The 127,558-nt window shown below is 42.7% G+C and overlaps 2 protein-coding genes across 4 annotated transcripts; one reads left to right on the top strand and one right to left on the bottom strand.

Moving 5' to 3' along the window:
* Positions 1-14,662: 14,662 nt before the first annotated feature.
* On the top strand, positions 14,663-88,748 carry rlf (RLF zinc finger). 2 transcript variants are annotated; one of them, XM_063035444.1, is made up of 9 exons: positions 14,686-14,812; positions 51,484-51,861; positions 64,496-64,650; positions 65,920-66,001; positions 72,592-72,727; positions 75,780-75,982; positions 78,219-78,355; positions 79,562-79,703; positions 80,764-88,748. In XM_063035444.1, exons 2-9 carry the CDS (start codon positions 51,730-51,732, stop codon positions 86,377-86,379), a joined length of 6,603 nt encoding a protein of 2,200 aa, XP_062891514.1. In that variant the 5' UTR covers positions 14,686-14,812; positions 51,484-51,729; the 3' UTR covers positions 86,380-88,748. The 2 variants fall into 2 exon arrangements, with proteins under 2 accessions (XP_062891515.1, XP_062891514.1); XM_063035445.1 differs by lacking the exon at positions 51,484-51,861 and having other exon boundaries at positions 14,663-14,812.
* A 12,326-nt stretch (positions 88,749-101,074) lies between these two features.
* On the bottom strand, positions 101,075-119,849 carry LOC134339176 (dynein light chain Tctex-type 1). 2 transcript variants are annotated; one of them, XM_063035562.1, is made up of 5 exons: positions 119,513-119,845; positions 117,905-117,946; positions 117,690-117,813; positions 109,374-109,451; positions 101,079-101,339 (listed from the first exon to the last, which is right to left on the bottom strand). In XM_063035562.1, the coding sequence occupies exons 1-5, from the start codon at positions 119,537-119,539 to the stop codon at positions 101,269-101,271; spliced, it is 342 nt and encodes a 113-aa protein (XP_062891632.1). In that variant the 5' UTR covers positions 119,540-119,845; the 3' UTR covers positions 101,079-101,268. The 2 variants fall into 2 exon arrangements, with proteins under 2 accessions (XP_062891633.1, XP_062891632.1); XM_063035563.1 differs by lacking the exon at positions 117,905-117,946 and having other exon boundaries at positions 101,075-101,339; positions 119,513-119,849.
* Positions 119,850-127,558: the final 7,709 nt, after the last annotated feature.

The raw sequence follows: 127,558 nt of genomic DNA, 5'->3' as shown, positions 1-127,558 counted from the left end.
AGGTCCCACAAACTACCATATGGTAATCAACAGATGATCTAGTTTAGTGACAGAGGGATTGAAGGTGTCCAAAGTCCCAGAATAACTTTTCTGTTCTCCAAAGTAATGTCATAGATCTTTTAGGTCCAACTGTGAGGGCAGGGTCATGTTCCAATGTTCCAATGTATGATTTCACCTACCTCTGATACTGCTCTAAGGTTTTATGCTCAAGATTGGATTTGAATTGGCAACCATACTGAGTAGAAATAAATGCCATTAACTGAATTAGAGTTAACATGTGTTCAATGGTTCCATTTAATATTAGAGAATGTATATGGTATACAACCTGAAATATTGGGCACGTGGCCAAGTGGTTAAGGCGTTCGTCTAGTTACCTCAAGGTTGCCAGTTTGAGCCTTAGCTGTGGCAGCGGGTTTGTGCCCTTGAGCAAGGTACTTAATCACACATTGCTCTAGTCTGTGCGAGGAGTGGCGCCCCACACAGACGTCCAATCTGCGCCTTGTAAGGCATGAAAATGCCCAACACAGGCCTCTCATGGTCTGAGTCGACGTTCCCTCCCCCTCCCCGCTCCCCTGAAATTCACTGGCAGAAGAAAAACCCCAAAGAATGAATGACAGGAAAAAAAAACGTAAGAACTTCAAAGCCCCTTCCTCCTCCCATGCACAAGCAGCAGCAAAGCATCAACCCTCCCCCTTCTTATTCTGGCAGAAATCATCAGTATTCCCACCACCTCCCATGCAAGTAACAGCAAAGCCCCTGAAGAGAGACTACAGTACATGGTTTATAGTACATCAAAAACTAACTGTTCCTTCCAACAATTTGACATCTCTCAGGCTCTCTTTCTTCCTATCAAGGGGGAAACAGATATCACTCCTTCCACAGTGAGAGGGAAGACAAACAGCTGCTGTTTTGATGTTACAGTCACAGTCTGAAGCATCGCATTTTATTTCAAGTTTTCCAACTCAAGAATAGAGATATAGAGCGCAGAGGCCTCCAATACCACTCTGGCTGTCTCGATGTTGCGATTTCTGCTACACTTCAGTTTGTAACATCTGCAGGAATTCGTGTCCACAGGGCTGTACAATCCCCCAGCCTGAAGGTGCCTGACCCCAGGCTGCACCTGGACATATCAAAAATGCAGCCGATCGGCGAGCTCCAAGAACAGGAACACGCTGCCATGCAGAACTACAGTTTGACGTTTACTGTAGATCACAGACTCTGACAAGACCCTAGCCGCCTTGTAAAGGAAAATAGAGACATTAGAAAAAGAAGAATTTAATTGTTTCACTGATGAGCTGAGAGAAGTTGCCCTTTGGTGCCATCTTTAGCTCCCCCACATACTTTGTGAAAAATAAATTCACAAATTCAGGAATGATTTAAAGTGGAGTAAATTATAATGGAATTAAAATTAAAATAGTTGGATTAACACAATGCATATAGCACTACAGTCTTTAAGCTGGTGTAAATAGAGTGGTAATTTTTCTGAGAGTGTATTTTGAAAGATAGAGGTAGAAGATATTCTCCAATGATTAAATTAAACCAGGAAGCATTTAATGTTATCCAACAAATCACTGCTTAAATTATTCCATTGGGCATAAAAAATGTTCATTCGTTAGTTCAAGCTGAAAATTTGATTCTATACTGGAGGTAAAATAGTACCACTGTTCACACAATAAATGCAATCTGCAGTTTCTGCTCTTCGGGGAGTAGTGTCAATTACTGAAATTCTCCGAGGCTGTGTGGAGACTTGGGAGAAATTCTGATGGAGAAAATGCTGTTTACAAAAATAAAAGAATCAATAGTGTAAGCAAATACCAGTTTGTTGAGATAGTTTGTAAAATACTGCAGATATGCTACTGAACATGTAGATAAGGAAAGTTCCCAGGTTCAGTTCTTGGCCTGTGCTGAGGCAGTTGTTCTGAGAGTGTAATTTAGCGTTATAATTGGCCCCACTACCCGTGGATAAAGGAGAGAAATAACAAAAGGTGACTGCTTTTTATCTTTAATTATAAAGTAGTGTTTGGGAGTGGTTGTTGGGCAAAGGCAGAATTAAATGAAAAGATCATTCACCCCCTCAATGATAGTATAAGTAGCAACTGTCGCAGAACATTAGAGTAGTGATATATAAACAAAAAGAAATGGTGACACAGTAGCAGAGTGGTTAGCACAATGATTTACAGTACAGGCAACCAGGATTCAATTCCCGCCTCTGCCTGTAGGAGCTTGTACGTTCTTCTGTGACCATGTTGGTTTCCTCCCACAGTCCAAAGATGTAGCAGTTGGTAGGTTAATTAGTCATTGTAAATTGTCCCATGCTTCAACTAGGATTAAATTGGGGGATTGCTGGGCAGTGTGGTTTAAATGGCCAGAATTAATTAATTAAACACCACACTAAGATGCCAATTGCAGTTCGTTAATGCTAATTTTTTCAGTTTTCTCTGACTGCAATGTTTCACCACACATCTATTAGGAATAAATTTAATTAAATTTATTAAAGTCTATTAAATCTCAGATCCCATCTTATTATGGTCTTCTTGAAATTTATCATTATTTTGTTATCGTTTTGTTAATTACATTTCCTATTTTGTCTTTTTGCTGTTACAGAAAATCTCCAAGAGGACTACAACCTTGTTGTTGGGTTTGGAAGTTTGTGTGCCTCAGTGACCCAGAGAGTTACACTGGCTGGAGTCAGGGCTTTATGCTTTGGCTCTTGGTAGGGGTCACCCATGCCGAACAGGTCAAAGGGTAGAGGCCAGACTAAGAGTTGTCCTCTGGTCCTCTAGGTTCGGGGGTTCAGTTCAGGGCTATCAACCCTGACTGGTCAAAATCAAAATATCGTTAAAAAAACAGCAATGAGGAAAGTCTTCATTGCTGCCTGAAACGCCAGTGGAGTAACGGGCAGCAAGTATTGTTAAAGAATTAATAGAATTACACAGTATGGAAGGAGACGATTCAGCACATTGTGCTGATGCTTGCTCTAGGAAATATCTCCTGAGTCTCTCATGTCTCCTCTCTCACCATGGCTTGCAATTGTACACATCCACGAGCATGAATATCACTTTTCCCTCCCACTTTTTGTTCACATTCTCATCATCCTGAGAAGATAAAAAGGAATTCAGGACTTCCATTTCATTTGACGTGCCGACTGTGCATCTTTGATTCCTTAAAGTTATATTTAACTCCGGCATGGACAGACCTGAGGCCGGCTGTGAAAGGAGGAGGGTTGGGCTACTAACCCCTATTCTGTCAAAAACAAGCACTACAGAAACACCAATTGAAGCTTCCAGGGAGAGGAAGGATATTTCAAGAAGATGGGATAAACCTGGAAACAACATGAAAGAATGGCCCAGGTTGAGGACTCTGGTGAGCTACTGTCAGAGGTCTATGCCCCAGTAGGGGTGAGAGGCTTAAGAAGGTTATATTTAAAAATGTTAGTGCCTGCTTCCCCAGTGATGTTAAATCCTGTAATAGAGTGATTATAAATGATGAATTATAGTGAAAAAATTTAAATTGTCTGCATTTTTTCCAAATGTTGCTCTTTAATTAACTAGAAGGGGTAGCAAACCAATTATAAAGCACACATTGGATTCGCTTATTTACTTACCACAAGTTACACCACTGCCAGATAGGGCAGCAATGAAGGTCCTCCATCTCTGGCGGTGTTCAGGGCTTCCTTCAACCTGTCAATAGCTTTCTCTCGGTTTTCACTACTACCAGTCATTCAAGTCCCAGGTGGAGACTCAGGAATACCCGTCGCACTCAGATGTAGAACCTAAGAAATAGGAGCAGGTGTAGGCCATCCGGCCCATCAAGCCTGCCCCACCGTTCAATAAGATCATGGCTGATCTGTCCGTAAACTCAGCTCCATCTCCCTGCCTTTCCCCATAACCCTTAATTACCTTACTATGTAAAAACCTATCTAACTGTTTCTTAAATATATTTAGTGAAGAAGCCTCAACTGCTTCCCTGGGCAGAGAATTCCACAGATTCACCACTCTCTGGGAAAAACAGTTTCTCCTCATCTCTGTCCTAAATCTTCTCCCCTGAATCTTGAAGCAATGTCCTCTAGTTCTAGTCTCACCTACCAATGGAAACAACTTTCCTACTTCTATCTTATCTATCTCTATCTATCTATTTTGTACATTTCTATAAGATCCCCTCTCATTCTTCTGAACTCCAGAGAACACTTTATTGTCGCCAAACAATAGATACTAGAGCGTACAATCATCACAGAGATAATTTGATTCTAAGCTTTGCACTCCCTGGACTACAAATCAGTAGTAAATATTAAAAATTTAAATTATAAATTAAATTATGGTATTTAAAGTATAGTCCCAGGCGACTCAATCTCTCCTCACAGGTTAAGCCCTTCATCCCTGGAATCAACCTGGTGAACCTCCTCTGCACTGCCTCCAAAGCCAGTATATCCTTCCTGAAGTATGGAGACCAGAACTGCACACAGTACTCCAGGTGCGGCCTCACCAGTACCCTGTATAGTTGCAGCATGACCTCCCTGCTCTTGAATTCAATCCCTCTAGCAATGAAGGCCAACATTCCGTCTGCCTTCTTAATAACTTGTTGTTCCTGCCAGCCAACTTTTTGTGATTCATGCACAAGCAGTCCCAACTCCCACAACAGCATGCTGAAATCTTTCACCATTTAACTAATAATCTGCTCTTTTATTATTCCTTCCAAAGTGGATAATCTCACATTTACCAACGTTGTATTCCATCTGGCAGACCTCGGCCCACTCACTTAACCTATCTATATCCCTCTACAGACTCCCCACATCTTCTGTACAATTTGCTTTTCCACTCAGTTTAGAGTCATCAGCAAATTTTGCTACGCTACACTCAGTCCCCTTTTCCAAATCATCAATGTAAATGTAAACAACTGCAGGCCCAGCACTGACCCCTGCGGCACCCCACTCACCACAGACTGCCAACTGGAGAAACACCCATTTATACCAACTCTCTGCCTTCTATCGGTTAACCAATCCACTTCCTCCGACTCCATGCATCCGTATCTTATTTATAAGTCTCTTGTGCGGCACCTTATCGAACGCCTTCTGGAAATCCAAGTATACGACATCCACCTGTTCCCCTCTATCCACTGCATTCATTATGTCCTCAAAGAACTCCAGTAAGTTTGTCAAACAGGACTTGCCCTTTCTGAATGCATGCTGTGTTTGTCTAATGGAACTACTCCTTTCTAAATGTTTCGCTATTTCTTCCTTAATGACAGCTTCAAGTATTTTCCCGACTACAGATGTTAAGCTAACTGGCCTATAGTTGCTCGTCTTCTGCCTACATCCTTTTTCAAAAAGCGGAGTGACATTTGCTGTCTTCCAATCTGCTGGGACCTGCCCAGAGTCTAGAGAGTTTCGATAAATGATTACCGATGCATCTACTATAACCTGCACCAATTCCTTCAGCACCCTGGGATGCATCCCATCAGGACCAGGGGACATATCTACCTTCAGGCCCTCTAGTTTGCTCATCACTATCTCTTTAGTGACAGTGATCTTATCGAGGTCCTCACCTCCCATTTCATCCATAACATCATTCTTTGGCATATTAGATGTGTCCTCCACCGTGAAGACCGACACAAAATAGTCGTTCAATGCCTCAGCCATTTCCTTATCACCCAATGTCAATTTCCCCTTATCGTCTTCCAAGGGACCTACGTTGACTTTAGCCACCCTTTTCCACTTTATATATTTATAAAAACTTTTGCTATCTGTTTTTATATTTTCTGCTAATTTACTTTCATACTCTTATCTTCCCTTTCCTTATTTTTTGTTTAGAAGGATTCTACATTGGTGTTTCCGTAACAGTTTTGTTTTACCATTCAGGGTTGTCAGCCCTGAGCTGAACCCCTGAAACTGGAGGGTCAGTAAACCACTCTTAACCTGTCCTCTACCCTTTGACCTGTTTGGCATGGGTGACCCTACCAAGAGCCAAAGCATAAAGCCCTGACTCCAGCCAGCATAGCTCTCTGGGTAACTGAGGCATGCAAGCCTCCAAACCACATCGAGGTTGGGGTCCTCTTAGGGGACACATCGGATTCAGACTCTTTACATTCACAACCAACACCCTGCTGGGGGAACCCTGCAAGCATCGTCACACGTTCCTCTGCCAACATGGCATACCCACGATGCTTGGCAGAACCACACAGAATGCAACAAACAACAGCAAAAACAAGCACCTTTTTCTCCCTCCCACACACAGGTTATCAAGTTACCTTTTGTGAATATTCTAAGTGTAGATACCCAAGCGAGAATTGTTATGAGCACTTATAATAATACCAGAGGAGATGTTACAGCAACATCAGCTGAGGTCGGTGATAAAATATCAACATGAATTCAGTAACAATCTTTGGGAATTGAGCAGATAGTTGACTAGTCTGTCTACACAATGGGAGTGGTACAGGTAAATATGCTTGTATACTGTATATTTGAGATGGGTGAATCATGCAGATTAAAACACCACCACACTTAAGATGTAATTAACTCTATAATAGCATTATGCATGACATAACTTGGGATCATTTACCCAAGGGAAGGCAGGCCAATGTGCAGTCCTGGTTTCCACTGCCTGTGTATCCTGTCATTTCATAGGCTACAAATACCCACCTCATCTACACGTGCACATATGAACAAGCCCCCATAAATATTAGTAAATTCAAACAAGAACCAGTCTTGATGGGGGAAGAAACCATTTACATGCAACTTTCCTGCCATTTCCTTCCCTATTGCTTGCTTGTTTGTTTATTTATTGATTATTTCTTTATTTCTTTCTGTATTTGTACAGTTTATTGTCTTCCGCACTCCGGTTGAATGTCCAAGTTGGTGAAGGCTTTCATTGATTCTATTACGGTTATTATTCTATTCTGGATTCATTGAGTATGCCCACAAGAAAATGGATCTCAGGGTTGCTTATGGTGACGTGCATGTGCTTTGATAATAGTTCTACTTTCAACTTTGAGTAATCAGACGCCATTGTCTCTTAGGAATGTAGATTGTCAGTATCATCATAGGAGGCTACTTACATAGTCATTTTAGAATTAGAATCAGGTTTAATATCACTGGCATATGTCATGAAATGTGTTTTTGCAGCAACAGTACAGTGCAATACATAATAGAATTGTGAATCACAGTATTTGTATATGTATATATTTATAATGTTCTGTTTTATATGGGTGTGTAAATAAAATGGTTGAATTAAATAGTAGTGCAAAAATGGAAATAAAAAAGTAGTGAGGTAGTGTTCATGGGTTCAGTGTCCATTCAGAGATCTGATGACAGAGGAAAAGAAGCTGTTCCTGAGTCACTGAGTGTGTGCATTCAGGCTCCTGTACCTCTTCCCTGATGGTAGCAATGAGCAAAGGATGTGTCCTGGGTGATGGGGTTCTTAATGATGGATGCCACCTCTTAGAGGCATCACTCCTTGAAGATGTCCTGGATACTATGGAGTCAAGTGCCCATGATGGATTTTGGAAATTGACAATTGCTTCTATTGATATTGGTGTAACAACACTCTATTAAACAGTGTGACTTCCACAGGTATCAAAATCAGCCCTTGAGTGTGGCACAGCCTGATTCTGTACCATTGTAACCAGGCTGAGGAAGACAATAAATAAATGCTCACATTTATTGGCCCTCATCAATAATATTCATTACATACTGCAGAGGTGTGGTTACTGTATAGAGTAATTTTTATGACTTTCCTGTTTTATAGACAAAATTAATGTGTGGATGTCTACAGAAACAGAACATTGTCTTGACCTGGGGACAGTGTGTCTTATCCAAACATTTGGGTGTCATTTAAAAAAATAAATTACCTTCTCCTTGACACTGAAAATACCTTATTTATTTGGGCCTCAGATAAAAATCCCCTTGACCCAATTAATGTCTACCAAATCAAAGAACTGGATTGTGGTGTCCAGTCCCACTAATCTCCCTTATGGTACGTATCCCTGCAAGTGAGATAAATGCTACGCCTGCCCATTCACTTTCTCCCTCACCTCCATTCAGGGCCCAAACAGTCTTTCCAAGTAGGGCATCTGTGGGGTCATCTATCCAGTGCTCCCAATGTGGCCTCCTCTACATTGGTGAGCCCTGACATACATTGGGGGACTGCTTCGTCGGGCACCTCCACTCCATCCATCAAAAGCACAACTACCTCATTGTCAACCATTTTAATTCTTATTCCCAATTCCCATTCCGACATGTCGGTCTCTGGCCTCCTCTTGTGCCAAGATGATGCCACTTTCAGGGTCGAGGAGCAACACATCATATTCCGTCTAGGTAGCCTCCAACCTGATGGCATGAGTATCTATTTCTTCTTATGGTATTTTTTTCTCTTTTTTTTAACCCTCCTCCTTCCCTTTTCTTCAATTGCCCACGCTGGCTTCTTAACCCTTCTCCTCACCTGCCTGTTACCTCACCCTGGTGTCCCCCTCCTCCTTTTCCCCTTTCTCCTCTGGTCCACTCTCCTCTCCTGTCAGATTCCTTCTTCTCCAGCGCTTTGCCTTTCCCACCCACCTGGCTTTACCTATCACCTTCTAGTTTATCCTCCATTTCCCCCCCCCCACGCCTTTTTTTTTATTCTGGCATCTTCCTCCTTCCTTTCCAGTCCTGATGAAGGGTCACTGCCCAAAATGTCGACTGTTTATTCATTTCTATAGATGCCGCCTGACTTGAGATCCTCCTGTATTTGAGTGTGTTCTTGTGGTGTGAAATTATCTTGTTAGTAATAATACTTACCTATTATTCTGCTTGCAAAACAGAAGTGTTTTGCCATTGTCTTCTTCTGGGCAGTGTCTATACAAGGCGGGTGACCCCAGCCATTATCAATACTCTTCAGAGATTGTCAGCCTGACGTCAGTGGTCGCATAAACAGGGTTTGTGATATGAACCAGCTGCTCATACAACCACCAACCACCTGCTCTCATGGCTTCGCATGACCCTGATCGGGTTTGGGGGGGGTGCTAAGTAGGTGCTAAGCCTTGCCCAAGAGTGACCTGCAGGCTAGCGGAGGGAATGAGCCCCTTACACCTCCTTTGGTAGAGATGTATCTCCACACCACCAACCAAATACTAGTACACTATTTTAAAAAAAATACTTTCAGATGACTGTAAAAGACTTTTATGAATTGCCTTGTTGTTCCAGCATCGGCAGAATCTCCTATGTTTATGCCTTGCATTTGTCTTTTTCAACATTTCTTTCTCAACCCTACACCAACAATGCAGACACTGAGGTTAATGATCTTATACAGTGCCTATAAAAAGTATTCATCCCCCCCCCCGCCACTTGGAAGTTTTCATATTTTATTGTTTTACAACATTGAATCACAGTGGATTTAATTTGGCTTTTTCTGACACTGATCAAGAAGAAGAAGACTTTCATGTCAAAGTGAAAGCAGATCTCTACAAAGTGATCTAAATTAATTACAAATATAAAACACAAAATAATTCATTGCTTAAGTATTCACCCCCCTTTCATGATACACCAAATTGTCACTGGTGCAGCCAATTACTTTTCAAAGTCACATTATTAGTTAAATGGAGATCACTTGTGTGCAGTCAAGGTATTTCAACTGACTGTAGTAAAATACTACATCTGTATCTGGAAGGTCCTACTGCTGGTGAGTGAATATCCTAGCAAAAATTATACCATGAAGACAAAGAACACTTCAAGCAACTCCATGAAAAGGTTATTGAAAAACACAAGTCAGGAGATAGATACAAGAACATTTCCAAGTCTCTGAATGTCCATTGGCATACAGTTAAGTCAATCATCAAGAAATGGAAAGAATATGTCACAGCTGTAAATCTACCTAGAGCAGGCTATCCTCAAAAAAACTGAGTGAGCATGCAAGAAGGGGACTAGTGAGGGAGGCCACCAAGAGATATATGAAAACGCTGGAGGAATTACAAGCTTCAGTGGCTGAGATGGGAGAGACTGCATTTAATAACTGTTGCCCAGGTGCTTCACCAGTCCCAGCTTTATGGGAGAGTGGCAAAAAGAAAGCCACTGTTGAAAAACATTCACATGAATTCTTGGCAAGAGTTTTCCAGAAGGCATATGGAATCAGCAGGAAGAAGATTCTATGGTCTGATGAAACCAAATTGAGCTTTTTAGCCATCAGACTAAATGGTATGTTTGGCATAAGCCAAACACCACATTTCATCAAAGACACACCATCCCTACTGTGAAGCATGGTGGTGGCTGCATCATACTGCAAGGATGCTTCACTGCAGCAGCCCTGGAAAGCTTGTGAAGGTAGAGGGTAAAATGAATGCAGCAAAATACAGGGAAATCTTGGAGGAAAATCTGATTCAGTCTGCAAGAGAACTATGACTTAGGAAAGATTTGTTTGTAGCAAGACAATGACCCCAAGCATACTAGATGGGCTGAAGGGCCTGTTTCTGTGCTGTAATTCTCTCTATAAAGCCAAAGCTCCACAGAAATAGCTTAAAAACGGCAAAGCCAATGTCTTGGAGTGGCCAAGTCAGAGTCTAGACCTCAATCCAATTGAGAATTTGTGGCTGGACTTGAAAAGGGCTGTTCACTCACAATCCCCATGCAATCTGACAGAGCTTGAGCAGTTTTGTAAAGAAGATTGGGAAATAATTACAGTGTCCAGATGTGCAGTGCTGATAGAGATTATCCACACAGACTAAAGGCAGGAATTACTGCCAATGGTACATCTACTAAATACTGACCTGAAAGGGGTGAGTAATTATGCAATTATTTTGTGCTTTATAATTGTAATAAATTTAGACCAATTTGTGGAAATTTGTTTTCACTTTGACATGAAAACAAAATCTTTTCTGTTGATCAAAAAAGCCAAATTAAATCCACTGTGATTCAGTGTTGTAAAACAATAAAACATGAAAACTTCCAAAGGACCTATAAAGCCTTTTATAGGCACTATATTATCATAATTTGCATTAAATTAAATATATCTGTTAAATTTATCACAAACAGGTTTCACTTTTTGAATGTACATAGGGTAAATAAATGAATCTGGAACTGAATCAGTTGTCGCAGACACTTTTGATATCCTAAGGAAAGCAATGCTTCACTATGCAGTTACCTTTGTGTGTGTGTAGAACAAAACAAAAATCAGAACAATTGCCACTGCCTGCTACCCTAGGGAGCTGTTATACTTGCATGACGCACACCCTGCTCCAATGATTGCTCCAAAAGTTGAATCCTTTATTAGCAACTCATTGTTTATTTCCACGCACTGCGGTGCATCGGGCAGCAAACTTTGCCGCTTCTTCAGCATTTGCCTGTTTTTTTTATGAGGCCAAGTTGCTAGCTCAACGCTCAACCCAGCATGGATAGAAAGCGTGCAAGCAGACGGCCGGATTCGAACTGGGGTCCACTCTCCTCGAAGTCCGGTGCGCATGTCACTACACCATCGGCCAGCTAATTAGCAATGAGCAAACATACAATCTTGAAGTGATGAAGCTTAATTGTACCCAAGTGTAATCTAAGCGTAATTGAGCGATCAGCAAAAGATATGACATCCACCAGTCCCAAGTGACAAACTGTGACAAACAAAGCCTGAATACGTGACTTATTCCCTTCACTTTGACCATGCCCCCACTCATGTGACTAGTTACCTTAATAAACATAATAAACGCACAACATAATACAATGCAGATGGTGAATTGATGCATAGCTCCTACAGTACATTTAGTGGATGGTATAGCCACATATAGTTCTAGTTCCCTAGGGACCAATCATACAACAGCTGTGTCTGAGATGATTTCTTCCAAAATAATTTTCACATCCTTTTGGTCTTTCTCATTGTGAAGGATACATTCCATCTCCTGCAACGCCCACTAAAAGTAACGCTATGGGAGATAGCAAGTTCATCTCCACTGGCATTGTCGATCAGGACTTGTGGTTTTAGAGTGAGGTGGGCTGTGAGGACAAGGGATAATTGGAAAGGCAAGGTGGTGTAATTGATTCCTTGTCTTTAACCTCATATTTTGGTTTCATCTGTAGTGAAAAGACAACCGTTACAGTAATTCAGAAAGCAAAAAGATCAAGTTGGTTGGAGCAAGTGGCTTTATTGTTGAGGCAGGAGTGATACCTCTCTCTCCCTCGTTAAGGACAGAGAGGGAGCCAGTGGGATGTCGAAGTGTTGGGTTGAGGAGGAGCTTTTGATGGACTCTAGATCATGGTTTCTCTGGGGGGTCTGCAGTTCTCTGCATGGCAGCTGATGTTTTCACTGGAGTAAGTAGGGGAGGGTTGATGCTTTTGCTGGTGCTTGTGCATGGGAGAAGGGAGGAGGGCTTTCGGGTTCTAATATTTTCCTGTCATTTTTTTTCTGTGTTTCATTGATGTCTGTGAAGAGTAAGAATTTCAGGTTGTATACTGTATGCATTCTCTGATATTCATTGAACTATTGCAGTAATTAGTGGCTGTACATTGCCTTGTCACTGATAGGATAGGTTTTTACATGGATGAGATTTGAACTTGTCCTTCTGGGTCTTGGGTCTTAGGTCTTGGCAGTTGGATTACTAGTGCAGTAACCTAACTGTACATCCCCGATCACCTAATCAACTTCACCAAGAAACAGATTATATATCAGAATCAGGTTTAATATCATCAGCCTATGTGGTGAAATTTGTTAACTTTGTGGCAGCAGTACAATACGATACTGCCACGGGCGGCAGTGGAGGCCAAGTCATTGGGTGTATTTAAGGCAGAGATTGATAGGTATCTGAGTAGCCAGGGCATCAAAGGTTATGGTGAGAAGGCGGGGGAGTGGGACTAAATGGGAGAATGGATCAGCTCATGATAAAATGGCGGAGCAGACTCGATGGGCTGAATGGCCGACTTCTGCTCCTTTGTCTTATAATAGAAGATAAATAGAAATAAAATTAGTCAAGTAGTATTCATGGGTTCAATGGCCATTCGGAAATCAGATGGCAGAGGGGAAGAAGCTGTTCCTGAATCGTTGAGTTTGTGCCTTCAGGCTTCTGTATCTCCTTCCAGTTGGTAGCAATGAGAAGAGGGCATGTCCTGGGTGATGGGGTCCCTAATGATGGACGCTACCTTTTTGAGGCACTGCTCCTTAGCATCAGGACGCAATACAGGATGGAAACAGGTCCTTTGGCCCAACTCGGCCGTGCTAACCACAGTGCCCACTAAACTAGTTCCGTCTGCCTCCTATCAATCTACTTATCTAAATGTTATTTATCGTATCTGCCTCAGTCGCTTCCTTTAGCAACTCACTCCATAAATGCAACAGCCCTTTGTATGAAGAAGTTGCCTCTCCGGTCCCATTAAATTCTTAAACAAAAGAAAATCTGCAGATGCTGGAAATCTGGGCACTTGCACCATTTACCTTAGACTTATACCCTCTGGTTTCCTATTTCCTCAGGAAAAAAGAAGCGTGCTTCCTGATTTTTTGTTTATGTCTGGACGCCTCATGTACAGTCCCAGCCTGCCCTATGTCTCCCTATAACTCAGGCTCTTGAGTCCTGGCAGCAACCCTGTAAATCTGAGCAACATTCTTACCAGTTTAATAATCTATTTCTTACCAAATCCCCCAAGATACTACCAATGATGGGGAGAGGTGATGTACAGGGCCAAGTTCGCTACTCAGCAACTTCTTGCATTCTCACGCATTTGTCCAAGCAGAGACGTTCAACAGTACGTCTGAAGACATTCGTTAGTGTTCAAAGACATGCCAAACCTTTTAAAAAAGTAGACATACTGACGTGTGATTGCATTTTGGTGCCAAGCCAGGTAGAGGTCAATCATTGCATTAATGCCCAGTAAGTTTAAAGCTGCCTTAATTCTGATTTAATTCCAGTTCCCGTTTCGACGTGTCAGTCCATGGCTTCGTCTTGTGCCAAGATGAGGCTACCCTCCGAGTGGCGGAGCAACACGTTATATTCCGTCTGGGTAGCCTCTGACCTGATGGCATGAATATCAATTTCTCCTTCCTGTAAAACAATGTCCCCCATCCCTCTTCTATTCCCCACTCTGACCTTTTACGTCCTCTCACCTGCCCTTCACCTCCCCGAGTCCCCCCCTCCTATTGTCCACTCTGTTCTCCTGTCAGATCTCTTCTTCTCCAGCCCTTGACCTTCCGCACCCTTCACCTACCACTTTCTAACTTGACCTCCTTCCCCTTCCGCCACCTTTTTATTCTGGCGTCTTCCCACTTAATTTCCAGTCCTGATGAAGGGTCTCAGCCCGAAACGAAGACTCTTCCCCAGATTTTGCAAAAAGAAATTCTGATATAAATTGATGCAGCCTAAGGTTGAGGGTGCTATGCAAATTCAAGTCCTTGTCCATGGATTTTGCAAAAAAAAGAAATTGCGGGTTTTTAAGTTCTAATTCCAATCGATGTAGCCTCAGGTTGTGGGTGGTATGTAAAGGCAAGTCCTCCTGCAGAGAATTGGCGGCATTTGAAGTGGAATTCTGCCCTTGACAAACGTGCACCGGGTCTGACCCTGAGGGGAGTCACCCAGGTTCGCTGAGGGGCATTGTGACGTCATAGGGGGCGCGGGGGCGGAGCCGAACGGGATCGGTGACGTCACGGGGACGCATCCTTCCGTTCGGCGGGTGGGGGGGGGTGGAGAGAGAGGAGAGGTGAGGCGGGCTGGTCACGTGAGCAGTGTCTACGCGCAACAGTGGAGAGCGAAGATGGCGGACGGAGAGAGCGAGCAGGCCCCCGAGCCCTTAACCGAGCGGCTGCGGCTCCTCCACGGCGAGCTGCGGAGGCGCGGCGTGTCCCAGGAGTCCTCTGCGCACTACTGCCAGCGCTTCTGCGAGGTGAGCGGCGGCTCGCAGGGTGGGCGTGGGTGGGGAAGGGGGAGAGGGTGGTCGGAGGGGGTTTGCACAGAGGCTCGGCTCCGAGGAGGAGGGGATGTGGTGTGGTGGAGGGGGGCCTCCTGTCCTCGCTGCCTCCTTACTGTCCGTATCCCGGCCCTCGGCCTTCCGATCCTCAGCCGCCAGTCCGCAGCAACAGCCCTCCCTCGTTCCCGTCCCTCGCCATTTCCGATCCTGCTTTTTGCAAACTATAATCTGCACGAAAACATCGCGCTGCAAAAGTTAACCGTTAAGTCAGCGCTTGTTTGCTGTGCTTAGCTCTCGAGTACTAAATAGTTAAACGTGTTTTATTCCACCACCCCCCTCCTCCTCCTCCTTGCCCAGTGTTGCCTCCGTACTGAACAATAGCCTAAGCAATCAGAGGATAACAGGGTGAAAAACAAGCAGCTAGATTTTTACATTGGTCCTCTTTCACCACTAGAATGAAACACTCGATTATATAGAATGTTTTCCTTGTGTAGTATTCCAAGTGTAATATTTTAATATTGCAGGAATTGTGAAAATACTTGGTAGTTTTGCTGCAGCGACTGATCCCTTTTCTCAGACTGCTATCTGTTTAGGTCGGCAATTGATAGTGTTTTAGGCGTCTGCAAATATCTGTTTTAATTTCAGTGGATTTTGTTTTGCTTCTGTATAATTGAACTTTTGGTGAATTAAGTATTTTTAAGTGTTTTTTTAATATATATAAAGCTTTCTTGAAAATTCAAAGCTGCAGTAGTTTGTTGATATTCTGTGGGGATAATGGTTGTGCGATTTTGTATGTTGCTTGTTTAATTTGGAAGTGTTGTAAGACCTTGTGAAACCTCTCAAAATAAGCTTAAGATTTCTTATTAAAAGAAAATACAATTGTGACATTTTATACCTCTTGTAATTTTTTAAAAATATAGTTAAAAATACTTATCTGATGATTTGCATTTTCAGTACAATTTTTCTTTGCTTTATAATTTCAATGGATTGTCATGTTTCCTGCTAATGGAAGTTTAAGTGTGCTTAAGTTTGAATATTAAGTATAGATCTGATATTGAATTCAGCTTGGTAGAAGCCACATCCTTCCTCATTGATCTTAATTGTTCTTTGGTAGAAATGCGAAGGTGATTAGTAGTACTGCTTCTTTAGCAAGGATAAAGCATTCCACCAGTGCAGTAGCTGTTTATGCAATGATTGAATATTAGGGTAGTGATACTTTAATCAGAATCAGGTTTAATATCACCGGCATGTGTCGTGAAATTTGTTGACTTTGCGATAGTGGCACAATGCAATATATGATAATAGAGAAAAAACTGAATTACAGTCAGTATATATTAAATATTTAAATTAAATAAATAGTGCAAAAATAGAAATTAAAAAAACGTGAGGTAGTGTTCATTCATGGGTTCAGTGTCCATTCGGAAATCAGATGGCAGGGGGGCGGAATCTGATCCTGAATCGTTGAGTGTGTACCTCCTTCCTGGTGGTGACAATGAGAACAGGGCATGACTTGGGTGATGAGGGTAGGTAATGAAAGACACTGCCTTTTGAGGCATTGCTCCTTGAAGATGTCCTGGGTACTATGGAGGCTAGTACCCAAGATGGAGCTGACAACTTTACAACTTTCTGCAGCTTATTTCGATCCTGTGCAGTAGCCCCCCCACCCCATACCGGATAGTGGTGCAGCCAGTTAGAATGCTCTCTATGGTACATTTGTAGAAAACTTCAAATGTTTTTGGAGACATACCCAATCTTCTCAAACTCCTCATGAAATATAGTCACTGTTGTGCTGCCTTTGTAGCTGCAATGATATGTTGGGTCCAGGTTAGATCCTTAGAGACCCTGGAACTTGAAATTACTCACTCACCACTTCTGGTCCCTCTATATAGTTCAGCTTTTGGAATGTCATATAGTGCATAATGTGACATTATGGATGTCTTATTTTGCATATTTTAAAAACCTTGCAAATACTATTCAACTCCAAATAGCTTAACTTATGTAATCCATTTTGTTTTAAAAATTCCATGGAGTCTTTGGGCCCTCTGCTCTGGGATATGGGTTCAGTGAGATCTCAGGGGAGCTTCACTTAGGATTTTATTTGGTCTGTGATTTAAAAAAAATATACAGAATGTTGTAGATTAGTCATTATTTTGTGGCATTCAACAGTACTTGATCATGTTGTAATGAATTAATTTAGTTCACCGATTAGGAAAAGGGGAGGTGCAACGAGACCTGGGTGTCATACATCAGTCATTGAAAGTGGGCATGCAGGTACAGCAGGCGGTGAAAAAGGCGAATGGTATGCTGGTATTCATAGCAAGAGGATTGGAGTACAGGAGCAGGGAGGTACTACTGCAGTTGTACAAGGCCTTGGTGAGACCACACCTGGAGTATTGTGTGCAGTTTTGGTCCCCTAATCTGAGGAAAGACATTCTTGCCATAGAGGGAGTACAAAGAAGGTTCACCAGATTGATTCCTGGGATGGCAGGACTTTCATATGATGAAAGACTGGATCGGCTAGGCTTATACTCGTTGGAATTTAGAAGATTGAGGGGGGATCTTATTGAAACGTATAAAATTCAAAAGAGATTGGACAGGCTAGATGCAGGAAGATTGTTCCCGATGTTGGGGAAGTCCAGAATGAGGGGTCACAGTTTGAGGATAAAGGGGTAGCCTTTTAGGACTGAGATGAGGAAAAACTTCTTCACGCAGAGAGTGGTGAACCTGTGGAATTCTCTGCCACAGGAAACAGTTCATTGGCTATATTTAAGAGGGAGTTAGATATGGCCCTTGTGGCTAAAGGGATCAGGGGGTATGGGGGGAAGGCTGGTACAGGGTTCTGAGTTGAATGATCAGCCATGATCATACTGAATGGCGGTGCAGGCTCGAAGGGCCGAATGGCCTACTCCTGCACCTATTTTCTATGTTTCACATTTAGTTAATGCTTCAACTGTATTTAACACATATTTTATCCATTATTGTTTCCTATTCTGTAATGTTACCTTTCTCAAAGAAATTTCACAATTTTTTATAGTTTCAGGTTGTATATTGAATTTTATTACAAATAAATACATGATAAGGTTGCAGCTGTTTGCAAGCAATGAAAGGGATGCTTCACCCTCAGGGTGGAAGAGCAGCAGCTTATATCCTGTCTGGGTAGCCTCCAACCTGATGGCATGAATATTGATTTCTCAAACTTGGGTAATTGCCCACCCCACACCCACCATCTCCTCCGCCATTCCCCTTTCCCATTTCCCTCTTCACCTTACCTCCTTACCTGCCTATCACCTCCCTCTGGTGTTCCTTCCCCTTCTCTTTTTCCATGGCCTTCTGTCCTCTCCTATCATATTTCCCCTTCTCCGGCCCTTTATCTCTTTCACCATCCGCCTTCTGAGCTCTTTACTTCATCCCTTTCCTTCTCCCGGTTTCACCTGTCACCTACTACCTTGTACTTCTTCCTCTACTACCCTCTCTCTCCCCCCCCCCCAAACTTCTTACTCTGACTTCTCGTCTCTCTTTTCCTGTCTTGATGAAGAGCCTCAGATTGAAACATCGACTGTTTTCCATAGATGCTGCCTGGCCTGCTGAGTTCCTCCAGACTTTTTGTGTGTATTTGAACCTTTTGTTTTGTAGAATAATTTCAACCCAAAGTTTTTGAGTAATTTGGTGCAGTATCTTTAAGGTGGGACAAACCCGGTTGTTGTGCTATGAGAAATGAGATCAGGCAACAATAATTAACTGTAATACAGCACTAATAAACTTGCTCTCCATGCTCTTTGAAATTAAACATTGGTATTTGAATGCTGTAGTCCCAATCAGATAAAAGTTTTGGTTGAATAATTGATTTCATCACAAAGCATGGTTTATTTCAGAATGATTTCCCATATTCCAATATCTATTTTTCCAAAGGTTGTTCGTGAGGGATAGTGCAGTTGCCTGCATAATTTATGCTGGTGTTTCCTTTGAGGTTGCTTGGAAATGTGTGACAAATTGTTGTCTGATGTCACATTGGTTGTCATGGTTCCTGGTGAATTGGAGAGGGAGTCGGGCAGAAAGGTGTTGAGTATTAGATGTTCAAACAGTGCAGATTTGTTTGGTCATTGGTTTGTCATGCTTGGTTGAAAAACAAACACACCAGATTCACTGAGCACCTTGGATTGTTATTGTATTTCACAGACAATATCTAGATATCAATATCTGATGCACTTCATGTCAAACCTTACTGCCACCTTTACTTGCTCTTGGTTTTCCACCCAGTGTGACTGTCGTGTTTGGAAGATCGAAGCCATTCTCTTCAGTTTCCAAAATAGTCTGAACTTTGTTCTCATTGTGGTCCATTCTACCAACTCAGACTAGCCAATACTGTTCACAACTGCGAAGTGAACTTTATCAAAATCTGCCACCAAAACTGCCTCCTTATAATATTCTCTGCAGCTCTCACCCTGGATGTTTGTTATGGTTGGACTCCACTATTTCATTGCTTGCCTTGTTGGTCTTTCCCCATCTCCCACCCCATACCTTATTTCCATACTTCATAATATTTCCTGAAGAAGGGTCTCGGCCCAAAACATCAACTGTTTATTCATTTCTGACTTGCTGAGTTCCTCCAGCATTTTGTCTGTGTGTGTGTTGTTACTATAATCACACAAGAATTAAATTCTCTTATGACCTGTTCTGCTTCCTTGGTTTTATTTGCTTCACACGTGGCTACAGTGCATTCCGCTTCCTTGGTCGCAGGATTGGGAATTACCTGCTACAAAATCCCTCTCTATTCTATTCTTTTATGATTCCGTTCAAAGCTTTTCCCCATTGACTGAATGTTTCAGATCGTTGAATTCATTTTATTGTGTCCAGGTGTCTGTTGTTAGATGGTATCATTATTCTGTGTTCGAGGCAGCACACAAATGAATTTTGCTACTGCAATGCCATGGGAGTGATGCCAACCCTCAACCTGGTGCAGACTTAACCTATTTCATATCAAAATGCCAGTAAAGGCATTGGGTTATTTCTTTTGCTTTGAAATTTTAAAGCATTGATAGAAATTGGAAATCTATGCTTTGTTTGGAACAGAATGTGATGTACATGCTAGAAAAGGAAATATAGTCAGGGTAACTGTTCAGGACAGATGAAGGAAGATTGGCATTAAAGCCTTTTCTAATAACACAAAAAACATTACGTATAAAAGCACAAATTACATTTTGCAGTTGCGATTGCAGCTTGAAGTAGTACTCATTGGACTATCTTGGTTTTAAAAAAAATAGCTTACCAAATGGAAGATAATTTTTACTGTACTACTCTTCGGGTAAGAGTTCACTGAACGTGTGTATGGGGTCTCTCGTGGGAAGACATGGTGTTTATCATTAATTGCCAGAATGTAATTGGTGTGGTTATGTGAAAATGATTAGTTGTGGGATGTCAGGTACAGACATTGAAATAGTGAATGGGTTCTTTGTGACACAACTTTTTTTTTTCCAACGTTCAGCCTTGTGGCATATCTTCAGCTCCAGTGTCCAAAAGGGTAACATCTTCTGTAAGCACACTAATGGCACCCACCTCTCTGCTATCTTACATACTGAATTGCCGGATTATTTTTCCAACAAGTAGTATCTATCTTCCCTCCAAAAATGTATCCAAGCTACTGACTTGCTGACAACAGTTTGAGACCAAATAGTTTGCATGGTGGTGTCGAGTTTGACCTTGCATTGAACTGCAGACTGCACTGCCTTGCTAGTACACAAACAGTCAATTTCTATCCCTCTAGTATTGCCTGTCTTTAGTGAGCATTATTGGATGTGAAATCCTCTTTTAACATTGTACACCCAGCCTTCACAGGTCTAGTACATTCTTACCTGGCCAAATTCATCCTGCCTCTGAAGTGGATCAGCCAAACTGCGGGTGCTTTTGTTTGAAAGAACTAATCAGAATCGGGCTTAACATCACAGGCATTTGTTGTGAAATTTGTTGTCTTTGTGTCAGCAGTACATTGCAATATATAATAGAGAAAACAGTATATCTACTGTAACTCGCGGGTTTAATATATATATATATATAAAATAAGTAGTGCAAAAATGGAAATAAGGTAGTGAGCTGGTGTTCCTGGGTTCAATGTCCATTCAGAAATCAGATGGCAGAGGGGAAGGAGTTGTTCCTGAATCATTGAGTTTGTTTCTTCAGACTTGTGTGCCTCCTCCCTGATGGTAGCAATGAGAACAAGGCACGTCCTAGGTGATGGTCACTTGTTACCCCTAAACTTCCTTTAGCTCCTGGTTAAACAATCGTTTTAAGTTAACCTTATTTTCAAATGCCCTTTACAATCTCTAGCTCCGTGGTATTATGCTTCTCTAACTCTGGACATTTATCATCTTCCTGATTTTTTTTTTCTCCCCTCTTTTAAGTTCTCCACCATTTGTAGCCACTGCATAAGCTGTCAAGGTCCTGTGGACTTCCTTTCCCAGACCCATCTGCTTATTTCCTTAATAATTTCATTTGAATGTCAAATTTTGTTTGGTAATATCCCTGTGAAATACGTTAGTAGATTAAAGCAATGCAGGTGAAACTATTGAGGGTTTCAGGTAGGTGTTAGGATCCACTTCCTTCATTTGATGCGAAATTGTCAAAAAGTTGGACTTAGCCATCTATTGCAAGGATATTAATTAACACTGTACATTTACTCCTCTGTTCTTTAGATTGATGCGCTAGGAACCAACTCACTCTCACAACCAACCAGTCTTTTTTCCATGTGGTCATTCTCTGCAATTGAATTGAAAATGTAGATTTTACATGTGGACACCATAACGAATATTGATCCATAGCGTATTTTGATCTGTTAGTCAATGTTGTACTTGTTTCCTGGCAGAGGAGAAAGGCATATGAACTCATCAGTCATCTAGGACAATACGTGTTTTTTAAAATTCTTCTAACAAAGGATTACATAATGTGTTTCTATGTCTTTGCACAGAAGTCCACTTTAAATAAAGACTGGTCGGCAGCAGCTTTTTTTAAAACTCATTTTATCCACTGCCTTAATAAAATAGTTAGGCTTTTTGTTGGAACATTGCTCCAAATATTCCTTTTTTCAATCGTGTTAATTTTGAACGTCTTTGCTGCTTATCACATCTTTTCAAGGCTATAAAGAATAAGCATGCTCTGTTTCTCCTCATTGTCTGGTAAGATACCTCCATTAAGTGGTGACTCATTATGTGCAGCTCCAATGGGAATCATCAGATATTTCTGTTTAGGATTACAGTTGAAATCCTCAGTCACAGCCATGGTTACTTCAGTAAGCAGCATCGTTTTAAGATGTTTTAAAAAAAAAATCTATTGATACTGAAGATCAGCGAACCTTGGACAGCAGACTCAATTTGTGAGTGCAGTTCCCTTTAAGAAAACGGAAGTACTTACAGGACTGCTTTGAGTCAGTAGATTGGGCAATATTCAGGGATTCATCTTCAATTCTGAATGAATACGCCACAGATGTCACCGACTTCATCAAAACCTGTGTGTGCTTTTGAGAACTTACCGGATGTTCCCAAACCAAAAGCCATGGATAAACCAGGTGATTCAGTTTGCTGAGGGCTCAATCTGTGGCATTCAAGATCTGTGATCCAGAACTATACAAGAAGTCCAGCTATGACTTACGGAAAGCTACTTTCAGAGCGAAAAAACAATTCTGATTGAGGTTAGAAACGGAATTGGATGCATGTCAGCTCTGGCAGGGATTGCAGGCCACTATTACTTCCTACAAAGCAAAACCTAATATCATGAATGTCTGTGATGTTTCACTCTCAGATGAACTTTTATGCATGCATGTAAGGGAGAATAAACTCAACCTGTGTGAATCTCTGCAGCATTTGGAAACCCTGTGATCTATCTCTGTCTCGGAGGCTACCGTCAGATTATCTTTTAAAAGGGGTAGACCCTCGCAAGGCATCGGGCCCTGATGTTGTGACTGGTAAGACTTTGAAACCTGTGCTAACCAATTGGAGGGAGTCTTCTAAGATCTCTTCAAGCTTTCACTGCTGCAGTCAGAGGTTCCCACCTCCTTCAATTGTACCAGTGCCCAAGAAGAAGAGCGTGAGCTGGGTGAGACTATCACCCAGTGGCACTCACACCTACTGTGAAATGCTGTGAGAGCTTGGTCACAGCTAGAATCAACTCTTGCCTAAGCAAGGATTTGGATCTGCTGCAACTTGTCCATTGTCACATTAGGTCTACAATGGATGCAATCTCACTGGTGTTCCACTCAGTCTTGGATCACTGGACATAGTAATACTTAAAGCTGTTTATTGACTACAGCTCAGATTTCAACACAATTGTACCTGTAGTTCTAATCAACAAGCTACCTGTATCTGCAGCTGGATACTTGACTTTCTCACTGAGAATCCAGTCAGTGCGGATTGGAAATAATATCTCCTCCTCGCTGACAATCAACCCTAGCGCACCTCAAAGATGCGTGCTTGGCCCCCTGCTCGCTTCTCTACACCCAGGGTTGTGTGGCTGGACACAGCTCAAATGACATCTATAAATTTGCCAATAACACATCTATTGTTGGCAGAATATCAGATGGTGACAAGAAGGCCTACAGGAGCAAGATAGATCAGCTGGTTAAATGGTGTCGCAACAGTAAACTTGAACTCAACATCAGTAAGACCAAATAATTGATTGAGGACTTCAGGAAGGGGAGGTTTAGGGAACACACATTGAAAGATCAGCAGTGGAAAGGATGAGCAATTTCAGCTTCCTGGATATCAGCATCTCTGATCTATCCTGGGCTCAACATGATGATCCAATTTCGCACGACTGCCACTATACTTTATTTGATTTTGAGGGGATTTGGTATGTCACCAGAGATGCTCGCAAATTTCTGAGATGTACTGTGTAGAACGTTCTAACTGGTTGCATCGATGTCTGGTATGGAGGATTCACAGCATAGACAGGACTCCTTCAAAAGGCAATGCCTCAAAATGACAGGATTTCTTCTCATTGCCACTATTAAGGAAAAGGTACAGGAGCCTGAAGACACACACTCAACTTTCAGGAACAGCTTCTTCCCCTCTGCCATCAGATTTCTGATTAACAATGAACCCGTGTACTCTACCTCACTATTTTTTCTCCTTTCTGCACTAATTTATTATACTTTATAGTTTGTATTATGTATTGCACTGTACTGTATGCCCATAAGAAAATGAATCTTGGGATTGTATATGGTCTCACAGCACCAGGTTCAAGAACAGTTACTACCCCTCTACTATCGGGTTCTTGAACAAAAGGGGATAAATAAATTCACACAACTTTACTCGCTCCATCATTGAAATGTTCCCACAACCTATGGACTCGCTTTCAAGGACTCTTCACCACATGTCCTCTATTTGTTGTTTATTATTTCTTTTTATATTTGCACAGTGTGTTGTCTTTTACAGACAGGTTGAGCGCCCAAATTGGTGCAGTCTTTCATTGATTCTGTTATGGTTGTTCTATGGATTGACTATGCCTGCAAGAAAATGAATCACAGGATTCTATATGGTGACATGTGTGTACTTTAAACTTTGACACATATGTATTTTGATAATAAATTGACTTTGAACTTTGACATAAATTGTATTTTGACAATAAATAAGCTTTGAACTTTGACATAAATGTATTTTGGCAATAAATTTACTTTGAACATTGAACTTTTGAACCTGGCACTGAAGTTCATTCATTCCAGCTATTTTCAGTACTTCTGGAATTGAAATCCTGTTTACTATCTTGATGACAGGACCTGGACTCAAATATGGACTTGATTTATTTAACCTGAGCTATTGAAGTAGAGTTTCTGTTTTAACTAGATAGATTATTCACAATTATATCCATTGACTTTTGGTTTGAAGAAGCTGGACATATTGTGCTCATCCTTTGCTATTTTGCTGCTAGTCATGTTAGCTTCCTTTGTGAAGAAGGAATTTCACAGTCAAGCCTCTGTTTTTTAAATGTTGTATCAAAGTCATTTTATAGATCCACTGCCCTATCCTCACTGAGATATATTTGGAAATTGCTTTTAGATACTTCGAGATTTACAGAATTAGTAATATTAATTGTTAACAGTGGAAATCCCACCATCATGGTGATCTGCACTCTGCGCTTCCTTCCCTCTTCTGCTTCATTAATGTCTTTAAGCATTTGTCAATTTCATATCTGTATCCCTGATGCTATCTTGAATTCCCCAATAATTTATTCTTTAGAAGCCTGTTATGTGGATCATTGCAATTTTTAAAAAGTCATGCCAGCCTGGTAATGAAATTCTGACTGATCCATTCACCATACTGGAGGTATCTGTTGTTCCAAAACCAGTTTTGTGTTTTTTATATTGCTTTAGTTAATTGAAGGATGCTATTATTCATCAAGCTTTTGCAGGAATTCCAGGTCTGCTAGAACCGTGCCTCTGGTATGACAAAAATGATGAAATGCTTATAGCCTTGGATAGAGAGACATTGGAGGTTGAGTGAAAAAAAATCTGATGCTTTAAAGGTGAAGAGACTTAGTTTCAAAGAAAGAGTTTGAAGTTGCTGAAGGTTCTGTTTACCATCACTCAGGTGAAATCTATGTTGCTTAAAAGGCAGTAGTGATAGAGTTCTGGAAGAGGTTGTCCTGATGTAGGATTTCGATCTGAAATGTCAACAATTCCTCTCCTCCGGCAGTTGTTGCTGAAAGAGAAGTTTGCTGTCAAGGTAGATTGAGGCTTTAGAGTTGATGATTTTAGATTTAATATTTTGGGATGGGGAGGGCAGAAGTCCTTTGCAGAAGCAAAGAAATAGGATTAATTTCCCCATAGTATTTGCTGCAGGGCCAGATATAAATGTGAGGTCACCAAGGAGGACTTGCTGAAATTAAGTCTGTCCTTCACAATTTCTCTGATTTCTATTCTTGTGCAAGAGTCTCACTAATTTGGAGATAAGTGACTTTGAATTGTTCAGTGTTTTATGAGAAATGTCTGCAGACAACTTGGGTTTAAAAACTACTCTGGCTTGTACTGCAAATTAGTCAAAGCAATAAGTCTGCTTAACACTCAGTAAATTGGTTGGCATAAACAATTTTTAAATGTAATTACTAATTGTGACTGGAGTTTGATTCCAAGTTTTAACTCCCATCTGAAGGTGTTGTTCCAAAAACCCAGGTTATTGTGAATTTGCTAAAACTAGAATGTGTACAATTGAACTCTGGAGTATTGGCATTATCACGCTTCAAAATACCACACTGAAGTATGTTAGATTTATTAGTTGCAATGATTTCAGGTGAGTATGCCATGGGATTGAAATATATTGACCATAGACACAAGGACAGTATTAGGGCATTTGGCTCATTGAGTCTTCTCAGCCATTTGATCAGAGCTGCTTTATTGTCCTTCTCAACCCCATTTTCATGCTTGCTCCCCGTAACCTTTGGATGTCCTTACTACACAAGAATTTATCAACTATCACTAAGTATACGTAATGACTGGGCCACCACAGCCATCTGTAGCAATGAAATCCACACCACCCTTTGGCTAAAGAAGTTCCTCCTCAGCTCTATTCTAAAGGGAAATCATATTCTGACGCTGTGCCCTGGACTCTCCCACGATTGAGAACATCCTCTCATGTCCACTTATCCAAGCCTTTCAATCTTTGGCAGTTATGTTTTATATGTTTTCATTCAAAGGAAAACAAAGGAGTCTATAATAAGAGTTTAACTTTCTATTTACTTAAATAGAGGCAAATATGTGTCATGTGGCGTGATGATGTACGCAATTTAAGTATTTTTATGTATAACCTGTAATGAATTATTTAAGAATGCTTAACATATTTACAATATTACTCAAGTATTACTCATATTAAATTCACAGCAGGTAGATTTCAGTAAGATCCTCCCTTACTATTTTGAACTCCAGTGAGTACAGACCAGAATCATCAATCATACATTAACCCTTTCATTTCCAGGATCATTCTTGTAAACCTCGTCTGGACCCTTTCCAATGCTTGCCCCTCCACTTAGCTTTGTATTGTCTGCAAAGGTCAGAATCTGGTTTAATGTCACTGGCTCATGTTGTGAAATTTGCTGTCTTTGTGGTAGCAGTACATTGTAATAGAAACAATTGTGAATTATAACTATGTTTTTGTGTGTGTCAAAGTGAAAACAGATCTCTACAAAGGGATCTAAATGAATTACATATATAAAACACTAAAAAAAATGCATAAATATTCAACCTCCCCCCCCCTTTAAAATGACAAGCTAAATCATCATTGGTGCAGCCAATTGGTTTTATAAGTCACATAATTAGTTAAATGGAGATCTGTTTTTGGAGACCTATGTGCAGTCAAGTTATTTCAATTGATTGTAATAAAAATACACCAGTATCTGGAAGGTCCAACTGTTGGTGAGTTAGTATTCTGGCAAAACCTACACTATGAAGACAAAAGAACACTCCAAGCAACTCCATGAAAAGGATATTGAAAAGCACAAGTCAGGAGATGGATACAAGAAAATCTCCAAGTCACTGAATATGCCATGGAGTACAGTTAAGTCGATCATCAAGAAATGGAAATAATATGATGCAAATCTGAAAGGCTTAAAACGAGTGCAGAAAAATACAGGGAAATCCTGGAGGGAAACCTGATGCATTCCGCAAGAAAACTGCGACTTGGGAAAAGATTTGTTTTCCAGCACAACAGTGACGCCAAGCATAAAGCCACTCTACACAGGAATGGCTTACAAACAACAAAGTTAATATTACTGGAGTGGCCAAGTTAGAGTCCAGACCTCTATCTAATTGAGGATTTGTGGCTGGACTTGAAAAGGGCTGTTCATTCACGGTCCTCATGCAATCTGACAGAACTTGAGCAGTTTTGTAAAGAAGGATGGGAAAAATTGCAGTGTCCAGATGTGCAAAGCTGATATAAACCTATCCACACAGACCCAAGGTTGTAATTGCTGCTAAAGGTGCATCTACTGAATAATGACCTGAAGGGAGTGAGCAGTCAATTATTTTGTGTTTAATATTTGTAATTAATTTAGATCACCTTATAGAGATCTGTTTTCACTTGCCATGAAAGAGTCTTTTTCTGTTGATCCATATCAAAGCCACATTAAATCCACTGCGATTTGTTGTTTTAAAACAAAAAATGAAAAGTTCCAAGGGCAGTGAATACTTTGTATAGGCACTGTGTGTGTGTGTGTGTGTGTGTGTGTGTGTGTGTGTGTGTGTGTATCAAAAATAGAAATATAATGAAAAGTCGTGAGGTTGTGTTCATGGGTTCAGTGTCCATTCAGAAATTGGATTGACAAGGGAAGAAACTGTTACTGAATTGTTGAGTGTGTGCCTTCAGTACCTCCTTCCTGATGGTAGCAATGTGAGCAAGACTTGACCTTTTGAGGTATTGTTCCTTGAAGATGTCCTTGATACTACGGAGGCTAGTATGATGGAGCTGACTAAGCTTTACAACTTTCTGCTGCTTATTTTGATCCTGTGCAGTAGCCCCCTTTTCTCCCATACCAGATGGCGATACAGCCAGTTAGAATGCTCTCCATGGTCAGTTAAAGTTAAAGTCTGACCCGAGCCTTATAGGCTCATCGGGCTGATGCTTATGCCGGTTTCCATGACGTGAAGCGACTGAGAGTACGAAACTCTTTCTTCACCCCCCCCCCCCGCCACAGGTAGGACACACACCAGTCTGTCATGAGGTTAACCCCCAGCATTTTGCCGGTACCCATTTTCAGCTGGGTGGACTGGAGCAGTGTGTGTTAAAGTGCTTTGCCCCAGGACACAACACACTGCCTTGGCTGGGGCTCGAACTCGTGACCTTCAGATCGCTAGTCCAGCGCCTTAGCTCTCCATGGTATATCTGTAAAAATTTGAAAAGTTGGCCAGTAGGCCATCAGTTCTGTCACCCAAATCATTAACATATAATGTGAAAGGATTCTCAAGGATTCTTGTACACTGTGCAACATTTTTGAATTTATAAAATTTTGCTGAATTGCATGGATAAGCAAGTTATTTGTTGACAGTGCAACTTTGTTTGTAATCTTTTGTTGATCCTTATGGAGAATGTGTATTGTGTTCAGTCTTCTGCAATAAGAGAATAGATCTTGTATGGGCTTTTTATCTTTCCCTGATATATCAAAACTGTATTCTTGATGATGAATAATCCATTAAATTGTGGCTGAGATGCCCATGTTGAGTTTTCCGTCACTGCATAATTGCTGTAGAGTTTTACACGGTTTTGCTTTTTAGAGAAGGAGGGAAGGCAATTTTCTGAACTTCTGTTAGTATCTTAATAGGACCAATTTAAATAGAATTTGAACCTTTCCATATACTTTTGTACTTGAAGTATGCAACTGGTATGGAAGGTTGAATATGGAGAATCACAAGTTGAAAAGTTTTAGGGGGACATGAGGGGAAACTTCTTCACTCAGAGGGACGTGAGAGTGTGGAACGAGCTGCCAACGCAAGTGGTGCATGCGAGCCTGATTTCAACCTTTAATATAAGTCTGGATAGGTACATGGATAGTGGAGGTATGGAGAGCTATGGTTCGGATACAAGTCGATGGGAGTAGACAGTTTAAATGGTTCAGCAAAGACTAGAAGGGCCAGTTTCTATGCTGTACTTTTCTATAACTCTAAAGTTAGACTAGATTTAAATGTTTGTGAAGTTAGACAATGGCTAGAAAATTAAATATGCATGCAACCCCTACGTTACTGGAGGAGGGAAAAGGTGTGGGAGTTTGCATTCATGGAATCTACACATGTCAAGAAAACGTGGGTTGAATGAATAAATTTTGTTTTTTTTTGGTCGTCATTTGTAATTTTTTTTGGATAAAATCCCATTATTGAACTATTGTAAAACAGGGGCCACCTACCGTTGCAAGAAAAAAGTTTGTAAGCCCTGTGCAATTACCTGGTTTTCTACACTAACCACTCATAAAATGTGGTCTGATCTTCATTTAAGTCACAATAATAGACAATACTAGAACTAGGGGACATTGCCTCAAGATTCGGGGAGAAGATTTAGGACAGAGTTGAGGAGAAACTGTTTTTCCCAGAGAGTGGTGAATCTGTGGAATTCTCTGCCCAGGGAAGCAGTTGAGGCTTCTTCACTAAATATTTTTAAGAAACAGTTAGATCGATTTTTTCATAGTAAGGGAATTAAGGGTTATGGGGAAAAGGGAGGTAGCTGGAGCTGAGTTTACGGACAGATCAGCCATGATCTTATTGAATGGCGGGACAGGCTTGATGGGCCAGATGGCCTACTCCTGCTCCTATTTCTTATGTTCTTATTTAAACTAACAATACATTGTTTAATCATTCATAGTCCAACTGGAGAAAGTATGTGAACCCTTGTATTTAATAACTGGTAGAACCTCCTTTAGCAGCAGTAACCTCCACCAAACATTTCCTGTAGCTGCTGATCAGACTTGCACAATTTCAGATCATTCCTCCATACAAAACTGTCTCAGTTCATCAATATTTATAGGATACCTTGCTTGAACAACCTTCTTCAGGTCATGCCATGGCATGGCACCTCAATTGGGTTAAGATCTGGACTCTGACTTGGCCATTCCAAAACACAATTTTCTTTTTGACTATTCTGTTGTTGATTTACTCTTGTGTTTTGGATCAATGTCTTGTTGCGTCATCCAGCTTCTATTCAGCTTCAGGTGACAGATCGCAACTATGACATTCTCCTGTAAAACATAATGACACAATATTAAGTTAATTGTTCCCTCAAAGATTGCAAGCTGTCCAGGCCCTGAGGCAGAAAGGTGCCCCAAACCATGATGCTCCGTCCACCATGCTTCACAGTTGGGATGAGGTTTTGGTGTAAGTGTACAGAGCCTTTTTCCTCCAAACACAGCATGCATTTCTGCCAAAAAGTTCAGTTTTGTCTCATCTGTCCACAGAACATTGTCTCAGAAGTGTTGTGGAACATCCAGGTGGTCTTTTTACAAACTTGAGATGTACAGCAATATTTTTTTTGGAGAGCAGTGATTTCCTCCACGATGTCCTATTAGCACTGTTGTTCAGTGTTTTTCTTACAATGGACACATGAACAGAGACTTCAAGTTCTAGAGATCTCTGCAGTTCTTTTGCTGTCACCCATAGGTCTTTTTTTCACCTCCTTTGGCATTGCACGTTGTGCTCTTGGTCTGATCTTTGCAGGACGCCCACTCCTAAGGAAAGTAGCAACAGTACTGAATTTCCTTCATTTGTAGACAATTGCTTTTTTTCTGTGGAGTGATGGACACTCAGGTCTTTAGAAATGCTTTTGTAGCCTTTTTCCAGCTTCATTCATCTTTACGATTCTAAGACCCTCTGAAAGTTGTTTTGATCGAGGCATGGTGCACATAAACAGATCTTTCAGAGAAGATCAGGCTCTTTCAGTAACCTGACTTTGTATGTCTCTTTTTATAGGGCAAGGTACTTCTACAACCCACACCTCCAATCTCATCTCATTGATTGGAACACCTGATTCCAAATAGCTTTTGTGGAAGGCATTACCGTGGAGGTTCACATACTTTTTTTGAACCTAGACTGTGATTGTTTAAATGGTGTACTCAGTATTGACGAGAAGTACAATTGTTTGTGTGTTATTACTTTAGGCAGATTGTGTTTGTATGTTATTGAGACTTAGATGAAGACCAGACCATATTTATGAGTAATTAATGCAGAAAACCAGTAATTGCAAAGGCTTCACAAACTTTTTCTTGCAACTGTCAATAATTGTAGCAATGCTGCCAGAATGTACCGCTTGATGCTTTTTATAGTACTAGCAATCAGGTCATGAATTCTGTCCTTTTATTTGAAATGAGAATGTTCATATTATGTTGTGCTATTTCTAAAATGTTTTGTTGACAGGCACATCACCACCATTAAAACACTTCATTTCAACTACATTGCACAGAATGAAGTTGCTGATGTTGGGTTTTTGATGTCCAAACCTGATTGCCCTTGAACTGAACAGTTGAATGGGTGCAACTGATCAGTGGGTCTGAAGTCAGAGACAGTACCATCCTTGTAGTGCTGATTGTTTTCTGTCCATGAAGGACATTGAACAAGGTGGGTTTCTATGACAATCCAGTAGCTTTGTGAGTTGCATTATTTCATGTAATTAAATATAAAGCTGTCATCTTGGCATTGAAACTCAAGGTCAGTCGTTCTTTAATACAACCACACCACAATGGCAGTGCTTTTAGCCCTTTCACATTGTGACAGTGGATACCTATATAATAAATGCAGTGGATTACCCTTCAAAGAAAGTTAGTTTTTTTTCTTGGTGTGTTATTTTCTATGATGAAACATGTTTCAATGAGGGTAAGTGTATACAAGACTTGAAAACAAAATGCAATACTGGAAGACTATTTAGGTTGCAGTTCAACTGTTAGGCTGATACTTAGCACTGCCCTTCAGGGAAAACTCTGGTTAGGCCCCATCTAGAGTGTTGCGCACTGTTCTGGTCGCCCCACCATAGGAAGGATGTTGAGGCTTTTGGAGAAGGTGCAGAAGAGGTTTACCAGGATGCTGTGTGGTTTAGCGTGCATGTGCTATCACGAGAGACTGCGTAAACTTGGGTAGTTTTCTCTGTAGTGCCGGAGGCTGAGGGGGAGATCTGGTAAAGGTTTACAAGACCTACAGGCATAGATGGAGTGGACAGAGAGTATCTGTTTATCAGGTCTAATACCTGAAGGCATGCATTGAAGGTGAGAGGGGATAGGGTCAAAGGAGGATGTGAGTGGTATATTTCTTACGCAGAGTAGTTGATGCCTCGAATGCATTGCCTGGTATGGTGGTAGAACAAAATACATTAGAAGCCTTTAAGAGACGTTTGGATACACACGTGGATGTATGGAAAATGGGGGTATTTGGGCATTGTGTAGGTAGGAGGGATTAGTGTTTGGGTGTTTCTGATTTGCCTTTTAGCTGGTTTGGTACACTGTTGTATGCCAAATGACCTGTTCTTATATGTTGTAAAAAGGGCATGCCTTTTGAGAAGGTAAAGGGTATTCTGGAGAACGATACAGAGGTAACATTCTACAGAGCATCCTTATAGAACAGGGGTGAAAATTTATGAATTTATTTCCAGTAGCAAATGGGTTAATAGAGTGGCATGCAGTTAAAAAAGTTGACAAAAATTGAGAAGTGTTTTGAGAAGTTGATTATAATCTGGAATGCACTACCTGAATGGATGCTTGAAGCAGGTTCAGTAATAACTTGCAGATAGGAACTGAATAGATACTTAGAGGAACGTTTGGGGCACTATATGAAGTGGACAGAGGACAGGATTAATTGATTAAAATTGAAGAGCTAGCATAGGCACATTGGTCTGAATGACCACCTTTGTAATATTTAATGATTGTACAAATTATTGTTCAGTGTGATGCAGTGTCTGTCATACTAGTAATAGAGATTCAAGGTTCTCTCCATAAGGACATTTGTGGGCTGTGCTTCTGGTCTTCAATGTGCTTGGCACTTTTATGTCACTCCTCATAGGACTTGCTAGAGATGCTTTTGAGAATTATTGGAATAGAATTTGGAACAGTCTGTGGCTTTACCTGCTGCAGTCACTGTGTACATTTTCCACGCTTCTTCACTGTTTTGCTGAAGATTGAGTTTGTCGAGATCTGTTGCTGTTGATGCTATTAAGATTTCTGGAGGCAATGGATCTTTTTCAGATGAAATTCCCTTGACATCTGTGTTTATCGTCATTGAACAATTTGCGGCTGCTGAGATTGTACAGAATTCTGGTGAGTGGGGGCGGGGGGAAGGATTTACAATGCTATTTGTGACTTCTCACCCAGTTTACCTGAGCTGCTAAAGATTGCCCTGTAACCTCTTGAGGATTGTCCAGAGCAGGGGTTCCCTACCTGAGGTCCATGGACCCCTTACTTAATGGTATTGGTTCATGGCTTAAAAGTTGGGAACTCCTGCTCTAGATGGCTTTATTGCAGAATCACCTGTGGCCTTAAAATGTTTATTAAATAGTAGAACTTGTACACATTTAAGGAGAAGTAATTCTGTGGCTTCTTGTCAACTCTATTACACTGTGTATAGAGAATGTGAACTTTAATGTTTGGCTGACCCAATCTTATCTCCTTTGAAACATCATTGAAGATACTTAAGTATGAAGATGTCTCCCATTTAATTTTGTATCTCTTGGAAGTTGAGGTACTAGTTTTTTTCAGTTTTTCTAGTTTCCTATCAACTGAAGCCCAATGATGCAATGCTTTAGATTTCCACAGCTTTATTTTAAAGTTTCATCTGCTAAGAAGCCTTGACATGTAGACTTGTTAGCTGTCTTTTGCAAGGGTATTTCACCAGTAACTGTTGATTCATTTAACTCTTTGTGATCATGCTTGCAATCTGGTTAAATTACCACCATTTTTCTACTATATTGTTGTAATATCTGTTGTAAGGGTGTTAACAGAATGGGAAATTCCACTTAAACATCTACTGTCTATAATAGAAAACGCATACAGAGAAGAACAGTCAGAATGGTAAATAGCTTCACTCGGGCCATTAGGCTTCTGAACTCCTGCCTCATCGCATTTGAAGTGTTACCGAATAATGCCCTACAAAATTTATGCTCTTTACTTTGTTTCTCTATGCAGAATTCATTTGTAGATTTAATTCTTATTTTCCTAAGTTATTGTGTGCCATGTGTACTACTGTGCTTTAAACCCTGGTCCAGAGAAACGTCTCGTTTGGCAGTATACGTGTATGTAGTTAAGGGACAATAAACTTGACTTGTTCCTTGTGTCACCTAATTTGCAGCTGTATCTGCATATTCACTTTAAAATTTTAATTTTGCTTCTCTTGACTGCCATAAGGTTGACTCTGATATCTTGCCAAAGTAGTTGTTAACATCCAAGGTGAATATTATTAAATATAATATTCACAAGGGAGTTTGGAGATGGAGAGAAAATCACAATCACATCTACTATTGTCTTGTACATGCTTTCTTTTGGACTTTATGTTTGGTAGGAAGAATACAAAGCAGAATACTTTAAAAAGCAAGAAACATGCAACTGTTGGTATACAGGGGATTTGGGTGCACTTGTACACAGATTGCAATGTTAATATGTTAATAAAGAACTTAGAATTACATTGGCAGAAGTATGCCATGGATTGGCATACCCAAGTTGTAGTTTTGCTGAATGGTGCCATCTTAAGAGTCAAGGTATTTTATTTCTTCCTTGGTTCCTTAATTGGTCTTAAGTAGGTATGTGACAGGTAGGACATTTTGCTCTGTTCGCTGAGGCTGGGGCATTACTGATATCCATGTGAGTATTTAATTTGGTGAAAGCTAGTATTAACTTCCTGGTTTGTGTAGTTCACATTATTACCAGGAGAAACAAGTCATAAAAATGCCTGAAATTACATCAGTTGGATACATCAAAAGGGTGAATGTGTATTTGTTTTGGTTTGAAAGTACAAGATGTCCCAGTGTGTTCTGTTTCCTTACTTATGTTAATGGCATATCACATCTATTCTGGTGTCTAAGATATGTTTGGAGTTCAAATGCCAGGTATAGCTAAATTTACAGTAAAGCTTGCATTGAAATTTTTATTGGTAGCAAAAAAGCTTCAATTTGAGGATCTTTTAGTCTGTTATAGACAGTCATAAAACTGGAATCTTGCGGTAGAAGTATGGGTGTGCAATTAAAGCTTGATCTGAGCTGGTCTACAACAAATCTAAACTCAATTCAAGCCCATGGACAAACCTTTTTGGCATCTGTCCCAACCCTGGCTCGTCATTGGGTCCAGTTGAACTACTTCCTTTGCTGCCTGTCTTCTCCTGGGTACTAGCAGCCAATCAGTGCTTTCTTGGCCAGCAGAATATAAGGAATTTAACCACCTGGAGTCTGCCATCTAGCCCATGAAGCCTGGTTTGAAATTATTCCCTCATGAAAGTCCTGATCACAGGAGCTGCCACCAAAATCAGCAGAGGGGTGCTTTCATCACTAACCAATTACTTTGTTCCAGCTGCATCATACTGTTTAAAATATAACTCTAGTTTAGTATCATATCCTTGTAGTTCAGCTACTGTGGTGAGTCATTCTGGTAAATGTCCCTCAAGGTCATTGATTCCTCATTCAAATTCAGAACTGTCCCACTATTCTGGGGCTTCGTATAAGTAGCAACTTTGCCTGCAATATGTTTCTCTCTATCCGAATTTTTGTATTCTGTCAGCATTTTTGATTTTTTTTGTACATTTGGACTGCAATTATTTCTACCCTTTCATCATTTAAAGTCCAGTTTTAAATATTGAAATCCATTCCTATGTGATGTAATTAAAAACTTTAATCGTTAACCGTGTACTCTGCTATCTGTCTGTGTTATTGGCAAACTTTCATGTCTTCCCTTGATTCACACTTTTTTGTTACTGTCTTTCTTTCCTTTATATTTAATACAATCCCATCTCTTCAGAAAGCTAATCATCTGCAAACTATTGTCTAAAACCAGAAAACGTAAACCTTCATTTACTATCAACTGGCCATTCGTCATGCTCATGCCATCCATAAAAGGGTTTGATCCATAGGATTATAGCTGTAGCTCTAACAGAAATGTCACTTAAGTGTGGTGAGGGGGTTGTGTCTCTCATATCCTTTTGGACCCACGTTACTAACATCAAAAATGTTCTTCAGCTCCCCTCTAATCTTTCTAATCACTTTCATTCTGTGGCATTTCACTATGGCATTTCTTAGGGAAATAATACATTTCTGTTATCTCTGTTAGATGCCTCATAATCATCTGATCCCAAAGTCACAGAAGTGTACAGCCCAAAGGCAGATCCTTCAGCCTGTTTGGTCTGTCCTGAGCCTTTCTAAACTGTCTACTCTCATCAATATGCAGCGGGACCATAGCCCTCCATACCCCTATCATCCATGTACCTATGCAAATTTCTCTTCAACTTTGAAATTGAGCTCGCATGCAGCACTTGTGCTGACAGCTCATTTCACACTCTCATGACCCTCTGAGTGCAGAAGTTTCCCTTTATATTCTTAAGCTTTTCACCTTTCTCCCTTAACCCATGACCTCTAGTTGTTGTCCCACACAACCTCAATGGAAAGAGCCTGCTTGTATTTATCCTCTCTGTACCCTCATAATTCTGTATACCTCTACCAAATCTCCTCTCAGTCTCCTATGTTCCAATGAATAAAGTCCTGACCTATTCAAACCTTCCATATAACTGAGGTCCTCCAGACCCTGTCTGAAACATAGAAAATAGGTGCAGGAGTAGGCCATTTGGCCCTTCGAGCCTGCACCGCCATTTATTATGATCATGGCTGATCATCCAACTCAGAACCCCGCCCCAGCCTTCCCTCCATACCCCCTGACCCCCGTAGCCACAAGGGCCATATCTAACTCCCTCTTAAACATAGCCAATGAACTGGCCTCAACAGTTTCCTGTGGCAGAGAATTCCACAGATTCACCACTCTCTGTGTGAAGAAGTTTTTCCTAATCTCGATCCTAAAAGGCTTCCCCTCTATCCTCAAACTGTGACCTCTCGTTCTGGACTTCCCCAACATCGGGAACAATCTTCCTGCATCTAGCCTGTCCAATCCCTTTAGGATCTATACGTTTCAATCAGATCCCCCCTCAATCTTCTAAATTCCAACGAGTACAAGCCCAGTTCATCCAGTCTTTCTTCATATGAAAGTCCTGCCATCCCAGGAATCAATCTGGTGAACCTTCTTTGTACTCCCTCTATGGCAAAGATGTCTTTCCTCAGATTAGGGGACCAAAACTGCACACAATACTCCAGGTGTGGTCTCACCAAGGCCTTGTACAACTGCAGTAGTACCTCCCTGCTCCTGTACTCGAATCCTCTCGCTATAAATGCCAGCATACCATTTGCCTTTTTCACCGCCTGCTGTACCTGCATGCCCACTTTCAATGACTGGTGTATAATGACACCCAGGTCTCGTTGCACCTCCCCTTTTCCTAATCGGCCACCATTCAGATAATAATCTGTTTTCCTATTTTTGCCACCAAAGTGGATAACTTCACATTTATCCACATTAAATTGCATCTGCCATGAGTTTGCCCACTCACCCAACCTATCCAAGTCACCCTGCATCTTCTTAGCATCCTCCTCACTGCTAACACTGCCACCCAGCTTCGTGTCATCCGCAAACTTGGAGGTGCTGCATTTAATTCCCTCATCCAAGTCATTAATATATATTGTAAACAACTGGGGTCCCAGCACTGAGCCTTACGGTACCCCACTAGTCACCGCCTGCCATTCTGAAAAGGTCCTGTTTATTCCCACTCTTTGCTTCCTGTCTGCTAACCAATTCTCCACCCACACCAATACCTTACCCCCAATACCGTGTGCTTTAAGTTTGCACACTAATCTCCTGTGTGGGACCTTGTCAAAAGCCTTTTGAAAATCCAAATATACCACATCCACTGGTTCTCCCCTATCCACTCTACTAGTTACATCCTCAAAATATTCTATGAGAGTCGTCAGACATGATTTTCCTTTCACAAATCCATGCTGACTTTGTCCGATCATTTCACCGCTTTCCAAATGTGCTGTTATCACATCCTTGATAACTGACACCAGCAGTTTCCCCACCACTGACGTTAGGCTAACCAGTCTATAATTCCCCGGTTTCTCTGTCCCTCCTTTTTTAAAAAGTGGGGTTACATTAGCCACCCTCCAATCCTCAGGAACTAGTCCAGAATCTAACGAGTTTTGAAAAATTATCACTAATGCATCCACTATTTCTTGGGCTACTTCCTTAAGCACTCTAGGATGCAGACCATCTGGCCCTGGGGATTTATCTGCCTTCAATCCCTTCAATTTACCTAACACCACTTCCCTACTAACATGTATTTCACTCAGTTCCTCCATCTCACTGGACCCTCTGTCCCTTTCTATTTCTGGAAGATTATTTATGTCCTCCTTAGTGAAGACAGAACCAAAGTAATTATTCAATTGGTCTGCCATGTCCTTGCTCCCCATAATCAATTCACCTGTTTTGGCCTCCATAATCCTGTACACTTTTGCTAAGACTTGTTTCAACCTCTTCAATCAGATGCCCTGCCTGAGAAGGGGAAATCTAATAGAGGGTAGAAGACCGTGGAAGAAAGGGAAGGGGGAGGGCCCCCGAACTTCACCATGTCCTCATTCATTTTTTCCTCTCCTATCAGATTTTCCCCTTCTCTGGCCCTTTCACCAATCAGCTCCCAGTTCTTTACTTCATCCCTCCCTCTCTCCCAGTTTTACCTATACCAACTACCTTGTACCACTTCCTTCTCACTTCCACCCCTGCCTTGCTCTAACTTTTTAAAAGTTTTTTCCAGTCCCGATGAAGGGTCTCGTCCAGAAATGTCGACCGTTTACTCTTTTCCATAGATGCTGCCTGGCCTACTGAATTCCTCCAACGTTTTGTGTGAGATTTTTTTTTTCTCTCTGATAGTGAAAAATAAACAGTAAGACAATTCAGAACTGTTTTGCTCTCTGCTGTTTCAAGCGTTCAGGCTTGGAGATCCCAGAAATGGCCAGGAGTGAGATTGAAATGATTTCACCATTTCAACAAGTTAGGAGCTACGAAGAATTTGAAGGTATTGACAATCATGAATGTTACAATGAAAATTAAGGTTTGGAGGTTGCAATCATTGAAAGCATTGTATGAAGGCAGTCTGCTGTCTGTACTGATAGTATTCATTTAGTTAATCATAAGGAACACAGCATCAAGTGTTGGGTGGGACATGGATAGGATGCAAAACTGGGCTGAGAAGTGGCCGATGGAGTTCAGCCTAGATAAGTGTGAGTTAGTTCATTTTGGTAGATCAAATATGATGGCAGAATATAATATTAATGGTAAGACTCTTGGCAGTGTGGAGGATCAGAGGGATCTTGGAGTCCGATTCCATAGGACACTCAAAATTGCTGTGCCAGTTGACTGTGGTTAAGAAGACATACAGTGTATTGGCCTTCATCAACTGTGGGATTGCGTTCAAGAGCTGAGAGGTAATGTTGCAGCTATATAGGACCCTGGTCAGACCCCATTTGGAGTAATGTGCTCAGTTTTGGTCACCTCACTACAGGAAGGATGTAGAAGCTACAGAAAGGGTGCAGAGGAGATTTACAAGGATGTTGCCTGGATTGGGGAGCATGTCCTATGAGAATAAGTTGGGTGAACTTGGCCTTTTCTTTGGAGCGATGGAGGTTGAGAGGTAGCCTGATAGAGGTGTATAAGATGATGAGAGACATTCACCATGTAGATAGGCAGAGGCTTTTTCCCAGGCTGAATTGGCTAACACGAGGGGGCACACTTTTAAGATGCTTTGAAGTAGTTTAGAGGAGATGTTGGGCAAGATTTTTACGCAGAGAGCGGTGAGTGCGTGGAATGGGCTGCTGGCAACGTTGGTGGAGGCGGATACGTTAGGGTCTTTTACGAGACTCTTGGATAGGTACATGGAGCTTAGAAAAATAGAGGATAACCCTAGGTAATTTCTGAAGTAAGTACATGTTCAGCACAGCATTGTGGGCTGAAGGACCTATGTTGTGCTGTACGTTTTCTATGTTTCTGTGAATTCTCCCGTCAATAACTATTAGGAACCAATACAGTTTTATAGGACTGTTTGTAGTATTGGTAGTGTTCTAATTTGTTCTGTGTTTCATTTAAAATACATAATTTGTTACTCAGTTAAACCGTAGTTATAGCAGCAAAAACTAATCCAAAATCAAAACAATTGCCGCTAGCCTGCGACTGCCCTGGGGTTATTATTCTTGCATGACACACCCTCAGCTCCAATGAACTGATTGTTCCAAAGAGTCAAATTCCTTCCTTTGATCCTTCATTAGCAATCATACAATCTTGAAGCGATATTAAGTGTTATCTCAAGGGTCAGCAAAGATATGACCTCAGTTGGCCCCAAGCTACAAACTGTCATGAAATAAGCATGAATAAGTAACTTAGTCCCTTTGTTTTTACCACGCCCCCACGAATGTGACTAGTTACCATAATAAATGTGCATCACAGAATGCAAAGTGGATAGAGAACAGATCATGGCTCCTGTAGGAGTTTTATCTTTTTTTAGACTTTTAAACTCTTTTCATGAAACGTTGTCTAATTGGGCCAAAAGGTACTGTTCCTGATGTGTCAATTAACTAGAATCCACTGTATACTTGATAGAGTGGCAGCTGGCACGTTTTAAATGTAGACCTAGCTCCTTATACTTGTATTTAAAAGATAATATTGCTGAGCTATTGATAGAATCATAAGTAGACTTTACTACGAGATGTCTTGTTTTAGAAATAATTACAGCTGTAGTCTGCTTTTGTGGGTGGGCTAAGCAGATGACATCTGTGAGTTCCCATCCACTTCCCATCTGAGTCTGTTTCACAGGATTCCCTTGAGACAGTGATGTATTGTTAGCTCATAACATCTGCATTTTGAGCCTAAATCTATGTTAAACTTGATGCGAATAACCCCAATATCCTTCACTCAAAATGAGACTTGCTCCAAAAGTTGTGAAGAATCCAGGTCATGTTGAGGCAAATTCTGATACAATGTATTACAGATGGGGGAAGGGTGGGGACACAGTTGAGGTAGCACAAGGCTTTACAGTATCAGCAACACAGATTCCAATCCTACCGCTGCTTGCTAGAAGTTTGTCCGCTCCCCCCATGACCACGTGGGTTTCCTCTGGGTGCTCCAGTTTCCTCCCACAATCCAAAGACGTACTGGTTGCCAAGTTAATTAGGTATTGTAAATTGTCCCGTGACTAGGCTAGGGTTAAGTCAAGGTTGCTGGGCGGCACTGCTCAAAGGGCCAATTCTGCACTGTATTTCAGTAAATAAGTAGATTTTTTACAACTGAAAAGCTTGTGGGATCCTAGACTTCATAAACAAAGGCTAAAAGGGCAAGAAAGTCATGTTGAACCTTTATGAAGCCTCATTTGGAAAATTGTGTTCAATTATTGTCTCCGCATTTGGAGAAGGAATAGAAGACATATCAAAATGATTCCATGATTTGGTTATTTTGGTTATCTAGATAGACTGATAAAGTTGGAACTCGTCTTGATATAGAAGCAATCGCATAATTAGTTGATGGGGACCTTTAAAATCCCTAAGGGTATAGATGGTGCAAAATTGCTCCTCCTGCACAGGAAGTCAAGACCTTTCTTCTGGTTGGGTTGAATTCTTCTCAGATCTTGGCAATTTACTTGCAAATGTTTTATCACCATACAAAGAGACATGGTCAGTGTAACAGCACACTGACTCTTCGGTTGTCCATCGAAATCCGATGACGACGTCCACTCCTCTAACGGTGAGATCTTTGATGACTATACAGTCCTATCCTGGACCCACAAGCTCTATTGCAGGTGGGACATGTATATGTAGTAGTGGTGGTGGTAGTGATGGCAACCACGGCTGCATTTTTCCTGGCTCTCTTCTGCTGTCTTCTGGTCGTTCTTTCCACCTCCAGAATACGAACCCTGTCCCTACACAGCTGTCACCAAGTGGTACGGTCAGCAGCAACCTCCTCCAGGTCCTCGGGTCTGATCTTGCACTTCCTTAAAGCATTCTTCATCTGATCCTTATAGCGCTTCTTCGGCCCTCCAGCTGAGCGTCGACCATGATGTCGCTGACTGTGTAACACTCTGCGGGGTAGCCGACATGGGGGCATCCTTGTCACGTGCCCCAGCCACTGCAGCTGACGCTGAGTGATCATGGCCTCAATACTTCTGCAGTTGGTCTTTACACTGACTATGTCTCCTTGTATGGTGATGAGATCTTTGCGAGTCAATTGAAGATTGGAGAACTCAACCCAACCATCAAACACCCAAGCTACACATCTTCCCAATTCTTTCCAATCTTTTTCCAGAGGGAGGGGTAGTGTCATAGAATGTAGATGATTGACAGAGATACCAGAGGTGATGTGAATACTTCCACAATGTTTAAACTACGATTTATTGCGAGCAGTGGATGCAACTTCAATGATAGTAATCAAAGGATGCTGGATAAGAATGTGCAAGGCTATGGGGGAGTGAGACCTGCTGGATTGTTTTTGGAGCACCTGGGGAAAGCCAAATGGCTTTCTTCTTTCTGTGATTCTCCACTTTATAATTACAAAGGATCCTTTATTGGTTCTGAATGCCTACATTGAATTCCTTGCTGCATCTTCAAGCTGAAGTTAGTGGGAATAAAGAGCAAGATTCATACAACATGAAAACAGGACATACACTGACAATGGACACCTATTTGTATCTTTCAGTACTGGGCGTAGCCTCTGGGCCTGATTGATTCAGGTACTCATCATGACACTTACTAATTGCTGAGAGCAACTTGCTTCACCCCTCTCAGGCAGTGTATCCTGGATGGAAAAGATTCAAAGTTCAAAGTAAATTTTATTAAAGTACATATGTCCCATATACAACCCTCAGATTCATTTTCTAGTGGGCGTACTCTACAAATCTGTAGAATAGTAACTATAACAGGATCAATGAAAGATCAACCAGAGTGTGAAGACAACAAACTGTGCAAATACAGTTATAAATAAATGGCAATAAATAATGAGAACATGAGATGAAGACTCCTTGAAAGTGAGTCCATTGAATGTAGGAAGATCTCAATGATGGGGCAAATGAAGTTATCCCCTTTTGTTCAAGAGCCTGATGATTGAGGGATAGGAACTGTTCTTAATCCTGGTGGTGTGAGTCCTGAGGCTTTTGTATCTTCTACCGTCTAAGTAGTCTCCAGCCCCTTGGTATGAACATAGAATTCTCCAACTTCCGGTAATTCCCTCCCCCTCCCTTCCCCTATCCCTATGTCACTGCCCCCTCCCCCAGCTGCCTATCCTCCCTCATGGTTCCACCTCCTTCTACTACCCATTGTGTTTTCCCCTGTTCTTTCTTCACCTTTCCTGCCTATCACCTCCCTGCCTCCCCTCCCCCACCCCCCTTTATCTTTCCCCTTGCTGGTTTTTCACCAGCCTTCTCCTTCCCACCCTCCCCCCACCTTCGTTATAGGGCTTCTGCCCCTTCCCTCTACAGTCCTGACGAAGGGTTTCGGCCCGAAACGTCAACTGATCTTTTCCACGGATGCTGCCCGACCTGCTGAGTTCCTCCAGCATGTTGTGAGTGTTGCTTTGACCCCAGTATCTGCAGATTATTTTGTGTGTACCTTCCACCTGATGGCAGCAGCAAGAAGTGAGCATGACCAAACAAATTTCAAGTTATATACTAGTGATATTAAACCTGATTCTGACCTCGGTGGTGGGGATCTCTAGTGATGCACACTGCCCTCCCATGACAGTTCTTCATGTAAATGTGCTGGATTTTTTTTTGGGGGGGGGCTTTACTTATGATGTACTGGGCCAAATCTACCACCTTTTGTAGGATTTCCTGTTTAAGGACATTGGTGTAATGCAGCCAGTCAATATACTACAGATCTTTAGCAGTTTGTCAAAGTTTTAGATGTCATGCTGAGTCTCAGCAAACTCCTAAGGAAGTAGAGACACTGCTGTGCTTTCTTTGTAATTGCACTCGTGTGCTGGGCCCAGGACAGGTCCTCTGAAGTGATAACACTGAGAGGAATTTAAATTTGCTGACTCTCTCCACCTCTGATCCTCCAGTGAGGTCTGGCTTATTGACCTCTGGTTTCCCTCTCCTGAAGTCTACAATCAGTTCCTTGGTCTCCCTGAGATTCCCCTTTAAGTTTCTTACCCCCTTAGCTCTAATTCATGACCCTTAGTTTTATCTTCCTCTGATATGGGGGAAAGGTTTCCTGCAGTCTACTTTATCTATACCCCCTCAATTTTTATATACCTCAACTATTTCCCCTTAATCATTCTCTGCTCCAAAGAAAACACAGCCTGCCTTGTGTGTTTCTTCATAACTGAAATGTTTCATCCCAGGCAAAACATACTGGTGAATCTACATGCAAGACAGAGATACAAGAGATTCTGAAGATGCTGGAAATCTTGCACAGCACACGACATGCCGGAGGAACTCAGTCAGTCAGGCAGTATCCATGAATTGAAATCACACCTGACATTTTGGGCCGAGGCGCTTCATCGGGACTGGAAAGTACAAGCTGGCCTCCCCTGCCCCTACCTTATTCTGACTTCGGCCCCCTTCCACCCCAGTGAAGCGCCTTGGCCTGAAATGTCAACTGTTTATTTCTCTCCATAGATGCTGCCTGACTTGCTGTGTGCATCCAGCATTTTGTGTGTGTCACTCTCTCCAGCAAATCAACATGCTGTTAAAACACAGAAGCTGGTGCAACTTGAGTTTAAATAGTAATTTTCATTACCCTCGGATATCCTAAAACACTATAACAGCAATACAGTACCTTTGTGGGAATTTAGGAAGCTGTCTCAGATTTGTGCTCAGCATCTTCACATCAACAGCAGCTTGAGAGTAAACAATCTGGCCTTAGCAGTGTTGATTAAGGAAGGACAAGGTCACTATTCTCTCCTGCTCTTCTTCAAAAATTGTGATGTTGTTTGGGCTTACTTGGAAAGGCCATTTAAAGTCTCAGCTGAAAGTCACAGTGCAAGATTGGTTTGAATTTTTGTGCCAGAATCTAACGTGGGCTGACCATTTTGAAAAGATGCCAACTATGTCATTATGACGATTAATAGATTACATTGCAAGAATGCAGAAGTGTTAGCTTGTTTATGATAAAAAAAATGCAGTGCAGGGGAATGACCTTCAGTTAGTATTTCTAAAAATTGAACACAGTTGATAAGAAAGTGACAATTGTCATATCCTTTGGGCTGTTAAAGGAACAGAGAAATCCATGTAACAACTACAGATGGTGAGGAGTTTGTCATTGTGTAAATTTCCAAAAAAAAGATGCTATCTATAAAATAGTACCAAAATTTTAAAATTCTTATGTCTGTATTAGCAAAAAGAAAAATTTTGAAATTAATATGTTATTAAAATGGTACCAATCTAGTGTAAAGTATGAGCGCCAATGCCCTTGAACGGAAAATCCTACAGAAAAGTAGTGGATACAGCCCAGTCCATCAGGGGAAAGCCCATTGAACACAAAATGCTGTCGCAGGAAACCAGGGATCCCCACCACCCAGGACATGCTCTCTTCTCACTGCTGCCTTCAGGAAGATGCTACAGGAGCCTCAGGACTCTCACCACCAGGTTTAGGAACAGTTGTTACCCTTTAACCATCAGGCTCTTGAACCAAAGGAGCTAACTCCACTCAGCTTGACTTGTCCCATCATTTGAAATGTTCCCACAACCTATGGACTAACTTTCAAGGACTGTTCATTTCATGTTCTCGATATTTATTATTATTGTTCCCTTTCTGTATTTGCACAGTTGTCTTTTGAACATTGGTTGAATGCTCAAGTTAGTATGGTCTTTATCATTGATTCTGTTGTGATTATCCTGTTTGGCTAAGTATGCTGGCAAGAAAATGAATCTCGAGATTGTATATGGTGAATTATGTACTTTGATAATAAGTTTGCTTTGAACTTTGAAATTATAATGCACTACTCTCCTCAGTGTCTGAAGAAAACATAAAACTTGAGGAAACCTGGCAAATTCAGTCAATGAAACTTGCATTTGCGTAGACCCTATCATAAAAGAAAATCCCAACGACACTTAAGTGATTTCATTAAAACCTCAAGGATACTTGGAATCTTTGGCTATTTTTGAATGCCAAGATTTAAGTTTCTAACACATTTTAGAAAATATTGAGAAAACCATAATGGCACTGTCCAAGCAATTGTGTTCATTCCAAGTCAGGCAGGTGGAATCAACTAACGTGCATCTTGAGTATGGCAGGGCAGGTTGTGACAGGAACAGAGCCATGGGTGACCAGGAGACTTTCCATAGCTCTGCTGTTTTATTAATAGTAGTACAGACAGTAGTCCAGTTAAGGAGCCAACTATCAGTTGTGAAGACTAAACACGGACAGTGTGAATTTACAACCCATAGGGTAACTGAAGCGTTGTCTTAGTGAGTCAGTGAATGGATCACTTCTTGATAACTTGAATACCGTTTGCTTAATTCTGGTATTCAGCTTTGCAAATCAAAATCACTTTCTGAAGGAGAAGCTTTGGTTAAAATTGATTTGTGGTCCAAGATTACTAATCTAACATTTTGGAAAGTGCTTATAAATGCTAGAAAATACAAAGTGGATTAACTGTAATTCACATAAAATAGATATATATCACTTTAGCCATTGAAGTTTATAAGAATTGCTGACATTTTTCATAATTTAGTCATTTGTGGCACGTGAATGCTCTTGGCAGTCCCGAGAGTCTTCATCACAAATACCCTGATCTGAGGAAACAGTTACAAGTCAATTTCATTGGTAGGTGCGGAGTCATATATAGGTCAGGCTACCTAAACATGGCAGATTTCCTTCCTTGAAGCACGCTAGCAACTTAAAAAGCGACTTTCTTTTCTCCCTCTATCTGCAAGATGGAAAGGGCCACAGTCCCAGAGCTTCTATGGTCAAATGAATGATTTCTGAGCTAATTGTGTCAGGTTGATGCATGTTAACCGGATTGCTGCTGTAACTGATTCTGCCTTCGTCTCGATGTTCGTCTATTGATATTAAAGAGCAAAGTTCCACACTAGTTTAGTGCAGATTCTTCAGTAAAGGCAAAAGCTGGGATTTAGATCTGAACATGGGCAAAGTGCTCAATTTCACCTTTTTGTATTATTTTGTGAAATTAAAATTACTGGTAATCTGATGGATGTTACAGTGAGAAACTGTCTTTTCACTCAATGTAATGAAATCTGTGAGGAAAAAATTTCTTGTAAAACTTGCAATCAGTAAAACAATCTTCACTGTAACATGATTCAGTGAAGTGTGATGTATTTTGTAAATACCATATTTGAGTTTGACAGAAAATAGGAATCAAATTCAATTCTTTGCATTATGGAAGTGTTTCTTATGGGTTGTAAAGCTATATTGTTAACTTGCGAGTTTTGAAGAAGTTTGAATGGTATACTAATGTGTCACTCTTGAGTAGGAACAGATGTGAAAACAAATCATGCCCTGTTTCTTCTGTTATTAAACTTAAGATTTGGGAAAATAAGTGTTCTAATTCCTTTCTAAATCCTTTTGGTGTCAGTCTTGGGTGACGATTCAGGACTCGTAATAGGCCAACAGCATTCTGGATTTGTGCTTGTGTGGTAGCAAATATAGTTTGTTATAGCAACACACAAAATCCTGGTGGAACGCAGCAGGCCAGGCAGCATCTATAGGAAGAAGTACAGTCGACGTTTTGGCCCGCATCTGCAGATTTTCTCGTGTAGCTTGTTATATTTGCTTTGCACAGGTCATTTGAGTTGAAGGTACAATGCAATAACTGGGGCAAAAATTACTTTAAAATACATTTTCTATACAACTATTTCCATTCTGTCCTTATTATTTTCCTTATGACAGATATTCAGTTTAAATAAATGGATCAGAAAAGATCATAAGAATTAAGATCAGAATTAGGCCATTCAGCCTGTTGAGTCTGCTTTGTCATTCCATCATCCCTTTCAATCCCATTCTCCTGCCTTCTCCCCACAACATCTGATGCCCTGACTAATCAAGATCCAATCAACCTCTGCTTTAAATATACTCAAAGTTTTGGCCCCCACAGCCATCTGGCAATGAATTCCACAGATTTACTACCCTCTGGCTAAAGAAATTCCTCTTCATCCCTGTTCTAAGTGGATATCCCTCTATTCTGAGGCTATACCCTCTGGTCTGAGACTCACCCACTACAGAAAACATCCAAATGCCAGCACATCCTTTCTTAAATAAGGGGCCCTGAACCTCCTCTCAATACTCCCAAGGAAGCCCTTACCAATGCCTTATAAACCCTCATCATTACGTCCTTACTTTTATTTTTTAAGGGAGGGAACAGGTGGATGTTGCATACTTGGATTTCCAGAAGGTGTTCGATAAGGCGCCGCACAAGAGACCTATAAATAAGATACGGATGCGTGGAGTCAGAGGAAGTGTATTGGCATGGATAGTGGATTGGTTAACCGATAGAAGGCAGAGAGTTGGTATAAATGGGTGTTTCTCTGGTTGGCAGTCTTTGGTGAGTTGGGTGCCACAGCGGTCGCTGCTGGGTCCGCAGCTGTTTACATTTACATTGATGATTTGGAAAAGGGGACTGACTGTAGCATAGCAAAAATTTGCTGATGACACCAAACTGAGTAGAAAAGCAAATTGTATAGAGGATGTGCAGAATCTGCAGAGGGATATAGATAGGTTAAGTGAGTGGGCTAAGGTCTGGCAGATGGAATACAATGCTGGTAAATGCGAGATCATCCACTTTGGAAGGAATAATAGAAAAGCAGATTATTATTTAAATGGAGAAAGATTGCAACATGCTGTTGTGCAGAGGGATTTGGGAGTGCTTGTGCATGAATCACAAAAAGTTGGCTTAAAGGTACAACAGGTTATTAAGAAGGCAAACAAAATGTTGGCCTTTATTGCTAGAGGGATCAAATTCAAGAGCAGGGAGGTCATTCTGCAACTATACAGGGTATTGGTGAGGCCACACCTGGAATACTGTATGTAGTTCTGGACTCCATACTTGAGGAAGGATATACTGGCTTTGGAGGCAGTGCAGAGGAGGTTCACCAGGTTAATTCCAGGGATGAAGGGGTTAACCTATGAAGAGAGATTGAGTTGCCTGGGACTATACTGTCTGGAGTTCAGAAGAATGAGGGGGGATCTTATAGAAACATACAAAATTTTGAAAGGAATAGATAAGATAGAATTAGGAAAGTTGTTTCCATTGGTAGGTGAGACCAGAACTAGGGGACATTGCCTCATGATTCAAGGGAGAAGATTTAGTACGGTGATGAGGAGAAACTGTTTTTCCCAGAGAATGGTGAATCTGTGGAATTCTCTGCCCAGGGAAGCTGTTGAGGCTTCTTCACTAAATATATTTAAGAAGCAGATAGGTTTTTACATAGTAAGGTAATTAAGGGTTATGGGGAAAAGGCAGGTAGATGGAGCTGAGTTTACGGACAGATCAGCCATGATCTTGTTGAATGGCAGGGCAGGCTCGATGGGCCGGATGGCCTACTCCTATTCCTGTTTCTTATGTTCTAGTCATCTCAAAATGAATGCATTTGCCTTTCTTACCATCAACTCAACCTGCAAGTTAACCTTTAGAGAATCCTGCATAAAGACTTCCAAGTCCCTTTGCACCTCTGTTACTGAATTTTCACCCCATTTAAAAAAAAGTCTGAGGCCTTTTTCTTTTTACCAAAGTGCATCACCATATATGTCCCTACACTCTCTTCCATCTGCCACTTCTTTACCTATTCTCCCAATATGTCCAAGTCCTTCTGCAGACTCCCTGATTTCTCAACACTACATAGAACATAGAGACAGGCCATTCGCTCCAAAATATTGTGCGAACCAGTTAAAAAGCAAGCCAAAAACACCCAACACTAAACCCTCCTACCTGCACCATGTGCATATCCATCCATCTTCCTTACATCCATGTCCCTATCCAAACATCTCTTAAAAGCCTGTGATGTATTTGCCTCTATCACCTTACCAGGCAGTGCATTCCAGGCATCCATGACACTCTTCACATCCCCTTTGAACCTACCTCCACTCACCTTCAATGTACACCTTCTGGTATTAAGACACTTCTACCCTGGGAAATAGATACTCCCTGTTTACTCTATCTGTGTCCCGTAGTCTTATAAATCGCTATTAGATCTTCCCTCAGCCTCCGGCACTTCATAGATAACAACCCAAGTTTGTCCAGCCTCTTGGGATAGCACATGCCCTCTAAACCAGGGATCCTGGTAAACCTCTCCAAAGCCTCAACATTCTTATAGTGAGGAGACCAGAACTGTATGCAATACTCCAGATTTGTCTGCCCCTCCACCTATCTTTGTATCATCTGCAAACTTGGCATCAAAAGAAAAATGGCGGAATGATGCAAGTAAGATGTACAATGGTTGATACTTCCAGCAGCAGAACAGAGAACCTGAGATCACGATTCAAAGTAAAATCTTAGGTTCAGTGTCTGTATGACGAGTGCTCCAAAAATTAAAACATGCACCCTATCCTGTTATATGCGTCTTCAGACTATGCAGATTCACAGTTATGTGAGGAGCACTGCCTTCCCGCCAATACAAGTCACGTGCGCACGCCTCACAGTCTCACTGTTGGAATGAGAAGCACCGCTTTCCCGCCAATACAAGTCAGGTGTGTGTGCCCCATGGTCTCGCTCCCGCTAGTCTCGCATTGGTTTTGGCAAGGTGTGGATGCGTGATTTTAAACTTTTGTTTTACCTACGGTGCAGTGATTTTGTGCTTGAAATATTTAACTATGCCTCCTAAGCGTTCAATGTCATGTCTTGGGCCGTCAGCTGAGTGGCAGAGAACCGCTTTAACACTTGGGGAAAAAAAGTTGGAAATTATAAACAGCGCGGCATCAGCTGAAGGTAACACAGCTCTGGGATGCTATTGCTGGGAACAGAATCTTGCCTTTAAAGTTCCTTTGTTGCTTGACAATGCGCCAGCCCATCATAAACATTCGGACAGCATTCATCCTAACATAACCGTGTTTCCTGCCACCTAACACAACATCGCTGATTCAACCACTCAACCAAGGTGTAATCCACATTCAAGGCGTACGTATTTTTTTTTACCGTGAACTACCTCTCAGATGCTGCAAGCAGCAGACGATTTTGAAAATCCCGGGAGTTTACCAATGGTGAGGAAGTCGGAACACTTGGCATAAATGGCAATGGACATGGACCCAAGTTTAGAATGGAGTCAGCATTTCAGTCTTTCCCTGCCGTCAACCTTTCCTCCCTACAAGCAAATTTATGCTGAGAAATAAAATGCTGCCAAGCAGACAACCCTCACCACTTTATGCAAATAGCTGTAATCTTCTGCTGCCGGCAGCTCTATGAGTCTTCCTTCACCCCTTGTTGTGCTTGATATTATCCGGACGACCACAACCATCCACCTTATCCGTGTAAAGCTGCCCGACACCACAACAACCACTCATCTCCCGGAGCGAACACACCTGCTACTGTTGGTGAGTACTGTACACCAGAGGATGTTAACTTTCTATGATTTATTACACTGAATATTACCTTAAAAATTGATTAAATATAATACAAATGTTGTAGTACTGTTTTTGTGTCGTATTGGTATACAAATGTGAATAAGTTACAGATAAAACATATTTAGGAAGCCCTCTGGAACGCATCCCTATTTTCTCCATTTAAGTAATTTTTCACATTATGCGTCAACTTTGAGGAACGTACCCTCACATATAGCAAGGATAGGTGTAGCTTAAATATTCTAAAGCGTTGTAAACATATCAATTTGCCAGAACTGGTAAGTGTTTTAAGTGTTGCTTTAATATGGTAGAATGACAGATAATTGTAAAGGGAATTCACAACTGTAAAGCAAAATCGCAGTTTGTAAAGTCCTAAAAGCATTTTCCGTATAAGTACCATTACTGTAAAAAGAAAGACTTTGTGGCGGCACAGTAGCATTGTGGTTAACACAACACTTTATAGTACCAACGGCCCGCATTCATTTCCTGCTGCTGCCTGTAAGGAATCTATATGTTCTCCCTGTAACTGCTTGGGTTTCCTTCCACAGCCCAAAGATGTACCGGTTGCTAGGTCATTATAAATTGTTCCGTGATTTGGCTAGGATTAATTGGGGGATTGCTGAGTGGTGTGACTCGAAGGGCCAGAACAGCCTATGCTGTATCTAAATAAATAAAATAAATAAATTTGAGGATGTGGTTCTTTTGAATTGCCAGTTCATTAATGTTTTGTAATATTGGCTGATTTAAATGTTCTAAAAAAAATTTGTTTGCAGTTAGCTCAGTTCTGGATCTGCGATTGGAATGTGAACAATGTCAGTATTCTTGCAACCCAGTAGTGACATTCTTGGCAGTTGACTGCATGAAATATTCTGGATAATGTTTAATTCTAATAAAAGGTTTTAAGGCATTTATGTATTAGAATGCAGTTTCCATGAAAATACATGGTACAGATCTTTGCTCTTTCTTGGTATTTCTGTGTCTAGCACCCAGTGAATGACTTGGAAGTGGAAAACGTGTACATTTTTATCTGGATGCTAAGCCAAAAGTATGAATGTGAATAGGAAGGAAGTTCAGATCTTGGCTCTGAAGAGAAGTTTGTGCTGTGCAAGGCACAAGTATGAACATACTTGCTAAAATGGCAGCAGGACAGTTATTTGGATAAATGTTAATAATATCTGATTAAATATCGATTTTGATAGGAAATTCCTAACTTCTTTGAAATTTGAAGTCAGTAGATTAAAAATCTGAAAATTCGTCCTTTGGAATTCCAATCCCTCAAGTTAATCTGACAATTTAATTGTATGATTTCAATAGGAGAAATATGAAACTGTTTCTGTTTTTTTGTGTTAATATAAATGCTATGTTGCAGTTCCAGGTATTTTACCAATTGCATGGATTAATTATTCATCCTGACATAAAACTTTTAGTAAGTGCCCATTACACCGCTGGCATTTAAGAAGGACCTCCATCTCTGTCCTTGGCTACACTCAGATGCAAAGGATTCCTCATTGCTGTTTCTATAACAGTTTCATTTGACCAGTCAGGGTTGTTAGCCCTGAGCTGAACCCCGAACCTGCAGGAGACTGGTGGACCACTCTTAGTTTGGCCTCTACCCGTAGACCTGTTTGGCAGGGGTGACCCTACCAAGAACCAAAGCATAAAGCCCTGACTCCAGCCTGCATCGCTCTCCGGGTCATTGAGGCAAGTAAAAACATAAGCCTCCACAACAGAACCAGGCCTTACATAAAAAGATGTTCCAGTAATACTCAACTGAAGTTGATTGCCACCTGCAGCTCGCTTGATAGGAATTTCAGCAGGATAACTTCACTACAAATCGCAAACTTTAGTCTGCTGCTGGCTATCTTTGTGATGATTATTATTTCTGACTCAAGCATGTGTCAAGTTTGTTGTCATTTGGTTTCTCCAAGCCAGCGTGTAAAGCACAGTAGTACACAACACATATGAAGGTGAGGATGAAATCGACAGATAAAAGTAACAAACTGAAGTGCATAAATTAAATATTGTATGATACAGATCAGATTTGAAAATTAGTTGGCATTCAGTAGGACATCAGTTAGCATTCAACATCAATAGGATAACTAGGCAACTTTTAAAAGTAAGGATAGTACTGTGGTTTTAAAAAATTGGGGGGAGGGGGGAATGTTACCAAGTGGTGATTTACTGTCCACAGAGATCGAGTCTGTTGTAGATGCTTTGGTTCAATCTACGTCTTACATGCTATCGTAAAGCAAAATAGGAGATGATCCAGATTTACAGAGTGAATGGCTTTACAGGCATTGGGGACAAAAGCTATCTGTGTGTGTGTGTCGCAGCTCCTCGGATTTATTTTGTTAGATTTAGGACCTTGATCAATTTTTTCCCTGGTCAAGTTAGGTGACAAAATGCTAACAGGAATTCTGATTCTACAGCTCAAAGTAAGTGCTCAGTCCACAGTGCATCTGCTTTTAAAAATTCTAATTAGAATTGTTGACTCAGGCTACAAGAAGATTTACGTTAAGTCGTTATTCTTGAACATCTGGTTTGAAACTTGGTGATCCAGGTGGCTTTCTGACATTTGGCTGGTGAAAAACCGTGAGTTATGACAAGTGTTTACTGCAACACTTAGAAAATCTCTTAACAAATCATATAATTAATTTTCCATGCCAGATATATCTTTGGACGAAATGAAAAGTTAACATTAATCAAGTATTGTACAATGATCAAAAACGAGAAGATCTGCAGATGCTGGAAATCCGAGCAACACACACAAAATGCTGGAGGAACTCTAGCAGGCCAGGCAGTGTCTATGGAAAAAAGTGCAGTCGACATTTCAGCCCAAAACATTGACTATGCTTTTTGCCATAGATGCTGCATGGCCTGCTGAGTTCCTCCAGCATTTTGTGTGTATGGTACAATGATCATTGATTTTCCGTTGTATTTATTGATATACAGCGCGGAATTGGCCCTTCGAGCCACACCGCCCAGCAGTCCCTCAATAGAACTTGAGCCGAATCATGAGACAATTTACAAAGACCATCTTTGGACTGTGGGAGCAGCTGGAGCACCCAGAGGAAACCGGCACGGTCACGGGGAGAATGTACAAACTCCCTACAGACAGCGGCAGGAATTGTACCCTGGGTTGTTGGTACTGTAAAGTGTTGTGCTAACCGTCTCATATATTATGATGGGAATCAGCTTTTTGTAACTGTTGAACACTGTTCTCACTTGTATTATTAGTAGTCTTCCCTGGTTGCAGTCTTGGTGGTGTGTGCTGTAAGATCAGCTCATAAAATGTATTGAATTATTAAGATTCTGTGTAAAAGCTCGACAATCACGATTTTACACTTCTCAAATAGTTGTCTATCATCTTTATCATTCTTTCCATTTTGATCCTTAAATTTGAGTCCAATCTCCCTTTCTACTTGGATAAAGAGCTGATGACCATTCCCTTACTTTTATTCTGCTTTGGTACTCTAGGCGTTGTCAGGTTAATTTGAAAATAAACATGCATCCTCTGTGTGATAGAGCTGAACCACATTGAATTTTGGCATTCTGACCAAGCATGAGAAAACCACATACTGTTGAAGACAAGCAGCTGCTATTGTTGTCTTGGCTGAAATCTGCTGATAATGAAGAAACACTAGCGTATGTGATGTAAGCCTTCTGATTCTGTGCATATATTTAATCCAGAGTTTCTGCCCAAGCATTTTCTGCAGCTGAGCATTTCTTGGGGGGGTGGGGGGGGACCTAATGTGTTTATTGTGCAATTACAATGGAATCTTTTGTTGCTGTGGAGGTGAATGGGTTGATTAATCAGAAACTGGTGGCTGTGTTCTTTTTACAAACATACAAAGCAATGTTTGCAACTTGTAAATCAAGTGATTGTGATTTTTTTGAAACTAGAGGATTAATAAATTTAAACAGGCTTGTCCCCAGTGTTTATTCTATAATATTCTGATTTAATTGAAACACCAGCATTTAAATAGCAGTGTTACTGGTCACTCAGCTTACAAATGCACCTCTTACATTTTGAGAGGTAAATGTCATGGGCGAAGTTCATCTGGAATAAAATGTGTTAACTGCTTTTCATGTCAGTTTTTTTTATATACAGTGGATTCTGTTTTGGGACACATCCGTACCAGTATATTTTGCCCTAATTAAACGGCTGTCCTAATTAGCCAAGGTGGCACGGTAGCATAGTGGTTAGCACAACGCTTTACAGTACCAGCAACCTGGGTTCAATTCCTGCCACTGCCTGTAAATAGTTTGTATGTTCCCCCTGTGACTGCATTTGTTTCCTCTGGGTGCTCCGGCTTCCTTCGACTTCCACACTCCCACTGTCCAGTATCTACTGGTTAGTAGATTAATTGGTCATCGTAAATTGTCCAATGATTAGGCTAGCATTAAATTGGAGGATTGCTGGGCGGCATGGCTCGAAGGGCAGAAGGGCCTATTCAGTGCTGAATCTCAATAAATAAATAATAGTTAAAAGGGTATGGAAAAGACAAATTACCAAATATCTGAGAATCAAATTGTGCATTTCAATCAAAATGCAGGACACATTAGAACACTGCCAATACTACTGGTGGTTGTAGCCATATCTGGTGATGCCAGGAAACCTGTGTGGGAGAGTTTTTAAAGTGGAAAAGCTGTTGTGCTGGGGCAGTTCCCTTCTCAGATCTCAGAGGTCTATGTCCATTGGGAAGAATGGCCGTGACAGCTGGGGCCTTGCCTCATTGCAGTGCCTTGTCATGCCCTTTGCTGTCCATGAAGTGATGTAGACCTCATCAGGCCAGTCCACTGGAGCTAGTTTTGCTTGATAGGACAGGCACGTCCCTACCTCACCAAGATATGAGCCCCACTGGCTACCCTCATCTGTTTTCACTGACCTGTTGAGCAGTGTACCAGGGTATGGCTGCTGTCACATGGAAATATCTGATTGGAGCCACAGTTCAGAGTTGAGTGCCCGGTGGAGACAAAATGGTTGTTGATACCTTAAAACTCTTTGTATGTCTTAACTTGTTGAAATAGTGAAATGTTTCATTTTCACTTCTGGCCTATTCTGGCATTTCTAAGTCTGAATGCTTGAAACTGCAGTGAGCAAAACAGTCCTGAATTGTCTTACTGCTTATCAACTATCAGTGATAAAAGTCACTGTTTTTTGAATACGTGCATGCAACTGACACTATTTTAAAAACTTTTCATTCTAAGTAGTGTATTGTTTAATGGCCAACTGACATGTATGTGACTGACGCTAGTTAGAAGATGTTCAGCAACAGCCTCCATGCCTCATTAAGCAGTATTGTCCCAAGTAAACAGCTGTCTTAATTTGACCGATGTCCCAATTATTTGGAATCCACTGTATTATGATCTGCTTGAGTAGTCTAATTAAAGGAGTTATGTTGAATTTATTATACACTATCACTTACTTCTGTGACAATTACCCAAACAATTTGCTTTAAAGCATGTTAGGTGTTTCCTGTGTAAGGGACAGAAATGGCAGGTGGTGGAAATCTTAAATCAAAACAAAGTATTGGAAACACTCTGCAGGTCAGGCAGCATCTGTGGAAGGAGAGTCAGTTAAAAGCTTCAGGTCTGAGACTCTGTTGGTTGTTGACATTTGGTCTTGGACCTAGAGAAAGCTGCTGAGTAGAGAAAGTGATCTGAATTACAAACAATAAACTATTCAGTTCCTTGGTAATTTCCAGGGGAAATTAGAAGCAATCATGAACTAATCCATAGTGAGATAACCAAGCTGTCAAAGGAGGCGGTCATGTCACGTGCTTGCCCTCTTTGACAACTTGGTTATCTCACTGCAGATTAGTTCGCAATTGCTTCCCATTTCCCCTGGAAATTACCAAGGATCTGAATACTTTGTTGTTTGCATTTCAGGTCAGTTTCTCCACTCAGCAGCTTCCTCCTTGCATTGAAAGGAACTATGCCTCTGCTGTCTTGAGCAGTATTTTAATACACTTCTAAGTAGTTACAGACATCGCACTGCAGCTGGGAAACATATGATACAAGTGGAAAAGAGACTACGGTAGTGATACAAGGAAAGTACTGAATCATTTTTCAGTGCCTATAATAACAGCATTTTAAACAATGAACTTGGGTAAAAATATATCTGTCTCTGCTGAAAATGAAGTAAGTATCCAGTGCTAGTTACCAATCCTGCAAATGAGTAAATGTCATGATTACAGTTGTAGAAATCTACACGCTTGCTGTTAACTCTGTCTTTTATTTATCTGATAGATGTTGGGTGACTTTTGTGAGAATGTACTCATTGTAATGTTGTATCTTCAGTCTGGAAAATCGTTAGAAATAATCAGTCTTTGTATAATTAGTGCTGTCCAGTTCACTGCAGGGGATACAAGTAACATTTTGTGTTCAGTTCTGCCACCTTATTATAGGAAGGATGTGGAAGCTTTAGAGGCAGTGGAGAGATCTACCAGCATGTCTTATGAGGATAGTTTGAATGAGCTAGCGTTTTCTTCTTTGTGCTGAGGGAGGATGAGAGGCAATTTGATAGCGGTGTGTAAGATGATAAGAAGCATAGATAGAAGCGGTTAGTGATATAATTGACATACTGGTTTTAATTTTCCAAAATTCTTAGCTTTGTGGAAGGTCCTATTTGATCAGAGTAACTCTTTTATTTGAAAAACAAGGAAGGAAGCAGAAAGCTTACTAAAGCTAGTAAGCATCATGTAGGGAAAAATGTTAGAAGGTATAGAAGGTATTCTTAAAGATTTTAATGACAGACACTGAAATTTCAAGATGTTGTCGTCTTTGTTTTTGCAAAAGGAAAATTGTTTTTGCCTAATTTCATGGAGTTCACAGAAGTAGTAAGGTGTTATGTTAATAAGGTAGATACTTGGGTTCCCTGAAGTCCTTTTAAAGTATGGAAACAGGATTCTTGCAAGCAATGCAAGCTCGTGGTTTAGGAGTAACAAGTTGGCTTGGTTAAAAGATTAGCTGACTAACAGGAAACTAAAAATATCCAATTTATTTTCTTGTTGGCAAGACTTAATGGAATCAGTGCTAGGGTCTCAACTTTTGAAATTTTATATTAGTGAATTAGATGAAGATGCTGAAACTATTAAATTTACTGATGACACAGGTAGGTCAGAAAGCAATTTTGAAGAGGACGTAAAGAAGCTGTGTTAACTGATGGACAGAGATCGTGGGAGCAGAATATATTGTGGAAAAACTGTGAACTTGTCCATTCTGGCAAGAAAATAACGAGAGATCTCGGAGCTCTTGGGTGCAGAGGGATCCAGGGTCCAGTACATTATTCACAAAGGTGGTATGTAGGTCAAGCAAGTAATTAGAATCAGTAGATCAGTATGATATAGTTTATTGCAAAGGGAATTGAACATACAAGTTAGGAGGGTGTGCTTCCATTATGTAGGTCATCGATGGGAGCTCATCTGGAGTACAGAGTAGGTTTTGTTGTTTAGCGAAAGAGGTTAAAGTGCTGGAAGTGGTTTCGGATATTGTTGCTAGTCCAATAGCTGGGATGTAAGTGCTGGAGGTCGTTCAGCATATGGTTGTAGGTCCATTACCTGGAATGTAAGGGTTGTTCTGAGAATAGATGGACAGCTTCAGTTTGTTTCCACTCAAGTGACGGGTAGAAGAGTGAGAAAGTGGCGGTGTCTCACAGCTTCAGTGCTCTGAAGCAGTGTGTATGGGGTTTGCATGCTTTTTCCAGATATTTCTGGTTTCTTCCACATTAAAGGCTTAGAGTTGGTAGGTTAGGGTTACTGCGAATAGCCCGTGGTATATAGGTAGAATCTGGGGGAGGGGGTAAATTGATGTGAATGTGGGGAGGGCAAAATGGGATTAATGTAAATTGGTGGTGGTCAGTATGGACTCAGTGGCCTGTTTTCATGATGTGGCTCATGACACTTGTGAAAGAATCTAAATCTAAGATCGTCAGAATCCGGTTTAATATCACTTGCATATGTTGTGTTATTTGTTGTCTTTGCAGCAGCAGTACATTGCAATGCATGATAAAAACTGAATTACAGTAAGTATATCCACATATTAAGTAGTGAGGTAGTGTTCACGGGTTCAAAGTCCATTCAGAAATCTGGTGGCACAAAGGATGAAGCTGTTCCTGAACTGTTGAGTGTGCGCCTTCAGTTTTATGTACCTTCTTCCTGATGGTAACAGTAAGAAGAGGTCATGTCTTGGTTAAAAGTAACAGAAGACTCCTTTTGAGATGTGAGGTGAAGACACAGACTGCAGATGCTGAAGTGTGGAGATAAAAATGAGCTGCTGGAGGAACTTGGGTTAGGCAGCATCTGCAGAAGGATACAGACAATATTTCAGGTGGAGACCCATCACCTGGATGGGTAATGAGAGATGATTTTTTAAAAAAATCTGGATTGTGTGTCTGCAACACACTTCATCGAAGGTGGAACTATTTTAAAGACAGGTGGATTCTTGATAACCCAGGGGAAGGTTATGATAGGTAGACGGGAAATCAGCTTGAGTTGAGATTGGAACAGATCAACCTTGATCATTTTAAATAGAGTTGACTTAACAGGCTTGAGTCTTTATCTCTGAGTACGTACATATGGTCATATATTTGTACTTTGTTCTTGATCATCTATATACTTCCATGACTAGGAATATGGTTTGGTATATGGCTGAAGCCTTGGACCAGAGATTGTCTTAGATCAGGGGTTCCCAACCTGGGGTTCCACAGACCCCTCAGTTAATGGAGGGGTCAGTGGCATAAAAAAGGTTGGAAGCCCTCGTTTTAGACAGTGCTTGGAAAGAAAAGGTAAATTACCTGGCGGACCAAAAGCGAACTAATGGTATGGGACTGTAGCGGCAAAACCAAAACCAAACAATTGCCACTAGCCTGCGACCGCTCTGGAGGTGCTGTACTTGCATGATGCATCCCCAGCTCCAATGCTGGCTCCAAAAGTTGAATCCTTTATGAGCAGTGAGCAAACATTACAGCCCTGAAGCGATAAAACTAAACCATATCCAAGTATAAGCTAAGCAAGATACGACCTCCACTGGTCCCAAGCTACAAACTGCCACAAAATAAGCATGAATGCATATTGTATCCCATTTGCTTTTACCACGCCCCCACTCGTATGACTAGTTACTGTAATAAACATAATAGACGCACAACACAGAATACAAAGCAGATGGAGAGCAGGTACATGGCTCCTGCATATTTCAAAATTATAATCATTTTTAATACACTCTAATCTGATGTAACGTCAGCATTATTTCAGAAATGTGCAGGAAATGGGTTGATCACATGGAAATTTTATTTGAAAAGAGGAAACTGTATTTTGCACAAATTTCTTACCCTGTGGAAAGGGGAAGTCAACACCTCATTTTTGATTGTTTTGAATTTTTTGTCCTTTACATTTCATTCTGGGAAGTCTTGTAAAATGTAAACTTGAGAACAGTTGTTTTCTTTTTAGTCTCCAGTAAAAATGTTCTATTTTGCCTCATGATCCAAATGTACTTAGAAAAACTAAAAGCTGTCTATTCCTTATCAGGGTGATTGCCCTGTCAATGAGCCAGGAACTTACAAATCTTCTGAGTTTGCCAGTACTGATAAATAATAACGAAACCTGTTGATCTGCATTTAACAGTCCATTAAAGTAAATTAAAACTTAGTGCTCAAGTTTTGGATGGGAGGGGGCATTCACCATTCCTAAATGACAGTGTTGTTTTAAAGCAAAAACAGAAACGTTGGAAGACCTCGACCAGTGAAGCGGCGTCTGTAGAAAGAGAAATCAGTTTATATTTCAGGTCAAAGACCCTGCGTTAGAACTGAGAAAGATAGAAATCAAGTTGGTCAAGGTAGCAGAGCAGGCAGAGGAGGATAGTGGATGAAACAGTGAATATCTTATAATGAAATGAAGTAGCAGTTGAATTGGAGAGTGAAGTTCCTCTCTCTCTGTTCTGCGTTGCTGATGTTTCCAATTCTGGTTGCCCCAATATAGGAAGGATGTTGAAGCTTTGAAGAGGGTGTAGAAGAGGTTTACCAGAATGCTGCCTGGTTTAGAGAGCCATAAAACCAAGAAACCCAATAGAATCCATTATAAAAGACCCTCAAGCACTGAATGTGCAGGATAAAAATCAAATCATGCAAACAACAAAAGTAAGCAATTAGCATTCAGAACTGAAGTTCATGAAAGTGAGTCCACAGTCGATCCAGGAGAATCTGTGAGCTGAACTGACCCCATCCCTTGCCTCTGGCCCCAGCATCCTGACCTTTTTGATCTGTCCCAGCACTTAAACCATCTAAACCTTGGATTGTTCCTTGCTGTCAGGTCCAGGCCCAGCCTCCTCAATTCAGCCCATAGCCAAACTTTCCAATTTGGCCCAGTGCTTAAATCGATCAAAACTCTGGTCTTTACTCACCCTTGGGGCCCGGCTTCAATCTTAATTCTACCTTGTTCTCAACACAGGAGCCCCTCAGGGCTGTATACCCTATCCCCATCTTTACTCTCTGTCGCCACACACAGCTCTAATCTGCTAATTAAATTGCCAACGACGCTACATTGATTGACATAATCTCAAACAATAACGAAGTGGCCTACAGGGAAGAAGTCATCTCTCTGACACAGTGGGATCAAGAAAACAACCTATCCCTCAATGACGCAAAAACAAAGGAGCTGGTTGTGGACTACAGGAGGAATGGAGACGGGTAAACCCTATTGACATCAATGGATCTGGGGTTAACAGGGTAAACAGCTTTAAGTTCCTCAGCATCCACATCACCGAGGACCTCACATGGTCTGTACACACCAGCTGTGTGGTGAAAAAGGCACAACAGTGCCTCCTTCACCTCAGACGGTTGAGGAACTTTGGTATGGCCCCCAAATCCTAAGAACTTTCTACAGGGGCACAATTGAGAGCATCCTGACTGGCATGATATGTGGGCTGTACCTCCCTTAATGCAGGATTCTGCAGGGAGTGGTGCAGACAGCCCAGCGCATCTGTAGTTGTGAACTTACCATGATTCAGGATATTTACATAGAGGTGTGAAGGAGGCTTGAAGGATCATCGGGGACCTGAGTCATCCCAACCACAATCTATTCCAGCTGCTACCATCTGGGAAACGGTACTGCAGTATAAAAGCCAGGACCAACAGGTTCTGGGACAGCTTCTTCCACCAGGCCATCAGACGGATTAACTCATGCTGATTTGAGTGTATTTCTATGTTACATTGATGTTCTATTTATTATAAATTACTATGATTGCACATTTAGACGGAGACGTAACGTGAAGATTTTTACTCCTCATGTATATGAAGGATGTAAGAAATAGGCAATTCAATTCTTCTGCTGCATCGTATCACTACAAGTTCGCTGTAGCAATGATCAAATGTTGCCTCATTCACCATTCTTGTGCCTGGGCCAAACCACCTCAATTCACCCCCTGCGTGCCCCGCCACAACCATCCTGCACCTTCAGTCTTTAGTCCACACTGCAATAATGTCAGCTCATATGGGCAGTTCAAAAGCTCTACTCCAAAAAGGAAGTTACAGGTTATTGATTGCAGTGATGGTTTACCAAAAAGAGTATGATTAATAAAGTAATTAGTAGTTTTCTTTGTTTTATTTGCTGCCAGCAGGTAGTTCTTGACCATCTTAAAGTGTACTTATGGTATTTTCATCTTGCATAATTAAAGAGGAGCTCCAGTCTGTTACAGAAGTTGGCCTGTAAACTTTCAATAGAAAAGACGAAAAGGACTGAATGTTATTTTGTAAATGGCAATACCAACTGCCTTCCCACTAAATTAACAGCTGCAAGGATGTGCTCAAATATTGTGTCCTATTTTCCTACAACTGCAAGTTTTTCCAGCAGTGTTGGTCTGAATCTGCAGTCCCAGCATATGCCAGACAATGAGTTCTACATAAATTTACTGCATGAAGCACACATTAAATTGAGTACATCTATGGAAAGGAGTAAGTTGACATTTCTGGGCTGAGACCCTTCAGCAGGACTGGAAAGAGAAGTCGGTAAGAAGGTGGAGGGAGGGGAGGAAGAAGTACAAATTGGTAGGTGATAGGCGAATCAGGTGAGGGGTAGAAGTAGGGAACTGGGAAGTTGATTGGTGAAGGAGATAAAGGGCTGGAGAAGGGGGAAATCTGATAGGAGAGAACAGAAGACCATGAAAGAAAGGGAAGGGGGAGAGGAGCACCAGAGGAAGGTGATGGGCAGGGAAGGAGATGAGGTGAGAGAGAAACAGGAATGGGTGAAGGAGAGTGGGAGTTACCGGAAATTTGAGAAATCGATGTTCATGCCATCAAGATGGAGGTCACTCAAATGGAGTATAAGGTGCTGCTGCTCTAACTTGAATGTGGCCTCATCACAGCAGTAGAGGAGGCCATGGACTAACATTTCGGAATGGGAAATAGAATTGAAATGGGTCACATCGACTGTTTATTCATTTCCATAGATGCTGCCTGACCTGCTAAGTTCCTCCAGCACTTTTTGTGTGTTTGGGTTTCCAGTATTTGCAGATTGTCTCCCATTGGTGAAATTGTATACATATCTGTGAGTGTAGGTTTTAAATTTGTTTTGGAATCTCTAGTAACCACATTTTCTTTTCTTCTCCACTGCAGCTCTTAATACAGTATGGTGAAAAATACAAAGCTACTGAAGAACTCCTGCCTTTAATGGAAGTCTATCGGATTTCTATCCAAAGCTACACAAGTGCACGGCCTTACTTAACTACAGAATGTGCTCACATTAATTTTCTACTTGGTCAGTTAGCAGTGTAAGTGTCTCTTCAAATGATTTTATTTAAGAAGTTGCATCTGTAAGAATCTTTAACTGTGGGGTTTAGGATGGTGGTGACTATTGGTTGCCCAGGCTGAGGTGTTTGATGTTGTGGTGTTCGCCGAGCTTGGCAATTAGCTTGCAAACGTTTCATCACCAGTTGAGGTGACATCCTCAGTGCAGGCCTAGAAGGACACCACTTTAACTGAGGGACCGCAGAGGTTCTGGCGCAGGCAAACACAAGGCAGGGATGAGAATTTTTAGAGGCGTGGTTCTCTTCTGATAACTCTGTAAGCAAACATTCTGAAATTGATGCCATCTACAATCTCCTAGGAGCCAAAGAAATACGAGCCAATAGAATTCAAAGGGCAACTGAAGGGATAGCCAATCAGGACTGAGGCAAGCGAACAGGGGCATATATAAATGTGAGCACTCCCGGAGAGAAACACCAACAACTGCGCACCGAGGATGTCACCTCGACTGGTAATGAAACGTCTGCAAGTTAATTGCCAAGCTCAGCAAACAATGCACCATCAAATGTGGAGTTTTTGTGATCTTGATTAACCATTTCTGTGACCTGTAATGGGGTGTAGCTTGTAAAATGTTTGTTGCAGATGCATTTGATCAGTACTCCTCATTTCTTTAGTGACAATTAAAGACATATCAGGTTATCTTTAAATCTGTATTTGACCAGATTAAAGATCTGAATTACTTGTGAAAAATCTAACCACTAGATTACATTACATGAAGTCATTAAGACCGGTGTTTTGCCAGCAAAGCAATTTTCAGAAGCTTTGCAAAAAAATTTTGACCACTTTTGTGGGTGACTACTATTTAACTGATAATTGTCATTTAATTGGAAACTGCATTTACTCAGAGGGAGGGGTGAGAGAGCACAAGTCCAGGTATTTTTAGCGTTTTTAAGGGGTACAGGGGTTTTTTATAGAATATGACGAATAAACAGGAATAGGATACTAGGATGGTCAAAGATGGGAGGGTGAAGTGTAGGTTTGTGTGTGTGTGTGTTATTGGGTGAAGGGATTTAGAATGTCTGTCTAGTGCACATTCTGGAGCAGAGGGTGGCGGTAATGCACCATTAAGCTGGATGCCAACCGCCGTAAAACAAGTTACAGACAGACTCAGAGGGAGCCTCAGAGGGAGCCTGGATCTTCGGTGTCTGTGATGGGATGGTGTGATATATTCAGTACAATGGTTCTAGAGCTTTTTGAAAGTGAGGCAGATTACTCATGTCCTGTAACAATTTTAGGAGCTGTTTTGAACTACTACTTTCACTTCCTGACAACAAGGTTCCCCAAGACGTTTGGCAGCAGCTTCAACAGACATTACAGGTGAGGGAATGGTTCAGAAACTTGCTTCAATATCTGATACTTACAACAAAAAATTGTGATTTGAGATGTGAACTGGTTTTGAGTTACCTTAAGATGCAATTCTGTTTTCAGTGTTTTTAAAAAATGATCTTTACTTTGAATGTTTGGATATTCATATATTCTACAATTAATTGTTAGGAAAAATAGCATTCTGAATCTTCAAATTTTATTAATGCTTTATTTAATGATTGAAAGTCAAGCTTGTATTGGAATGACCTTGCATTTTTATCACTGTGTGGCACACCATGTTGATCCTCAGAGGAATAGTTTTTGCATTGGCCTGTGAAGAAATGCAAAACCTCAACCTAATCATATTAGTTATGATTAATTAAAGGGAATATTTTGTTATAACAATTTTAGTGTGTGGGCTTTGCTTGCAAGACCAATGTTTACTGATGAGTATTTCCTAGTTGCTTTGGGCTACAGCTCTTCTGTTAGTAAGGGTGCTCCCTCAGTCTGTTCAGTAATGACTTCAGGATTGACTCATTGATAAGACATGAGGGTCCTCACACATTAACCCTTTCATTCCCAGAATCATTCTCGTGAACCTCCTGTGGACCTCCTCCAATGCCAGAGTGTGGTCTGACCAATGTCGTACAAAGCCTCAGCATTATATCCTTGCTCTTGTATTCTCTCCTCTCAATAAATGCTAACATTGTATTTGCCTTCCTTACCACTGACTCAACTTGAAAGTGAACCTTCAGGGAATTCTGCTCAAGGACTGCCAAGTCCCTTTAGACCTGATTTTTGAATGCTCTCCTTGTTTAGAAAGTGGTCTGTGGTTTTATACCATAGAGCATGATCATATACTTCTCTACACTATATTCCATCTGCTGTTTCTTTGTCCATTCTTCCCATCTACCTTAGTCCAGCAGAATCCCTACTTTTTCTTTAGCATTGCCTGGACCCCTGCCCCCCCCCCCCCCATGTCTCGGTATTGTCTTCAAACTTCCCTCTTTCCCTCCCCCCCCACCCAAACAAGACTTGTTCATTTCAAATCTTGATAGTTACATAGTCTGCAATGAGATTGCACAACCTTGTGGTGAGGAGAGTCTTAAATGTCATGGTGATCATTTGCTGTTTTTTTTTTGCCTTGTGGCAAAGACTGAAGTCTTTCCTGTGGCAAGTAACCATATTTTGTGGATGTTGTATTATGTTGGGTTAATGATTTGCAGTCTAGGGGTAGAATGTCCGATCAAACAGAGTGCTTTGTTTGTTGAACTTGACTTTCTCATGTAGAACTTAAGTATATTGCAGCTATAGTCATCTGGGCAAGTGGAAAGTATCCCAACGTTTATTCCTTTGCGCCTTGATGATGATGAGCCACAGGCAAGGTCCCAGTCAGAGGACTTGAGAATAGCCAGTGTAATTCCTCCCGTTAAAGAAAGGCAGTAGGGGCCAACTAGGAAATTATAGACCTTAGTCAGTGTAGAGAAATTTGGAGAGGATTCTTGTGCATGGGATCTTATTCGAGATGGTCATCAAGGCTTTTTTTCAGAGAGGTGATAGGGTGATGTCTTGCAATCTTGATTGAGTTTTTGAGGTGAGAGTAGAGTGGTGGATGTTGCATATATGGACTTCAGTAAGCTTTCATAAGAAGTGGTAGGCTGACTCAGGAGATTAAGCCACATGGGATCCATGGAGATTGTAGATTGGATTCAAAATTGGAGTGACTACGGAAGTCAGGATGATAGTTGAGTATTATTCTGACTGAGTTGTGTTCAGCAAAGATCAGTGTTGGGGCGCTGTTTATGATTATTTGGATGAAAATGTAGTTGGGCTGATTATAGAATTTGCAGAGTTGTGGATAGTGAGGAAGGTTGCCAAAGGATTCAGCGGGATATAAACCAGTTGGAAATGTGGGCAGAGAAATGGCAGATGGAGTTTAATCCAGGCAAGTGTGAGGTGTTGCAATTTGGGACATGTAATGCAAAAGGAAAGTGTTCATTAGGTAGCAGGACCTGAGGAGCATTGATGTAATGAGGGATCTTGGTTCCAAGTACATTGCTCCCTGAAAGTGGCAACACAAGTAGGGTGGTTTAAAAAAAAAGGTGCTTACAGCATGATTGCCTTCTCTGATCAGCACACCTTGGTGAGTGCAAAACTTGGGAAGTTGTACTGCAGCTGTATTAAACTTTGGTTTTGCCATAGAACTGTGTGCAGTTCTGGTCTCTGCATTGCAAGAAGGGTGTGAAGGTTTTATTACAAGAGGATGCATTAAAGCGCCACCAGATAAGAGGGTATAAAGGAGAGATGAGAGACTGGACAAGCTTGGATGAGAGAAGTTGGACAAGATACAATAACAATGTTGAAGAGTCATGTAAGCAGTCACAGGAACAGACTGGTTAGGGAGAGATATAGATCATGCGCAGGCAGATGTGCAGTTTACATTGGCATCATAGTTGAAACAGAACATGGCCAAAGAGCCTGTTTCTGTGCTCTGCTGCTCTCTAGTCGCAAGATGAAATACTGAGAGCAAGGTATCCAGCCTGAACTACGGTGTTTGTGGTTAGTGTCTGGGTGTCACTGGATGACAACTAACAGGAAATCAAGTACAAACTTTCAGCATAGCGGGAGGCCAGTAGGCCCAACCAAAAAAAACTGCCTGCATTTCATTTCTAGGTCTGTAGCTATGGAGGTCGTGGCTCTTTAGTTTATATCCAAGCATGTTTTAAACATGAAATGGCTTTCTGCCTCAAGGACTCTTTCAGTCATCTGAGTTGCCAACCACTCAGTTCTCCTTTAATCCTTCCATCTGAGCTTAAATCGGTACCCCCTCCCTCCAGGGTTTTCACCCTACTAATGGGAAAGAATCCTTACTATTAACAATACCAAGACATTCAGCTGTACTCTTCCAATTTAAAAAAAAATCTTATTCAGTCTTATCTCAGCTGCATTTGTCCAGCCTGGCAACATCTTTGTAAATCTCCTTTATGTGTTCTCCAGCACAGTCATAATTTTCCAGAGATAGGATGACCAGAGTTGCATGCATTAATCCAGCTGGTGACATATACAGTTTAGCCTAACTTTTGCTCTTGCATTCTATTCTTGATAATAAAGGAAAGCTCCCATGCATTTTAATACAACCTTGACTGGTTCTACTAACAGTCTATGGTTCCTTCATTATCCATACAATTTCTTAAATATTAAATATTTCTTAAATTTTCTACCTATTTCTTAAATATTCTCTGGTCTTATTGCACCCCAGGCCATCAACTAGTGCTGTTCAAATGTTCGTTTATTATCAAACTATGTGTCCATATACAAGTCTGAAATTCGTATTCTCCGGATAGCCACGAAACAAAGAAAGAACATGAAAGTCGTTCAGAAAGAAACATCAAACCACCCCCACCCACACACAGAAAAGAACAGCGTCCTCACCATCAATCCCCAAAACTCCTCCCTGCGCACAAAACGGAACAAGAACATCGACCCCTTAAAACCCCTCCCCTGTGCTAAAAAAGCTAACAGAATATAAACCCACGAAGCCCCTTCCCTCTCACAGCAAAGCAGAAAAGGAACAGGCGATTTTAAAAAAAAACAATATAAAAACCCTAAGTCTGAAAAAGTCCACAGTCCATAAACGCAGAAGCAAAATACCATCCTCTGATATCACTGATATTTATTGATAGAGGGGGGACACCACACATGGCAGAGGCCTACTTGCCTTCCACAGTGAGCCACAGACTGCTCTCAGGCTCTTCCTCGACAGAGATCGAAAGAAGGACAGTTGGCATGAACCCTCGATCGACATCTGCAAACGCCTCAACTCTTTAATCTGTGATTAATCAGCGAAATGGAGTTGAACGTCCGCTTGCACCCCGCCTTTCTTCTCGGAGGCAGCAAAGCGCTGGATCGTTCAATCGGTCCTTAAACTAACTCGCAGGCTCTTACAGTCCCAGAAACACATTTAAGGTGAAAAACACATGTATAGGAAGTAAAGTAGACATTTCTTGGGCTATTTGGAAGATGTTGACCGGGGGAGCGTTGTATGATGGCACCATCTTGATTGGAAGTTCAGTTCTCTGCGTTCCGTACATTTTTGCCGAGCTGGCAAAACTATATGGCTTCCAGCAGTATATAGCTTTCCTATTCATTGTTAATCATGTATCATTGCGGTAATCAACTTCATGGCTCGTATATTTAAGTTATTGTCATTAGTGCAAGGCGCTGAGTCCTGTGGAGCCCTGCGAGTTTATGACCTTCAAGTCGCAAACATTTCTTCTTGCTTCCTAACACAGAAGCAATCCTAGATCTAGGTTCCACTCTCCCTTGGATTCCATGAGCTTTTTTTTGACCCAGATTGCCCTGTGAGGCTTTTATGATAACTTTGTTTAATTTGAAGTTATCACTAAAGTAGGTGAGAGTTTCTGTATTAGAATTAACCATTGCCCAAGTCTTGTGTTGCGTGAATATTGCTCGGTTTTGTCATCATTTATGTGAATGTTGTCGATATCCTTGATGTACAAGATACAGGCAACTTTATTTTAAGAGGAGTTCAATTGGAAAATTGAACAATGTTCAGTGAATATCCTTTTTAATCTAATAATGGTGGATGAAGAAGCTGAATCAGAGAACTTGTGCACCAATGTCCCTGGACTAACCACAGCCACTTCACCTTGCAAAAGTTATGGTACTTGTTAATGGAGAATTTTCCCCTCCTTTCCCATTGACTTCTGTTTTATTATGGCTGTATGATGCCATGGTTGAACTCTACCTTGAAATCACCCACCTTGCCTCCAGAATTGTGTTCTTTATCCATATGAACCAAGTGTTATGTAATAAAGTCTGAAGCTAGGTGGTCTTGATGTAATGTGTCTGATCCATTCACCGTTCTGCTGATTATGACGACCAACAGGCAAATAATAATTTGTCCTACTTTTTATGTAGTTTCCAGGTTAAGTAGATGGAAGTGCTGGAACAGATTGGTTAGAGGCACAGATAGCTAGCTATTCTTTAAGTCTCTGCACCACAATTGGAATGTTGCCAAGGCACAAAATGCCTTTTTGAAAATTTGATATCAAGTGAATTAAATTGGGTGGCGGTATGCTTCCATGACATTGAGGATCACGAGCAAGTCTGTGGATCATCCATTTGATGTTCCTGACTGAGGTTTTGAATGTTTTTGCACTGTCTTTTGGCACTCTTGTGTTCTGACATGTTCTTGTGAAGTGCATGTTCAGGCAGAGATAATAGTTTCCTTTCTATAACCTGTCTAGGAAACAGCAGAGAAATTACAATGGGATGTCCTGAAGGTTGCTACTCTTGTTCACATAATTCAATAGCTTTGCTGTTCAATATTGCACTCAGAGTGATTAGCAAAGGCTAAATGTTACCCCTGAGAAGATGTCCTACCACCTTCAGAAAATGGATAGGAAATTGCTGCCAGAAGCGGGCAGGATAAAACTGGAGAAATGCTCTATTTCTCTCAGATATAAATCATGGTACAAAATGTAAAGACTGAACAGTTGACTTTGATTCCATGCACTCTGTTTTTAAAAAGACCAGTTTTCATTCTCAAAGCAACTGTCTTTCAGATTTTTATTTGCTTGATCATTTTGCTTCCTGGGTGTAATACATGAAAATATACATGCGATGAGCATTTTTGACATAAAAATGTTCACGAATATCTGTTACTGTTTGGAATGAAATAACCATGAAAGAACAAATGCTTTTCCCAGTCACCAAGCTATCAGGCTGGATAAATTTTCTACTCCTGACTTGTTGCTGCACTTTAAAAATAAATGAATATTTAGCACTGTAGCTTACTATATGAAACACCTGATCTAAATTAGTCTGCATGGAATTGCCACTTTTGTTAAACGCATTTTGTTTCGCTTTGATCTATAACTAAATCATTCGAATTTGCTTGCTTTAGATCTCTGAATGCCTGTATGCAAATACAATTTGAGTGAGTGAGGCCTCCGTCGGTCAGGGTCGACCATGGCTGTTGCATCGTAGCTGTACAGATACACAAGCCAGGACAGTACAATATGGAGAGCAAGCTGTTGTCCATGTAGCAAGCTCATCCTCTCCATGCTTCTGATGAACCTAAAGGAACGGCGGAGACTGCTACACTTTGGCAGGAGTTGCCAATCAGCATTGAACTCAATGTAGGACTGCCTGAAGGACTCCAGCTCCAGATTTTTCCCCCAGGGCTTACTCCCGAAGCATTCCCCATGAGTGGGTATAGCTGCAAGGCAACAGAGGTTTGAGATCTAGAGTTTCCCTTCTCAATGAGCTGCCAGCCACGGCTGATGAGCCTCCTTCTCTCTTCTCCCCCCCCCCACCCCCGACCAAAGCACTGGTTTTAAGTCAGCAGTAATCCGCCTTTACCCCTTCTCCTGTCAGTAGAAACAGTTCCACCGGGCTTAGTAGTTAAACCGTACGTGATAGCCAAAAGCTGAACATTGCAGAAAATAGTGCTTTATAAAAATTATCTAATAGTTTATTGGGACAATTTTTTTAAAATTCTGAACTCTTGTTATAATTCATTAATGAATAACTCTGCAGTGTCTTTACTCTGGAATTGTCATTGTTTTATTTGATAGGATTCCCACAGTGCATTACTGGAATTTGGAAATAATGAATTGCAGCCACTTCTTACTATTTCTAGAGAGGGTGGAGCTTGGAAAAATTCAGTTCTACAGTGTATTCTCTCCAAGCAGACAGCGCCAATTGAAGAGGGTAAGCATTATATATCCTTTATACATGAAAGTAAGGGGTTGGCCCTTTAGAACAGAAATGAAAAATTTCTTCATGTGATGAAGGATGAATGTTGAAAGTTGATTACCACAGAGGGCTCTAGAGGTTTTGTTTATTGGTTGCATTCAGACAAAGCCAGTCGGTGGTTTGGTGGCATCAGCACCGGACTTAGAGACGAATGGCCCCGGGTTTGAATCCAGCCAGCTCCTTGCATACTTTCCAACCATGCTGGGTTGAGCATCGAGCTAGCAGCTCTGGCTCGTAAAAAAGCACACAAACACAAGGTGCGGAGAGGAACAACAACAGTATTCAAAATAGCCTGCTTGATTTCTGGATATTAAAAGAAATAATGAATATGAGGGTAGGGAAAGTAAATGACGCTGGAGGCTCAACAGTGCACTAGTATATGGTTAGCACAACGCTTTACAGTACCAGAGACCCAGGTTCAATTCCCATCGCTGCCTGTACGAAGGTTATACGTTCTCCCCGTGACTGAGTGGGTTTCCTCCGGGTGCCCTGGTTTCCTCCCACAGTCCAAAAACGTACCAGTTGGTAGGTTAATTGGTCATTGTAAATTGTCCTTTGATCAGGCTAGGACTAAATTTGGGGATTGCTGGGCCATGCAGCTCAAAGGGCCAGAGGGCCTATTCTGCACTATATCTAAATAAATAAACCCGTTCTTTTGATGCTTTGTACATTGAAGTCATCATTGTGGGATATTTTTCTCTCCGGATATTCTAGTCTGGAAACCATAGGAGTAATATTCAGTGATGATAATTGCAGTCTTGGAAGACTGTTATGTTGATATTCTCAGTTTAGCCTCAGGAATAATTTGTCCCAAAGTTGAATGATTTGGTCATAACCTCTTTCTTGCATAAATTAGGAATGTTTTTTTCCCAGCATCGATCCAGAAAAATTTGGTTTACAGAGCAGAGCTCCAAGTTTTAATGTGAACCCACTAACAGGTTGGTTTAAAAGTAAACCAATCTGTAAGTTGGACCTGTTACATAAAGAGTACATATTATAAAAACAACAGGAATTCTGCAGATGCTGGAAATTCAAGCAACATACATCAAAGTTGCTGGTGAACGCAGCAGGCCAGGCAGCATCTATAGGAAGAGGCGCAGTCGACGTTTCAGGCCGAGACCCTTTGTCAGGTCCTGACGAAGGGTCTCGGCCTGAAACGTCGACTGCGCCTCTTCCTATAGATGCTGCCTGGCCTGCTGCGTTCACCAGCAACTTTGATGTACATATTATAAAATATAGCTTTAAAGAAAAAATGAAATTTCTGGTTAATCTGGTAATAACAGTGCTTTCTCACAAAGGGTTATTTGGAAACTGATGGGGAAGATTTAATTAATAATATAAAAGTGGACAGGTGAATCAGGATTCATCAGAGATAAAACCTACACCAGGAATTGCCTATGATAACGTCCACAGACAAGAAGATCCAACTTTCCTGCACTCTGTGCTTAAAGTTTAATTTCCAGCATGACTAGTTTTTATCAATTTCACTTTTATTGGGGAGTGGTGATGGGATGTGGGAGAAAGTGACTTTTCTCTTTTCTCCTTACTGTTACTATTTTAAATACATCAACATTTCATTTGACTTCCAGCAGAAATTTTGCATCTAGAATCTTTGAAATTTATGTACATTATCTTCCCAAGATGTTATATTTCTGAATTACTGGTGCATAAATCTCTGGCGGCTGTAAAATGCTATCCTGCATTTCAAGGTGTAGTCTCTGAAATTAACTTGACCTGTTGCGCCACTGGCATTTAGGGCAGCAATGAAGATCCTCCGTCTCTGGGAGTGTTCAGGGCTTCCTTCATCATGTCAACAGCTTCCTCTTGATTTTCACTACTGTCAGTCATGCAAGTCCTGGGTGGAGACTCGGGAATACTCTCGCACTCAGATGCAGAAGGATTCTTAAATTGCTTTTTCCATAACAATTTTGTTTTACTGGTCACGTTTGTTAGCCCTAAGCTGAACCTCAGAAATTGGAGGACTGGTGGATCATTCTTAGTCTGGCCTCTACCCTTTGACCTGTTTAGCATGCATGACCCTGCCAAGAGCCAAAGTATAAAGCCCCAACTCCAGCCAACACAGCTCCCTGGGTCGTTAAGGAGCGCGAGCCTCCAAACCTAACGACAAGGTTGTGGTCCTCCTGGAGGAGACTCTGAAATTGTCCTGTACTTAATCTCACTGATGTTTTCTTGCGAATGCGAGTCAATTTAGATTAGAAAAGATAGTTTTGGTTATTTTGGGGTAACATACAGCACTGTGCAAAAATGTTAGGCACATATACATAGCTAGGACGCCTTAGACTATTGCACAGTACTGTAGTAATTTTATTATTGCACTGTACTGGTGCCGCAAAAAAAAACATTTTATGACACGTGAGTGGTGTCAAACCTGATTCTGACATGGGTCTCAATTGTAGACTGAGTGGGAATGGGCGCAGGGAGAGGGGAATCGTGGTTGGGAAAAGGGAAAAGGGGAAAGGAGTGGGAAGGAGGTGGGAAGCACCTGAGAGACATACTTTAATGATCAATAAACCAATTGTTTAGAATCAAATGACCTTGCCTGGTGTCTCGGGGGCTGAGTGTGTCTGCACCCCCACCACACCCTTCCACGGTGCTCCACCCTTGTCAATCCCAGCACCTTTCACTCCTACCAGATTTAATGTACATATGTTTGTATGTGTGTGTGTGTATATATAGAAAGAGAGAGATTAAGACTTGCACAATACTGTATTTGTCGACGTGAAGCAGAGAGCAAGTGTGTGTATGTACTGAGATAGAAAAGTACCACACAGATTATTGCATGGTACTGTAATACTGAACTTTGAATGTTGCAGGTTGTTAACTACTGTGCTTGCATCTTCAGGTCTTGGCAGCAAGTTTAATTGTAAATTCATATAGCGTTTTTTTTTTCAAAACTGACTAGTGCTAATATGCGGCATAGTAAACATCAGGTAAGCTATTGCTGTATTTGTGGAATGTGGTCTAACAGCCTTTTCTCTTCATACAGTGAACAATTATTTGATGCAGGAGGGACCTACGTTTCTTGAGATTCGCATTAAACATCTGATGAAGACGGAACGCAAGTTTGAAGCAGCACTCCTTGCAAAGTGTTGTGCAGAAAATGCAGAATTTAACAGCAAAGGTGCTTTTCGACAAATCTACCTCACTTGTCTCTGCACTATGGGACCCAATGAGGAGGCAGCAAAAGAGGTTAATGACTTTCTGTAATTGTGTTTAACAGCAAAGTAGCTCTTTGGCATTTTCAGTTAGAGTGCTAATCAATCCAGTGTCCAGCCTTGTGTAATTCAGTGCTACACCAGTGGTCGATCCCTCCATAATTGCCTTTATTTTAATTTCATGGAAAATAATAGATCCTTCATTGAGGTAACAGGTTAAAATGTACCCACACTGATGTGTATTACTTTAAACCCTGGTGGAGGTTCTGAGAAACCATGTGACTCTTCTCTGGTCTCAGCATTCAGCACTTACCAGGAAATAAAGGACCCTGAATTTGAATATTTCCTGTTGCATATGTAACCATGTATGAAAAGGCATGTTGGGAGTTAGAGTAAAGGTTTTTTTAAAAAAGAGAGAAAGTTCCTCCCTGTGCCAACTTGAGCCATCAGGCGGCAACTTTGCTGTTTCTTTAGTGTTTGTCTGTTTCACGAGGCCGAGTTGCTAGCTTGATACTCAAACTCATGGTGGGTTGGGAGTTAAACTAAGTTCAAATTCATGAATAACAATCTTGGAACTATTGTCTGGATCTTAAGAAAATCAGTACATGGGAAAGACAGGTTCAAATGGAGACTTGTACATGGGAAAGACGGGTTCAAATGTTTTTTATTTATTCGTGTACGGGATGTGGGCATCGCCAACTATGCCAGCATTTATTGCCCATCCCTAGTCGCCCTCGAGAAGGTGGTGATGAGCTGCCTTCTTGAACTGCTGCAGTCGCTGAGGTGTGAGTATACCCACAGTGCTGTTGCAAAGGGAATTCCATGATTTTGACCCAGCAACAATGAAGGAGTGGTGATATGTTTCCAAGCCAGGATGGTGAGTGACTTGGAGGGGGATTTCCAAGTGGTGGTGTTCCCAGGTATCTGCTGTTCTCGTCCTCCTAGATGGTAGTGGTCATGGGTCTTCGAGGTGCTGCCATTAGAAGTCATTTTATTCTCTGCTAATATGGCCTTTCAGGAGGAATGAAATGAAACAATTTTCTGGAAGTCTGCTCAAAGTTTAAAGAAAATTTATTATCAAAGTATGTATATGTTACCATATAGTACTTTGAGATTCATTTTCTTGCAGGCTTTTACCTAAAAATAAAAGAAATACAGTAGCACTTATGAAAAACCAAGACTGAAAAACAACCAATTGCAACAGAAGGCAAACTGGGCAAATCAAAAAATAATACTGAGAGCATGATTTGTAATGAGTCTATTAAAGTGAGTCCAGGTTGTAGCATCAGTTGAGAGTAGCAGTGATTGAACTTATCCACATTGGTTCAAGAGCCTGATAGTTATAGGATAATGACTGTTCCTGATCCTGGTAGCGTGGGACCTCCTGCCCAATGGTATTAGTGAGAAAACTGCTTGCATTAATTTCCCATATATCTTGTAATGGGCAGTTTAGTATCAGGAAGAATGCTTAGGGGTGGCAGCCTAAATATAAGTTATTAAAGACAGAAGAAGTTTCTTTTCCCAACTTGTGGGGTTCTTTACCACAGAAATCAGTTGAAGCTAAATCACTGAATATATGTGTGATGTTTTTGGGGCTAACAGGAGTGTGGCACCAAAACCAAAACAATTGCTGCTGCCAGTTACCCTACAGATTTGTTGTAGTTGCATGGTGCACTCCCAGCACCAATAATGATGTTCTAAAAGTCAAGGATGTGTAGTCGATCCTTTAGCAATTAGGAAACATGCAATCTTGAAGTGATGAAACTTAAGCGTACTCAAGTGTGAGTTGAGTCTAATTGAGTGGTCAACAGAAAATACGATATCCGCCATTCCCAAGCTGCAAACTGCCACGAACAGAGCATGAATACGCGACTTATTCCTCTTTCTTTTACCGCACCCCCACTTGTGACTATTTACCATAAAAAGCAAGCAATACAGAATACAATGCAGACAGAGAACAGGTACATGGCTCCTACAGTAGGGAAATGAAATATAGATGTAACTGGAACAGGCCACTGAAGTTGGACGATCAGCCGTGATCCTATTCAATGACAGCAGACTCAGCAGGTCGACTGGCTTGCTGCCCTGATTTTCAATCTTTTTGCACGATTCTTCAGTGGATCCGAATACAACATATGTTTGGAGATTTGGCTGGTTTTGGTGAAATTGAGAGAACTGTATTGAAATATAAAATGCCTTTGAGAGTCAGCATGAGCAAGTGGTATATTAAAAATTGTCTTTCCTAAAATCTGAAGCATTCTTCCTTGTAGATTGCACGTGTTGACTGCAAGGAAGTGCTGGATATTATCTGTAACTTGGAGTCTGACGGCCAGGACAGTGCTGCGTTTGTCCTATGTACAACGTTCCTAACCCATCAACTGCAACAGGAGAGTGTCTATTGTTCTTGGTAAGTTCGTGGCTCTGTATTGCACGTATTGTTCACACTTGTTACTAGCGTGGGTGGCCCATCTGGCAGGTGAAGTACTTGTTCCAAATTAAAATATTCTGTTGTTTTTCACAGTCCCATACTGGAGTGGGTGGGGAAGAGAAAGGTAACAAAGGTATATCTGGATTGATTAAACCTGTAATCAACACACAAAATGCTGGAGGAACTCAGCAGGTCAGATAACATCTATGGAAATTAATCAGCAGTTGAAGTTTTGGACCGGGACCCTTCAGGACATAAAATTTAAACCTCTTAAATTTTGTGTCATTAATTTTGAAGGAGAAACTATAGTTAATTGCCTCCAGCATTCTATTGAAGATGCAAATTATATTTTGACTGTGCTAGTAATTTTTAGTTCTTTACTAAAATCGTATTCCTTGTTTCTCAGTGTATGCACTTTTTCTGTGAGTGTTGTGTGATTGTCAGGGCCGGTATTTATTATTTTATTATCGATTCTGAATTGCCCTGAAGATGGTGATCTGTCCGTAGTAAGTCCGTCAGGTGCAGATATTCCCTGAATGTGTTGCACAGGGAGTTTCGGCATTTACGCTCAGTAGCAATGATAAATGCTATTTTCAAGCCAAGATGGTGCCTGCCTAAGTAAGGAGATGTATGTGATGGTGTTCCTATGAGAGGCAATCTTGGCACAGAGTCCAAGTATTAACTATACTTGAATGCAGAGCTGAATTTTGATGCTGTCGTCATCTAGTGTCCCTCTGGATAGCAAATAGCAATGGGAAATCTGGTTAATCCAGGGAATTCCAATTCTAATGAGTTTCTCAATCCCATACCTTGGGTTAGATCAGTGTAGAGCAGAAATCCTGTCTGATACTTACCGATATGTTTTTAAGTTCTTGCTGATTTTTGTTCCAGATGATCTCTGGGTAGTCAAAGCTTTGTCGTGTTCTGTTTAATAGTGTTTGGTTCCAGTTCAAAGTACATGGTGTTCTTGTAGATCAAGATAAGTGGTATTCCAAGAACAACTGCTCTTTATAACCACTTGTGAAGTTGCTCTTCTATAGTGTGGTTTTTTTGGCAGCCTAATACCTATAGATGCACGCTGTCAATCTCGGAGAAATGAACTGGGTACACCATTACATTACAAAGTCAGGGCTTAAAAAATCTGCCAAGATGTACTTGAACAGAACATGCTGTTTTTCCCCAAAGGGAGCTCACCCTATTCTGGAGCAAGTTGCAGCGGAGAATGGATCCATCTTTGGATTCCTTCCTGGAGCGCTGTCGCCAGCTTGGTATTATTGCAAGAACCGTGTACCACATATTCTTCCTTATAAAAGTTATCCAATCTGAAGTAAGTAAGATGTCTTTGGAGTTCAACTTTAAATGTAGCTATTTACAGTATTTTCTTAAATAATTTTTAACTATAATCTCGAAACAATTCAGTGCTTACAATTTCTATTCTTCAATTTTTTTAAATGGGAAACGTAAATTATATTGTCTTTAATTATATTAGCTTTTATTTGAATTTTCCTAGTCTCAAAAGCCTTTCAACTTGTGCTTTATACCAACTTGGATAGGGTGTGAGTGCAGTAATAAGCAACTCCAATGATGAATCATCTTCGTGAAATTGGAAAGGAAGTCCCAGCCAGTAAAGATATTGCCTGTTATACTGCTGGTATTTAGGGCAGCAATGAAGGTTCTCCATCTCTGGCAGTGTTCAGGGCTTCTTTCATCATGTCAGTAGCTCAGTTATCGCTACTGTCAGTCGTGCAAGGCCCTGGCGGAGACAGGTGTGGAAGGAATCTTCATTGCTGTTTCCATAACAATTTTGTTTTCCCAGTCAGGGTTGTTAGCCCTGAGCTGAACCCCCGAACCTGGAGGGCTAGTGGACCACTTAGTCTGGTCTTTTACCTGTTGGTGGCACGGGTGACCCTACCAAGAGCCAAAGCATAAAGCCCTGACTCCAGTCAACCCAGCTCTCCAGGTCATTGAGGTACACAAGCCTCCAAAGCATGACAAAGTTATGGTCCACTTGGAAGATTGTGTAATTTATCAGAGTTAATTAACTCTACGATAGCTGGCTAAGTTTTAAAGATATTCTGTGGTACTTTTTCGGGGTCTCTTTCCAGCCCATACCTGTTTGTCACATTTCAGAGTACACCTGTGTGCTCTGTGGATAGGTTTCAGCAGCTGTAAGACTTGTTTCCTTTGTGGAAATAGTTGTAATATTTTTCTTCATATTATAAATTCTGCCCCCATTAGGTGTTGATGCATGCACTTTTGTGGCTCTTGCTCAGTGAAGTCACTTAACTTTGGTTTTATTCAGGGATCACCAGGAGATCCTAAAATAGTCTATTTTTTTTTGCTATAGGGAAGAAAAAAAAAATTAACCTCCCCCTCTTACTTTGCAGGCTGAAGGAGCTGGTCTCCCAATTTCAATCGAGCTTTGTGTCGGAGCCCTCCGTATTCAGTCTAATGAAAATGCAGAGATGAAGATCTCCATTTGCAAAACCATCGCCTGCTTGATGCCAGATGATCTTGAAGTGAGGCGTGCTTGTCAGCTCACTCAGTTCCTGCTGGAGCCCACAGTGGATGCATACCGTGAAGTGGAAAGGCTGTACAAGCAACCGGATCAGAAATACGATGAGGAAAACGGCCCTATCCCCAATTCGTTGCACTGTGAACTCTTGTTGGTTTTAAAAGCCCACTGGCCTTTTGATCCAGAGTTTTGGGACTGGAAAACTCTGAAACGACACTGTCGGGGGCATTTGGGAGAGAAGGCAGTTGCCATTTCGGAAGATGAACTCAGTGAAGACGAAGCAGATGGTAGTAATGAACTCTTTGATCAAATGAGTAAAATACCAGAGACGATAAAGAATGAAAGGGAGAAGGATGGAGAAGTTGTCAAAAAGAAGGAGAAGGTGATGTCTGAACGGTATTACAGGTGGCTTCAAAATATGTTCTTCTGTGTGCTGTGCAAGAAAGATTATGTTGTCGCTAGAATGGTGCACCATGCGAAGACGCACGTTAGAGATGGGATATTTTCTTGCCCCGTTTGTGCAAAAAAGTTCAAGAGAAAGGAACAGTTTACGCCGCATGTAAAAGAACACATCAAGAAACCGAAGAGAGAGAAGAAACAGAAGAAGAAATCAGAAGCAGCTGAGAAACCACTGCCTCTGGCATCAAGCATGAATGCTCCCACTAAGCCGCAAGCTCGTTTAGATGATGCAAGGAGTTCTGTTAAAAAGGAGATAGAAGAAAATGACTACATAATCTTCAGCGGAGCAGACTCCGTGGACGAAGAACAAGGTGATGTGCCCAAGCCAGAAGTGAGTGAGGCTGTCGTTACACACTGGACGGAAAGTTACCCGTGCCCAGGCACAGCCTGCTCAAGATCCTTTAAATACTATAAGAATCTCACTGCCCATTTGAAGAATGATCACTTGGACAATGATGAAAATGTAAAGCACTTCCTGGAGATGAATAACAGAAAGGCCCTATGTAAGTACTGCCGACGCCATTTTGTCAGCGATTACCACCTGAAAGCCCATCTGAAGGTCCATTCTGGATTGCAGCCCTACATTTGCATTCAGATGAACTGTAATGCGAGCTTCCAGGCCTTCGCTGACCTCGTGAAGCACAGAAAACAGCACAAGGAGTTCCGATCCAAGTGCACGTTCAAAGGTTGCAACAAAGTTTTCAGTGGTTCTTGCTTACTGTATCACCATGAAGCTCAGCATTACAGGGAAGCAGCCTACTCCTGCAATTTATCGGGCTGCAAGAAGTTCTACTTCTCCAAGAGTGAGTTCCAAAGTCACTTGCTGACGCATGGTTTATCGAGTCTCGAAGAATTTGAGGCCAGGGTTCTGAAAAAAGGTGGCTCCACGGAGGGTGTGGTGGACATTGGGTCTAAGCTTGTGACCGCAGAGGAGAAGCAATGTCATGTGGTTGGTAGCGGTGCCGAAACTGTACATGAGAAAGTGCGTGAAAGTGCTGAAAACCCTTCACAAAGTTGCAGCTACTCGGTGCCTCAAGAAGTAAAAAAGGAAAAAGAAGAGTATAATCCAGGTGGTTCTTACTGTGCTACAAGTCTGGGTGCTGACAGGACAGATTCAGCCAACAAGGGTAAGCCTGAATATCCTAATCTCCAGGGTGTTTATTCTGAAAACTTGCTTGTGCCATTAGAAAAGTTAGCATCCTTTAAAGAGCTGAGTGACATTGAGGATATGATGAAGGCAGCCACACTTCATCCTGAACTTAATAGGACCTTAGCCAAGCACAAAATCACCCCTAATGGTGCAGACAGCTTGCCGACTGTAAATCAGCATTCTTGCGGTATCGATGGATGTATCATGATGTATGCCTCGACAAAGGACCTGAAGAAACACATTAAGGTAGCTCATCCAAATTACTATAAAGCCAAGAAAAGGATTGATAAGCACAGCAGAAGTGTGGTGAAAGTTTCTGCTACAGATCAGGACAAAGTTAAAGCTGAGGTGGAACAACAACCGCTGCTCCCGTCGCAGGGGCAGGAAGGCCAGTCAGCGGCATCTGCTGATGAACTTTGTGAAAATAAGAACGTGTCACTCAAAGCTCAGAGAGTTAAAAAGCCCAAGAATAACAGGAATGCCAAGTGGCCGGCTATTTTTAAGGATGGTAAGTTTGTGTGCTCTCGATGCTTCAAGGAATTTTCAAATCCCAAATCGCTTGGGGGCCACCTCGCTCGCAAAATAAAATGCCCGCTGCTGACAGAGAGCAGTTCAGGCACAAATCCAATAAAGAAGCGTTATGAGGGGCGTCCTCCAGGTCGTCCCGCTCATGTTTCTGAAGTACCAACTCTGGAGGACGTGGTAAGGGCCCTGCAAAAGCTGCAGCTGAATAAATCGGAAGCAGTTCCCAATGAAGTGATGGTGTGTAGCTCTACCTTGTCGTCACCTTTGATAGAGCCGCTGCCTCCGCCTCCGATCTCTGCCGCCGATGCTTCTATGTCCAAGCCTTTAGCTAATGCTTCCCAATCACAGACACGCTCACGCGAGCTCTTCCAAACCGATCCATCTAAAGAGGACCCGGGGGTCATTAAGCCTTTTGTTTGTGATTACGAAGGTTGTGCCTTTAAGGCGATGACCAAAGATGGCCTCATTAACCATTATGTTAAAACCCACAAGTACTCCAAGGACAAGGTGCTTCAGTTAAGCCGGTTTCAGCTCAGGTTCGCACCGTTCAAATGCCACATCTGCCTAAGAACGTTCACAAGAAAAACTAATCTCAGAACTCATTATAAACAAATGCATAGGTTCAGTAAAGAGGACATGCAGAAAGGAAAGTTCCCCTATATAAACTGTGTTTCTGTTCCTAGCAATACAACTCCACAGCTGGCTGTGCCAAATATATTAATTAAAACTGAGAATGACAGTCCCCGCCTAACTGAAGAGAAATTATGCAGCTCCCAGAATGTCACTGAAAGGCTGAGCTTGTCTCAGGATACGGCGCCAATTAAGATAGAAAAGGGCTCTCTTTACCCTGTGACTGTTCCTTACCAGACTAAAGACTTTAATTTATTTGGAGACGATGAGCACGCACAGCTTGGCACAGTGAGCGGAAGCTGGCGCCAGACGGGAAGCGACTCTGAAAACACAATGAATGAGTCCTTCACGACAGAAGTTGAATGTTCTGAATCTGCAGAATCTTTGAAGTCTGAGGAGATGCATCTGAATGGCAGCATGGAATCCAGTTGCATGATGCCTGACAGTGCAGATGATTCTGAGTCCAAGGAAGAAGGTAGAGGAAGTCGGAGAATTGGCACTAAAAGTAATCTGTGTTATATGCTGAACAAATACCACAAACCTTACCACTGCATTCACAAGGGCTGCTCTGCGGCATTCACTGGGCAACCAAATTTGATACGCCACTACCAGACGGTGCATCAGTATAACCGAGAGCAAATGTGTTTGGAAGAAGATCAAGGAAACGCCAAGAAAGACAGTACCAAAGTGAAGAAAATCTTCAAGTGCAAGTTTGAAGGTTGCACCAAACGCTTCCAATATCCTAGAGTGCTGTTGAGACACTACAGTGAGATTCACAAGCTTGCAGGTGGTGAAACAGCGAAGTACCCTTGTAATCAGCCAGACTGCATGTCCTCTTTTAACATGTATGGTAACCTTAGACGCCAGCCTGCTGACCTGCAGTTTAAGTGCAGCATAGATGGTTGTAGCCGTACTTACACTATCCGTTCCAGTTACCTGCGCCACGTCCAAAGACAGCACAAAGCCCATTACAAGTCGATACTGCTGAAGCCGCGCAAGAACAGTAACTATGACCGTAAGCTGAACTTGGAAAGGTGCAATCAGGACTGCTTCATCGACAGCGAAGCCAATGGCTCCGCTTCAGCTGACAAGCCCGGTTTGCGGCTGATCAAGCAGGAACGGCTCACCGACGAGGATAGCTGCAGCTCCGCATTGCCGCACGCGCCTAACTTGGGTAGGATCAGTGGAGAGCATCTGTCCGACGAAGGAGGCTGCGATTCCGAATCCGAAGCAGAGCCCAATTTCGAAAATTATAAGAATCTTGACCCGTATGGTTCGGCACTGAAAGCTGAGTCGAACTTGGAAGCTCGCAGCCACGGGGATATTAAAAGTGAAGCTTGCAGCAGAAAAGCAAAATTGGAACCGGATATAAAGAGGAGTCTATCAGATAATCATTCCGATGACTCAAATGACTCGTCGCCACAGGATGAAGACTGTGAGAGAAATGCATCCTCCATGGCTTACAGTGGTTCCTCAGTGGATGAGTATGATAAAGAAGGAAGAAAATCAGGCCGGTGTCGGGATTATTCATTGAAGAGTACAGACCATGGATTTGCAATGTGTAAAAATGAGGTTTTAAGAGATCAGTTTCCATGCATGGTCGATGACTGTCAGACTGTTGTACTGAGCCGGCGCAGTGTCTTGAGGCACTACAAGATACTTCACAAAATGACTGCTAAATATATTGAGCAGAACTGTAATACACTTCTAGTGTGCAAGAAATATTCTGATACGTCACGTGAGAAGGTGGGGTGTGATTCTCCAGCTCCTCCCAAAAAAGTGTTCTCTGAGCAGATTGAGGACGCCCCAGGTTGCAGCGTTCTCCGGCAACAAAATGGTGAGGTGCCGCTGAAAACGGAGTTCAAAATTGAACCTGATGACGTTGGATCAGGGCTGCAGTTACAGAACTGCGGTGTGGCAAACGGCAACGATGCTTTCCCTGGCGGTGGAAACGTTCTCTTTCCTGGGAAGTCGGTAAACAGCAGTCTCGCCCTGGGGATAGCAAACAGAGGTCCAGGCTTCAAGGAAAATGATGCGAATCGGGCCTTTCTGCCTAAGAACGGAGGAGTAATTCCAAACATCGTGAAACAAAGTGGCACCCAAAATGGCTCCCTGTTCCCCAAACTGAAGCAGCCTTTGAAAAGAAAATTTGAAATGGACGGACAGTCGCAGAGAACTGACTCCACGTATTTGCCTCAGGGCTCGCTTTTCGGCACCAAGGAGAGCCAACAGAGCCAAAACGCTCAGCAGAAACCATTTGACTTAACCACATACAAACCTATAGGCTTTGAAGCCTCGTTCTTGAAGTTTATCCAAGAAAGTGAAGACACTGAGAACGACCTTGAGGAGTCGTGGCATTGGGATCCCCCAAAGCGATGCAAAAAATTTGCTTCACACCAGAGGGAGTCGGGCGTTAACACTGGATCAAATGAATCGACAGTGGAAAACTGTACAGGGTGCATTGCAGACTGTGATAAAAGTGACTCTACAGTGCATAACAGTTTTGCAGCTATCGAGCCCCTAATTTCACAAGGGTCGACTCCATCTTTGGAGAACTTACGAACGATATTGGACAAGGCGTTGACAGACTGTGGAGATCTTGCCTTAAAGCAGCTTCATTTCCTTCGACCTGTGGTAGTGCTGGAAAGGTCTGAGTTTTCCACTCCCCTACTAGAACTGTTTCCAACAAAAAAGAATGATGAACTCTGTGTGGGAAGTTCATAGGACTATTTGTATCTATTTTGCAAACTTAAATCACCATACTGTAACCTATGTAGAGTGATAAAAGCAGTACTGCAGAGAATAAAAAAACGAGTACACCTGGGGCTTCCATTTGGGAAATGAAACCTTGGTTTGTTCTGGTTTTGTGCATGATTGTGTGTGTGTGTGTGTATACGAACAAGTATTAGGGTACTTATCGGGGATTAGTAGTTCTCACGAAGAACTTGAATGTGCACATACTGGTGCTTTTCTGTAATATACTGTACACTACATCTCCTTTATGTATGGGTTTTGAGATAGTACGCTGTCAATTAAATGGCAATTTTTCACAAAAATCATTGTACTGATGGATTTGTACTATAATTCAAATTGTATTGATGCTTTTCAAAAGCATCACTTGCCTAGTTTGTGGGCATCAAAACAGTTATCAATAAACAAAAGGAAACTACTTTTATTGCAGCAGAGCTTTAGCTATAACCCATTATGGTTTTCTCTGAAATATTCTTGTAATTATGTAAGAAATCTATAATTGGAACAAGTACTGTGGCTGATTTAATTTTTGATGAACTAACTCCACTTCGACGTGACCTTCTTCACAAGTTGACTGAAATGTGATCTTAAAATTGGCTCCAGGAAGATTTTTTTTTGCTGTCAACGGAGTTCTCTCTTTGAGTGTACGACTATGTAGCATACCTTCCGTTCTGGATTTTGTTTCAAAGAAAGGACCAAATCACGGCAGTATTTTCCTGTGTATATTTTAATTACTTAATCCATCCTAACAACATAGATTTTAACCTGGAAGGTAAATGATAACTTGGTGTATGTATTTGGAGATGGTGAAATAGGAAAAGAAAACATTGTTTTAGATATTTTGAAATAATGCGTTACTCATATAACAAAGTTTTTGCAAAGAAATTTGGAATGTCTGTTTCAGTCTGAATAAACCTAGAACATTTTGGCCAATATGCTATAATTACCTTTCTAGTAAGATTTGTCAGTGACACTTGACTGACACTGAATGCATAGTCATAGCAAAACATACTTGAATGGACCCTGGGAAGCACCAAAGAGGGCTTGTGACATGACATTTAAGTCTCTAATCAAGTTTTGATCATTTCTGCAGTAGTCCACGTACTCCATAAATAGTTACCATAGGGCTTACTAAGGTAGGTTCATCTTGTGGACCTTTGAGTCAGTGTGCTATTTGTTCTATAGAAATTTGTTGCTTTTAGAATCTTATCTGTGTTTTGTGATTTCAAAAGACAGTGGAAATCCACATTTAAACCAGTTTAGTACTGCCTGTAGGCATAAGTATTTCCTGTACGTATGCAAGAATTTTCATTCAACGACAGTGGGGATGGTGAAGGAGAGGGCCCCTGGGAGTGCCGTCAGTTCCTTATTAAAAGCAAGATGTCACCTGGATATCCCCAAGAGACTCTTAGTCCAAGATTTATAGCCCGTGTTTACTCTTTAAAAACTAAGATGAAAAGAAAATGCATAATTTCCTTCAAAGAGATAACGTAAACTGAAGATTTAGATACAACCTTTTTGTTTTTGTTTCTTGGTTATAATGTGGTATTCACTTTGTAATTATACAATTTTACTTTTTTCAGTACAAGTTTGACTGGAATTCCATTTTTATCCTCGTTTGTAATAACTTGTCAATTGAGCTGTTAAATTTCTGTTCAGTTGTAAGGCAGTTGCAGTGTTGCATTGGATCATGGTTTAAAATCCATTTTAATACAATGCAGCTCAAAAGAATATATATACGCACACTTAAGTTTTGATGAGCATAACTAATAGACCTGATAGTATCTGTCCTAACATGCTTGTTCTGTTCGCAGTTGTGTAGCCTGCTTGTAATGAATTGTAGAAAGTTGTAACTGAATGTATTCATGTTTGTGCCACAAAGTTTCATCCAAAATGTAAATGGAAAGGTAAACCTCGCAGTGAAGAGTAAAACAGTTTAAACAAGATTTTTCATTCTATGTGAAAACTGAACGAAGCTCTTTATTTTGCAACGCTTTAAATAACATTGTGACTTGCTTTAGGCCGACCTCTCTTCACCTTTCCCCACCAAATGGTTGATTGCTGGGAACTTGTCAATTTTAGCGAATTTGCTGTTAATAAACACCATGCAAAGTTCAACAAATCTGTTGTACAAAATAGAGCGAACAGCGGTTGGATATCTGACTGTAACCTTTTTGGGTTAATTCAGCTGGTGGTACTTTGCTTTCAACAACTTGAGCTTGTTGGGAAGAAGCACAAGGGGAAATTAAGGACACAAGAGGTACCGCAGATGCTGGAAATCTGGAGTAATACAGGCAATGTCCTGGAGGAGCTCAGCAGGTCAGGCAGCATCTATGAATGAGAATAAACAGTTGACGTTTCAGGCCGAGACTCTTCATCGTGGCTCCTGATGAAAGGTCTCGGCTCAAAGCATCAACTGCTTATTCCCAACCATAGATACTGCCTCACCTGCTGAGCTGCTCCAGCACTTTGTCTGTATTGCATAAGGGAAATGAGCAGTAACCATAACATTTAATGAGATCCAAATGCTGAAGTTATTCTCCACCCATCTGCCAAAGTTTTCCAAAGGAATTAGTTATAGAGCTGTGCCGTGTTGCAAATTTAAGTAACAAGTCTGGAATTCGTTGCTAGCAGGCTGTGGAGACCGAGTTCAGGGTTACAGGGAGATGGTTGAAGCATAGGCTTGAGCTTGAGGAGAGGATCAGCCAAGAGGGAATGATGGAGCAGACTGGTAGGGGATGAATGGGAACGATGTGGAGACCTATGGTGTGGGTGCAGATTGATGGGAATAGACAATTTAAATGGTTTGGCACAGACTAGATGAACGGCCTGTTTCTGTGCTGTATTTTCTATGACTAGATGGGCTGAATGTCTTAATTCTGCTCTGTCTTTGAGCCTCCTTCACAATCCAACTTGGGTAATAAGTTCTCATGTAAGAATAACTGAGCAGGTTAATAGTGTGTGCACCTTCCTGTCCTCCCTCACTTCTGTTTTTCCTCACTTTTTATTTTGTGAATGGTGGTGGATTATTCAGCCATTGGCTACAAATTGAGAGCAAACACTAGCTCCATGACTGCTTTACTGTTCCTCCTCGGTTTCCATTGCTTCCCATTCTGGAGAAGGATGGAATTGTGTTTCCTGCCTCCTGCACCAACCTTTATATAAATGTCTCGCGCTGATTACAGTCTTTAATTCTGTAAAGTTTGTATAGCCCAAGACCAAAGCTGCAAAAATGTTTCCTTTGCTATCCTCTACATTATATTGTAGGATTAGCTATACCTTAGAATTTTTAAAGCAGTATTCTTTGACCATCATCTGTGTGTTGTGGAAGGCAAAATATGCCAATTTAAAGTTCTCTTGATAGATATTTTAGAAATATCCCTGTGGAGAATCTAGCTATTATTACAAACTTAGCTCTTCTGTGTATTAATTAACAAATAAAACTTATTGACACTCTGGGATTTGGGGCCTTCATAATTTTTTTTATTTTTGAAAACCTGTAAGTGGTATTTAATGCCTTCATTTGAGGTGCCAGTTTCAGAGAGAGACTGGAAAGAAGTATACACAGATTGTAAGCATGGAATTTCATTGCACCCTAGTGTACATGACAATCTGCTCTGTTAGTTTGTAGTCACTTTTACCAAGATACAGTGAAAGGCACTTTTGCATGCCAGCATTATTCCATCACATCAGTATGTTGAGGTAGTTCAAAGGGGGGAAACAATAACGCAATGTTAAACACAGTTAGGGAAACTGCAGTACAAGCAGACAGGGAAGCCAAAGCCAGTGGGAAGACAAAGGATTGGGAAGCTTTTAAAAATTTGCAGAAAGAAACTAAGAAGGTCATTATGAAAGAAAAGATGAATTATGAAAGGAAGCTGGTGACTAGTATCAAAGAAGATACTAAAAGCTTTTTAAGTATATAAAGGGTAAAAGAGGGTTGAGGGTAGATATAGGACCCATAGAAAATGATGCTGGAGATATTGTAATCAGAGATGGCAGAGGAACTGAATACGTATTTTGCATCAGTCTTCACAGTGAAAGACATCTGCAGTAAACCAGACGTTCTAGAGTGTCAGGGAAGTGAAGTATGTGCAGTGAAAAATACAACTGAGAAGGTGCTTAGGATGCTTAATGGTCTGAGGGTGGATAAATCTCCTGGACCTGATGGAACGCACCCTCGGGTTCTAAAGAAAGTAGCTGGAGAGATTGCAGAGGCATTAGCAATGATCTTTCAAGAATCGGTAGATACTGGCATTGTACCAGATGACTGGAAAATTGCAAATGTTACTCCGCTATTTAAGAACGGTGGGAGGCAGCAGAAAGGAAACTGTACACCTGTTAGCTTGACATCAGTGGTTGAGTTGTTGTTGTGGTTAGGGATGAGATTACGGAGTACCTGGAGGCATATGACAAGGTAGGCCAAAGCCAACATGGTTTCCTGAAAGGAAAATCCTGCCAGACTAACCTACTGCAATTTTATGAGGAAATTACAAGCATGGTAGACAAAGGAGATGCAGTAGATGTGGGGTTCTTGGATTTTCAGAGGACTTTTGACAAGGTGCTGCACATGAGGCTGTTTAGCAAGATAAGATCCCATGGAATTACAGGGGAGTTACTAGCATGGGTGGAACATTGGCTGATTGGCAGAAAACAATGGGAATAAAGGGATCCTATTCTGGCTGGCTGCCAATTACCAGTGGAGTTCCACTGGGGTCGACGTTGGGACCTCTGCTTTTTACAATGTATGTCAATGATTTGGACTATGGGATTAATGGATTTGTGGCTAAATTTGCTGTTGGATAGTGTTGAGGAAACAGATAATTTAGGGGAATGGGCAAAGAAGTGGCAAATAAAATGCAAGGTTGGAAAGTGTATGGTCATGCACTTTGGTGGAAGAAATAAATGGGCGGTCTATTATTTAGATGGGGAGAGAATTCAAAATGCAGAGATGCAAAGGGACTTGGGAGTCCTTATGCACTGTCTCCAGGTTGGGTCAGTGGTGAAGAAGGCAAATGCAATGTTGGCATTCATTTCTAGAGGTGTAGAATACTAGAGCAGGGATGTGACGTTGAGGCCCTACAAAGCACTTTCGAGACCACACTTGGAGTATTGTGTGCAGTTTTGGGCTCCTTATTTTAGAAAGGATATACTAACATTGGAGAGGGTTCAGAGAAGAGTCACAAGAATGATTCCAGGAATGAAAGGGTTACCGTATGAGGAACGTCTGGCAGCTCTTGGGCTGTATTCCCTGGAGTTCAGGAGAATGAGGGGGAATCTCATAGAAACATTCCGAATGTTAAAAGACCTGAACAGATTAGATATGGCAAAGTTATTTCCCCTCGTCGGGGAGTCCAGGACAAGAGGGCACGATTGAAGGACGTCCATTTAGAACAGAGATGCAGAGAAATTACTTTAGTCAGAGGGTGGTAAATCTGTGGAATTTGTTGCCACAAGTAGCAGTAGATGCCAAGTAATTGGATGCATTTAAGGCAGAGATAGATAGGTCCTTGATTAGCCAGGGCATCAAAAGGTATGGGGAGAAGGCAGGGGAAGTGGGGATGACTGGAAGAATTGGATCAGCTCGTGATTGAATGGCGAAGCAGACTCAATAGGCCGAATGGCCTGCTTCTGCTCCTGTATCTTATGGTCAGACAATAAGGTACAAGGAAGGCCATGACATGGTAGATCCAAATAAATGTTGTAGGTTGACAATACATTGCTGCCATTAGTATTTTTCCCAAGGATGTGGCAAGAGGAATGTTCAGGTAGTTGAAATGTAGCTTGAGCATCCACTGGTTTTCAATTACTGGCTGGTCTGTTTATGGGCTTGGAATCATGATCTTCTTTGAGTGAGTCTTTCAAACAGCGTTTAAGAATTCAAACTACCAGTCTGGTTTCCGGAAAACTGTAGGGATTGAATTTAATATTTGCCATATACTCTAACTCTAGAATATGCCCCAACAGTGAATATAAACTTAATTTATGCTCTTCACTCTCACTTGACCATTTTAACATTGTGATCTCTGGGTGAATTTGCATTGTATCACACTGCTGATGCATACAGTGCAGAGGTGCCCAGCATTTCCTAGTCAGCTTGGAAAGGGTAAATGCAGATGTTGGAATATGTATCAACAATCTGCTGTACAACATCTGTGGAAGAGGAAGGAATTGTCGCTGTTTCTATTTGAAACCCAATCTGATGCAGGGTTTCAAACTGAAGCATTGACACACTTGCCCTACATGTGCGCAGAATACAGACATCAGTGACAAAGGTGGAACTAGCTGTCAGGATGAAGTGTTGGTTGTGAATCAAAGATTCCTGAGAAATGGCTGCCACTTCCATGTGTGCAGGCTGACTTGAGTCACCTTTGAAATAAAAGGCATCTGTTTCATCCTAAACCACTAGAGATTGTGCAGGTGCTGGAAATCTAGAGCAACACACATGCACACACACAAACACAGTGCTGGAGGCACTCAGCAAGTCGGGCAGTATCTGCACGGGGAAATGAACAGTTGATGTTTCAGTCCGAGATCCTTCGTTGGGATGGGAACAGAGTACATAGGTGAGGGGTTGATATGTGGAAGAGGTGAAAGGGCTGATGAAGAAAGAATGTTATAGGAGAGGGCAGTGAGCCATGGGAGAAAGGAAAGGAGGGGCACCAGAGGGAGGTAATGGACAGGTGTGGAGAGAAGGGGTAAGAGGGGAACCAGAGTGGGAAATTGAAGGGAAAAAGTCTGTTCCAGCTCATCCAATTTTGCTACCAGAATTGCTCCTTATGTGCCCAGGCATTGAAATTTAAACCTCGATTACTGGAGTTTGAGAAAGCAAATCCAGTTCACACGTGCTGGCACCTGGTAAAGTATTATAGAATTGCTTTCAGGGCTGGAAACCCCAGCCTGTAGAGTAAACTTCTTTTTTCAAAAGAAGTTACAGTTATGTTGACACTCATCATACAAGTGTTTGGCATGCAGATTCTGGGAAATATGCATTTGTATTTGATCTCGATGGACCTACAACTTAGCTTGAGGCCTTCCTGCTGTTCGATGTACTTCACTTTAATATGCTCAGGCACAAGCATCCTATAAATTTTCCATTCAGTTCTCATGACTAGACCAGAAACTGCAGGAAGTAAGCTTGCGGGATTTTTCATGTTACAGGGTACGCTTGAGTTTATATCTACTGAGCTCTTGGAAGTTTAGTCCTTTATATCAGTCAACGTCTTTGTCCTTTGTAATTCAAAATTATTTCACATTCTGGGTGTGTGATGAGCCATCATATTTAGTAAGTCATATGTGTTTCCTGTTAGTTACACTGCCTATTTGAGATCATGTCTCTACGTTATGCAGTGGACAATTGATGATGCTTTCCTACTTGTTTATAGTAAGAAGCAGAGGGGTCCGTGTGATGAGGCAGACAGCTGGTTATTACAGGCACTCTTACATTGCATTAAACCACACTCTCGTTTTCTTGGATTCTCAAACTATCCTCAAAGCCACAAAGTAGCTAAGCAGAAAACTGCAGAAGTTGGACATTTCTCTTCCCCCTCCCCAAAAGAAAATCTATAAAATTAATTTCTGAACTTGAGGTAATTGCAAACAAAAAGCAGAAATCCGCCATTCAGTCCCTTGATTGTGTTCTGTCATTCAATAAAATGGTGGCGGGTATTGATGCTTATCTCTACACTGTCTTACTGCACTCTCCACATATCCCTTGACTCCCAGTTTAAATGTCTGTCAACCTCAAGCCTTGAATATAGAAGTCTGGCATGGGGAATTCGGAAAGGGCCATGCCCCTCTGAGAAGAACATCCTTACCTCTGTCTTAAATGGGCAACTTTCTTTAAGTCCACAAATTCTAATTGTGCCGTCTCGGTGTTCAGTTTGTCAGTTCTGTAGAAAATCTAACTTTCGATAAAATCACCTCATTCTTCTAAATTGCAATGACCAAAGGCAAGACCATTTCATACACTAACCCTTTTTACCCAGTAAACAACCAAGGAGACACTGCCGTCAATGTGAGTATGTTCTTAAGTGTGAAGATCAAAACTGAGCATCGTACTCACCACTGGCCTCTGAATTTGTGTCAGATCATCCATTTTATACTTCATAACCTTTGCAATATAATCTAATCATTGTACTTGAGTGCCAGTCTTTTGTTTGGAAGCTTGTCTTTGAACTTGCTGGAAATGAGAATGCCAGGGAAGGCTGGTATATGGTTTACACTTGTTTTCTGCAGGGTTCGTTTAGTTTTGGAAAGACCTTTTGTGAACACTGCAAGATTACCCTCATGAAAAAAGTTTTACACATTTGAGGTGGTGCTCATTTATCTTTCGAAATAACCATAAGCAATGAACAGGATTTATGTATAGCCCAGACTGGATAAGAATGCATGTCACCGTGGTATTTGTGGACAAATTTGGGTTTTTGTGACAATAATGATCATAAAACTATCTTTTTAAACCTAGACTTTTAAAGAAACACACATAATGCTGTGCAACTCAGCAGGTCAGATGGTAACCATGGAAATAAACAAAAAAATCAACATTTTGGGTCGAGACTCTTCTTTGGGACCGGGAAGGAAGGGAGAAGTTGTCAGAATAAAAAGTTGGAGGGAGAACAGATGAGGCCAGTGGGTTGTAAAGGTAAAGGGCTGGAGAGGAAGGAATCTGAGAGGGGAGGAGGGTGGACCATAGGCGAAAAGGAAGGAGGAGGGTGTGATCGGCAGTGAGAAAAGGGGAGGGGGAAGAATTTATTTTGCCAGAAGAAGATATCTATGTTCATGCCATCAGGCTGGAGGCTACCCGGACAGAAATCAAGTTGTTGCTCCAACCTCTCGTTGTGGTACGAGGCCATGGACTGACATGGGAATGGGAATTAAAATGTTGTGGCCACCGGGAAGTTCCGCTTTTGTCAGATGGAGCAGAGGCGCTCGACAAAGCGGTCCCCCAATTTTCGACAGATCTCACCGATGTAGAGGAGGCAGCATCAAGGGCACCGGATACAGATTTGCAGGTGAAATGTTGCCTTAACTGGAAGGACTGGCTGAGTTGAGGGAGGAGATGAATGGGCAGGCGCAGCACTTCAGCTGCTTGTGGGGATAAGTGCCGGGAGGGTGATCAGTGGAGAGGGATGGATGGACGAGGGAATCATAGGGAGTGATCCCTGAGGAAAGCATGGGAGGAGGGTGAAGATGTTTGGCCCTTTGGAGATGGTGGAAGCTGCAATGAATGATGCAGAAGCTCATGATTTGCTAGGTGACAACAAGAGGAACTCTCACTGTTAAAGTGGTAAGAAGGTGGGGTGAGGCAGATGTTCAGGAATTGGAGGAGATGTGGTTGAGATGGTGGAAGAAGAGAACCTTTTCTTTGAAAATGGAGGACTTCTCTAATGACCTGTAAAGAAAGCCTCATCCTGGGACCAGATGCGGCAGAGACGAAGGAACTGAGAAAAGGAAATAGCACTTTTACAAGAGACATGGTAGGAATAGGTATAGTCAAGATAGCTGTGGGAACTGGTAGGCTTATAAAAGATGTCAGTTGACAGTTTGTCTCCAGAGACTGAGAAAGAAAACGTAGGTACCAGAAATGAACTAAGTGAACTTAAGGGCAGGGTGGAAGCTGAGGCAAAATTGAAACTGACGAGGTCAGCATTAACACTTTGGAACCCGGACTGTTTTACGTAGCTAATGAAAAGGGAGGCGTAGCTGGTGCCCATGGCTACCCCTTGGGTTTGGAGGAAGTAGGAGACATAGTTGAGGGCGAGGACCATTTCTGGTGAGACAGAGGTGGAGGGGGGCTGGTTGGTTTTTAGCAGGTCGGGCAGCATCTGTGGCAACGATCAGTCAAAGTTTTGGGCTCATTGTATCCATGCATGACAACAATGGATTTTGTATTCTTATTTTCCAGCCTTTAGTCCATTGCCGTTTAGAATCTGTCAAATGTCATCCAGGTATCTTTTAAATATGAGGATTTCTGGACCTATCTCACTGTCAGGTAATGGGACTTAGATGGTATCACCTCTCTAAGTGAAGGGGAAAAAATTGCTTAACCCACCCCTAATTATTAGTTCTTGCTGCCATGTTCCCCATATCCAGCCCTTTCCTAATTATACTATATACCTTATTAAATCTCCTCTCTGCTCCTAAAGGGAACAAGTATGTAGTCTATGGATATATTTTGATTGAAGGTGCATTTGGAAAAACTGGACCACCAGCTAATGATCTCTGCCTTTGATCACTGTGAATTTCACTTAAGACCATAATTTCTGTTAATGGTGAACCACAAATATTACATATTCATGAAGGATCAAGATATCTGGCCAAATTTAAAGGAGCCTATCAGACTGACCAACCTGTACCAGAGGATCTGATCAGGTTCAAGGTATCATTTGCATAAGAATAGTAATCCTCACTGCAGCCTTGAATATTAATAAGGATCAGGGAAGTTGCTGAATAGAACAGCCATGAACATATAAATTGTAATTCAAAGTTCAAAGTGAATTTACTATCAAAGTATACACCGGGAAGACATAAAACAAGTAAAGAACTTTTGCTACTTAGGAAGCTGGGTGACATCAGATGGCAGGTGTGACTTGAACATTAAAAGAAGAATAGGGATGGCAAAAGACACCTTTACGAGAATGAAGAGTATACTGACCAATACTAAGCTAGGCATGACAACCCACCTCAGAGCACTGAAATGTTACGTTTATCCAGTTATGTTACATGGCTCAGAATGTTGGACAATATCTAGTAACATGAGGAAACGAATTGAAGAAGCAGAAATGTGGTTTTTGAGGAGGATGCAAAGAATATCATGGACGAAACGAATATCTAATGAGGATGTCATGAACAGAGCAAACATAAAAAGAGAAATAATGTATGAGATCATGAAAAGGCAACGTGACTTCATTGGACATGTGATTAGGAAAAAGGAGTTAGCATGCACGGTAATTATGGAAAAGATTGAAGGGAAGAAAGCAAAAGGAAGACAAAGACAAATGATGATGGAGACAGCAGCCAGAGAACTGGAAATAAATACCAATGAATTGATCCACTTGACCCGAAACAGGAGTGTGTAGGCCATGGCAGTCAAAGCTCAAACTGGGCATGGCACCTGATGATGATACACATACTCAATGCAGGCATACTCAATAAATCCATAATCGAATAATAACCATAATAGAATCAATGAAAGACTACTCCAGCTTGGCTTTCCAATAAGTGGGCAAAAGACAAAAAACTGCAAGTACAAAAAGAAGAAATAGTAATAATAAACGATAAATATTGAGAACATGAGATGAAAAGTACTTGAAAGTGACAGGATCAATCAAAGATCAACCAGAGTGCAGAAGACAACAAACTGTGCAATGCAAATATAAATAAATAGCAATAAATAATGAGAACATGGGATAAAGAGTCCTTAAAGTGAGGTAATTGGTCATGGGAGCATCTTAATGATGGGGCAAGTGAGTGGAGCCCTTTGTTCAAGAGCTTGATGGCTGAGGGATAGTAACCGTTCTCAAACCTGGTGGTGTGAGTCCTGAGGCTCTTGTACCTTCTACCTGATGGCAACAGTGTGAAGAGAGCATAGCCTGGGTGGTGGGGATCTCTGATGATGGATGCTGCTTTCCTGCGACAGCGTTTCATGTGGATGTGCTCAACTGGGAGGGATTTATCTGTGGTCTACTGGGCCGAATCCACTACCTTTTGTGGGATGATGGTTGTTGAGTCAGGAGATCAGTGATGTCCAAACTGCAACCCAAGGACAGCGCCAAACAACTTTAGTGCTTCCTGCCTCTCATTTGTAACTGTGGCCACACTGAAGTAACTATCAGCAGGAGTACTGCAATCTTTAGTAAGGTCAGGTCCGCTGTGATCTTGCCTGCAACACTTGTTTTGGCTAATCCCCAAACCTTAGATGATGTCAGGTCTGAATATATTTAATCCTTTACAGCCTTCTGAGTGAAGCATTGGAAATAATTCTAAACTTGAGATATATAAAAAAAACTCATAGTCTTTTAATGTCACCCTAATGCACGTTCTCCTACCAGAAGAAACTTCTCATGCTATCTAGAGTGTGAAGCTCCTCAGAATATTGTACATTTCAAAGAAACCTGCAGGAAAGCTCTCTTCTTAATTCAACTCCACACCCTAAATTTGCTTTCCATGTTATCTGCTAAGTCCAGGGATAAGATTAGACAGATCAACATTATTCAGTGGAACTTCCAGTGTGACGAAATGGCTCTGTGGCTGAGTGCTCTCGCATCTGATTGGCTGCCTGTGCTTCCGCGGTCTAGCGCCCCCTACCTTTTCGCTCGGGCATCTGCCCCCTTCCTCCACGGTCCTGAAGAAGGGTCTCAGCCTGAAACATCGACTCTTCACTCTTTTCCACAGATGCTGAGTTCCTCCAGCATTTTGTGTGTGTGTGTTGCTTTGGATTTCCAGCATTTGCGGGTTTTCTCATGTTTTAAGATTTTCTTCCAATAAAAAGGTTTTTCAAAATTAATCTTCAGTGTGCGTTTGTTCAAAAAGACACTTGGCTCACGTGATTCTGAGGTTGAAGTCGCTCTGCTTTTGTCGATTTATTGGAACCAGTTTCGTGTACCTTAGGAGCACATTTGCCACACAGAAGGTTCTTGCATTTGGGTAAATCAATTTAAGGATCTCGCACACAGAAGCAAAGCTTATGCCCTTCTGCTATTGGCAGGTACCAGGTTCTGCAAATACTGTAAATCAGAATAACTGGTCATACAGCACAGAAACCAGCCCTTCAGCTCAACCGGTGCATGCTGAACAAGATGCCCATCCAAGTGTCTAGCCCATCTTCCCAAAGCTTTTCCTGTTCCTCAACTGCCTCCTCTTGCAACTCAGCTGGGATGGCATGGAAGCATAGCAATCGGCCTAACTTTAAAATCAGCTCGTCATGTGAGGAGTGTTGATGGCATTCAGAAGAATGAGGGGGGGACCTCACTGAAACCTATTGAATGTTGAAAGGCCTCGTTAGAGTAGATACAGAGAGCATCTTGCCAATGATGCGGGGGGGGGGGGGTCTAAGACCAGAGGACACAGCCTCAAAATAGAGGGGCATCCTTTAAGAATGGAGAGGAGGAACCTCTTTAGCCAGGCAGTGGTGAATCTGTGGAATTCATTGCCTCAGGCAGCTGTGGAGGCCAAATCATTGGGTACAGTTAAGGCAGAGGTTGATGGATTCTTGATTGGTCAGGGCATGAAGGGATACAGGGAGAAGGCAGGAGATTGGGGCTGAGAGGGAGAATGGATCAGTCATGATAAAATGGTGGAGCAGACTCGATGGGCCAAATGGTCTAATTCTGCTCCGATATCTTATGGTAACGCTGTTACACCACCAGCAATTCCACTGCTGTCTGTAGAGATTCCCTCCGGTGGCTCTGGTTTCCTCCCACCTTGTAAAGATGTATAGTTAATCAGTCACATGGGTCTAACTGGACAGCAGGAACTCATTGTGCTGGATCTTCAAATGAAGATTTGGAGGAGTGACGCCCCACACAGACTTCCAATCTGTGCCCTGTAGGGCATGAAAATGCCCGACGCAGGCCTCTCGTGGTTTGAGTCGATGTTCCCTCCCCTTCAAAGAAAAATAAAATGCCACGTGTACCATCTTCTGTGTGGGAATAAGTTATTCCTCGAGTTCCTATCCTTTCGCTCTCACTGTGGTTAGTTTATTAATTATTTCAGTTTTTATTCATTATTATTGTTTTTTTTATATTTGCACAGTTTGTCTTTTGCACGTTGGTTGCCTGTAAGTCTTTGTAGTTTTTCATTTGTATGTGTGTATTTCTATTTCTATTGTGTATTTGTATGTTCTACTGTGAATGCCCACAGGAAAGCAAATTTCAGAGTAGTAAATAGTGATATATGCATAATTTGATACTTCTTTGAACTTTGGGAAAAAGACAATCTTCATTGACCCTATCTGTCCCCAGTCAGGATTTTATACACTTCTAAGATCACCTCTCAGTCTCCTACACTCTAAGGAATAAAGTTCTCGGGTGTTCACCTCTCCCTACAGTACTGTGCAAGCCTTAGGCACATATATATATAGCCCGGGTGCCTAACTATTTTGCACAGTACTGTAGCAATTTTATGTATTGCACTGTACTGCTGCAAAACAAAATCTCAAATTTTATGACATATGTGACTGATGATAAGCCTGATTCTGCTATGGGTCTCTATTGTGGACTGAGAGGGGAGGGAGCAGGAAGCACCAGAGAGACATTCTGGAATGATCAATAAACCAGTTGTTTGGAATTAAACGACCTTGCCTGGTGTCTCAGGGCTGGGTGTGTCTGCTCTCTTGCCACTTCCTCCCCACCCCACCCCTTGCACTCCACCCTCACCATTCAAAACATCCTTTGCTCCCGCTAGATTCACAAACTCGCTCCCTGCTCCACATTGACGAATACACTGTGCGAGAATCTCAGGCACCTAGCTATAAACTTATGTACCCAAGACTTTTGCAGTGCTGTATAACTCTATCCCCCGAATCCCGGTAACACCTCGTAAAAATTTTCTGCATAATCTTCATTTTAACAACATCCTTCCTATAGCAGGGTGACCACAAGTCTGTGCACATCACGTGATAATTTCCCTGATAATGTTTTTAAAAAGTTAGTACTTATAGTGCAATAAGTGTATGACAACGATTTCCAGTAAGTCATTCATTAAGTTACATCCACTTTATATGATAATTGTGTTTTCCACTTTCACAAAAGTGATTGACAGAGATAATTTAACTCTGATAATAGGACACTAGGAAGAAAATTCTGAAAATAGTTTTAGAAGTGGTCCACACGTAATATCGGAGTGTTGCTGAAGCCAGTTTTAGATCCCAAGGCCAAAGATGCTAACGATGCAGTACATGGTCTTGTTCTCCCACCGGACGGTGCAACTTCCTAAAAATGAGAACAGCAGTCAGTGGAGTATGTGACAAATTGAAGCACAAAAGGCCCACATTGGCTTCAAAACTGCTTCCTATAGGATGGCAGTGAGCTCACTTAACTCCCATCGAAGGGAAGATCTAAACTTCTTCAGAGTAGGCGTCTCTGGAAGAGACTTCCCAGAATAGTAATTCAATCACAAACCAGAGAAAATCTGCAGATGCTGGAACTCCGAGCAACACACACAAATTGCTGGAGGAACTCAGCAGGCCAGGCAGCATCTATGGAAAAGAGTACAGTCGACGTTTAGGGCCGAAATGTCAGCTGTACTTTTTTCTATAGACGCTGCCTGGCCTGTTGAGTTCCTCCAGCATTGTGTGTGTGTTGCTCAGATTTCCAGCATCTGCAGATTTTCTCTGGTTTCTGTAGGATGGTTTATCTGTCTCCCTTTGGCATAAAGTGTTCAGCTGACAGCCTTCTCAGGACTGCAGTCAAACGTTCAATGCGGACTCTCCCACTGGAGGGCAAATTGTGAGCAACACACACACAAAATGCTGGGGGAACTCGGCAAGCCAGGCAGTGTTTATGGAGGGGGATAAACAGCTGAGATTTCGGGCAGACCCCCTCCGTCAGGACTGCAAAGGAAGGGGGCAGAAGCCAGAGTAAGATTGTGAGGGAGGAGGAAGAAGTACAAGGTGATAGGTAAGGGCGGGGGGCGAAGTGAGAAGCTGAGAGATGATCGGTGGTAAAGGTAATGGGCTGAAGGAGAAGGAATCTGATAGGAGAGGACAATGGACCATGGGAAAAGGGAAGAGGGGCACCAGAGGGAGGTGATAGGCAGATGAGGGGACAAGAAGGGGCAAGAGGGGGAGCCAGAAAAAGAGAGAGGTGGGAGGGGAGAAATTGGAGAAACCGATGTTCGTGCCATCAGGTTGGAGGTTACCCAGACGGAAAATGAGGTATTCCTCCAATCTGAGAGTGATCTTCTTGTGGCAGTACAGGGTGCCATGGACCGACATGTTGGAATGGGAATTGGAAGTAGAGATAAAATGGTTGGCCACCAGGAAATCCCGTCTGTTGCAGACGGAGCGAAGGTACTTGGCAAAGTGGTCTCCCAATCTCTAGCACCGAGATAGGGAGGGCCACACTGGGATCACCAGATACAGTTGACGACCCCTCCTCCTGACCTGATTTCCTCCAGCATTTTGTTTGTTGCTCAAGACTTCCAGCATGTGCAGAATTTCTTGTGTTCATGAAGCTGTGTGTAATGATATTCCAGTTGAGTGAGAAGGGAGTGCCTCAATTCCAGCTGAAACATGAAACCCAGGCCCTGCCTGAAGGACTGCTGGGGAGTTTTTCCTGGCTGACGTTTATCTGTCAACAACTAAAGCACGTGACCAAACCCTCCCCGTGTTCTGGTGTTGTGTTTCGGGCATAATGACTACTTCAGCAGTGAGGAAGATAGGAACGTCCTGCAGTCACAGTGTTACAACTGCACCAAGACAGGTCCTTTGCCCACCTGCCCCAATCCCAACTGCCTGCATTGGGAGATCTGCTTTTCCAAGATGGCACAGAGCTGTGACCTCCCCTGAGTCGCAGTGCGGAGGTTGAGGCCCGCCGGCCAGAGCAGGACCCGCGAAACTCCACAGACTCGCCGGAGGAGCTCAAAGTCCGGCGTCTGCAGGCCCCAGTCCACCGCAGCTAAAGGCCTGTCCTAGCGTTAAAGCACCGCGTACGTGCATGGGGGGGCGGGAGCGTTTTTGCCGCTGTTGTTTTGGTGCCTGTTCTGTTCTGCCGAGCCTTGTGGGCACACTATGTTGGCACTGGACTGTTCTGCCAACCCTTTTGGGCTGCCCCCATCAAATCCTCGGGCGTGTTGGTTGTTAACACAAATGACACATTTCACAGTATGTTTCCACGTACAATTGACAAACAAACTTCAATCTCAAATCTTGACTGTCTCTTGAAAGGCAAAGGTTTTACTGACGAAGCAGGCGGGACTTGTGTGTGTGATTGGCTACAGACACTCAACCTCTGAAGCCCCTACCCACTGCTAGCCATTTAGCGAAGGGCTTTGTCACACATCCAGATGTCGTTGGGTTAGATGGAATCATGTGCAGCTCTACAATCTGGAGCTGGCGAGGAACAGACGGGCAACCAGACTCCTAGTCCTAATAATCTGACAGTGCACCCCACTGGAGCAATGCAGGGTGTGATAAGATTAAGTTTACAAAGTTATTAAGGGTCATTGCCATCATTATGTGCCATCACTTTTATGTGTCGTGACATATGACGTGAGTGATCATAGTCTTTGACCATGATTGTCCTTGGCAAATTTTTCTACAGAAGCAGTTTGCTATTGCCTTCTGGGCAGTGTGTCTTGACAAGACAGGTGACCCCAGCCATTATCAATACTCTTCACAGAGATTGTCCGCCTGGCGTCAGCGGTCACGTACCCAGGACTTGTGATGTGCACCGGCTGCTCGTACGACCATCCACCACCTGATCAGTGGGGAGGTGCCACACCTTTGCCCAAGGGTGACCTGCATCTGAAACAGTATCTGACTGGAATAGGTATACAAAATTATTAGGGGTATAGATAGGATAAATGCAAAAAAAAGATTTTTTTTCACTGGGGTTGGGTGAGATTTGAACTAGAGGTCAGAATTAGGATCAGAATCAGGTTTAATATCACTGGCATATCTAGTGAAATTTGTCAACATTGCAGCAGCAGTACAATGCAATACATGATAAATATAGAAAAATAACTGAATTAAAGATCTGTATAATAAATAATTAACTTAAAATAAGTAGTACAAAAACAGAAATTTAAAAAAAAGTGGTGAGGTAGTGTTCATGGGTTCAAATTCCATTCAGAAATCGGATGGCAGAGGGGAAGAAGCTGTTCCTGAATCATTGAGTGTGTGTGTCTTCAGGCTCCTGTACCTCTTTCCTGATGGTAGCAATGAGAAGAGGGCATGATCTGGGTGATGGGGGTTCTTGATGATGGATGCCACCTTTCTGAGGCATCGCTCCTTGAAGCTGTCCTGGGTACTACGGAGGCTGGTGCCCATGATGGAGCCGAGTAATTGTACAAGTTTCTCAGCTTGCTTCAATCCTGTACAGTAGCCCCCCCAGCCCCCCATACCAGTTAGTGAAGCAGCCAGTCAGAATGCTCTAAGGGTACATCTGTATCAGTTTTCAAGTGTTTTAGGTGACAACCAAACCACCGTAAACTCCTGATGAAATATAGCCGCTGCTGTGCCTTCTTTGTAGATGCATCGATATGTTGGGTCCGGGTGAGATCCGCAGAGATATTGACACCCCAGGAACTTGAAATTGCTCACTCTCTCCACTCCTAATCCCTGTACGAGGATTGGTGCGTGTTCCCCCTTCCTACCCTTTCTGAAGTCCACAACCAGCTCCTTGGTCTTACGAAGGTCGAGTGCAAGGTTTTTTCTATGACAGATGCAGGTCGTAGGTTAGGGGTGAAAGGTGTGGAATGAGCTGCTAGTGGAAGCGGTGGATGCGGGTTGGTTTGCAGCATTTAGGAGCAGTTTGTGTAGGTACGTGAAAGGGAGTGGGTTGGAACGCTGTGCGTCGATGGGACGGGACAGTAACACTTCAGCATGGACTAGATGGGCCAAAGGCCTGTTCTGCACGGCAGTGCTCTGTGCCTCTCGTATGATTTGGCATTAAGCATCATTCCCAATTCAGCACTCTGCTGTGCCTCACCACCTCAGACAATGACAATTCAGAACAGGCTGCCTATTGTGGATCTGTATTTGCGAGCTGCTGCTGTAATAGGGTTACAAGGGCGAGTGGACATGGCACACAATGATGAAGTAGAGTGATGTAATAGGCGCGAGGCCAAGTGGTTAAGGTGTTGGTCTGGTGATCTGAAGGTCGCTAGTTCGAGCCTCGGCTGAGGCAGCGTGTTGTGTCCTTGAGCAAGGCACTTAACCACACATTGCTCTGCGACGACACCGGTGCCAAGCTGTATTGGCCCTAGTGCCCTTCCCTTGGACAGCATCGGTGTCGTGGAGAGGGGAGACTTGCAGCATGGGCAGCTGCCAGTCTTACATACAACCTTGACCAGGTCTGTGCCCTGGAAACCTTCCAAGGTGCAAATCCAAGGTCTCACGAGACTAACGGAAGCCTATATAAAATAGAGGGTTACAAGGGCAAATGGACACTGAACATAATCATGAATGGGAATGGTACCAGAGGATCGGAGGGAGGCAAATGTTGTCCCCTTGTTCAAAAAAGGTAGTAGGGATAGTCCGGGTAATTATAGACCAGTGAGCCTTACGTCTGTGGTGGGAAAGCTGTTGGAAAAGATTCTTAGAGATAGGATCTCTGGGCACTTAGAGAATCATGGTCTGATCAGGGACAGTCAGCGTAGCTTTGCGAAGGGCAGATCATGTCTAACAAGCCTGATAGAGTTCTTTGAGGAGGTGACCAGGTGTATAGATGAGGGCAGTGTAGTGGATATAATCTATATGGATTTTAGTAAGGCATTTGACAAGGTTCCACACAGTAGGCTTACTCAGAAAGTCAGAAAGCATGGGATCCAGGGAAGTTTGGCCAGGTAGATTCAGAATTGGCTTGCCTGCAGAAGGCAGAGGGTCATGGTGGAGGGAGTACATTCAGATTGGAGGATTGTGACTAGTGGTGCCCCACAAGAATCTGTTCTGGGACCTCTACTTTTCATGATTTTTATTACCGACCTGGATGCGGGGGTAGAAGGGTGGGTTGGCAAGTTTGCAGACGACACAAAGGTTGGTGGTGTTGTAGATAGTGTAGAGGATTGTCAAAGATTGCAGAGAGACATTGATAGGATGCAGAAGTGGGCTGAGAAGTGGCGGATGGAGTTCAACCCGGAGAAATGTGAGGTGGTACACTTTGGAAAGACAAACTCCAAGGCAGAGTACAAAGTAAATGGCAGGATACTTGGTAGTGTGGAGGAGCAGAGGGATCTGGGGGTACGTGTCCACAGATCGCTGAAAATTGCCTCACAGGTGGATAGGGTAGTTAAGAAAGCTTATGGGGTGTTAGCTTTCATAAGTCAAGGGATAGAGTTTAAGAGTCGCGATGTAATGATGCAGCTCTATAAAACTCTGGTTAGGCCACACTTGGAGTACTGTGTCCAGTTCTGGTCACCTCACTATAGGAAGGATGTGGAAGCATTGGAAAGGGTACAGAGGAGATTTACCAGGATGCTGCCTGGTTTAGAGAGTATGCATTATGATCAGAGATTAAGGGAGCTGGGGCTTTACTCTTTGGAGAGAAGGAGGATGAGAGGAGACATGATAGAGATGTACAAGATAATAAGAGGAATAGATAGAATGGATAGCCAGCGCCTCTTCCCCAGGCCACCACTGCTCAATACAAGAGGACATGGCTTTAAGGTAAGGGGTGGGAAGTTCAAGGGGGATATTAGAGGAAGGTTTTTTACTCAGAGAGTGGTTGGTGCGTGGAATGCACTGCCTGAGTCAGTGGTGGAGGTAGATACACAAGTGAAGTTTAAGAGACTACTAGACAGATATATGGAGGAATTTAAGCTGGGGGCTTATATGGGAGGCAGGGTTTGAGTGTCGGCACAACATTGTGGGCCGAAGGGCCTGTACTGTGCTGTACTATTCTATGTTCTATGAAATGGAGGATTTACAAGGGCAAATGGACACTGGACATAATGATGAAATAGAGGGTTTACAAGGGCAAGTGGACACGGTTGTGAGGGTGAGAGAGGGAGGGAGGGAGAGTCTTTGGGATATCTTGTTCAAGTGGAGCATAGTTGATCCCACTGGATGGTCTTCAGCTTTTGACAGAATGCACCACCAGGCCCAAGGACAGCTTCTCACTATTAGCAAACTCTTAAACAAGAGTTCGTGTCTGATAAGATTGACCCTTGACTTCACAATCTACCTTGCTGTGGCCCTCCCACCTTCCTGTCTGCCTGCACCGCACTTTCTCCGGAACTGTAACACGTTATGCCGCACCCTGGTGTCGATCCTTCCCTTGTCGTACCTCAGGGTGCTTGCGTTTGTAACGATCTGTCTCCATACCTGCACAACAATGCTTTTCCACTCTACCTCGGTACGCGTGACAATAAAATAGATGTTTACCGATTCCAAAGTTCTGGGCAAAGCATAAAGCAACTGTGGTGGCCGAATAATAATGCTTATTCTTGTCAAGGTCCGGGTCCTGAGAAACAGCAAAATCTTCCTTTGGTTATTACTTCATCAGTAACCTCCTACACCGGAGTCAACTTTTATCGATCTGTCTCCCTTTGCCCATCTAGCACTGAAGTTCTTAACCTTTTTTATGCCTGGGACCCCTTTGGCAGTCCGAAGAAGACTGTGGACTCTTCTCAGAATAAAGTATTTAAATATTGAATAGATATAGAGGATTACTAGAGAAACAGATTATATTGTAAAAATTATCAAATTATTTTTTAAAACTAATTTGTGATTATAGCAATACAGTATATGTACTTTCAGTTAGAGGTTAGTAACAATAAAATTTTTTCCCGTCATATCAAGGACCCCCTGGAATCTGTTGGTGGATCCCCAGCATAAGAATCCCTAATTGGAGAAATTAGCTTTTATTTAACACACGCACATTTCTATTTTGCGTCAGCAACCATCACAGTCCGAGGATTGTGCTGGGGGCAGCCCGCAAGTGTCAACAAGCTTCCGACGCCAATGTTGCTTGCCCACAGTTTACCAACCCTAACCCATACCTATTTGGAATGTGGCACTCTAACTGGCTGCATCACCATCTGGTATGGGGAGAGGAGAGCTACTGCACAGGATCGAAATAAGCTGCAGAGAGTTGTAAACTCAGTCAGCTCCATCACGGGCACTAGCCTCCGTAGTATCCAGGACATCTTCAAGGAGCGATGCCTCAGAAAGGCGGCGTCCATCATTAAGGACCAACATCACCCAGGACAAACCCTCTTCTCATTGCTACCATCAGGGAGGAGGTACAGGAGCCTGAAGGCACACACTCAACGATTCAGGAACAGCTTCTTTCACTCTGGATTTTGAGCCCATGATCGCTACCTCACTAGTTTTCTTATTTCTATTTTTTGCATTACTTATGTAGTTTAACTATTTAATGTATACTCTTACTGTAATTCAGTTTTTTTCTATCATCATGTATTGCATTACCAGACATCCCACCCTGCAAAAACTCATTTCAGGGAGGTAGCACCATCAATTTGCGGGAGACTCCCGGGAGAGGTGGGATGTCTGCAATAGAGTAGCTCCTTAGCAGCTGGCCAGCTAGTTTAAATAACGTTCGCTATGCTAATGAACGAATGACACCTGTTAAACTCACCTCAACATGTCTTTTACAGTCTTAACCCACCATGGGCAATAGAAAAGTCACTGTTGCAAACAGTGCAGCGAGCAACACTGTCATTATTTTGACCCCTATTAGGCAGGGGTACACTTTAGTGTAGTCTGGGGTGACGTACGGTTTATATTTTTTTGGAACACTCTGCCATGGCGCGCTCTCACTCTCTCTCGCTCACTCTCCCGTGGTCGCTCACGCGCTCTTGCTTGCTCTCAAAAAAATTGATTTCCGTGATATTGTATATAATTTCCGGGCATCAGGGAGCCACTATTAATATATGGGAGCCTCCCGGAACTTCTGGGAGAGGTGGGAGTTCTGCATTGCACTGCTGTTGCAAAGACAACAAATTATGTTGGTGATACTAAACCGGAGCATCCGGACGTAATCCACATAGACACGGGGTGAACAGACAAATTTCTCACAGACAGCGGCGGGAATCGAACCCGGATCGCTGGCGCTGTAAAACATTATGCTAAACGCTACGTCTGTCGGGATGCTGCTAGGCATTGTCATTGGCCAAAGTCCAGCACTAATTGAAAAAGCATGTTCAGCAATTTAGTTTAAAGTGTGGCATAAACGCGCCGCAGAGCTCCGAGCGACCTGCAAGTTGGTACTGAACCATCAACACACCCACACATTGTTCGGTGCACAGATTGCCAACAGCAAAGGCACTTCACTCTTCCTTACCGTCAACGGAGTTGTCCCAGAAACAGGAGCTGGCGGTGTGCAAGCCTGCTCCATTCTTCTGCATAATAACACAGGTCACTGAAATTGGAAAGAGAAGAATAGTGAACGACAGAAACCACTGCAGTCACAGACAGTCAGGAATTAAAACAACGCATGAAATGCTCAGCCGGTCAGGCATTGTCTGGGGACAGAGAAAAATCACAGCCTGCTTCAGATCAATGAAATTTTATCGATTTTAGGAATGCATTTATATTTTATTGAGATACTGTGTGGAATAGGGCTTTCTGGCCCTTCGAACCACACCAACAAGCAATCCCCCAATTTGACCCTAGCCTAATCACAGGACAACTTATAATGACCAATTAACCTATCAACCGGTACAGCTTTGGACTGTGGGAGGAAACCCACGCGGTCACAGGGAGAACGTACAAACTCCTCACAGACAGCACCGGAAAGTGAACCTGGGTGGAATTATGATATAGTGGCCATTACAGAGACTTGGCTGGCACCAGGGCAGGAATGGATTCTCGATATTCCTGGATTTCAGTGCTTTAAAAGGGATAGAGAGGGGTGGACAAAGGGGAGGAGGGATGGCATTACTGGTCAGGGATACTATTACAGCTACAGAAAGGGTGGGTAATGTAGCAGGATCCTCTTTTGAGTCAGTATGGGTGGAAGTCAGGAACAGGAAGGGAGCAGTTACTCTATTGGGAGTATTCTATAGGCCCCCTGGTAACAACAGAGATACAGAGGAGCAGATTGGGAGGCAGATTTTGGAAAGGCGCAAAAATAACAGGGTTGTTATCATGGTGGTGACTTTAACTTCCCTAATATTGATTGGCGCCTGATTAGTTCCAAAAGTTTATACAGGGCAGAGTTTGTTAAGTGTGTCCAGGACGCATTCCTGTCACAGTATGTTGATGACGAGGGGGAATGCCATAATAGATCTAGTATTAGGTAACAAACCAGGTCAGGTCACAGATCTCTCTGTGGGTGAGCATCTGGGGACAGTGACCACCGCTCCCTGGCCTTTAGCATTATCATGGAAAAGGATAGAATCAGAGAGGACATGAAAATTTTTAATTGGGAGGGGCAAATTATGAAGCTATAAGGCTAGAACTTGTGGGTGTAAATTGGGATGATTTTTTTGCAGGGAAATGTACTATGGACATGTGGTCGACGTTTAGGGATCTCTTGCAGGATGTTAGGGATAAATTTGTCCTGGTGATGAAGATAAACAATGGTAGGGTGAAAAAACCATGGGTGACAAGTGAGGTGGAAAATCTAGTCAGGTGGAAGAAGGCAGCATACATGAGCTTTACGAAGCAAGGATCAGATGGGTCTATTGAGGAATATAGGGAAGCAAGAAAGGAGCTTAAGAAGGGGCTAAGAAGAGCAAGAAGGTGGCATGAGAAGGCCTTGGCGAGTAGGGTAAAGGAAAACCCCAAGGCCTTCTTCAATTATGTGAAGAACAAAAGGATGACAGCAGTGAAGGTAGGACCGATTAGAGATAAAGGTGGGAAGATGTGCCTGGAGGCTGTGGAAGTGAGCGAGGTCCTCAATAAATACTTCTCTTCGGTATTCACCAATGAGAGGGAACTTGATGATGGTGAGGACAATATGAGTGAGGTTGATGTTCTGGAGCATGTTGATATTAAGGGAGAGGAGGTGTTGGAGTTGTTAAAATACATTAGGACGGATAAGTCCCCGGAGCCTGACGGAATATTCCCCAGGCTGCTCCACGAGGCAAGAGAAGAGATTGCTGAGCCTCTGGCTAGGATCTTTATGTCCTCGTTGTCCATGGGAATGGTACCGGAAGATTGGAGGGAGGCGAATGTTGTCCCCTTGTTCAAAAAAGGTAGTAGGGATAGTCCGGGTAATTATAGACCAGTGAGCCTTATGTCTGTGGTGGGAAAGCTGTTGGAAAAGATTCTTAGAGATAGGATCTATGGGCATTTAGAGAGTCATGGTCTGATCAAGTATAGTCAGCATGGCTTTGTGAAGGGCAGATCATGTCTTAACAAGCTGACAGAGTTCTTTGAGGAGGTGACCAGGCATATAGATGAGGGTAGTGCAGTGGATGTGATCTACATGGATTTTAGTAAGGCTTTTGACAAGGTTCCACATGGTAGGCTTATTCATAAAGTCAGAAGGCATGGGATCCAGGAAAGTTTGGCCAGGTGGATTCGGAATTGGCTTGCCTGCAAAAGGCAGAGGGTCATGGTGGAGGGAGTACATTCAGATTGGAGGATTATGACTAGTGGTGCCCCACAAGGATCTGTTCTGGGACCTCTACTTTTCATGATTTTTACTACCGACCTGGATGTGGGGGTAGAAAGGTGGGTTGGCAAGTTTGCAGACGACACAAAGGTTGGTGGTGTTGTAGATAGTGTAGAGGATTGTTGAAGATTGCAGAGAGACATTGATAGGATGCAGAAGTGGGCTGAGAAGTGGCAGATGGAGTTCAACCCGGAGAAATGTGAGGTGGTACACTTTGGAAGGACAAGCTCCAAGGCAGAGTACAAAGTAAATGGTAGGACATTTGGTAGTGTGGAGGAGCTGAGGGATCTGGGGGTACATGTTCACAGATCCCTGAAAGTTGCCTCACAGGTAGATAGGGTAGTTAAGAAAGCTAATGGGGTGTTAGTTTTCATAAATCGAGGGATAAAGTTTAAGAGTCGTGGGGTAATGATGCAGCTCTATAAAACTCTGGTTAGGCCACACTTGGAGTACTGTGTCCAGTTCTGGTTGCCTCACTATAGGAAGGATGTGGAAGTATTGGAAAGGGTACAGAGGAGATTTACAAGGATGCTGCCTGGTTTGGAGTGTATGGATTATAATCAGAGATTAAGGGAGCTAGGGCTTTACTCTTTGGCGAGAAGGAGGATGAGAGGAGACATGATAGGGGTATACAAGATATTAAGAGGAATAGATAGAGTGGATAGCCAGTGCCTCTTCCCCAGGGCACCACTGCTCAATACAAGAGGACATGGCTTTAAGGTAAGGGGTGAGAAGTTCAAGGGGGATATTAGAGGAAGGTTTTTCACTCAGAGAGTGGTTGGTGCGTGGAATGTACTGCCTGAGCCAGTGGTGGAGGCAGATACACAAGTGAAATTTAAGAGACTACTAGACAGGTATATGGAGGAATTTGAGGTGGGGGGGTTATATGGGAGGCAGGATCTGAGGGTCGGCACAACATTGTGGGCCGAAGGGTCTGTACTGTGCTGTACTATTCTATGTTCTATGTTCACTGCCGCTGTAATAGCATTATGCTATGGTTCCTGTTGTAACCATTCTGAGTTTACACTGACATTATGTTCTGACTTACTGAAGGCAGTGTGTCAGATTCATTTCTTTATCAGATGTACATCAAAGCGCACAGTGGGAAGGACGCTGGTGATTCCACCAAGGTCAGATATTTTGCTACAATCAAAAGATCAGTTTCTAAATTCCTTAAAGTTGGGCCTTCTATACCGTCAGTGTCAAGCCTTGAATAGTTTGAAAGCCAAAGTAAGGGTCTAAGGCTTATTCCCAATTGTTTTGGGATGGGAGAGAATTCAGCTGTTGGTAAAAAAGGAAGAACATCTGGAAAATTTACATTGGATGAAAAGATTGAACCGTTTAACTCATCATCATCATTATGCGCCGTTTCATATGACATCATCTTTTTGTGACGTGGCCAATCATGGTTTGTCCATGATTGTTCTTGGCAAATGTTTTTACAGAAATGGTTTGCCATTGCCTTCCTCTGGGCAGTAACTTTACAACACATACACAAATTGCTGGAGGAGCTCAGCAGGCCTTCATCAGGACTCCCGAAACATCGACTGCTTATTCCCCCTTCTTTTCCAGTCCTGGTGAAGGGTCTCAGTCCGAAAAGTCAGCTGTTTACTCTTTTCCATAGATGCTGCCTGGCCTGCTGAGCTCCTCCAGCATTTTGTGCGTGTTGCTTTGGATTTCCAACAACTGTAGCTTTTCTCTTGTTAGTATCTTTACAAGACAGGTGACCCCTGCCATTATCAATACTCCAGAGATTGTTTGCCTGGCATCAGTGGTTGCCTAACTAGGACTGGTGATGTGTACCAGCTGCTCGTACGACCATCCACCACCTGCTCCCAAGGCTTCACGTGATCGGGTGGGGGGGGGGGGCTGAGCAGGTGCTACAATTTTCCCAAGGGTGACCTGCAGGCTAGCAGCAAGGGAGTGCCTTACACCTGCTTTGATAGAGACATATCTCCACCCTGCCACCCATACCATTAAACCATCTCAAGTAAATAATTTGAATCAATATAGAGATGAGATCAGAGCTACTAGCCCTCTGATATTTTTTGCCTTGTACAAATTAAATTGCCCCCTGGCTTGCTGATAAAAGACAGAGGGTAGTGGTCAAAGGGACTTGTTCTAGCTGGAGGCCTATGATTAGGGTTGTCCCACAGGGTTGTGTACTGGGGTGTCTGCTGTTCCTGATGACCTCAATGAAACTGTAAATCAGATGGGTTAATAAGTTTGCAGATGATATGAAAATTGGTTCAAAGTTCAACGTAAATTCAAAGTAAATTCATCATCATGTACAACCCTGAGATTCATTTTCTTGAAGGCATTCACAGATAATGCAAGAAACAGAATATAATCAATGAAAAGTTGCACTTAACAGGACGGACAAACAGCCAATGTGGAAAAGACAACAAACTGCAAATATATGTACAAAAAGAAAAAAAGTGATAATATTAGTAAATAAACAATAACTATCAAAAACATGAGATGAAGAGTCCTTGAAAGTGACTCCATAGGTTATAGGAACAGTTCGGTGATGAGATGAGTGAAGTTATCCTCTCTTGCTCAAAAAGCCCAATGGTTGAGGGGTGATAACTGTTCCTGAACCTGGTGGTGTGGGTCCTGAGGCTCCTGTACCTTCGTCCTGATGGCAGCAGTGTGAAGAGAGCACGGCCTGGGTGATGGGGGTCGTTGATGATGGATGCTGCTTTTCTGTAATGGCACTCCGCGTAGATGTGCTCAGTGGTGGAAGAGCTTCATCAGTGATGGACTGGGCCATATCTACTACTTTTTGTAGTCCTTTCTGTTCGAGGGCACTGGTGATTCCAATCCAGGCAAGACCCTTAACAACACTGAGGAGCAGATGGATCTTGAGGTCCAAGTTCATGGTTCTCTGAAAGTGGCTACGTGGTTTGACAGGGTGGTTAAGAGGACATATGGCAAACTTGCCTTTATTAGTTGAGACTTTGAATTCAAATGTCAGGAAGTTATGCTGCAGCTTTGTAGAATTCTAGTTAGGCTGCATCTGGAGTATCAAATACAGCACCGGTCACCCCATTAAGGGAAAGATGTCGAGGCTTTGGAGAGGGTGCAGAGGAGAACGCTACCTGGATTAGAGGGCATGTGCTATAACGAGAGGTTTGACAATCTTGGGTTGTTTTCTCTGGAGTGCCAGCGACCGAGGGGAGATCTGATAGAGGTTTATAAGATTATGAGAGGCATGGATAGAGTGGACAGAGAGTGTCTGTTTCCCGGGGGTAAAATGTCTAATACCAGAGGGCATGTATTAAAGGTGAGAGGGGTTAGGTTCAAGGGGGATGTGAGGGGCTAGGTTTTTTTTTTAAAAAAAAGCAGAGTGGTTGGTGCCTGGGGTGGTGGTAGAGGCAGATATGTTTGGGACTTTTAAGACACGTTCAGACAAGCGCATGAATGTGAGGAAAATGGGAGGATATGGACCTTGTGTAGGCAGAAAGGAAGAGCTTGGCTGGCCACTTGGTTGCTAATTTGATTGGTTCAGCACAACATTGTGGGCTGAATGGCCAGTTCCTGCGCTGTGGTGTCCTGTGTTCTAAATGGTAGTAATCAGTAATCATCAAATTTGACAGTACAATCTATGTCTCTATACCCAAGGTAACTTCTAAAGTCAGGACACGTTTGGCACAGCATTGTGGGCCGAAGGGCCTGTATTGTGCGGTAGGGTTTCTATGTAATCATCAACAATGTACAGAGGGTTAACTTAACTAGAATCTGATATGGACAAAGAATAAAGAAATTGTGGTGACTGGCTACACTTCACAAGGATCTTCTGGACAGATGGCAGGAGTTCAATGGAACGCTCTCCACTTTCCCACACATATACACTGTTAACAATGTTGGAAGGTTGACAACTCAACCACCAAGAATGGTATGGAGGTAGAGATCACCTGTTACACAAGGCATTGGAGCAACCCACTATGACTTCTTCAACAGTCCCTCACATTATCCGGGATCCCTAACACCAAGGAAGGCAAGACAGCATGGGCATGATGATGCCACCATAAGCGTTCCTTCAAACCTACAGGCAGAGTACAGGGTTAACAGCAGAATTCTTAGCAGTGTGGAGGAACAGAGATATCTTGGGGTGCATGTACATAGATTCCTCAATGTTGCTGTACAAGTTGAGAGGGTGGTTAAGAAGGCATATGGCGTGTGGGCACGTGGCCAAGTGGTTAAGGCATTCGACTAGCGACCTGAAGGTCATGAGTTCGAGCCCCAGGCGAGGCAGCGTGTTGTGTCCTTGAGCAAGGCACTTAATCACACACTGCTCTGCGGCGACACCGGTGCTAAGCTGTATGGGTCCTAATGCCCTTCCCTTGGACAACATTGGTGTCGTGGAGAGGGAAGACTTGAAGCATGGGCAACTGCTGGTCTTCCATACAACCTTGCCCAGGCCTGCGCCCTGGAGAGTGATGACTTTCCAGGCGCAGATCCATGATCTCGCAAGACTAACGGTGTGTTGGCCTTCATTAGTCAGGAGTGTGAGTCCAAGATAACAGTGCAGCTCTATAAAACTCTGGTTAGACCACACTTGGAGTTTTGTGTTTGGTTCTGGTTGCTTCATTATAAGAAGCTTTAGAGAGGGTGCAGAGGAGATTTACCAAGATGCTGCCTGGGTTACAGAGCATCTCTTATACTTTATACTTTTACTTTATACTTTATTGTCACCAAAGAATTGATACTAGAACGTACAATCATCACAACGATATTTGATTCTGCACTTCCCACTCCCTAGATATGAGAGGGGATGTGGGTAGTTTGAGCAAGCTGGGGCTTTTCTGTGGAGTAAGGATGGGGGGGGTACAGGAAATCACCTGATAGAGGTGTACAAGATGATAAGGGGCATAGATAGAATGGACAGCCAGAGACTCTTCCCCAGAGCAGAAATGACTAATACAAGGAGCAAAATTTTAAGGTTATTGGAGGAGATTATATGGGTGTTGTCAGAGGTGGGTCTTTTTTTACACAGATGTTGGTAAGTGCTTGGAATGCAGTGCCAGTGGTGTTGGTAGAGGCAAATACATTAAAGATACTTAACTGACTCATAGATCTCTCTCTCTCTGGCTATCCATCCCATAGGATGATGGTGGTTCCTTTCAGTCAGTTAGTGGGGTGGTTCCCCACTCCTCAGAAAGGAACAGCGTGTGCGTGAGTGGATTTTAGGTGGGTAGGGGGTTGCACAGGTCCAGACCCACATTCTCGACATCTCCTCCCAGATCCAGCGGCATGGTGGGGTCTAAGACGGCTGGGGGGGGGAAGTTGCAGCGAATGGCCAAACCCAAGTTTCGATGCAAGGGGTGCCCTTTCCGCACTTCACGGTACGTGTTTGCTAGATGGCCGTTGACCCTAACAGAGGCTTCATCCGCCCTTTGACAGGTCTTGTTTATCGTCCTGCAGGGTGTCTAGCCATAGATAGGCACATGGGATAAAGAAAAATAGGGGAACCATATGGGAGGGATGGTTGGCAGGGTGGACATATGTCTCCACCAAAGGTAAGGTGCCCCATTCCTCTGCTAGCCTGCAAGTCACCCTTGGGCAAGGTGTAGCATTTGCTTAGCCCCCAGATCAGGGTCACATGAAGCCACGGGAACAGGTGGTGGATGGTCATATGGGCAGTTGGTGCATATCACGTCCTGGTTATACAACTACTGACACCAGATAGACAACCTCTGAAGAGTATTGATAATGGCTGGGGTCATCCAATCTTGTCCAGAAGGCAGCAACGGTAAACTGCTTCTTTAGAAAAAAAATTTGCCCAGAACAATCATGGTCATGGATAGAGTAAAGAATAAGAACAACAGATGGAAAACCATGATCACCCTTGTCATACAATATGACACGTAATGATGATGTCGGAGCAAGGGGTTAGATTCATCTTGGTTAAAGGGTTGGTACAATATGATGGGCCGAAGGGGCTGTACTGTTGGGATAAAACTCTAACAAACGCCTCTTACCATCCCGACTTGGAAGTATGTCCACAAACCAAGACAGAAAATGAAAACTCACCAATGTATTTAAAAGGCTTGGCCAATTTGGTGAGCTGGACCAGACATTGCTCTACCACGGAGGCTGTCCACTGGTTCACCTTGTTGTGTTGATAGGCATTCCCTCCGATCGTGTTTTCCACTGCCTGGAGGTACCAACCGGGAAAGCATCAGTCAAATGAGAAGCATCAGCCGCACGTGGAAAAAGCGACGTAGAAATGGAATCGAAACACTCACCTCTTTGATGATGGTGCTCACATCATCAACAACAAAGGCAGCCTGGAATATGGGAATGAAATGGATTATCATAATGTATGTTTAATTAGTCTGGAAACAATGCAAATCCTATTTGTGGAGCACAGACCCCTCCACTCTGATGCTTGCTGTACAGGAACATTTGTACCACCATGAAGGTGCACCTCAACGTATAACGAAGGTTATTGTCTTACAACCTTGAGAAGGTCCAGGAAGGCATTTTATTATCCGTTCCTGTCAATATGGGCGTTAAAGGTGAGGTGAGCTCCAACTCTCCATACGACATAGGAGCAGAATTAGGCCATTCAGCCCATCAGGTCTGCTCTGCCATTCCATCAAGGCTGATTTATTTTGCCCTCCCAACCCCATTCCCCTGCCTTCTCGTACCTTGAAAATCTTGCTCGTCATCAACCTCCGCTTTGAATATGCTCAATAGCTTGGCCTCCGCAGATTCACACCCTCTGGCTAAAGAGTTTCCCGTCCAAATTCACGGACCCCAGGTTGGGAACCCCTGGTTTAGAGGGATATGAACCCAAGGCGGGCAAAAGTGACTAACTCAGATCGGCATGGACATGGTCAAAGTCAAAGCAGAGTACACACATACATACATGTTTGTACAGGTGTAAAGGAAAACTTCCAGAAAATTCTGTTATGGTTATTATTCTTTGGATTTATTGAGTATGCCTGGAAGAAAATGAATCTCAAGTCTGTATATGGCGACATATATGTAGTTGGATTAAAAAAAATTACTTTGAAACAGCCCTTATCATGTAAGCAGCATTCAGAAGCAAAACACAAGAAAACACAATTGGAACAAAAAAGGTCCTTGTTAGTGCAAAGTGGTCCTAGATTTTGCTAAAATAAAAGTGTAGAGGGTAGGGTTTTGCGGTCTGTTCAAGACGACAATGGTCAAAGGGAAGCAGCTGTACTTTGATCTGGCCTGCTGTCTGACACCAAGCCCCAGCCCCCCGCATGGAGTTTGGTAAGTTCTGGGTTAGTCAGGGAGAACACAAAAGAATCGGGTGCAGTGATTTAATAAAGCAGCCATTATGGGCTGGCGGGGCAGACTCGACGGGCCGAATGGCTTGAAGGGGTGGGGGTCATCTCCCTGACCATCCCCTCAGCCCACTCTCCCGTCCGAGTCCGTGGTTCCCTCTCAGGGCCCCCAAAGCCCGAGGGAGGCAGGTCACCCTTACCCTCGCCCCCGAGGGTCTTGCCTACCAGGGGAGAACACAAAGACCATATCATCGCACGAACAAGGCGGGGGCCCGGCCGCAAGTTCAATTCCCACCTCCGCCACTCCGATTTCATGGAAACACAAAGAAAGGAGTAATTCTGTGGAGACCATAAAAGTACTCGCCCTCCCCCACACCCACACCCCCTGGATCGGCCTCACCGTGGAGGCGAGGCCGGCAGTCGCCCTCCGCCCCGGTATTTTAGCCCGGGACGGGCGACCAGGGCGCGGTGCAGGCGGGAACAACGCCCGTCCCACTCTTTAAAAGGCAGCCTGCCTTCGTGTTTCGAGCCCGCACACGCGTTAAAGTTCCCCGGAAAAGAAATATACAAAATGTTTTTTGTTTCTGTTTTTACCTCCTCCGCCTGCTGAAAGTCATCCATAACTGGCGCTGCCCGGGAGCCGCTGTTGCCACAACAAAGCGGATCGCTAAGGCCGGGCCGGGCGGGGGAGGGGCGCGGCCGGGGAACCAGTGCCCGCGGGCTGGCCGCTCCTCCCGACCAAACCGAGGCGCCGGCGGGGCCGTCGGGCCGTTGGCGGTAGGGGTTTCGGGAGTGGGGAAATAAAACTATCCACCGGCACTTAACCGAGCTGAAGGAGGGACCCTATCAAACAACGTGCCATTGCAGACAAAAGACCATGTCACCACCTGAAGCCGGCGGAGACTCGGACCTGAGAGGCATAGATGGAGCTTTCCCCCTCCCCCCGGGGTGGAAATGCCAAATAATGTAGTGCAAAACTTTTTAAAGTGAGAGAGGGGAAGTTTAAGATTGGTATTTTATACAGAGTTTTGTGAACACAGAGGACTTTCCAGTCCTGAGGGGTCTTGGCCCGGAATGTCGACGGGTTGTTCCTCTCCATTGATGTGGCTTGACCTGCTGAGTTCCGCTTTGCTTTACATTTCCAGCACCCGCACAATTTCATGTGTTTGTATTTTACACAGAGAGTGGTAGCTGCTTGGATCGTGCTGCCAGGGAAGCTGGTGGGAAAAGACTAGAGACAATAGTCTTTTTGACAGGGATTTCGACATAAGCAAGCAGGGAATGGAGAGATACCCACCCCATATACAGGCAGGGTACAGAGAGATATCGACACCATATGCAGGCAGAGAATGCAGAGATACCCACCCCATATACAGGCAGGGTATAGAGAGATAGATACCCACCCCATATACAGGCAGGGAATGGAGAGATACCCACCCCATATACAGGCAAGGGTAACAGGCAGGGTACGGAGAGATATCGACACCATATGCAGGCAGAGAATGCAGAGATACCCACCCCATATACAGGCAGGGAATGGAGAGCTACCCATACCATATACAGGCAGGGTACAGACAGATACCCACCCCATGTGCAGGCAGGGAATGGAGAGATACCCAGCCAATATACAGGTAGGGTACGGAGAGATACCCACCTCATATACAGGCAGGGAATGGAGAGATACCCACCCCATATACAGGCATGGTATGGAGAGATACCCACCCCATATACAGACAGGGTATGGAGACATAGATACCCACCCCATATACAGGCAGGGTATGGAGAGATACCCACCCCATGTGCAGGCAGAGTATGGAGAGATACCCACCCCATTTACAGGCAGGGTACGGAGAGATACCCACCCCATGTGCAGGCAGGGTATGGGGAGATACCCACCCCATGTGCAGGCAGGGTATGGAGAGATACCCACCCCATATACAGGCAGGGTACGGAGAGATACCCACCCCATGTGCAGGCAGGGAATGGAGAGATATCCACCCCATATATAGGCAGGGTATGGAGAGATACCCACCCCATGTGCAGGCAGGGTATGGAGAGATACCCACCCCATATACAGGCAGGGTACAGAGAGATATCGACCCTATATGCAGGCAGGGAATGGAGAGATACCCACCCCATATACAGGTAGGTGTGCAGTTTAAGTTGGTATCATGTTCAGCACAAACATGATGAGCCGAAGAGATTGTCCTCTGCCATACTGTTGTCTACGTTTTATGACAGGTTATGGACTTGAAGTGCAGAAATACAAAATTTGACCAGGCACAGACTGTGAAATAATACCATGCTTCTCCAAAGAGTGGGACGGGCACGCCCATTGGTGACTATGTTCGACATGTTGTGGAGAACCCGAAGTGTATACAGTATTCACTGTAAACCTGTGACCTCTGTTTCCAGTCACACCCAACCTGAGCCTATATGCATTCATCCCTCATAATTTGGCATAACTCTTTAAGATTTATTTACTTATTTATTCAGATACATTACAGAACCAGCCCTTCGAGCTCGCCAGCCCAGCAAACCCCTGATTCAACCCTAGCCTAATCACCGGTTAATTTACAATGACTAATTAACCTACCAACCAGTACGTTTTTGGTCTGAGGAGGATCTCCCCTCATTCTCCTGCACCCCAGTGAGTAAAGTCCTATCCTATTCAATTCTCCCTGTAATTCAGGTCGTCAACTCCTGGCAACATCTATGTAAATTTTCTCTGCGCTGTTTCAATCTTATCGAGACCTTTCCTGTAAGTAGTTGACCGGAACCGCTCACAATACTCCAAATTTACATTAACAACATCTTATACAGCTTTGACATAACATACCAATTGCCTTTCACCTGATTTATGAAAGGCAATGTGCAGGTCACCCTCGGGCGAGGTGTAGCACCTGCTTAGCCCCCTGATCAGGGTCACGTGAAGCCATGGGAGCAGGTGGCGGATGGCCGTATGAGAAACCGGTGCAGATCACAAGTCCTGGTTATGTGACCACTGACGCCAGGCAGACAATCTCTGAAGAGTATTGATAATGGCTGGGGTCACCTGACTTGTAAAGCCACCGCCCAGAAGAAGGCAATGGCAAACCACTGCTGTAGAAAAATTTGCCAAGACCAATCGTGGTCATGAGACCATGACTGCCCATGTCTTACGACATTGCAGATAATGATGATGTCATGTGACTTGGCACATTATGATGATGAACGTACCTAAAGATCTCTTTATGACCCTATCTATCGGTGGTGCCAATTTCTAGGAATTAAGGATCTATATTCCTAAGTCCCTTTGTTCTACTGCACTCCTCAGTGCCTTACTGTTCACTGTTTCAATAATGTTCACTCATTGGTAGATGACACTAAATAGAGTGGAAAAGCAAATTGAGCAGAGTCTGCAGAGAGATATAGATAGACTATGAATGGGCAAGGGTCCAGCAGATGGACTACAGCACTGGTAAATGTGACACCATACATTTTGGAAGGGGAAATATAAGATCGGATTATTACTTAAATGCTGAAAGATTGCTGTTGTGCAGAGGGACTTGAGAGTGTTTATACCTGAATGTCAAAAGGTTGGTTTGCAGGTGCGACAGCTTATCGAGAAGGCAAATGGAATGTTGGCCTTCATTGCTAGAGGGATTGAATTTAAGAGCAGGGAGGTTATGCTGCAACTGTACAGGGTACTGGTGAGGCCGCACTTGGAGTACTGCATGCAGTTCTGGTCTCCTTACTTGAAAGGAGAGCTTGGGAGACCAGGTCCACCAGGTTGATTTGGAGATGAGGGGGTCGCCTGTGAGGAGAAACTGAGCAGCCTGGGACTATACTCGCTGGAATTCAGAAGAGTGAGAGAGGATCTTAAAGAGACTTATAAACTTAAGAAAAGGATAGATAAGACAGAGGCAGGGAAGTTGCTTCCACTGGTAAATGAAACTAGAACTAATGGGCATAGCCTCAATATTCAGGGGAATAGATTTCAGAATCAGAATCAGGTTTAATATCACGACAAATGTTGTAAAATATGTTGTTTTACAACAGCAGTACATTGCAATACAGAATAATAAAAACTATAAATTACAATAAGGGGTATATATAAAAAAATTAAGTAAATCAGTTTGTATCAAAAGAGAGGGAAAATATACTAGGGAAATGTTCATGGGTTCACTGTCCATTCAGAAATCTGAGGGGGAAATCTGTTTCTGAAATGTTGAGTGTGTGTCTTCAGGCTCATGTACTTCCTTCCTGGTGGTAGCAATAAGAATAGGTCCTGGTTGACGGGGCCCTTAACGATGGAGGCTGTATTTTTGAGATACGCTTTCTGAAGGCTTCCTGGATGCTGGGGAGGCCAGTGCCCATGATGGAGCTGGCTGAGTTTACAACTTTCTACAGTTTTTTTTGCTGATCCTGTGCAGGGGCCCCTCCATACCAGACAGCGATGCAGCCAGTTAGGATGCACTCCATGGTACATCTGTAGAAACTTGTGGGTGCCTTTGGTGATACACCAATTCTCCTCAAACTCCTAATGAAATATAGTTACTGTCATGCTTTCTTTGTAATTACATCAATAGGTATGGCTCAGAGATGTTGATACCCAGGAACTGCTCACCCTTTCCACTGCTGATCCGTCAATGAGGACAGGTGTGTTTCCCTGAACTTCTCCTTCCTGAAATCCGCAATCAATTCCTTGGTCTTACTGACATTGAATACAAGGCTGCTGCTGCAGCACCACCTAACTAGCTGATCTATCTTGCTCCGGTATGCTTCCTCGTCACCATCTGAAATTCTGTCAACAATAGTTGTGTCGGCAGATTTATAGATGACGAGCTGTGCCTAGCCACACAGAGTCATGGGTGTAGAGAGAGTAGAGCAGTGGGCTAAGCACTCATCCTTAAAGTGCGGCAGTGTTGATCGTCAGCAAGGAGGAGATGTTATTTCCGATTTGCACTGACTGCGGTCTCCTGATGGGTCTAGTTGCAAAGGAGGTAAAAAGGCACAGTTTTGGGAGCTCTTTGATGAAAGCTGAGGATATGATTGTGACACACCAATTCTCCTCAAATTCCTAATGAAATATAGTCACTGTTATACCTTCTTTGTAACTACATCAGCTGAGCTGTAGTCAATAGCAGCTGCCAGATCCAAGTATTACTCTTGTCCAGGTGATCCAAGGCCGAGGGAAGAGCCTGTGAGATTCCATTCACTGTAGACCTATTGTGGCAATAGGCAAATTGCAGCGGGTTCAGGTCCTTGCTTAGGCGGGAGTTGATTCTGACCATGACCAACCTCTCAAAGCACATCATCACAGTAGATGTGAGTGCCACAAAGCAACAGTCGTTGAGGCAGCTCACTCTGGTCTTCTTGGGCAGCGGTATGACCGTCGCCCTTTTGAAGTAGGTGGGAAACTCCGACTGCAGCAGTGAGAGATTGAAGATGTGCTTGAACACTCCCACCAGTTGGTTAGCACAGGTTTTCAGAGTGCTACCAGTTACACCATACGGGCCTGTTGCTTGACAGACGTTCCGACGTCAGCCTCTGGGACAGGGATCACAGGGTCACCAGATCGCATAGATGCAATTTTACTCTCCCTTTCAAAGCACGCATAAAAAGCATTGAGCTCATCTGGGAAAGAAGCAGCACTGCCTTTTGTGATATTAGGTTTCGCTTTGTAGGAAGTAACGGCCTGCACACCCTGCCAGAACTGATGTGCATCCAATTCCATCTCTAACCTCAAACAGAGTTGTTCATTCATTCTTAAAGTAGCTCTCCGTAGGTTGTACTTGGACATCTTGTATAGTTCTTGAATGCCACACATCTGGCCTTCAGCAGATCTCATGGTTCATCCACGGCTTTTAGTTTGGGTACCTACATAAGTCCTTCTAGGCACACACACGTCCACACAGATTTTGATAAAGTCGGTGACAAATGTGACGGTCTCCTTCCGACTCGGAGGTGAATCCCGAATATCCAGTCCACCGACTTGGGGTAGTCCTGTGAGTGTTCCTGCACCTCGCTTGGTTAAACCTTCTTGGTCCTCCCCTCTGGCACTGGAGTCTTCAGTCTCTGCTTATACGCTGGGAGTCGAAGCACAGCCAGGTGATCGGGCATTCCATTGGGTGGCCGCAGAATGGCACGGTAAGCGTTCTTGATGGTGGTATAGCAGTGGCCAAGTGCTGTAGAGAGACTTCTTCAAGCTGGGCTGGTTGAAATCCCCCACAATGATAGGGAAGTCATCAGGGTGTACTGTTTCATGCCTGTTGATTATGGAACTCCTCCAGTACCTGCCTGATGTTGGCCTGAGATGGAACGTACACCCCTACCAGTACGATGGCAGAAAACTCCCTTGGCAGATAAAAGGGACGACGTTTGACCGCTAGATGTTCCAGGCCGGGTGAGTGGGACAGAGACCGAAATGCCACGCCTGTGCACCACGATGAGTTAATTATAAAGCATATTCCACCTGCTCTGCCTTTAAAAGACTGAACTGCCCTGTCTTTGTGGTGAGTGGTGCTTTAGGACAGAGATGATTTCCCCAGAGAGTAGTGAATCTGTGGAATTCACTGCCCATGGCAGCAGAAGAAGCTATCTCATTAAGACACTGAGACTTGGCCTCCACAACCGTCTACAGCAATGAATTCCACATATGCACTGCCCTCTGGCTGAAGAAATTCCTCCTCATCTCTGTTCTAAAGGGACATCCTTGTATTCTGAGGCTGTGCCCGCTGATCGTAGACTCCCCAATATCAGAAAATCTTCTCCATGACCACTCTACCTCGGCCTTTGAATATTCAATAGGTTTCAAAGAGATCTCCCTTCCATCTTCTAAACTGCAGCACGTACAGGCCCAGAGCCTTCAAATGCTGCTGGTGATATACTGAACACAAAACATTTACAGAACCATTCAGATCAGCAGGCTCGGAGCTCATCGAGGTAACTGCCTTCAGCTTACGCTCTCAACACACACCTGACTCTCCTCCACACCCCCTCAGCATCCCAATCCCACCTCCCCCTCATCATTCTTCCCCAGGCCAGGGAGAAGTAAATTAGAGGGGATTACTGCCTTTAATCACTCGGCTGCCATCTTCCCCGCCATCAAAGGGGCTGAGATGGTCACCTCATGCATGAATGCAGGTGATGGCATGAGATTGCTCCCAAAGTAGTTAACCCCTTCAGCAGGGGAGAGGTGAAAGGGGAAAAGCAATAGGAATGTAGAAGTTTGCTGTTGGTTACAAGACATTGATATGATACAGAGCTGGGCTGGGGAGCGGTGTCCGGAGAAATGGCAACCCAGAAAACTGTGAAGTGATTCACTCGAACTTGAAGGCAGAATACAGGGTTAGTGGCAGCAGTGTGGAAGGAACAGTGGGATCTTGGATACCCAGGCCATGCTCTTTTCTTGCTTCTGCCATCAGGTATAATGTATAGGCATCCGTTAGTCTCATGAGACCATGGATTTGCGCCTTGGAAAGTTTCCAGGGCGCAGGCCTGGGCAAGGTTGTATGGAAGACCAGCAGTTGCCCATGCTGCAAGTCTCCCCTCTCCACGACACCGATGTTGTTCAAGGGAAAGGCAAAGGCCGATACAGCTTGGCACCGGTGTCGTCGCAGAGCAATGTGTGGTTAAGTGCCTTGCTCAAGGACACAACACGCTGCCTCAGCTGAGGCTCGAACTAGCGACCTTGAAATCACTAGACAAACACCTTAATCACTTGTGTCAGATTTAAAACCATAAGATTCAGGAGCAGAATTAGGCTATTTGGGCGATCAAGTCTGCTCTGCCATTTTATCATGGCTGATCAAATTTTCCTCTCAGCCCCAGTCTCCTGCCTTCTCCCTGTATTCCTTCATGCCCTGACCAATCAAGAATCTATCAACCTCTGCCTTAAATATACATAAAAAACTCAGCCTCCACAGCTGCTTGTGGCAAAGAATAGAAGGTACAAGAGCCTCAGGACTCGCTCCACCAGGTTCAAGAACAGTTACCACCCCTCAACCATCAGGCTTTTGAACAAAAGGGAATGACTACACCCACTTGCCGATCACTGAGATGTTTCCGCTCTGAGGACTCTTATCTCATATTCTCGCTATTTATTGCTATTTATTTATATTTGCATTTGCACAGTTTGTTGTCTTCTGCACTCTGGTTGATCTTTCATTGATCCTGTTATAGTTACTCTTCTACAGATTTGCTGAGTATGCCCACAGGAAAACGAATCTCAGGGTAGTATATGGTGACATATATGTATTCCGATAATAAAGCTTACTTTGAATGTTCTGTATATTGCCTGTGTTATGAACCTGTGACGCTATTGCAAGACTTTTATTGCACCTGTGCCTGTGTTGGCGCGTGGCCAAGTGGTTAAGGCGTTCGTCTAGTGATCTGAAGGTCGCTAGTTCGAGCCTTGGCTGAGGCAGCGTGTGTGTCCTTGAGCAAGGCACTCAACCACACATTGCTCTGTGACGATACCGGTGCCAAGCTGTATCGGCCCTAGTGCCTTTCCCTTGGACAACATCGGTGGTGTGCCAACCTTGCCCAGGCCTGCACCCTGGAAACCTTCCAAAGCGCAAATCCATGGTCTCATGAGACTAACAGATGCCCATATAATGTGCCTCACCGTACGTGCACAGGACACTAAACTCAACT

The sequence above is a fragment of the Mobula hypostoma genome, chromosome 28, assembly GCF_963921235.1.
Source record: "Mobula hypostoma chromosome 28, sMobHyp1.1, whole genome shotgun sequence".
Taxonomy (NCBI): domain Eukaryota; kingdom Metazoa; phylum Chordata; class Chondrichthyes; order Myliobatiformes; family Myliobatidae; genus Mobula; species Mobula hypostoma.
This window is presented reverse-complemented; position numbering and strand designations above follow the sequence as displayed.

Excerpts from the sequence above, each read along its gene's own strand:
- rlf (XM_063035444.1), top strand. The coding sequence starts at position 51,730 with ATGAGTCTTCCTTCACCCCTTGTTGTGCTTGATATTATCCGGACGACC. Across the intron at positions 72,728-75,779 it reads GACAGCGCCAATTGAAGAGG|TGAACAATTATTTGATGCAG; the intron begins GTAAGCATTATA and ends CTCTTCATACAG. Across the intron at positions 75,983-78,218 it reads ATGAGGAGGCAGCAAAAGAG|ATTGCACGTGTTGACTGCAA; the intron begins GTTAATGACTTT and ends TCTTCCTTGTAG.
- LOC134339176 (XM_063035562.1), bottom strand. The coding sequence starts at position 119,539 with ATGGATGACTTTCAGCAGGCGGAGGAG. Across the intron at positions 117,814-117,904 it reads TGAGCACCATCATCAAAGAG|GCAGTGGAAAACACGATCGG; the intron begins GTGAGTGTTTCG and ends TGGTACCTCCAG. Across the intron at positions 101,340-109,373 it reads CTGGGACAACTCCGTTGACG|GAAGTTGCACCGTCCGGTGG; the intron begins GTAAGGAAGAGT and ends TCTCATTTTTAG.